The sequence below is a fragment of the Oryzias latipes genome, chromosome 3, assembly GCF_002234675.1.
Source record: "Oryzias latipes chromosome 3, ASM223467v1".
NCBI classification, from domain to species: Eukaryota; Metazoa; Chordata; class Actinopteri; order Beloniformes; family Adrianichthyidae; genus Oryzias; species Oryzias latipes.
In genome coordinates, this window is record NC_019861.2 from 14372865 (window position 1) to 14513374 (window position 140510).

At 39.2% G+C, this 140510-nt stretch overlaps 9 protein-coding genes across 18 annotated transcripts; 5 read left to right on the forward strand and 4 right to left on the reverse strand.

The window, feature by feature from the left end:
• Window positions 1-1582: 1582 nt before the first annotated feature.
• ccdc81 (coiled-coil domain containing 81) lies at window positions 1583-13525 on the reverse strand. 6 transcript variants are annotated; one of them, XM_023953353.1, is made up of 15 exons: window positions 13373-13524; window positions 13246-13307; window positions 13009-13162; window positions 12113-12297; window positions 11945-12019; window positions 11719-11872; window positions 9257-11041; window positions 8898-9044; window positions 5538-5636; window positions 4252-4421; window positions 4098-4176; window positions 3170-3274; window positions 2984-3093; window positions 2776-2901; window positions 1583-2512 (listed from the first exon to the last, which is right to left on the reverse strand). In XM_023953353.1, the coding sequence occupies exons 8-15, from the start codon at window positions 9024-9026 to the stop codon at window positions 2374-2376; spliced, it is 957 nt and encodes a 318-aa protein (XP_023809121.1). In that variant the 5' UTR covers window positions 9027-9044; window positions 9257-11041; window positions 11719-11872; window positions 11945-12019; window positions 12113-12297; window positions 13009-13162; window positions 13246-13307; window positions 13373-13524; the 3' UTR covers window positions 1583-2373. The 6 variants fall into 6 exon arrangements, with proteins under 6 accessions (XP_023809121.1, XP_023809122.1, XP_023809120.1 ...); XM_023953354.1 differs by having other exon boundaries at window positions 1583-2057; window positions 2339-2512; window positions 13009-13525; XM_023953352.1 differs by lacking the exon at window positions 13373-13524 and having other exon boundaries at window positions 13246-13312.
• Window positions 13526-13817: 292 nt separating this feature from the next.
• Window positions 13818-29411, forward strand: LOC105357014 (interleukin-18 receptor 1). Of its 2 annotated transcripts, XM_011490814.3 has the most exons (18): window positions 13818-13940; window positions 15094-15337; window positions 16380-16566; window positions 16636-16780; window positions 16859-16921; window positions 16995-17118; window positions 17243-17388; window positions 17466-17612; window positions 17727-17879; window positions 24518-24773; window positions 24948-25116; window positions 25196-25331; window positions 25407-25472; window positions 25964-26087; window positions 27329-27462; window positions 27586-27729; window positions 27914-28066; window positions 28140-29411. In XM_011490814.3, exons 1-18 carry the CDS (start codon window positions 13898-13900, stop codon window positions 28490-28492), a joined length of 2787 nt encoding a protein of 928 aa, XP_011489116.1. In that variant the 5' UTR covers window positions 13818-13897; the 3' UTR covers window positions 28493-29411. The 2 variants fall into 2 exon arrangements, with proteins under 2 accessions (XP_011489116.1, XP_020568466.1); XM_020712807.1 differs by lacking the exons at window positions 13818-13940; window positions 15094-15337; window positions 16380-16566 and having other exon boundaries at window positions 16656-16780; window positions 16864-16921.
• A 3654-nt stretch (window positions 29412-33065) lies between these two features.
• On the forward strand, window positions 33066-44471 carry LOC105357057 (interleukin-18 receptor accessory protein). 2 transcript variants are annotated; one of them, XR_002292706.2, is made up of 13 exons: window positions 33066-33305; window positions 33484-33694; window positions 35248-35407; window positions 35546-35714; window positions 39174-39245; window positions 39523-39652; window positions 39770-39924; window positions 40823-40960; window positions 41334-41441; window positions 41532-41675; window positions 41743-41858; window positions 42449-42773; window positions 43790-44471. XR_002292706.2 is itself a non-coding variant. In XM_020712815.2 (12 exons), exons 1-12 carry the CDS (start codon window positions 33191-33193, stop codon window positions 42689-42691), a joined length of 1761 nt encoding a protein of 586 aa, XP_020568474.1. In that variant the 5' UTR covers window positions 33066-33190; the 3' UTR covers window positions 42692-43021. The 2 variants fall into 2 exon arrangements, 1 of the variants encoding a protein (XP_020568474.1); XM_020712815.2 differs by lacking the exon at window positions 43790-44471 and having other exon boundaries at window positions 42449-43021.
• A 685-nt stretch (window positions 44472-45156) lies between these two features.
• pcnp (PEST proteolytic signal containing nuclear protein) lies at window positions 45157-47502 on the reverse strand. Its single transcript, XM_004067094.4, has 5 exons — window positions 47398-47502; window positions 46678-46904; window positions 46493-46567; window positions 46370-46425; window positions 45157-46267 (listed from the first exon to the last, which is right to left on the reverse strand). Exons 1-5 carry the CDS (start codon window positions 47441-47443, stop codon window positions 46156-46158), a joined length of 516 nt encoding a protein of 171 aa, XP_004067142.1. The 5' UTR covers window positions 47444-47502; the 3' UTR covers window positions 45157-46155.
• stk16 (serine/threonine kinase 16) lies at window positions 47462-52784 on the forward strand. 2 transcript variants are annotated; one of them, XM_004067093.3, is made up of 8 exons: window positions 47462-47572; window positions 47811-47934; window positions 48794-49013; window positions 49094-49227; window positions 49859-49946; window positions 50282-50410; window positions 50534-50655; window positions 51021-52784. In XM_004067093.3, the coding sequence occupies exons 2-8, from the start codon at window positions 47849-47851 to the stop codon at window positions 51157-51159; spliced, it is 918 nt and encodes a 305-aa protein (XP_004067141.1). In that variant the 5' UTR covers window positions 47462-47572; window positions 47811-47848; the 3' UTR covers window positions 51160-52784. The 2 variants fall into 2 exon arrangements, with proteins under 2 accessions (XP_004067141.1, XP_011489098.1); XM_011490796.3 differs by lacking the exon at window positions 47462-47572 and adding an exon at window positions 47593-47728.
• Window positions 52785-70616: 17832 nt separating this feature from the next.
• On the forward strand, window positions 70617-75011 carry LOC101159569 (motor neuron and pancreas homeobox protein 1). The gene is made up of 3 exons (XM_004067091.4): window positions 70617-71994; window positions 73069-73229; window positions 73718-75011. The coding sequence occupies exons 1-3, from the start codon at window positions 71574-71576 to the stop codon at window positions 74135-74137; spliced, it is 1002 nt and encodes a 333-aa protein (XP_004067139.1). The 5' UTR covers window positions 70617-71573; the 3' UTR covers window positions 74138-75011.
• A 6863-nt stretch (window positions 75012-81874) lies between these two features.
• On the forward strand, window positions 81875-88178 carry atic (5-aminoimidazole-4-carboxamide ribonucleotide formyltransferase/IMP cyclohydrolase). The gene is made up of 15 exons (XM_004067090.3): window positions 81875-82223; window positions 82391-82517; window positions 82602-82745; window positions 83536-83624; window positions 83716-83867; window positions 84747-84903; window positions 85191-85316; window positions 85399-85506; window positions 85579-85664; window positions 85737-85826; window positions 86074-86199; window positions 86285-86377; window positions 86451-86633; window positions 87435-87590; window positions 87860-88178. The coding sequence occupies exons 1-15, from the start codon at window positions 82205-82207 to the stop codon at window positions 87977-87979; spliced, it is 1776 nt and encodes a 591-aa protein (XP_004067138.1). The 5' UTR covers window positions 81875-82204; the 3' UTR covers window positions 87980-88178.
• A 1093-nt stretch (window positions 88179-89271) lies between these two features.
• LOC101159085 (fibronectin) lies at window positions 89272-109604 on the reverse strand. Of its 2 annotated transcripts, XM_020712847.2 has the most exons (46): window positions 109347-109604; window positions 109124-109249; window positions 108874-109011; window positions 108254-108385; window positions 107727-107864; window positions 107501-107647; window positions 107230-107406; window positions 106920-107102; window positions 106597-106773; window positions 104857-105012; window positions 104612-104740; window positions 104366-104509; window positions 103107-103228; window positions 102298-102466; window positions 102035-102211; window positions 101596-101724; window positions 101413-101502; window positions 101132-101326; window positions 99434-99712; window positions 99075-99338; window positions 98888-98982; window positions 98528-98696; window positions 98317-98403; window positions 98000-98191; window positions 96396-96674; window positions 95625-95816; window positions 95398-95487; window positions 94823-95089; window positions 94605-94721; window positions 94359-94520; window positions 94107-94262; window positions 93883-93999; window positions 93305-93574; window positions 93037-93224; window positions 92873-92960; window positions 92614-92793; window positions 92449-92538; window positions 92111-92299; window positions 91902-91991; window positions 91194-91576; window positions 90984-91122; window positions 90539-90700; window positions 90332-90457; window positions 90128-90234; window positions 89950-90042; window positions 89272-89841 (listed from the first exon to the last, which is right to left on the reverse strand). In XM_020712847.2, exons 1-46 carry the CDS (start codon window positions 109483-109485, stop codon window positions 89773-89775), a joined length of 7308 nt encoding a protein of 2435 aa, XP_020568506.1. In that variant the 5' UTR covers window positions 109486-109604; the 3' UTR covers window positions 89272-89772. The 2 variants fall into 2 exon arrangements, with proteins under 2 accessions (XP_020568506.1, XP_011489070.1); XM_011490768.3 differs by lacking the exon at window positions 96396-96674.
• Window positions 109605-133588: 23984 nt separating this feature from the next.
• psmd14 (proteasome 26S subunit, non-ATPase 14) lies at window positions 133589-137733 on the reverse strand. The gene is made up of 11 exons (XM_004067088.3): window positions 137608-137733; window positions 136929-136985; window positions 136719-136790; window positions 136527-136646; window positions 136273-136343; window positions 136006-136156; window positions 135804-135911; window positions 134989-135063; window positions 134783-134908; window positions 133995-134057; window positions 133589-133759 (listed from the first exon to the last, which is right to left on the reverse strand). Exons 2-11 carry the CDS (start codon window positions 136974-136976, stop codon window positions 133661-133663), a joined length of 933 nt encoding a protein of 310 aa, XP_004067136.1. The 5' UTR covers window positions 136977-136985; window positions 137608-137733; the 3' UTR covers window positions 133589-133660.
• Window positions 137734-140510: the final 2777 nt, after the last annotated feature.

The window sequence follows — 140510 nt, forward strand, 5'->3', positions numbered from 1 at the left end:
CATGTTAATAGATCGAACTGAAATCTGGCTGTTTATACTATGCATGTGTCATCTGCAATTCTTACAAAGCTGCAGTGGGACCATATTGGAGATTTCAAATGTTATCTATTAACGTGTGCAGAATGCATAAAGAATGTGGTTTTTAGTGTGACACAAAGTTAAAAACAGCTGGTCACCTCAAGTCAGACTATTACATTTCCGTCAGGCCAACAGTGTATTTATGGTCGTTGCTAAAGAATTTCATAAAGTAAAAAGTGTGAACCTTGGAAAATTGTGCATGAGAAAGAGCAGCAGTGGGATTGAATACGAGTTTAACAATGAATGTATAACATAAACAGCAGGCAGCTTGCAATACTACTTCTAGATCGCCTTCACTTAATAATGTGTCCACATCACTACAAAGTCTTCAACACACCGTTGTCTGCACACAGAACGGCTTTTAGTGGTAATCATCAGCCTGCGTGAAAAAGATTATAATGCACTTTTTTTATCTGGTCATCTTCCAAATCCTGCATGAGTTCATCAAGGGAGTATTTCCAAAGATCTGGAACTACAGCCAGAACAACATCACCATCCTCCTGCTTATCAGTTATCTTCTCCCTCAGCTCCTTCCTGTACAAATCTATCCCCCCATCTAGTGGAAACAAACCTGATTTTATCTTTAGCTTGCTTTTTAAAATTTCATCTGGTCTTAAATATGCTTGAAAACTTTTGTAGTTTTTGAGCAAAAAATACAGAACTGAAGAGTTCACTTTTTTTAATCCATGTTTTTTCTTCTTTTATTTTTTTCTCCCCTAAAATATTGAAAGCACCAACATTTGACAAACAGAGGAGTAGCCATGACTAAAGTCGCACTTTGTCTTTTTGTTCTTCCCACACTGCAGTTTTATCTAACCTATCAACACAAAAATCTTTTTGCTAAAGTTTCCTGGATGGTGTTAGAAAGAACCAGAGTGTTTATTTCTGACATAAACAAATTATAAACCAGATTACAAATTTTTCATGTCAGCGTGAATGAATACCAAGTATTTGTTTCTAACAAGCTGCTTCTTCTGATTAGTATCCAGCTGCACCACCAAGTACACATTTCCCTTGAATATTATTTTTTATCACAAAAAGGAAAATATGAACAATCCTAATCTTATTTTTGAGAAATTACAGGATTGAGGAATCCTACAAGTTAAATTAAACAATGAAATAACAACATTAACAGCATTTTTCAAAAAAGAATATAATAGTGAAGTCCAGCTATTTTTGAATAAGCAAAAACTTAAATACAGTCTAAATGCTACAATTACAGAACTAGCAAAACATTAAGAAGTGGCTTTTTAATGTTTTCATTATCAAGGTGAAATGATGATGACATCAAAATTTTACATATGTAATTGCCAAAAAAAAATGTGCTTAATTTAATACGATGGTTGCCGTGTAGCAGAAAACAGACGTGCTTTTGGTGGTGCTTAAAGCACATTTAAACTTCAATGGTAAAACTGGTATGAAGGACGAGAAATTTATTATTGGTATACTGTCAGCCTGTCAACAGTGGGTTAATTCATCCAAAGCCACACAGAGACAAACAATGCACACCTCACTCAACACATTTTAATCACAACTGCATCATGCAAGAATATGAAGCATCTGCTCAAAAAAATAAAATTAAACAGACAATAATTTTTTCCATCACACTGAGTCTGAAGCGGCCTGTGGGTGCCTCAGTTGCTGTTGCTTGACAACAAAACGCCACCGGAGAAGCTGAAGAGGCTGAGGAGGCTGAGGTCCCTCTGAGTTTGCAGGACTCAAGATTTTATGTATTTATTTTTTTATGATGGCGTTGTTGCATCTGCTCTCTTTTATGGAGTGAGGATCGACAAACTGGTGTGGAGATCCGCCTCTGTTCGAAGCTGAAATCGATCGTTAGCAATCCTCTGCATCATCATTCTCTGCACCAGACCATGGGTACAATGAGGAGATCCTTCAGTCAGAGACTTTAACTCCTCCCTGCATGAAGGAGCACTTTCCCAGATCCTTCGTCCCATCAGCTATTAGACGCTATAACACTTCATAGACACAGGATGTTTCGTTGTGTTATTGATCACATTTTAGTGTTATTATTGCTGTTAATTATTGCATTTCACTGTTTTTTTAATGTCCATCATTATCCATTATTATCTTTTGTTCTCAGTGTTAGCTGTAGCTTTTTTGGTAAGAAAGTTATTTCTCCATCGTGAGATTAAGATGAAAAAATATCTTTTTCTAACTAGCCCTAGTTACAATTTGATGAAAACCAATAGACAATTCAAAAGATTAGGAGGAACTGAAGAAGAAAAAAGTAACATACTTTATACAGGTAAAACTTGGTATCGTCTTTGCAGTTCAAACCATGAACTGTGTACCGGAGAGATAATGAGAGTCCTTCCAGATGTTGGTTTGTCCGCGGTTGCTGGTCTTCCTCTTACACTGACAGCACCGTCTGTACTCTGCAAGCTTATCTACGAGGAGCTGACCAGCAAACCTGCCATGGGAGTCAGAAATTAATGACGTTCAACATGAACTGTGGGAGAATCTCTTTAATTGGTTATCGGTTGATAATAGAAAAGTCTAAGACAAGTTAAGCCTTGTAAGGGACAATATAGCAATCTTTATGTTCACAAATGTCAAAAAGTTTATTTCTTGATGAGAAACCAGGAAAAAATGTGTGTGCTCCTAAAAAATGTCTTTCTTTTTTTTACATATAAACAGGTTGATAGTTATTTGTGTAAATTCATGTTTCCAGACCTGCGATGACGCCGTTCCTCCTCTTCCCTCTCATGCTTGACCTTTATACTACGCCTCCAATCGTCCTCCAGGGACTTGCTGATGCTGTTTTTCTTTTCAAAGTGGTTTATGTTGTCCATTATCAGCCTGTTGAGAAACACGTTTTAGACTCATGTTGTCATCGGCTCCTACCAATATTTAATAAGCTATTTATCGTATTTCCACTGACTCCATTTTACGGTGTCTGAGCATCCTCCTCTCTTTGTCCACTTGCACCAGGCGCTTCTGCAGTTCTTCATTCTTCCTCAGAGTGGCAGCATTCAAATTGGCTTCAAACAACTGTGAAGATTGAAAACATCCCCAGCTAAGTAGTCGAATAGATTATTAGAGCAACTAATTAGTGCTCAAAAGTGACCTTCTGTGCTCGCTCCCGGTTCTCTGCATTTATGAACGGAGTCTCACAGCGGTTCCTGAAGGTTGACTTTTGCTCACATGTTTCCAAACACTTTTTTTTCTCCACCTACAAGGCAGTTGGAATGATGTGAAGCAAACTTTACAAGTTCTCCTAATAATACAAAAAAGAAGCGGAAAAAAAGTAACTGAGATTTTTTCCATCAGCACCTCATTGACAGAACAGGTGATAGCTTTGTTCTGCTGCCTATTTCTGAGTTTATTCAATTATTCTTCATTTATTTAAAAAACTACCCAGATAGGACCCATAATAGTATTTGATATTTCTACAGATGATGATAAAAAAAAAAAATTCTGCTATGTGAAAAGTGAAATAAAGATCAAAGATAAAAAAAAGAGATAAAGGTCAAGGACTATCTTTAGTTATCTTTAGTTTTCCCAGTGAAGTTTTTCACAAAACCAACACTGAAAGTCTTCAGTGAGAGTAGCAACGTGGTTTTAAATTAACTTTACTGCATTTTAATGCATCACTGTCGATTTTTAAATCTCTAGAGACTGGTTTGAATTGTCTCCAGTCAGTAATTTTCTTCCCATGACTCATAGAAATAGGAATAAACAGTGAACTAGAATTATTTTCTCTTTTCTCAAGAGTATATTCCAAATATTCAGAGATCATTTATGTTGTCTTTGTTTATAAGTGTCTGTGTCATACTTGTTGAAACAGGTACCTGCTTGATCAAAGTATTTTGTCTGCATGCAACCGGTTTGTCTTTAGCTGCTGACGCGGAACCCGTGCATCAAAAGCCAACTTCACATTTGTTTACTTTTTTTCTACTTGGGCTGGGTTTGTAACTGAGCGTTCCCCATTGCTGCACTGAACTCTTTCACAACACATTCTGGAGAATGCCAAAAGTAGAGAGAAGTTTTCCTGCCTGCATGTCCAGAGCCTTCTTGTAAGTCTTGATTTTCTCCTGTTTCTGTTGGTGCTGTTGAGCCTGGTGGAGAGCTGTCCTACAAAGAAGCACAGCCCTCATAACAAACCCTGTATAACAGCAGCAACTTCTCTCCAACTCCACTGATACTTACTCTTGTATTAGCTGGACCTGGTCGAGACGCTCGGCGAGGAAGCGGTTCTGCTGGTCCAGATCCTCCTGCGCCTGTTTCCTCTCCATCTGACTCTGAAGATCCCTCATGTATTGATGCTGCTGAATCCTCTTAGGAGGTGTGACCCGCCGAGTCAGCAAGATGAAAGTGCTCTGAGCATGGCCCAAGGAGAAACAAAGAAAAGGTCACCAGGTTTGTAGAATTCATAAAGTCCCACTCCAATCATCTTTTGATCTACTTAAAAGCGCTCCCAGTAGTCTTTTATTTATGATTATGCCGTTTTTGCCAAAATAAAAAAAACTATCAATTTCTAAGTAGTAAGTAGTAGTAAGAGTTTTGGGTGGAACTGTTGGTACAGAGTTAGCCCGCCCCCACTTCCTGTCACCATTTCTTTGCACAGTCTCCCACTAGCATACAGCCCCTCACACCCCCAACCAAACATAGAAAATGGTGAGCAATATCTGAGCTATTCAGCTGTACAGTTTTGAGCCAGATACAGGCTCAGATGAGGAAAACAAAGACATACATGGATCTATTCGTCTGTGGATGCATCAGAATGGAGCGGTGCAGGGAGCTTGTGGCCCACCGACTGTAGCGTCTACGTAATTGCTACAGGCATTTTCCAATGGCATTTTTTCATCTGCTTCTGATTCACAACAATTTAAATAAAGAAATACTCAGAAACGCATTTTTTATTTTAACTTAACATATGTAAAGACGTGTCCTACATCATGAGAAAAATGCCAGAAGAACATGTTAAAAACACTAAAAACATGATTTTCTTAGGATCTTTTACACTTGCATGCTTCTAACAGTTTGAACTTTGACCCCTTTTACCGTTCTGAACAGTACTTATTATTATGAATGAAATAAAGGAGCAGGCATCATTGCTAAACTATAAACCACTTCACTTCAGAAACTCAACACTTTCACACTGACCATGTGCATAATCAGCACTATTTGAGTCATCCAGCTGCATTAGCCATGGAAAATATTCTGCTGATTAAAACAAATCCTCCTTTCTTTCTGCTTCTGATGACACACATGGAAAATAAATGCCACTACGTTCGTCCACATTCCGTCACAAAAAGAGGACATAACTACTGAGCATCCCTGAAACTTTCACAGAATTGTCTCCCACTGAGCTTCCTTAAACTAATGAAACTAATACCACATTTCACCCACTGTTGCCAAGTTTACTGTATTTGTTGTGACATCACACCTCAGAATGAAAAGGTTATGGCTTTTGCGTACAATGTTGCACTCACAGGGAGGACAGGAAGACAAGTCTTCTGTTTCTTTTCTGACATTTTCAAGTTGAGGGCAGCTGTCTGCTTTGCACGCTCACGTTGCTCAGCCAGCTTTGCCTACAAATAAAATGCAAACAAAAATAATAACAAACTCTATTTTGTTGAATTAAAAAATGTTGGCCAAGAATAGAAATACAACAAATCAATGTTCTTTTCTTGATGAAGTAGGACTTTGCAGTTTTTGTTGGATTTTGGTCAATATGATACTGCCGCAAATGGCTCTTTTAGTGTTAAAGACTCCTGGTCTAGGAAATGAAGTTACCCCCAAGTACGACACTCTCTGTTTTTTTGAAAGGAGGATGCCCTTTCACATCACCACTCTGATAGAAGTAATTACCATCATGCATTCTATACTGTACTGTTTTTTTTTTCATTTCTGACCCAACAAGCCAACTGACAAGGCAAAATCTCAAGAGTACCTGGCTGCAGACATCAACGGCCACAACCGGAAGTCCTTGACCAGAACCAGAAGTCCTTGACCAAAACCAGAAGTCCCAGATACCGCTCCAAAAAAAAAACTTTTTTTTAACTGAAGACCCTAAGAGTTACAATTTTTCCTGTTCTAAGTTTGAATATGTTTTTATTTATTTATTAATTTTTTTAATGATTGTTATTGCGCCATTTTTAGCCAAAATAAAAAAGCCTTTGTCATTTTCTAGGACATCGATTCTACAGAGCGTTGGGGTTAAGGAAAGTTGTTTAATTTCGGCTTCTGGACGATGATGTCAGACGTCATCTTGTCTGCAGCCAGGTTCTTCTCCAGAACTGGACTCACTGTGGAACATAGCTGTAATACATGTGCTGCAGATGAGTCTGGCTGTGAAGGAAAGATTTAGCAGATTTGCCCATTCACTTCCATTCTCCAAGATTGAACAAGCACAGAAATTGTTTCCTTACAGTTTTAAATGATTCAATTTCCACAAATTTTTTATGAACATATGTATTAAGTTTAAAATAAATTTCGAAGACACACAAACATTATACTAATACAAGATGTCTTCATTGACATTATGGAAAACAGATTTAATTTGTTCCATACAATATATTAATAAAAAATACATTCACACAAATAGAGCACTATTGTGTGAATTATATCTTATCTTTTTGAAGCCATAAGGATCTCCATGAAGCTTAATTTTAAACCTATGACCCTTAGGCTTATTCCCAAAAATACTGACATTTTCAATTTAAATTTTTCCATCAGACAGTAGACAAACAAATTCTGGACAGATTGGGTAAATCTGAATTGCCTCCCAATCTCTTCGGCTCCTCCCTTTTGCTCAAAATTCAGGGGTAGTTGAAGCTGTAGTGGTGTCCAAAAGTTGTTTTGTCCCTCCGCCGGTAGGGTGATTCGCATCACCCTTGTAGCACGGAGGACAAATGCATTTCTTCACATGAGTATGCTCTGAAGCACAGAAGTTTACATTTAAATTTAAGTATTGAGTTTTTGTTTTTGCATGACTTTTTGAAGTCACAAAACAAATGTGTATTTTCAGAGCGCTGGCAGCTACACACTAACGTGGGTGACCAGCAACTATAGATGATGTCATCAAGCTGTCATCAAGTCTCCAGCTTGTTCAGAATGCAGCTGCTAGATTGTTAGCAGGAACTAGCAGAATCACATTTCGCTCTATTGGCTCCCAGTTGATTCTAGAATCAAGTTCAAGATCCTCCTCTTAACCTATAAGGCCTTACATGGACTGGCTCCGTCTTATATTAAGGACCTCATAGTCCCTTACCATCCAATAAGAACACTTCGCTCGCAAAATGCAGGACTGCTTGTGGTTCCTAGAATTAGTAAAAGTACGGTTGAAGGTAGAGCGTTTAGCCACCAAGCTCCTGTTTTATGGAATAAACTCCCAGCTCATGTAAGAGAGGCCGACACGGTTTCTACATTCAAAGTTAGACTGAAACATTCCTCTTTGAACAGGCTTATTATCAGACTAGTTAGTATTCAGAGATTATTTAACTTAATGTTAATGTGTTTAAATTAAACTTAATAACAATAACTGTTTGTTTTAAAAGGCTGCTAGAAGTTGAAGTTGGGTTAACCATGGTGCACTGGGGTTCTGTCCTCTTTTCTCATCTACTTCTACCCTTCCTCTCCTCTATTTTTGATCATAATTTATCATTTAGTTCTCCATGCCTCTGTTTGGTACAGTGCGATTCATGTATTGTCACTCTTTCCCTCTCCCCTCCTGGGGAGTGGGAGTGCTTCCAGACTCCAGTTGGCTCATCCGTGCTCCTGTTCCTGACCGTTTACCTCGCCTTTGCTCCCGCTCCTACACCTGGCTGTGGATCCTGCCTCTGGCTCGTCTCTCCTCTGTTCCTGACCGAGTACCTCGTCTCTGCTCCTGCTCCTACACCTGGCTGTGGTTCCTGTCTCCGGCTCGACTCACGCCCCTGACTGTCCCCCCAACCACGGCTGGATGAAGCTCGTCTACTGGACTTTTATATATGTAGTTGTAGATTTAGATAAGTTAATTCTTCTCTAAGAGTTCTGGTAAATCGCCTGTCCGTCCTGGGGGAGGATCCCTCCTTCATGTGGGCACCCCTGAGGTTTCTTCGTTTTTTTAGGAGTTTTTCCTTACCGCGAAGGAGGGTCCAAGGGCAGGGATGCCAGTATAGCTTAGTCAGTTTGTTAGTTCATTTTAGTATTTTCCTATTGAACTCTTTGTATTCGTGATCCTTTTGAGTTCATGTTTTACTTCGAAGCCCATCGAGATGACTGATCTTGTGATTTTGGGCTATACAAATAAAATTGAATTGAATTGAATTGAATTGAATTGAATTGAAGCTGTAGAAAAAAACATCCGAATTTGAAGACACTGTTTTCCCCATATCTCTCCACCTGAAGGGAAAATTGCAGGGATAGGGAAAAACTGTCAGGTTAGGGAAGCAATTCAGATTTAGCCATTCTCTTTGGAGTCCCACAAAGGATTCTGAACAACAAAAAGGAAGCCTGTGGGTTGGCACATTCAGTGGAATCTATTCCCCCAAGCTTGACAATGCTCTAAAAATGACAAATGGGCACGCCAAAGTAGTGTCAGTTGCTACCCACTCACCAATCATCAGCTTGTCCGATGGACCAGATGCTGCAGCATCTGGTCCATCGGACAAGCTGATGATTGACAAGCTGATGAAGCTGATGACTGATGGTTTAAATTATTCTTAGACAATTATTCCGCTTTATATTATGTTTTTCATAACATTTTCAACAACTATTAGGTTTTTTAGCTTTCTTTAAAAACACAAGTTTTATGGTGATTCTTGGTGCTTCAACCATCATCAATGTGGTGCGCATTATAGATGTCTCACCGTTTCCCGCGCCATTTCCTGCTCATCTTTCATTTGTCGATTAAACAGTAGGAGTTTTTCTTGCACTCTCTCCTCCGCCTGATGCTGCTCCCTCAGGTACACTGGGATATTTCTCTGGGAGCGCTGCATACACACGTGGCACAGCTCCTTACAGACAGAGGAGCACCGACTGTCAGCTGGAGGTGTTTTTTTTTTAATGCTTTTCTCACAGCAATTTCCTTATTAGTTTAGAAACATTCTTTATCAAGACGTGTCTCTCAATATCCCTGATATTTTACCTTCTAAATGCTCCAAGAACAAAATTGAAACCTATCCATTTCTATTAGCTGTTGATTATCGATGAAGGTGCACGCACTCACCTGTCCTGTATGGATGTGACTGGAGGGGTTCACCTTCAAAAGATGTTTGTCGATGTTAGGAGGCTTCTCCTGTAGTGAATCTGAGGTGATGTGTCTGAAAGTGGGACCAAATTGTTTATTGCCAACTGCACAATTAAAGTACGTTATTTTGTGCCTTTAGATTCCCATACAGTAGATTAGCAGCTGTTAGGAAAATTTTATGAGGATGGAGGATATATATTAAAAAAATAAGGCTTAAATTGCATTTCTGAGTATTTCTTTATTCAAATTGTTGGGAATCAGGAGCAGATAAAAAATGCTTTTTAAAAAAGCTCGTAGCTGTGACGTGGGCCAAATCTGAGTTGCTTCCTTACCCGCTATTGCTCCAATTGTAGGAGTATTTGAAGCCCTAGTGGTGTTCAAAAGTGTTCTTAAAGGGGGAGCCGTAGCGACTTAAGGCTGGCTATCTCTCTTCCAGTGGGTTAATCCACGTTGCGCTGTGGCGTGGAGGAGAAACGCATTTCTTCACAAGGGCGTGCTCTAAAGCGCAGAAGTTTACATTTCAATTTAAGTATTGCATTTTTTCTCTTGCATGACTTTTTTATGTTATGAAATTGGTATTATATATTTTCCAAGCAATGGCAGCTACGCACTAACGTAGATGACCAGTGACTATTGATGTCATTAAGCGGTAGTAGAATCCAGATTTGAAGACACTATTTTTTCCATATCTCTCTGCTTGGAGTGATAGTATAAAGTGATAAAATGTAAGGATAAGGAGAAACGAAGGTGTAGGGAAGCAGTTCGAATGAGGCCGTGAAAGCTACTACGGCAAGCCACAAGCTCCCTGCTCTGCTTCATTCTGATTCATTCACTTGTAGATGAATAGATCCATGTACGTCTTTGTTTTCTTTGTCTGAGCTGCCATCTGGCTTAAAAACTGTACGACTGGATATCTCCAATACTGATCACTACTTTTGTTGCACCAATAGGTTAGGTTAGGTATGTGAGGAGCTGTAACCTAGCAGGAGAGAGTGTAAACACAGGGATGGGTGATGGGAAGTGGGGGCAGGTTTACTCCGCGCCGACAGTCCCATCCACAACTCAGAGGCGATTTTCAGATGAACTCATGCAGAAACTAGAAAACGATTGTTTTTTTTCCTATAGATAAAAAAGTGATCTGAGCGGGACGTGAAATTGAAAAAAGTCTATCTAATTCATTATTCCCATTATGAACCTGAAAAAGTAAGTATCTACTTCATATCTGTGCATATTTTTACAATTCAAAAGTGGACTTAAAAAAAGGAAATTAAAAAATGTCACGAGACTGATCAAAAATGGCATTTTAAAATGACAAACCTATTAAAAGTAGCCAACTCTTCTGTGATTGAAAACCCTGTGGTGAAGCAGTTAAAAGAATCTGTGGTTCAGATTGCACGTGTGCTTGTTTTAGCTGTACGTTTGCAAAGCTGAAAGGGGCTGTAGGTGAAGAAGACACCAAAGAATTTCCCCAACCATTAGCCGTACATCATTGATGGAGCTGGACGTCAGTGGGTGACCCCCACTGAGCGATCAACTTTCTCTGACTCATAACCTGCAGACAACAGCTCAATGCAGTGCAAACTGAGCCACCCTGTGCTGCGTTGGAGCTCTTCTGTCCTCACGGTTTTGTCTCCCTGTGTTCTGGGTACTTGTTTATGGCCTCCACGAGGGGGTTAAGGTTCAGTTCCTCAGTCATGGTGACAGCTTTCGGCTTGGCAGGCTGCAGTGGCTGATGGGATTTGGACTCTCTCTGATGAGCAACCTCTGCAGAGACACACAAAACTCTGAGTGGGTTTGCCGCTATTAGACACAACTGACTCTCTCTCTTCCCGACACTAATAATGTTACATTATGGACATTTTTTGGAGATCCAGAAAGCTGAAAAATTAACGAGTAACTTTGGGCGGAACTGAAACAGAGAAAGTCATGGACTAAAAACCTAGAAATGTTACTTTACTGCAATCTAAAAAAGGTTTTAGCACGTTTGTGTAATGTGAGAACAAGCAGCATGACCTCAAACTGTTGTAGCAACCAGTTAATCCTCACAGTTGACAACATCATTTAAAGCGTGCCTTCCCATCCCCGAGGGTTCAGAACCAGCAACCATTGTTTTTCCAACTATCTCTGGAAGACTCGCTGTTCATTTCCTTGATCAGCTGTTTTTTTGTTGTTGTTTTGTTTTGTCATTTCATCTCTGGATTCAGTTACTAATCAACAGTAAGTAGAACTGGGATGGCTAAAAAACAAAAGAGGGATGGTAGATTTAAAACAAACCTGGGTCGGGCAGCTTAAACCTTATTCTATAGCAGAGTATCTCTAAGTCTTGTAGTTTTATCTAATTAGGCATAAATCCAAGAAAAAAAAATGATTTTAAAAAAGCCTAATTATTCCATCAAAGTCCAAAACAAAAAAACACAAAAAACCTTACAGTGTTTATTTACCTCCCGCATTCCTCTTCTGATCTGTTTTTGCTGATAAGCCGCCTCTGTTTTTGCCATTTGCTTTGCTCTCGTGAGAAAAAGAAACATTCAGCAGGGGAACAGAGCTGTCTGGCTGTGAGCTGTTAGGGAGTGAAGAAACCCCGCTGTCTGCTCTCTAAAAATACAAATAATGAGGTAAATACATGTGAATTCTTTTGAAAATGAACTAAAACACACATTTACTCACCAAGTTCAGGCCTGTCTGAAGCCTCACAGTTTTATTTTTAGCATTGAGAAAATCTCTGTTGAACTTCATCTGGACCTTTTGGTAAATACAAGCAAACAACATGATGTGTTAGAAAAGTTTACAGCCCTTAAAACTGAGACAGGAAGGCCGTCTGAGCAGAAGAGGCACCTTGTTATTCTTGAAGGACAAAATTCCAACTCCTTTGAAGGGAAGAGACACATGTTTCTGAGAGGCCAAAGCTCTGTAGAGCAGCTGGAGAGATTCTCTAAAGCATCCCTCCACAACTTCCCGGCTGAATGGAGAGCCCTGTGACACGGCTGCAAAGTTCAGCTGCACCACCGGCAGGTGTGCTGCTGCAAAGGACAAACACAAAGTCAGTTCTACTATGCTGTACTGAAGCACATACAAAACATTAACAGAATCCACCCGGCACAGATGTAATTTTACTAGTACTTTTAAAGAAATGTGCATGAGTTTTTTATTTTGTTGAATATGAAATACTTTTTTTTATTTTATTAAATAAAATCAATACCAAAACTTTTTATTTATTCTGTTCTATTTGATATAGGTGTCTAGTACAAAAGTCACTCCACCTCAAGTTATCTAAAGGCTACAGAAATTTAAAGGAATTGCTGTATTTGTTTCAATTAGTTATGATCTTCAGGAGTTTTTTTTAATGACATCAAAAAAGGAAGTAAATTCAGCTGGATGCTAGTTTGCTGACAGTTGACCAACACTCATTCCATGAGGATGAGTCAGGCCAACAGCGAAATAACTGTTTATGTCCACAATGACTCTCAACTTTGTGGTTTGGAAATCAACACATGCTGCTCCTAAATGACCGTTACTTCAATATGAGATGCACTTTGAGATCAACAGGTTACAGAGCTAAAATGAGCCCATGCAACCTTTATGGAGAAACAAAACAACAACATTGTAAATATATGAAAAATGATTAAAACAAATCACATGCAGATGTTTCTTTGTTTTGCATCTATTTTCCAGTTATGACTTGACTACACCGTTATCAATCCATGCTTCATTATCATTCCTGCTGGACTCACCTGCAGCAAATGGACCTTCCTGCCTTAAACCAAAACATCCAGCAAGTTTCCCAGCAACAATGAAGAGAGGCTGTTGATTTCTAATGAACTTGTGTCCAATGTCCAGGTTCTGGTGAGAGAACGTGAAGGTTCCCAGCCCCGGCAAGTGGACCCCCTATTACAAGAGAATTAATCAATAGTGGAGAATATTTTTGGATGGATGGATGGAAGGATGGATAGATATATAGATGGCATTACTTTCTGCAAAGTCATCTTGTGTTTAATGTAGATGGAGATGGCTTCCCAAAGAAGTTCAAAATCTGAAAGGAAGAAGTGCTGTAATCAATTGTTTTCTTCAATATTTGGTCACACTCTTAAAATAAACCTTTTTTGGAAAGTTTGGAGAGAAAACGCGATGTTGGTGTGTCCTCTCCCTTCAGCAGGTCCAGGATGTCCATCATCTTTCAGGACAAAAGCTTGTGAAGCTGGACAGTCTCTCACTTGTGCTGCTCTGATGACACAATCCTCCCTGACGAACTAGTGGCTCGCGCTCGGAACCGCGCGGCCAATTGTGAGCGCACGTGACTCTCAGAAGCGCATGCTGAGCCTGTCACTTTAATGAACTTTGTTTAGAAAATAAATCGAGAATGCGTTGTAGTTTGGGACTTTTTTTTACAGACAAATACAGACATTAGATATTATGAGGTAAACAGCATGTTGTTTTATCGCAGTTTATATTGGCTTAGCGCTCTGTGGAGGAGCGAAGGGCGAGCAGAGAGGAGGAATCAAAAGTAAAAGTAGTCTTGAGTTACTCAGGTCCATAAATGTTTGTCAGGCTGATTAGACAGACGTTAAAGTGGTTCATCCTGCTCTGGTTCTACTCTTTAGCTCTTGGCGTGCGACAGTGAGGATGACAGATCTGACTCCTCTATTTCTTCTCATTTTATTCACAGGTAGGAAACAGTCCCTGATGTTGATATAAAATTATATTGGTCATTCCAACCAGGATGTTATTATTTCATCATGTTTTTTTCTTCTTGGAGGGATTTTTATTTTATTTTATTTTATTTTAATTTATTATTTACTATCAAGAAATAAAGACAATTTTTTTTTGTTTTCATCAAACTATTTGGGCAAATTAATGTTATACGCTGTATCAATAATACTGTGAAACTATTTTTACTATCCTTAAATTGTAGAAAATTAGGCATTAAAAATCAATGTCAGTATTCATTTTTTTAAATATATTGTATTTAAAGTTTTGGATTAATTTTAACATGTTTTATTTCAAATATTTCTTTTAGCAGTTTTGTCCAAGATAAATATTTACTTGATTTTTTTTTCATCAGAGTTTGATCATAGAATCTGTCTTGAAGGGGAAAATGCCTGTTTTTATAGCTTTTGATTCACTATCAGTTGTCAACATGTGTTGATGCCTTCACTGTACATAGAAAATGACTGCTGAGTAATCTTAACTTTGTACAAAGACTACAGATGAATTAAACAAAAGCGTGTGTAAAGATCTTATAATGTTAAGTTTTTCTTTTCGTGGTCTTAATCTTCTGATTTAAATGGTCTACATTTTTATCTCCTAACTTTGTACATTTATTTACTGCATTTCCATATTACAAACCAAAAAATCCTCAAGAAAAGCCTTTATTTGCAGTGAAATTTATTTTGAAACATTTTGAAAACTTTGTAATCAGCGGGAAAAAAATGTTGACCATGCCGCCTGAAATCATGGGGCAATCATGTGCATTGAATAATAAAGGGATACAATAATTTTCATCATCCAGATCATGTTCCTCAAATAGTTTCCCAGTTCTTGAAAGATACTTGTTGCTGCAGAAAGGGAATAAATGCAGGATTTTCCAAATAAACACTTTTTGGAAGATTACTTTTCCTCAGATCAATTCTAAGTTTATGATCAAATATTTATGACTTTTTTTTTCAGGGTAACCAATGTTGTTGTTCTTTGTAAAAATCTATTTTAGCATGAATAGATTTTAAAAATAAAACATATATACTTAGATTAAAATCTGTTTGCTCTAAATTATGTGTACAAACTCATTTCTTTCAAATTAAGAGTGTTACTCTGGTTTACAGGTGTGGAGTTGCTGAAACCGAAGGTGTTTAATGTGAGAGAAGGAGAAATTGTGGTGATGCACTGTCAGGAAGCTGATGATACAGGTCTGATCTGGACCATTCCCAGCGGTCAGAAGATGAATCAGACCAGCAGTGCTTCAGCATCAGCTGATCAAGGTCACATGGGTGTTCTGATTCATGGACGGAACCTTGTTGTTCTTCGTGCTTCTCTGGGCCATCAAGGGAATTACTCATGCTCTTTGGGGTAAGTACCCAATGGAAACTACTAAATGGGAATGTGTTTAGCACAATAATCAAGAAGTTTTCGTGTTTTTCTTGAAAGAAATGCTCATTTAGCAATGAATCTTTTAAGGTTGTATAGAGTGGTCATTTCCTGTTTGCTAAATTTCTGAAGAACATTCATTTGCAAGACAGATGATTGTTGAAGCTTTGGTCAACTGTGATGGCGAGTCATTACATCATCTCCACTCCCATTTATTGGAGTCAGTCATCTTAAAATAAATTGACACATAATGGATCCATCCATCCATCCATCCATCCTGCTTAAAGAACATGTTCTTCCAGCATTTTTCTGATGATGGAGGAAATAAATAAAATTTAAAAAAAGCCTAAAACTGTTTCTGGGTATCTAATTATTTGAATAATTGTGGATCAGAACCCTGCGACAGACTGGCAACATGTCCAGGATGTCCCCTGCCTGGATGTCCCCTGCCTTCCCCTACGAGTGGGAAAAAATGGGTTTAAAAAATGAAGGAAGGAAGGAAGGAAGGAAGGAAGGAAGGAAGGAAGGAAGGAAGGAAGGAAGGAAGGAAGGAAGGAAGGAAGGAAGGAAGGAAGGAAGGAAGGAAGGAAGGAATAAGATCAGAAGCAGATGAAAAAATTGCATTTCAGAAAGATTGTGGTTGTGATGTAAAATCTACACTCGGCGGGCCACAAGCTTCCTGCTCTGCTCCATTCTGATGCGTCTTTGTTCTCCTCACCTGAGCTGGCATTTCACCCAAAACTGTACGGCTGGATAGCTCCAATATTGCTCGCCATTTTCGTTATACCACTAATGATAGGTTGGGGTTGTGAGGAGTTGTAAACTAACGGGAGAGAAAAACTAAACTCTTGGCTGCTCCACAGAAACTATGTCCTTGAAAACAACACAGATTTTTCAAGGTCACAGGTTTTCTGGAGACAAACCTAGCTCCAGTTGAGCGAATGTGGGATTCATTGGCATCCATTCTTTTTCATTTGTGAAGAGCAACGTTTTTGTTCTGTGTGTCTTTTCTTTAATACAACAGGAACGGCAGCAGCCAAATCTGGTTCAGGCTAACAGTGTGCACAGCACAATCCAGAGAGTATGAAGAGTGGAACCAGTATCCTGTAACATGCTACACCCAGGAACCTTGTACTCTGTACTGTCCTACTGCAAACATCCCGTGTGCAAACATATCTGGTATCAGCAGCAGGGGTATAACATGGAATAAGGTAATCAAAAGAATCAAGAATTGAAATGAGATGTGAGGAGTCTGATTGAATAAATCCTGCATGTTTCAGGAAGGTGAAACATCACACAGTCAAAGTCACTTCTCCAGTGTGCAGCTAAAGGACAGCGGCATGTACATCTGCACCAGGTCATACATGCATAAAGGTCAGATTTACTACAAGACCTTTGCAGTGGTTCTTAATGTCCAAACAGATGGTAAGAAAATCACATTTCAAACTTAATGTTGTCCCTTTTTTACTGGCTGCTTTTAAAGTAACCTTTTATCTTGGACAGAGCAGCTAGGAGAGTCAGTGATTGTGTCACCCAAACAAAACCAGGTGTTTCAGGTGGATCTAGGTGAGTTCTGTTCTGTAAGAACTTTATTTAGAAATTTCGTGAAAATTGACTTTCTTGTGAATCTTTTTTCTAGCTGCCATGATGGTGATTGATTGTAAAGCGGTCATGACTTCAGAGACAGACGAGGTGTTCTGGCTGAGCGGGGAGTCATTTGTTGAAGAGGACGACAACTTACCAGTTTTCTATAATTATTCATGGTCAATATTTCAGAAGAGAACCGGATTTCACATTACTATTGCAATTTAAAAAAATTGTTGATGTCTCACCGTCACACAACAGCAAGTTTTTCTTTCATTTACTTTGAATTGCTTTCATTTTTAGGGTAAAAGGAGCCATAGGCATGGAGATGACCACATCTCTGATCTTCAAGAAAGTGTCAGAGGATGACCTGTCGAGGAATTACACCTGCAAACTGCAGTCTGACCATCAACTCTCAACGTTCGTCACAATCATCTTAACTCCTAAAGGTGCGACTGTTGGGCTTGTTTATTGGAGGTTTTGCTCCTATTATCTCCAGTAAATGTATCTACTGTTTTCCCCACAGTCAGTGACGTCTCCGTCTCCCTCATCATCTGCATTGTGGGGATCATAGTTGTTGTTTTTATTACAACTGCAGTTGCTTTTTCTAAGTTTAAAATTGATGTTGTACTCTTCCTTCGAGACGCCTTGGGTTGCTATGGCACACCTACAGGTGGGAATCATAATTTACGTTTTACCTTACGTTTTAGTTCTACCTCCTTACTTTCCAGGCATGTAGCATCAGAAAAGATGTTCTTCACTGTAGCTCTGCTTTTTGTTTGCTTAGATGGGAAGAAGTATGACGCCTGTTTGATGTTTTACAAGAGCAATTCAGATGTGGATCTGGGAAAAGCTGACAGGAAGTGGATGAAAAGGGTTTTGGAAGAGCGCTTTGGATACAGTCTCTGCCTCCTCAGTCGGGACACCTCAGAAAATACCGGTATGGAGGCGAACTTCAATGATTATGAACATTTGAGGCTCTACTGAGTTGTCTCCTGACCTTCATTTGGTTGCACCATTTGCAGAGTCTGTGTCAGGGTGCATAGAGCAGAGCCGGACTCTGGTTTTGTTTCCCAGCTCTTCTGATTCAGATCCAGGGTCTGATTTGCTCATCAAAATCTGGGCAGCTCTAGCAGAGAAAAACACTTGCGTGATTCTCATCAAACCAGAGACGAAACGAGCATCAAGCACGGATTCTGCATCAGAAGTCCTAGAGCATCTCAGCCAGGCAGGAAATTGTGTTGTCTGGAAAGGCAGAAGCTCCATGGAGCCCAAATCTTCCTTCTGGAAGCTTCTGCGTTTTCATTTATCTGCCCCTCAACATCTGGCAAAACTTCTACCTGAGGAGTCGACCCTGGTTGATCACTGCCAACAAGTTTAGCACAGCTACAGCTTTAGTAGGATTTGTATGCAACTTATTAAACTGTAGCATATTTCTTGAATCACTTTTGTAATTTTATGTTTAGATCAATTCTTTAACATGGACACCAGGAACAATCGCATCATTCCAGTCAGACTCTGCATATGTATGTTAATTAAAAAAATACCAGATGATAATCTGGTTGATGATCTGATATTTTATTGACATCATAGACCCGCTGATGGATAGTTAAATTTCTTAATTTTTCATAACCAAACTAAATTTAAACCCAACAAATGTTTTAACAATTTTGATAAAAAACAAAAAATACGTTTTAGGTTTATGGTAACTTTGTGGTTTATCTTCTTAATCCGTTTTTATCATGATTTGTTTCCTCATGTGACAGCCCGTGATTTTTTTTTTTTTTTTTTTTTTACAATAATCAGTATTAACAAGAAAATCTTTTCCTTACATTAGGAAAGAAAAGTAGAAAAGTAAGCAGTCTGTGCGCCACCCTCTGGCAGGAATAAGTCATTGCAGGAAGAAACTAGACACAGTAAACACTTTTTCTTTGTTTTCCCTTTTGACAAAAACAGAATATTTTTTGTGGTGTTGTCATGATGTAGCCATGATGTAGCCGACTGTAGCCATATTTGGTGGTTAATATTAACTAATATAAAAATTTACATAGAAAATGACAATAATCAAAAATGACAATAATTAGACACTTTACAATTTATATGGGCCTCCTAAATGTAAAAGAGTAAATTACTTTTTTATCCCTGTCATTTACAAGTGTGTCCGTAACCCTTGTGCTATCTTAGATGACCCCACCCTTACATTGACGAGTTCTTCCTACCATGACAAAGGTGGATAAAGGTGAAAAGATTTCATGTAATCCATGGACACCAGTGAAGATCACAAATCATTGAAGAAAAATTGTTCAGAGCACTGTCTAGTGGGTCTAGATGACCCAACTCCCAACGTTAAAGTGCCTAGGATAGCACAAAGGCTGTAATTTTTTCTACATGTAATTTTTTTCTACTACAAAGCTGCAATAGAGTCTAATGGCCACGTGGGGGAGCTATACCCCATCCTTTCCAGCATTAGATGTCAAAATGAGGAACAAGGGATTGTGAGTTATGAAAAATATAACAAATGAGTACAGGCTTTTATAAAATATAAAAGTCTCTATTTATCAGGGTGTCATTGTGCTTTCACTACAGTAGAAATCGGCAGTTGAAAATCACTAAATTAGTGTTGTTTTTTTAAACAAATGATCCGTGTAGGCCAAATTGAGAGGCAAAAGAATACCCACGTGTTTGTAAATTTAAGAGTACATTTCTGGGTTTTACTGTTCAGTGCTAAGAATGTTGCACAAAGTGACCAAAAAATGTTTTATCTTGAAATAAATAGTTAACTATCTATATTTGAAATGATTCCTGATAGTTTTCCACCATTAATTTTTTTTTAAAATTAAAGATCTAAGTTTAAATTTTTGCATTTTAAATCTTATTGGTTTACAGTTACAAAAAGCTATTTTGGTTTCAGTTCTTTACTAGACGAAACTTTTTTTCACTAAGATCTTTTATTGCAATGTCAGACTTTAGAACCAAATTTACTAAAGGGGGCGTGGTACCTATAAAGGGGCGTGACCTTAAGAGGAAGACACGTTGGAAAGACTTATCAAATCAACAAACACTCTGGAACCTGTCTCCACAACCTTCCTCCTTAGAAAGTTATGAAGTCAAGATTCTGTCCTGTGAAAAGGTTAACAGCTGTTGCTAAAAGACCCACTTGGATAAAAATGTGTTTTTAACAGGTTCTGGTAGCATTTTTCTGAATTTTGAGGACACACATTAAAAAAAATTAAAGTCAAAATTGCATTTTTGAGTAATTACTTACTTGGTGAATCAGAAGCACACAAAAATTGCAGATGGTAAAAGATTGTATCTGTGATGTAGAAAATACTATAAAAATATTTTGTGCTCTGCTCCATTCTGATGCATCCACTTATAGACAAATAGATCCATGTCTGTCTTTGTTTTCCTCATTTGGCTCTAAACTGTACAACTAGATAGCTCTAAGATTGCTCGGCATGTTTTGTTGCACCAGTAATGTTAGGTTGGGGATGTGAGGGGCTGTAACCTAGCAGGAGAGTGTGTACACAGATGGATGATGGGAAGGGGTGCGGGGCTGCTCTGGGTCAACAGGCCCTCCCACAACTGAGAGACGATTTCCTAATGAACTACTGATGCTCTGCAAAAAATATGTCCTAGAAAATGCCTAAAAATGGCATAATCACAATTGAAAGAACACTATGAACATTTGGAAAATAGATCAAAAGAATATCTGAGTGAGACTTAAAAGTTTCCAAACAACAAAGACTTGTCAGTGTCTGGGGCTTCTTCCCACTGGTCTATAAGCAGTTTTAGAAATATTAATAGAAAAATGATTTTTCTTATTTCTTTTGGTTTTGAGTTTAATAGAGGTTAAACAAAAAGCAAAACTTCAGTGCAGAAACGCAAGGGGATGCACTACACCGCCCACCTTATGGCAACCACATGTGCTTGACATTTTGGAAATCTCACACAGAATCATTTGACATCATTTTAGGGGAAACTTTTTGTAAAATCATGATGCTGACGGCATAACAAAACCCCAAAATAATAAACAAAACGTCCTTCTTCCTACACAAAAGCAGTTTCATTATGATTGGGTGATATTGAAGCTTTGACCACAAAAAAGTCAATTGAGAACAGATTAAGTTTCTCTTTTGGAGTGATTTTTTTCTTTCCTTTTTTGTTTGTTTTCACAAGTTCTACATTCTCTCGCTGCAAAGAGTCTTGTGTTCCTAACATCTTTTCCAGTTTTTGCAGTTTCTCAGAAAAGAAGGCCCACTCCAGTCACAAATAAGCTCACTGTCATCAGTCTTTTGTGATAAATGCAATAAAGTTACCAGGCACCTAAAATGGGAATTTGCAATTTTTCTATGCAAATGTATCTGTACATCTGCCTTGTCAGAAATTGCAGCAGAGCATTTCTGCTCACTTCTACAGAAAATTCGGTCTGAATGGACACACAGAACACAGAAATCCAGTGCTTTTCACGAGTAACCTAAACTCCTTTAAAATAAGAAGACCTGAGGAAGAGGAGGAGGAGGAAGGAAAGAGAAGTGAAACTAGTAAGGCTGATTCGGGTTGGAGCGTGACCCCCCTCTACGAGGCCTAAGTTTCTTTTCTTCTTTACATCACGCCACATTGTGTCTGCACTTTGTGGAGAGCTGTGTTCACTCTGCTGCTGAGCTGCGCTGAAGAGATGCTCCTCCAGGCTTTGCTCCTCACATTCATCATCGGTAAGACAGGAGTTGTTACCCAGTGTTTATCTGACTTTTTAAAATGTCTTTTGCAGCACGATCCACTCAGTGACAAACACTAATTCATGCAGGAGAGAAATGTTCTGAAGTCACTTAGTAAAAAGGGAACAATCCGCTCAGCTGAGTTCTCTATATCGTATAAGTGGACTGATTTTTGTAGTATTCTCTCCCATGATCATATTTCAGCTTTCAGGTGTTTGGATGGTCCTGCAGAGCCTTAGGGATGTTTAGATTTTAAAGAAGTTGCAGCCTAAAAGCATAAAAGACAGTCATCTATAGTTTTACTACACACCAAAAAAATAGGATGTGGTTAAAATTTTTTACTGACTATCACATCTTTTCAGAAAAGATGATATATGTTACATCTGTCTAAGTGGGCGGCAGTGGCTTAGGTGGGGATTGAAGAGTCGCCGGTTCGATCCCCGCTTACGTTGTGTCTTTGGGCAAGACACTTCACCCTCCTTGCCTCCAGTGTTGCTCCACTGGTGTGTGAATGTGTTTGACTGTCCCAGTGGTGGTCAGAGCCACATACAGAAAGCCATTCTTCAGTACTTCACTCTGTCAGTCTGCCCCAGGGCTGTGGCTACATCAGTAGATCACCATCACCAAGTATGAATGAGGAGTGAATGAATAATGGACACATTGTAAACGCTTTGAGCGTCTGGAAAAGTGCAGAAAAATACATTATCAGTTATAAAATTGAAATTATTTCACAACTGTGTGGCTTTAGTCAAATTGGGACAACTCCACTTTTAAAAATATTATAAAATATGTCAAAACAAACTTTATTGTAATTGTTTGTTTGTCACACAACCTTGCATGTTCAAGACCCTGCACTTGTGCTGGATCCAAGTTCCAATGTAAAAAAATGAGAGGTGTGAAAGCAGCTCTAACGGTAGACGCTCCTTTAATGTGGTTGATGAGTTTCAAAAGCAATGCAGCACTTTCAGGAGGAAACAGAAACTGATGGGAAATGTGATGGCACCCCTCAGACATCCAAAAGTAGAAATAAATCATAGAAATAATACAAAACACATTCAAGTACATTCAGTGTTTTGCAAAATCTGATCAAATGATGACTAACTCCACAGCGGACTAAACCACAGACCTTTGCTCAGATTGAAACATGGCTGCTGTCCCTTGTCATGTGACAACAATCAGCTGTTTAAAGTTCCTTAAAACATGAAAAATGATGCAACAGTCCTAAACTTTAAGAACACAGCTAGACATGAACAACACTTGCATAAATGTCCAGCTCCTCTAACTTAAACTAATGCATACCCGCCTCTTACATTCTATGAGTATTTGCTGCATTTGTTTGTTTTATCATTTCAGTTGTCCATTTATTTTATTTTTTGCATTTTAAATTTTTAATCCTTGAGTCAAAGCTGGAGTGGAAATGTAAATGAATATTATGTTGATGATTGTGATATTTATTTCATATATACTTTAAAAGGAAAGATAGGACAAGATAAAAACGAAAGACACAAGAAATATCAGAAATGGAGGGAAAAGTAAAAGCCTCATAAACTCTCATTCCCCTGGCCAAAACCCAATTTTATTACTACACCCAACATTTATTATAGTCCTGTTCACTATGTAATAAGCTCACATTTAGTTACACACATATGCCAACAGCTATACATAGATATACACATAAAAAACAAACACACGTGGAAGCATTTAACACACATTTATAATAAACACTTTTTTGGTTCCATTTGAACTGTTTTCCTCTACCAACCCTTGTGCGTTCTCACACGTTTCCAATTTATATTCATAAATATTTACATATGTTTCGTAGTTTAGTAATGCTTAGTATATGTACCTATCTATCAATAATCATGTTTCTATATTTTTTCTTCAACTCCTTTATGTTTATTACAATGGCATTAAGTCAAATCCAGATATCAGACCTTAAAAGTTGCTGTTTTACAACACGGAACAACATCAATAAAGGGGAGTTAAAAATGCTAAATTATCGAAGCAAAACAAAATATCAAAATCCACAGGAGGAAATGCACAAAAAAACAGAATTGACAGAAAGAGAAATTCATTTGTCTAATAAGCACAAAGAATAAAGTTACAAAAAATGCAGTCAAATTATTCAAACTTTATAGTAAATAAACAGATTTCTTTTTTCATTCACTGAATAAGTTTTGTAAAGACACAGTTGCATGTTTTTAATTATTACAGGAAGTTGCCAGGCTTAAGATTAAATTTCCCTTCACACTACTCTTTTCTTTGACTTCTATTATTATTATTATTATTATTATTATTATTATTATTATTATTATTATTATTATTATTATTTTCGTCAAACAAATATCGTATTTCCATCTACGGAATATGAACTGCATCTGACTGTTTCCTACACCTCAGACCATCGATGACTGAAACCCCCTGCTTGGCTTCCCACCAGAGTTCTTCTGTGACTTTCAGTCCGTTTCAGAACAGACTTTTAGAATCCTCTTTTAGAATTTTTTAAAACCCGTCAAATTAGCCGTCACCCTATCGGACTTTAAATCACGGACTAAAACCCCTATTTTCTGAATTGCCTTTGTTTACTGAGACACTGTGGTCACATTGAGTTTTTTCTTTTTGGTCGGGGGATCCTGTGGTGATGCCCTCTGTGAATATGAACGGGGTGGTTCCTGCTGTAGGCAGTTCCCCAAAATATAGTTTCCCCACTTCAATATCAAGCCAGATTTACTATGTCAAGCACTTTGTGTTCGTGTAAACTGCTTTTTAAATAAAGTTTAATTTGATTTCAGATGAATGCACCTAAAAACAAACCTTTTTATTATTAATATTATTATAAATGTGCGGTTTTGTTCTGCAGGTGCAGGCGCATGCTCCCTGACTCCAGGAATCGTCTACGTGAGGGAAGGAGAAATCGTAGCGCTGAGCTGTGATGAGCCCGGTGATGGGGACCCAGTGACCCTGTGGAAAAAAGATTCTGAGCAGAAAACATATGCACAGAGCAACATGTCAGCGGCTCAACAAAGACAGATGGGCATTGTGGTGCACAAGAACTGGCTTGTCATTTTAAACACATCAATGAACCATCAGGGAAATTACACTTGTCAGTCTTGCAGGTACAGCTTTGCCTTCATAACAGTCTTTTTATAAAACATTTGTCACACTGGTGGCAATTTTGATTTGATTCCCATTGTTCAGTTAACTGTCATTGAAATGTGAAATTTTTAAGAAAACCTTCCCAGATGTGAAAGTTATTGCTAAAATGTGTGTTTTCCACAACAATTTCACAGAAACGAAAGCAGTCAATCTCTCTTCACGTTGATGGTCTACAGCGTATATGAAGACAAATATGATTACCCGAAAAATTGTTACAAAGACCAGTCCTGCACTCTGTCTTGCCCCGAAGCAAACATCCCATCAGCAGGCATCCTCAATATTACAGATCTCACATGGTACAAGGTATTCAAAGACAAAGAAAGTGTGTTGATTGAGCTCCGAGCTGCAAAACTTTACTGCTGTGTTCTCCTTATTCTATCAGGATAGTCGGCCTTTGAAGCCTTATTTCCAGAGAGTTCAAGAGGAAGATGCTGGTATCTACACCTGCAACAGATCATACTTGTATTCCGGTCAAACATACAACATAACATTTGTTGTTCCACTTATTGTTAAAACAGGTAAAAAGGACTCTGATTGTTTGACTTTGTATCCCATGATTTCAAGATGATAAACGCTTTTTCCTTTATGCGCAGAAATACATCCGATTTATGCTACAATCACCTCTCCGAGAAATAATCAAGTATTTTCTGTAGAGCTGGGTGAGTCCCAAATTTTGCATCATAGTGGAGCCGGTTATCAAAATAATCATCCATTTTGTGGTATGAGCGCTAAATTTGGCATGGATGTACCTGAGGATCCCGACTTTCTGAAAAGCAGGTTAGCCACAAGGAAATCCAAGATTGCAAAATGTATAAACAATATCTATATAATATACATATAAGAGTATTGTACATTTTGTGCACGAACAACCCATATTGTTGAGACTGGAGGAGGTAGACATTGAATATCTTTGCAACAATTAAGTGTATGGCCGCCATCTTTAAAAAAAAATTGCCATTTTGGATTTTTCCCGTGGCTAACAAGCTTTTCTGAAAGAGGGGATCCCACGGTACATCCATGCCAAATTTGGTGCTTGAACCACAAAATCCACAATTTGTCTGAAATATTAACCTAACTGGCTCCTGTATCAAAAATCTGGAAAATTTACCACATGTTCCCAATTTTCCTTTTTCCATAAACTTGTTTTTAGGCACGACAGTGGTGATCGACTGTGTAGCGGATAGTGACTCATCGGAGGACTTGTTGTTCTGGATGAGAGGACAATCATTTGTGGACGAAAATAGCACCTTTCCAGTTTTCTACAATGAAACACGGTGAGCCCAACAAAAGAAGCCCAGAGACTCCAAAATAAAACTTTGTTTGCAAATGAGTCCAAATGAGCTTGTTGTTACTCAGACGTTTTTATACTTGTGTGGGCCTTTCAGAAATCTGAGCAAATTTTGTGATCAGAAAAAGTGTTTGGAGCACACATTCACATTTGATCATGAAAGAAACAACAAGAATTTTTTTCAATCAAAAATTTGGCTAACTGATTTTTTAAACACTTAAAATTAAGAGTGTGATAATTAAGTTGAACAATGTTTGGATTCATATAATAACTTGTTGTTGACAATAGAATTCATCGTCGACATTTGTTCATTTTGAACAATCCGATTCGATCTGATTCACTGACCTGAAATGGATCTAGTTAATGGATTTAGTTTCATAAAGTTCAAGCCACTGTTGTTTTTTTCACATCAAAATGATCCAAAGGGAACATTTTTATAACATTTTACCGCACCGTATGGTCACATGTCTTTGCTAAATTCAAAGTGTTTCCACAAATAGGACTGTAAGGATGGATTGATCAGTTTTTGCTTGGTCTTTTTTATGTTAAAAAAAAGTACCGTGTTTGAATCCGAATGGTATTTTCAAATATCAATATGATCGATTTATGTCATTTAGAAATTATTATCGGTTTAGATAGATTCGAGTAGCAACTTGCCTCAGACAGATCAATCTGGTTGGATTGTAGGAAAATAAATCAATTCCTCGATTAAGACAATTAATTGTTGCGCCCCTACTCGAAACCCAAAGGATCAGCTAAAGGTGTCTCAAAACCTTCAGAAAATGCTGTTAGAACCAAAGAAGTAAACAAACTTGAGTGAGGTAATACTCTTCAGTGCTGTTAAGTTTTTGCAACAGATTCTTCTGTTTTGAAAACTGTTGTTTTTTTTTTGCATAGGTGTCTTCACTCATTTTTATCTCCCTTAACACATAAATATGAATACATATTCTTTAAATGGGGTTTCAACACACTTTTTCTTGTGCACTGGCATTTTGATCTCCTGGAGTTGTCATCTTGCTTTGTCATCAGGCAGGAAAACCTGTTTTTGTGGAGGAAACCTTTTCAGTAAAAAAGAAGAAGCTATGCACTAGCACCCTGACAATTGCTGCAGACACTACTATGTTGCCTAACTCATTTCCTGTGAGATCTATAGCTGTGTGCTGGTGGCAGAGAATGCTCCTCTGCAGCATTTCTGATCTCACTTTTCTTTGTGTTTGCCACCAACAGCGACAAACAACAGATGAAAGCATCTCTGGTTATAGGAAAAGTATCACAGGAAGACCTGTCCACAAATTACACCTGCAAACTCGACAGTGACAATCAGCCGTCTATAAGTGTCACCATCTTCCTCACCCAGAAAGGTGCTCCTGGTTTGCTCACCATAGATAACATCTTAGATTCTTTTTTTTTTTTTTGCACCTTCTTTTTTGGCTTCAAAATAAACAAGGAGTTGAAATCTGATCTTTTTTCTTTTTCGTCCACAGCTTACTTTTCCTACTTGAATCTGATTGTGTGTGTCGTCAGCATTGTTGTTGCAATGACTGTGACCATTGTTGTGTATTTAAAGTTTCAAAAAGAGATCAAGCTTTTCCTAAGAGACACCCTCAGTTGCTATGGCACCTCTTCAGGTGAGAATCCTTTGCTTTAAGACTAGAGGTGTGGTTATGTGGTGTCAAAGGCCAGCATGATAGAGAAATGCAGATATATAATCCATTTCTACTAAATCCAGTTTTAAATCGTATATATGTGTATGTTTGGAAATGAATGTTGTTTTTGTGCACGTAATGATTTACTGTGTTGTTGTTTGTTTAGATGAAAAAAGCTATGATGCCTTTTTGATGTGTTATAAATGTGACACTGATGAAGGCCTGCATGAAGCTGACAGGACGTTGCTGGAGAACACTTTGGAAGAGAAGTTTGGTTACAGTCTTTGCCTTTGTGAAAGAGACGTCTTACCAGGAGAAGGTATGTTTGAGCAACAACTTTCCAAGCAGATGCAGAGAAACGGCTTTTTAGGAAAAACTCTCTTTTCTTGCAGCTGCAGCTGAGGCTGTTCTAGCCTGCATAGAGCAGAGCAGGACTGTGATTTTGGTTCCCACCTCTCAGTATCCCGGACCAGAATCCAGCCTGCTGAGTGCCATCCATGCAGCCCTTGTGGAGAAGCAGACCCGCTTGATTTTTATCAACACTAAGCATACAGAAACACAGAAAAGCGGCTCGTTTCCAGAGGCTTTGCAACTACTCAGCGAGATGGCAGAGTGTGTCACTTGGAAGGGAAGGCCTCCCTCCTCCTCCTTCTGGAAGAAGCTGCGCCTCCACTTACCCGCCCCGCAGAGAACAAAACAGACGAGTACGTTTTTGAGGGAAAACCACTATGACAGCATGTGCTAAAATTAATTTTCTTAACCCCCTGATGCCTGAATTTATTTCCAGCTAGTAAAAGAAATTCACTTGGGTCTTTGCTTTCATATATATGCTAGATTCAGATCACTTTGGTGCTGAAGTATTAGTAGGGTTAAAGTTACAATTTTCTTCCGATCACAGCTGAATGCAGTTCAGCTTTATTTGTAAAAAGAAACGTTAAATACAGTTTATCCATGAAGAAGTCTCAACGGTTCTGTGATATATGTCGCATCATTGATTTTCTATTGACACCTTTCAGGAGATTCACCATATCTCTTATCAACCGCATTGTAAAGCACAAAAATCCCTGTATTTTTTGTTTGTTTCCTTCTGTTTCAAAAGTAATATTTCACCCTATGTGCCTCATCTAGATAAACATTGGCATCTGTTTTATTTTCTGGTGCTGTTGTCAAATGTTAAAAACAGTTTTAGGAATGCCAGACCAGGCCAGAGGATTACTTTGCAGAGGGGTAGTTTAGAAAAGAGGAGGAGGTAAAGTATTTGACAAATCATAAAAAATATGAAATGGATTATTATCATAATGGTATTATGGTATTATCATAACCATAAGTGTTGCAGTGGTAGTTTTAACTGGCTTTAGAGTTAATTTATTTGTAAGATGTTAATTATTTAGATTGGTAAATGAAAGTTTTAATTGAATAACTGATAGTTATTATTTTAAAATTAAATGATTTTGGTGACTTCTTGATTATTGATTGATTGTTAGTGCTAGAATTTGTGTCTATTTTTGAAGGGAAGGGGGAGACCCATGGATTGACTCAATGATTCTGTAAACCTTTTCCTGCCCAGTTGCCCTTTTCAGACTGTTGGTCAGTCCAGTATGTATATGTCTTATGATTTTATTTTATTGCTGTTTAAAAAAGTAAAGAGTATGACTTTAAATCTATTTTTTTTACCTATCTCTTCATTTGTGTGCATGTTTGAGTGTAGGCTTGTGTTTTTGTGTGTTAATAGGGGGAGTTTGCAACACCCCCACTGTGAAGGCACACATGCAAACTCCTCCCACAAGTGACCCACATGATCTAGAAGCTCCTTGCTCTAATCAGGATCATTTGTAAACAAAAATAAAACGGCAGAAGACAGTTTTGATAGTAAAATTAAGTTATAGCATTTCCAGAACCAATGCTAAAGAATATTTTTTTATCTTTAATGAAAAAACATATAATTTTATATGCAGGGTCTCGAAGACAAAAACAAAAAAACTTCCCAGCCTTTGATATGTGATAAAGTCCCTCTACGATCATCTTTTAATAGATTGTATTTCAGTCAGACAAACTCTTGCAGTATAATACATTTATTTTTACATACTTAATTTACATCTTAGTTGGCATTCACAAACTTTGATTGGCATAAGGCTCCGTACAATTCCATGAGATAATTTCCATAAACTTTAGGGTAAAAAACCCCGAACGGAGCCTACAGGTGGAAGCCGGGGAGGAGGGTGGGGCGACGAATGCAGCGCTGCGGTAAGAAAGAGAATGAACAGCTGCACACCTGGACTTAAATAGGACGCTGAACAGGTGAGTTGATTAACTACCGCCCTGGGGGGGGGGGACTGTAGCGTTTGGCTGCCTGAAAGGCTAACTCGTTCGCTATTACAGTGATGGACAAAATTGTTGGTACCCCTCAGTTAAAAAAAAGAAAGTCCACAATGCTCACTGAAAAGACTTGAAACGTTCAAAAGTAACAAATTAAAATTTATTGAAAAGTAAAAAATCAAAATCAGCCATTACTTTTGAGTTGTTAATAGAATTATTTAAAAAAACAAACTAATGAAATAGGGCTGGGCAAAAATGATGGTACCTCCATGAAAGACTGAGAACTGATTGCCCGGGGGGTCATGATGAACCCAGGTATGTCCTTTAATTGACATCACTGCTGTTTTCAAACCCATAATCAGTCAGTCTGCCTCTTTAAAGGGAGACAAATAGTCACGTTGCTGTTTGGTAAAAAGGTGTGAACATGGACAACAAAAAGTGAAGGAGAGAATTGTCCCAGGACATTATAAACAAAATTATAAACAAACATCATAAAGGTAAAGGCTATCAAACCATCTCTAAGCAGCTTGAAGTTCCTGTGACGACAGTGGCACATATTATTCAGACGTTTAAGACCCACGGGACAGTAGCCAACCTCCCTGAACGTGGCCGGAAGAGGAAAATTGATGACAAATTGAGGAGACGGATAGTTCGAACTGTCTCCAAAGAGCCCAGAACAACCTCCAAAGATATTAAAGGTGAACTCCTAGATCAAGGTACATCAGTGTCAATTTGTCGTTGTTTGAGCCAGAGTGGACTTCATGGGAGACGACCAAAGAGGACACCACTGTTGAAAGGAAATCATAAAAAAAGCCAGACTGGAATTTGCAAAAATGCATGTTGACAAGCCACAAAGCTTCTGGGAAAATGTCCTTTGGACAGATGAGACAAAAGTGGAGCTTTTTGGTACGGCACATCAGCTCTATGTTCGTAGACTCAAAAATGAAGACTAAAATGAAAAGAACGCTGTCCCCACTGTGAAACATGGAGGAGGCTCAGTTCTGTTTTGGGGCTGCTTTGTGCATCTGGCACAGGGTGTCTTGACCTTGTACAAGGTAAAATGGAATCTCCAGATTATCAAGGCATTCTGGATGTGCTGCATTACCGGTGCAGCAAAAGGGCAAACAATAGTGGAGCTATCTAGACGTACAGTTTTGAGTGAGATGTCAGCTCCAAAAAAAGAGGTACATGGATCTATATGCAGCGGCGGTTTTTCCTATGGGCAATGTAGTGGGTTGCCCAGGGCGCGATATAGTAGGAGGCGCCAAAAAAAAAAAAGTACTTTTTTGCCCCCCGCATTTCTTCTAGACTGACCACAACCACCCCCCACCCAGTCATCCCATTTAAAGGTAATGAAACGTGCGCCAGGGTGCCCCTACTATCCTGTCAACCTGCTGCTATAATGACACTATTTTGCACTCTCTCAATAGAATATTGCAACACACGTCCACACGGGGGAAACCAACTCGCATCTGCAGAGGATGTGAACAGGTAGAGAACAAGCAGGTAGAGAGGCAGGGGAGTTTATGATTCCAGACCAGCAACAAACTTTTTAATAAATAAATGTATAAATACATCGTTTTTATACTTTATTGGATTTACTGAATTTTCTGAAAAGTGAAAGAAAGAAAAATAGAAATGAGTCTGCATCAAAGTGAATTAGTTTCCATCGTCTCACTCATCTTGACTCTGTGTGTTTGACAGACAGAAATGTCTATTCAAGGTTGTGAAAAATAAACAATAGGTCACAGGAAATATCAGGTGTCCAGTTTAGAAACAAAAGGAGAAAAGAGGGAGAAAAACACTTTAAGGATAAAGGAATGCACACAGTGTCCAAAATTAAGACTCGCTAGGCGCCAAATACGACCAAATTTACTGTTTGAGGAGTAAAATTTATTGCAACATTTGGCTTATGAAGGTTTACACTTAATTAGACTAGTCTTGTTAATTGGCTCATTGATGGATTTGATCTATCGATTCTGCAGTTTTCATATACAGTTCAGATGCAATGGACACAATCATTTCTCTTTCTTTTTTCTGTTTATGTGACACTTAAGTACAAAACACGGAAGAATATGCTGTTTATTTTCCATTGATGTTCATTCATGAAGCCAATGGAAATGACTGGAATTAATTCATTCATAAATCATGTCAGGGTTGTATTCAGCTCAAGAAAAATACAACAGAAAAATGTGGCAATTTCAGCCAGAACCAGCCAGCCTTCAAAACAAAAACACAAACTGATGCGTGTTAAGTGTGAACTAACTTTTATACAATATCTTAATAGTGAATTCACCTATTCAAGTATATTTTACTTGAATCACTTATATGATTAATAAAGTAAAATATACAATATATTTTGTTCTTGTGTTTGTTTGTTTGTTTGTTTGTATGTATACAAGCTTTAAGTTATTAGGGGCATGGCTGCAAAGGGGCGTGCAGGTGGGTGAGGGGCCCAAGGTGTCAAACTGGCCTCGACCACCTCTGCCTTTATGTCTGCAAGTGGATGCATCAGAATGGAGCAGAGCAGGGAGCTTGTGTCCTGCCCAGTGTATTTTCTACGTAACAAACAAACTCTTTCTCAAACTGTGTTTTATTGTCTGCTCCTGAATTACTGTGATTTTATAAAAAGTACTCAGAAATATTATTTTGAGCTCAATATTCTTTATATATGTCCTCCATCATCAGAAAAATGCTACAAGAACATGGTAAAAACAATTAAAATATAATTTTCCTCAGAGTGGGTCTACAGACCATTTTAGTCCTAAAGTATCACATACATGTTAGTGTAGTATGAAGTGATTTGTTAAGTGTGCGTGTTTAATTAAACAGAAAATTCAGTTAAACCTGAACACAATTCGAAATGTAGATTCCTACAGGAAGTGGGTAACAACTGGTTTCATAGAAGTTGTTCTTAAGCAAACAGGAAACTCTTCATTACCGCCCTCCAAAAGATCTGCAAATACCCTGAAAATGCTCCACCACAAAACTTTTCTCCTTCATGAGAAAGTACATTTATGACGACATTAAGAAGACACTGAGAAGAGTGCTTCTTATTGCACCCGTAGAAACGCTGGTGGGGTTGCTGTGATGTAAAAGACGTGTGATTTCCTCTGCATTGTGACAAATGTTGTCTGAGATTTTACAGCGCGGCATGAAAACTGGATTTGCTCTGTTTTATTGGATTTGTCCCGTTCTTTTACAGGGATGTTGCATTAGAAAACACCAAAAGAAAATGAAAGGTATTTAAAATATTTCTCCTGTTTCATAATCACAATTTTTTTACTGTTTTATATATGTTGCACAGACATATGTAAAATATGTGAGAATGCAAAAATGAGGTGTGACTTAGTTTCATCAGATTGTAAACAAACAAAAGGAAACGGGTCAGAGTAAGGTCTAATTAATGCTTCTGCTTAGGTGTTCAGCAGAATACAACAAATCAGCACTTCAGAGCCGTGGAGGGGGAACTATTTATGATGCCATGCATTAAATCTTTGGAGCAGCCTGAGAGGACCGTGTGGTCCAGAAGTGGAGAAGATAAAAAAGAAAATAAAGACCTGACCTTTGACTGTGGGGTGAAGTTTGTAGCTAGAGTGAACCATTCTGGAAAGTACACAAGCCTCTCTGCGTAAGTACCACTTTTAATATCACTGATTCATCTAGATAAAAGCAGTTCAACGTAAAATGTTTGTCTAAATTTTAAATTAAGGCTTAGTATTGTATCACTTTGGGAAACAACTGTGATCTTAACGAGTGATTTTATCAATAAGTTTGAATGATTAACAGTTTTGCCTCAAAGCGTAGCTTGAAGGTTTACATAGGAAACCTTAATTTCAGTCATGATCATTTCTATACTGAGCAAAGAAAAAATAACTTTCCATTTGCCAACTGTTTCTGCTGTTTGCAGCTCTGTAAAACAATGGCTCTTTCAAAATTTACAGGTTTCAAAGGGCCAGCTATGACTAAATTTTCCTCCAGACACAGACTGCAACGAGGGGCGTAGTCACATTAGCATATTGCCCAGACATTTAAAGTCAACATTGTTATTTGATATTCAAACTGAAAATTTAGATTTACATTTGAATTAAACACTTAGACTTGCACTCACCTGACATACTACTGAGCACACCTGTCCAGCTGCTCGTTAATGGAAATTTTTAATCAGCCAATCACATGGCAGCAACTCAATGCATTTAGGCGTGTAGACATGGTCAAGATGATCTGATGCAGTTCAAACCAAGCATCAGAATGGAGAAGAAAGGTGATTGAAGTGAAATTCTAACTAGGGTCAGAATTTGGTTCAGGCAAGTGGTGGTGGTGTAATGGTGTGGGGGATATTTGCTTGGCACTCTTTTGGTCCCTTATTACCAACTCAGACTGGTTTTTTGAACATGACAATGAGTTCAGTGGACTCAAATGGCCTCCACAGTCACCAGATCTCAACCCAATAGAAAACCTTTAGGATGTGGTGAAACGGGAAATTGGCATCATGGGTGTTCAGTCGACAAATGTGCAGCAACTGTGTGATGCTATCATGTCAATATTGACCTAAGTCTCTGAGAAATGCTTCCAGAACTTTGTTGAATCTCTACACCACCAAAGATTAAGGCAGTTCTGAGGGCAAAAGGGGTCCAATCCGGTACTAACAAGAGAGTGTATATTTAACAAGATTTAACGTATACATTTAGATTTAATATTTAGTTTTGCATTTAGATATAATGTTTACATTTAACATCTACATTTGTGTTTAACATTTATAGTTGATGTTTACATTTAGAACAATGTTTATATTTAGGATTGAGATATATTTTTAGACTTAATGTTTACATTTATTATATACATTGAAAATAAATGTTTTTCCTTAAGATTGTTGTTTTGATTTACCTTAAAGTACAAACCCCTTAAGTCCTAGATATGGCTTTTATTTGCAATAAAAAATGTGACATAAATGCTGCACATTTGGAAAGAAATCTCTAAATGTGGTAAAATTGTCACAACATTTTTGATGAGGTGAATTTTTAAATTTGGCGCCCCATATGACTGTGCCTTAACACACTCCAGCTTCCTCTCACAGTCCAAACACATGCTTCCATGTTGTTGTTGTTGTGTTACCTGGGTAAATAAAGGTTTAACTGAAAGGAAAAAACTTTTAAAGTTAAAACTGAGGTATTTGCCTTTCAGTGGCAGCAGATCCATCATCATTCTGCAGGTAGTGGAAAGCATCACTCTGAGATGTTATCAGCCCAGCGAAGCCAAGGTAACACTCAGGGTGCGTAGAGGGGGGGTGATCTACTGTCCCGGCCACCATTGTAGTAACAACACGGGCACCATCTGGTTCAAGGTAAAGTATAGGGACAGGCATTCTAACATAATCAAGCTTTTTGTCATTGACCGCACATTGCTACAGATTCTTTGCTTTTTGTCACAGAGCAACCTCTAAAATAATTACAAAGTCTCTCCTCCGTGTGGTTTGTTGCAGGGTAACAAAGCTGTGTCTAAGCAGCGCAGATCCTCCTGCAATGAGGAGGGCCTGTTACGACTCTGTGAAGTCTACGAAGAGGACACCGGTTTATATTTCTGTGACCGCCAGCTGATGGAAGAAGGAATCCAGTGGACCTACAGAAGGGCTGTTGACGTTACAGTCATATGTAAGTTTTTGTGTCAATTTTGTCAGGAAAGAAAGACTAGCTCTGGATGTGTTCAAATCTGAGCCCTTGCTGCTTTTAACTGACTGGGTTTAGTTAGATTTTTTTGGGAACGTTCTGGAGCAACATGTTCACTATTCCACTCTCAATGCAACCACATACTGTACTACAGACACATAGAGAAGCCTTTTGGCTACTGTCTTTTGCTTTTTACATGCATGTTATAATAAATATTACTAAAAAAGATGCAGAAATATTCCACATTCCCCCTAGAAACCAGGGCCGGATCTAGCCAGCCCCTGTTGGGGGTGCAGACAGAATATCGGGGGAGCAACTTTTCTTCAAGGTTTTATGTAGGATGCCATCCCTGACACTACCCTCTGCATTTACCCGGGCTTGGGACGGCACAAATGTGACGTGTTGAGGCTATATTTTTTTTAATATATTTATTTTTGAGTGAGTGAGTGAGTGAGTGAGTGAGTGAGTGAGTGAGTGAGTGAGTGAGTGAGTGAGTGAGTGAGTGAGTGAGTGAGTGAGTGAGTGAGTGAGTGAGTGATTTTTAGTTACTTTAATTTTTTCTAAGCCTGTCTGTTTATTCATCTTTATTTTGTATTTTATTTTTTAAAATCTTGTTTATTTATTTTATTTATTACATGCTTTGTTTCACTTTTTTTATTTATGTTTAAGTTTATCTTTGGTTTAATGTTTTTGTCTCTTTCATTTATTTTTATGTTTTTTGTGTCACTTTTTATTTATGTATTTTAAAGTTTGTCTATCTGTTTAGCTATTTATTCTTTTGAGGGTTTGTTTGTCTTTGAATTCTTTTTATGATTTTTTTAATCACTTTATTTAGTTCTAAACACACATCATAGCTTATATCAGTTATTTGTCTGGTTTTTATGCCAAAGTCTCTAACAAATGAGTCCATATCCAGGCTTCTTGTTATGACCTTCTCATTGGCTAAAATAATTACATTTTGTTTACTTTCATGTAGCTTGGTTCAGTGGAAGGGGGTGAGAACTCGTACAAAATAGAGAGAGCTTTCACATGATGCAGATGATACACCAATCATAATCACATACATACGATGGAGCTGAGGAAAGACATTTATAATAATTGATTTTATTTATCTGTGCTTTTCCAGATCAGCAAACTGTCTTGTTTCAGGAGCTTTAAAAAAAACTGATGATTTCCAAAAAAGATCACAAGCTAAACTCTACAGCCTTTCAATGTGATCCGGATAGTGCAGTAAGAACTCAACTCTACACCTGAAGCAGCAAAATCCCCCAACATTTGAAAATTGCTAAAAATTGACCTTTTTAGTTGCTCAGCACTTCATGTCTAACTTCTTTCTTTGTAATATTACCTCCTTGGTATTCAAAACGAACTTAAATTAAGATGATAGTCTTTAAATTTAAACCTGAGAACAACAAATTAGAGCAAAATGTGTCAATTTCTCCACAAGAAAAATGTGTTTTGGAGCATTTTGGGCAGTTACCTCACAAAATTGTATTTTTAAATGGTTTTTGACATTTAATGTGACTAATGGAAGTTTGCATGTTGCATTTATGAGCTCAACAATTCATCACAAAGATTGTAAAAGACAGTTTTCACAAATACAACTTCACAAACCACAACAAAAGGATCCTTTCTTATCTCTTCATTGGGTTTGTCCTTTTAGTTTCTGTACTGTAAGTGTCAGTGTTTGAAAAACCACTGTTTGACTGATAACTATCAGTCATTGTTGTGACAGTTCACCCCCACCTCAGAAGTTGGTTTTACTAAACTGTGCCACTCGCACAGAAACCCTCCTGTCTTGCTAGAAAAGAGGCAGAAGAGCGGTGCATGAATCTGCCATAAAAAAGACATTTCTAAATACACACAGAATTTTTGCCTAGAAAATTGATGTAAACTTCTTAAATGCTTTCATGCTCTCATTTGTTTTTTTAGTGCAAGAGTTAATACCCTCCAAGCTTGCTGAGACATTTATCTATAGTTTATTGATCGTCTTAATGCTTCAAATAACGAAACTATCTTAACTCTCACCAATGTAAGGTACAGACCTTTTAGACACTAGTTCCCTATTTGGAGGTTTTGGTATGGTCGCCTTTTTTAAACTTTTACGTTTTTTAATCTTCAAAAGTTTTAGTCTTTTTTATTCTATTTTATGATAATTGGTCATTTTATGTCACTGTTTTTCATACTTGTACTATCATGAATGCTTTTTATTTTTATTCTTAAGTCTTTATTTATTTTGTTTGTATTGTGGCAAATGGACCTTGAGTCTATTTTTTTACCAAACAGGGTTGTAATGCATTTTAACCTTCGAGGAACACTTAGTGCCAAAGTGTGCAACATATAAAATTTTAATTTAAACCCTTTAAATCTTTTCAACAACCTAATTGTGTTGAAAAATGATACTTTTGTGTACTTTCTCATTATTTCATGCATGAGATCACGTAGGGGATAGACTAGCATGAAGGCACATCATGGACTGTTGGGATACATGAAGAGGAACACTCACAATGAAAAGAAGAAAGCAAAATGAAGAAGTGTTCAGAGATGACACAGGAAACAACAGGGTCGTTTTGTGTGAAGTAGAGCACGCAGGATATCCTCACTTCTTGAGATTTTTGGCTGAACGTGTCATTCTCTGCTGCTTCTTCCTCCTTTTTTTTCTTCCTCCCATACTCTTCTGACCTGTGGACCTCTGTGGCTGTTAGTTAATTCTGATTCTCCTGTGGCTCTCAGGTGAACTTTTACTGCTGGTGACCTCCTCATCCTAAAAATTAACCCATGTAACTGGTAATAAAAGACTAAAAGTCTTTAAAAAGAAAATCTTCTCATTTCTGCCTTATTTCATTGTATGTTGCTGAAGACACAAACAGCCAGAACAAGATGGAAAATCCTGCTTTGGTTTCTTCTGATCAAAATCCTCATGGATCTGATAGGAATGTGACGGCTTGATCAATAAAAACAAGAAAAAAAATTATTTGAGTGAATAATTTATTCAGTTATATGATTAAATAAAATTAAAAGTGTATCATATTACACATAGAGAGGCAAAACTGATTCTAACCACATTTACATCACCTCTTAATATTGGAAGTGATGTAAAATCAATTCCAGCACAATTGTTGTGATGTTGTTTTTTTTGTTGTCTTAAAAAAAACAAGATTTTTTTAAACTTTCATTTAAAGTTCTGCTGCCGTCACTGTTTTTTTCATGAAGAAAAGAATGCACTAGAAAAGGTTATTGTAGCTTGACCATAGCTTGTTTAAATGTTGCGTTGGAAATTAGTTCAAATAACATATTTTCTGTTACAACAGTCAACTAATTTAAGTGAATAATGTATTTTGACATACTGATGCAGAGCTTGTAGCGTGTTTTTTTTTTTGTTTCTTCTATAAATTCTGTCTCATAAAATGAACTCGCATGACTTTATTTCTCATTCCCACACAGCACATCTAGAACCATCCAGGTGTCCTAGGATTAGATATCCTGCTGCTAACATGACAGAGGAAGTGGAGCTTGGTAAGTGCTTTGAAATGTATCATCTGATACTGAGAGTTTTGTTTGAATCAACACTCGAGTGAATAACAACTTGTGACGAAGCTTTTCAAACCAGCTGATCTGTTCTCTACTTATCCCTCCCTGTGGTTTCCTTTTACTGCGGCTTACATTTGTGTTGTCTTAATTAACATAAGGGGACAATTTGAAAGTCTATTTTCTTGAGGCATAAAAGGACAAATGTAGGACATAATGTGGTTCTTCTCCCTCTGAGGTTTGTAAAACGTTTAACCTCTTTCAGGTCATCCGCATACTCTGACATGCGAGGTGTTCTTTGATTTTGAAGTAGACTTCCTACCAAAGGTGCAGTGGTTTATGAATTATGGCCACAACATGGAGAATATGACTCCTCTGCACATGGAAGCACCACAGTGAGTGACTTTTTACATTCACATTTAATGCATATTATTTCAATTGACTCCATGCTGGAGTTTAAGGACTCAGTACACGCTGCCTTGCTTGTGGGTAAAATCCCTTCTGTGATTCAGACAGAAGCAAGAAACACTGGAAGTATTTGAAGTCATCCAGACAGCCGTCATATCAGAAGTGATGCCACAGCACTTGAAGCACACCTTTACCTGCTTCGCCACCAATTCAGTGGGAAACAGCAGCGTTACAATCAAGCTTAAGCAAAAAATTAAAGGTATGTTTCAATCCTTTTGCTACCTGGTGTTTTCTAAAAGTAAAAAAATGGTTGTCAAGCACATCAAAATCTTGTTACAATCAAAGTCAGACAGAATTTGATCTAAGAGAATGAAAAAAATTGTGTGAAAAGAGTCAATTTAGTTCAGCCTTTATTCGAGAAAATCTGCTCTATCAAGCAAAAATTATTTATTTGAAAAGAGTAACATACCAAACTAGCAGTTTGCAAGACAAAACCAAATGACTGATGCTTTCCCTCTTAACCTTAAAATTCTATGGTTTAAAGGCTAAACTGCTAATTTTGGAGTACAAAAGAAATGTTAAAGATGCCATCAAACAAAACTGTGCTCCCTCTTAAATCAATATTATTGGCAACGGATTGGAAATCTGAATATTATTATTTACAATTTTAGGAAATGAAGCTTTACACTTAAGTGAACAAACAAAAGTTATTTTTCAAATGATTTCTTAAGATGGAAACTTTCCTTTAAATTAAAGAAAAGTTTCTGTCATAAAACTTGTCAAGTGAGCCATTGGATATTAGCCGTTCGTGTTAGAATATAAAATGTGATGACCTGGGTGACATGAATTAAAAACAAATTTGCAGATCATTCAGGATTAAGATAAATACAGCCAATAAATTCATTAACGCTTTAATAATAAACAATTCATTTTACTTTTGAAGACAAAATTAATAGGTCCATGAGGTACATTAATACTGAAATTATGTTTGATCATATTTTCTACATGCAAGTACAATGAGAACAGAGTTGGCCCTAGTTTTGAGCCTTGTGGAACATCATTGCAGAATTTGCCTGCAGTACAGCTTAAATTATTTATACATGGAAAAAATAATCAGTGTCTGCCAATTCATGCCAGAGTTGTCTGTGTGTTCTCAGTTAACTGGCCACCATTGGTTGGATATCCATTTGCTGCTTTCCTGCTGGTAGTTTGGCTGGGAATCCTCCTGCGTGTGAAATGGTTGGAAATCCAGCTCATGTACAGATCCCACTTCCAACATCGACGACATGATGGGGGTAAGAACACGCCATTGGCTGTATATGAGAACTGGACTGAGTTACTCCTCCCGTGTTTGAAATCGGAAGTACCCACCAGCTCCAAGAGTTGTATTAAGAATAAACAGCTATTACTCGGTCATTCTGTTTGTCAGAATGACCATTCTTGCTCTGCTACATGTTTTTAGTATGTTCTTGCTAATCCTAGTTTTTTTCATGATATTGACTTCATTTGTTTGGAGACGTGCCAGTATTCCATATGCAGACTCTGGAACCTGAACTGTAGCTTCAGGCATTAGCAAACAACCTGAAGCTAATGTCAGGGCAGTGTGAACACAGCTGCTCATAGTTTTGATATTTCATTTCATTATATAGTTCTTCTTTCTCTTTTCAGAGAAGGAGTATGATGTGTTTTTGTCGTTTGTTTGGAGCTCTTTGTCAGCAGAAGGGACTCAAGGATTAACCCTTCCATCCAGATCAGGATGTGACTGTAATGAGGAAGGTGAATCCACACATTTGATTTGATCTTAAACATCTACACACCAACAAAACCACTTATTTCTCTTTTTTGTTGGTTGATTTGTGATGCCAGAACATCTTTCGAATAAGAAGCTGATGAGTTGCAAGGAAAGTAAATCCACCCTGAAACCATTAGAGGTGTTGCTCCCTCATGTGCTGGAGGTCCACTGGGGTTATCGCCTGTGTTTACCGGAGAGGGACCTTCTTCCTGGAGGAGGTCAGATCAACCCACAACCATCAAATCCATCTATCATTTTCTCACAGTTTGTTGCATTGTTTTCCAGCGTATACAAATGATGTGGTTCTTGGAATTAAGAGAAGCAGAATGCTTGTGTGTGTCCTCTCAGCTGACTACCTGGCTGACAGCAGCGCTGTGTTTGTGCTGGAGTCAGGCATTCAGGTTGGTCAACATGAATCCTCACAGGGTGAATTAACAATGGTTTCAATTACCAGAGCGACCTTTTATGTATTTTTCAACTTGTTTAATTACGGAAGTGGTGGCAGAAGTTACAAAGCAGAGATTATATATTTGATATTTGTAATCATTTGTGTATTTTACATAATCATGTTGCCCAAAGAAGCTTGGTTGGGTTATCAGTAAATGGCTGTATGTAAATTGTCATAACTTTGTAAATATTTTTTTAATTATTGAAATGTACAATGTTTATCTTAGATATGACAATGCAATAAACTTTCTTAGGGGAAAAATGTCTCAATAAGTTAGCAGAAAATGTTTTAAAAAGTTTATCTGGACTCTGTTTTTTAAGTTGAAACATCTTAAAGTAAAAAAAAAGTTCAGATAAACTTTTTAAAACACTTCTCTGCAATGAAACCATCCTGAGTGAATACATTTTCACAGACAATAAGATGTGCTTTTGTGCAAAATTAAATTCCCAAATTTTAATAAACCCCATTGTCATCCTCTACATGCAGCTGCTTGTCATAAAAACGTATTTAACTTTTTACTGATCTGCTTTTTCCATATTCCAGGCTTTGCTGCAAAAGTCTTCCCTTAAACTTTTATTAATACGGACAAGCGAAACCTCAGCATTCCTGACTCCGTCACACCTGCCGCTGCCGCGACTTGTCCAGACGGCCTTGAAGGTGTTGCCTCGGCTGAATTACAGCTCAAAAACATCTTTAAGGGCTGTTGACAACTTCTGGAGATCTTTGAGAAAAGCCATGCCCCAAAGCAGAAAGAGACAGGTTGCAACCATGGAGTGCGGACTTTAAGGATTGGGATGAGATTTTCTGCAACAAAAGACAGCTGAGTCCTTTTTCTATTCAGCAAGGACTGCATTCACTGTTTATACAGGTAATATTGGACAATACTGTATAAGAAAAATTAAATTTTGGGGGAAATTGTAATGTGTAATTTCTACTCGTCTGATTGTAGAAACTTTAAGCAGAGGTTGGTTCTTATACAGTCGAGGAAATCAGTATTTCATCCCTTGCTGATGTTGTAGGTTTGCCCACCTGAAAAGGAGCTGTCTGTTAACTTAATGGTAGATTCATGTGAACTGTGAAAGATTAAAAATCAAGAAATCAAATTTGAAGAATTTATGTAAATGTATCTGGATTTCATTGAGGTAATTAATATTTGATCCCTTTGTAACCATTACGAGTTCTGCTTCATATAGACTCTCCTAATCAACTTGTCACTTGAACTGAAGACACCTGTTGGAAATAATCACCTGTAGAAAATACACCTGTCCACAGAATCAGTCAGACTCCAAACTCTTCAACATGAGAAAAACGGAAGAGCTTTTAATGGATTAAAGGGAGAAGATTGTAGACCTGCAGAAGACCGTGATGGACAACAAAACCATCAGCAAGAAGCTGGGGGTTAAGATGAAAAATGTTGGTGCAATTGTTACAACATGACCATCAATCCACATATAGGTCTGGGGCTCCAAACAAGATCTCACCTGGCTGGGTTTCCATGATCATAAGAACAATGAGAAATAGACCTAAAACAACACGGTAGGGGTTAGTTGATGATCTCAAAGCAGCTATGAACAAAGACCCTAAGAAAACCATCGCTGATACTTTACACCACAATGGTTTAACATCTTGCAGTGCTCTCAAGACAGCCCTGCTTAAGAAGGCACATGTGCAGGTCTGCTGGAAGTTTGCCAACGAACACCTTCATGATTTAGTGACTGGGAGAAGGTGCTGTGGTCAGTGAAGACCAAAATTGAGGCCTTTGGCATCAACTCAACTTGCCGTGTTTGGAGGAAGAGAAATGTTGCCTATGACCCCAAAAACACCATGCCCACTGTCAAGCATGGAGGTGGAAACATTATGCTTTGGTGGTGTTTTTCTCCACAGGGCTACTGATGGGAGGATGTGTGGAGTCACTTACCATCAAATCCTAAGTGAAACCTCCTTCCCTCCTTAAGCCCGGAGGCTTATGAAAAGGTCTTCCAACAGGATAAGAACTAAAACATACAGCAAGGGCAACCAAGGAATGGCTGAAGAAGCATCTCAAGGTCATGGAGTGGCCCATCGTTTCTCTTGACTTGAATCCTATAGAACAGCGGTCCCCAACCTTTGTTGCACCACGGCCCGGTTTGATGTCTTGCAAAATTCTCACAGACCGGTATGTTATATGTGGCAGACACACGCTGCAATAAAGGCAGAGACATGTGATAAGACGTACTCTGCACTTTCATTTTGACATGCTAAACATTGTACATCGCACAAGTGTCACCATCCTGTCCCCTTCCCACACTCATGGTGCTAAAAAGAAGTAAACACAACAGGAAGAAATAACTAAGGGAGAAACAACATAACTGCCAGATGAAAGGACCCGTAGGCAAAAAGAAAGACCCATGCTCAACCCGATTTTGACCAAAGCAGGCAAAGGGGATTGATTTGATTCCCTGTGATGCCGGCTCCGACAGTAACCCCTCCAGCCTGTGGAATTCCGACAGCAGACCAAACGTGCACGTGACCTCCACTACAAAACAACAAAATATGACTTGCATGAAAACTGTGGTATTTTCTAAACATAACAATAAACACGAATTATGACATGAGCAACATCCTCTCTGCCTGCAAAACTCTCTGGTCGCTATTATTAAACATTAAACATGCCTTCAAAATAAGTGCATGGAAAATCCAACTCACCACAATGCTGAATGTTTCGAGGGAATCTCCCGTTGGGATAAATCCGTATTTTAACTAGGACTACTGATACTGTCTATTAAATGTAGCTTTCTTTTTTTGGAAGTGGAAGGCTCCTCTTCTGTCTCCTGGCTGGGCCATTTCCACTTGACAAAGAAACTTTCCAAAGATGTTTGTTTTTTATTCATTTTGCTAGTTCATGGGTTTTATTTTAGTGGTATCCTATAACGTGACCGAGACGAGCGAATTGGCCTGCGTCAAGAGTAACAGACGGATGTAACAGAGAATCGGGCAATTTTTCAAAATAAAACATCTTTCAGATTCCGAAATAAATAAAACGGAAGTCACGCAAGTTATTTTTTCTGTGCGGCCCGGTAGCAAATGACCCACGTATCGGTACCGGTCTGCAGCCCGGGGACCACTGCTATAGAAAACCTAAGGACAGAGCTGAAACTCAGGGTTACCAAGCAACAGCCACCAAATCTACGGTTTATGTTTTAGAAATCAGGTTTGCTTTGGCGACCACTGAAGGGAGTAGCATGTTTTTGACAAAAGGAAAATACTGCAAGTGATGTTTCTGATATTTATTTGGAGATGACTGCACAAACTTTAGGTAAACCACAAAGATGTACAAAGACCAGATTTTGTTTGAAGGGGAATCGGTGAGCTTTAGGCACATTACAAATCAATGCGGTTGGACATTTACCCAAAAATAAAAGGACTGAATACATAGCAAAGTAGCAATGAAGAGCATATGAAAGCACTTACTTGGTGCTTAACATATAGAAACTAAAAAGAAAGTGTTTAATAGTGTCTACCAGCAAAATTGTATTGATTTATTCGCTGACTGAATGAGCCAACAGCTGGGAAAAAATGTCAAAATATAATCACACATTTTTAGCAAAGGTTTCCCAATTTGGAACAACATAGGAGAATATGAAGTTGCTAAAAAAATACAGGTACCAAGATCTTATCAAGCTAACACAAGGCAAGAATTACAAAGCGTCTTTTAGAGCAAAACAGGCAAAAACAAGTTGTACATAGACGTTCTTACACAAACCAAAGGGTGCATAATGTGTCTTGTCTAGTTGCATAACATTTAAGCTTTACATGACACACTCCCAATTTGTAATTTCAAAAATAAAACATTGTCACAACTTTATGTACATTTTATACACAAACAGAAAACATGCAGCAAAGTTGAACTAGCTCCAGATGAGAACAATTATTTCAAAGGGGAAAAAAAACAACAACGCATTGTTTTGTATGAGATCTTTTCACCGAGTCAATTGAAAGAAATTGCGGTGAACAGTTGACAATGTTGTGGCTCTTGTTGTTTCCCCCAGAAGTGGGTTACACTGTCTTGACAGAGGGGATTGGCAATTCTCTAGTTTCCGATTACCTTTCAGCATTACTGTTCAGAAGCACAAATTTAACCACAACCACAGCAAACAAAATGTATTCTTGTAGCGTCTTGATAAAGATGACGAGGTACAAAAACCAAGTCAGAAAACATTTACCCTTCATGGATGTAAAGTAACCTGATGGTGAGTACGTGTGGTTTTGATTTACAGTTTGTCTCCTTGAGCTTTTATCTTTCGCTCCCAAAGTTTTTGATGATCAGAGAAGCCCTGCTTGCCCTTGTTGAAGGAATTAGGTCCTGCAGATGTTGGTGTCTCCCTAAAAAATAAAAAACAGTAGCTTATTTATCTAAAAGGTCAAAGACATAGAGGGCATGGGGGGACAAAAGCAAAGGCAGGAAATTTTCAAGTGTGCAGCTACCTCCCAATGTTCTTCATCCTCATTTTTGCTTCTGGGGGCATCTCTTCTGGTTCACTCTGTTAGACAGAAACTATATTAACTTTGAACGGCGAGGTTTCACGTGTGAGGCGTGTGTCAACTTACATCGTCGCTGTCGTTAAAAACAGATGCCAATGCTGGCTTCTTTGGTGGAAGTGATGGGACAGGCTCTTTGGGCTTCTAAAAACACAAACCAGAGAAAAAGACGACAACATTTGGACAAAATGGAGGGGAAAATTCTATGGATGTGGATTTCCAACACACAAAAAAAGGCAATTCCTGCTTCTCACCGTTGCTCCAAGTTTGATAGATATGGCGTTTGATTTGGTTGCCGCCTGGCTGCTCATGCTAAAGCCCAATTTGGAGACTTTGCGAGGTGCCGGCGGGTCTTCTGAAGACTCGTCCTCCTCTTCAGCAGAGAGGTGCTGGGATGTACGTTTGTAAGCGGCCCCATCGCCTCCCACAGTACTACAAGAGACAGGCTTAGTTTTCACTCTGTCTCCCTCCTCCTGCGGCCCTGCTTGAGGCGAGACAACTCAACAGGGTGAACAAATGTTATCTGGGACTTCAAAATTATTCATTTATGTCTACCTTTGTGGCGTTTATGAAAACACAAAGCGACGGAGAAAAACAATTAACGCCACTAGAGCTGCTGACTAGCTTAAGCCTGGCTAATTGAAATTAGCTTGGCTAACGTTTGATTAGCATGCTCACAATTTAAAAAAAGAAAAAAGATAGAGAGATATGACACTTTGGACGGAGCAATGGTTTACTATGTTACGTAGCTAGCTTAAACACAACAACAGGATAACATGACTGACGTCTAAGGGATTACATTTCTTGCACAAGCTACCTAAAAGCTAGCATGATGATGATGAAGTTGTTTCGTTAAAACTTTATGCACGCATCCACTTCGTTTTAATCAATAATAGGCAGATAAATTAAAACATTGCTAAACAATTTGAAATTTTCTACCATTTTTAAAACCATTGCAACTGCACAAATATCACCTCCGTCGTCGGTGTAACTTCTCCTGTTTTGCTTGCTATCCGCCATCGTCGCTTCTATGGAGTTTTCCGGTTCTTGCCGCTGGGTGGCGCTATGGGTTAAACCAGCATGTAATTAGCGCAGGAAGAGGAAGAACGGCAAGATGACACCAAGCTAACTTGACGAAAATGTAAAATGGTGAGACTAAAGGAAGGATTTGCGTAAATCTGCTCGTTTTATCAGGGATTTTGTCACAATATAACGTGCTACATTTCAGTAAAATTTACTCTGTGAAAGTGTTTCTATGTGTTGTTCTGCCATCTTAGTTTATTCATCGTTTTCGCTATCATGCTGGTACTACTTAAAATATTTTACCAAGCTAGTCGTAATGCCACATTTATGTTATTTAAGTCGTTACCGTTGTTATTTCTTCTAGATCATCCGAGGTTGGGGTTAAAGAATGTAGCAAACGAGATGGGGCAGTCGTTGTGTGTATGTTCCCGTGGCTCCATGACCATTGACAACAAAAAATATTATTTTGTTCAGAAACTTGATGAAGGGTGAGTGTTGATGTATGTTTAAGTCCCTACTGACATTTTTCATCTGTAATCAAACCTATTTTTAATATCAAATAAACCCTTTTATGGGCATATGAACAGGTTGATAAAGTTGATCTAACCGGAATCATGTATGTCAGTATTATTCACAGCATCCTTTGCAGCACATAAAGCTCTTTCAGTTCATTTCCATCTGCAGTTTTACACAGTTATTAAAAACTATTATAAAAATGAGTTAAAAATGTATTTTTTTAACATTTATTTATAGAAAATGAGTTCTGTGATGCAAAAACATTACAATACTCCTATTTTTATTATTTGTAGGATAACAAACCTCTGTCTGAAATGCTGACAAGTTTTTAAGAAATGTTATTTTTCAAATTCTATGCCACCTTTTTGAAATCTTTACCTAATTTGACTTTGGTGGGGATTTCACAGAGTAAGCCCCAATACGTAGGGATAATCAGACCAAATATAACTCATTGAATCAGACAGTCTTCCTTGACTTCATCCAACATTCCTCTGCTGGGGCAAGAGGTGTTGATTTATGAGGTAAATGAACAACACCTGCAGATATGTGGCTCCTCCCTAACAGGAAATCATGTCATTTAAGAAAACTGAAAGCCAAGCTCAACAATAACGACTAACTAGCCTTACACATCCCCGGATGATAAAAATAAATAAATAAGGACCCTAAAAATATATCTTCATTTGACAATTTAATGTTTAATTCCAGTGAGGTTTTTTTTTTTAGTTAAATTTAAGTAAGAATGAATATTTTTTTCTTATTATTCTGTTTTTGTTACTTTTAACCTTCAAAGCATTTGCTTCTTCTGAGTCATTCTCTTTTTTTCACCCACAGAGGCTTCAGCTATGTTGACCTGGTTGAAGGGGCAAAAGATGGGCGTTTTTACGCCCTGAAGAGAATCTTGTGTCATGACCGGGAAGGTCGCAAGGAGGCTCAGACCGAAGTGGAAATGCATCAGATGTTCAGTCATCCCAACATCCTAAGCTTGGTGTCACACACTTTCGTCGATGCTGGAGGGAAGACGGAAGCCTGGCTCCTTTTGCCGTATATGAGTGTGAGTTGTTCAAGCATCTTCCAGAATGACTACAAGCATGTATAAAGTGATTTAATTCCATTTTCTTTACATGTAAACAGAAAGGAAGTCTGTGGTCTGTTCTGGAGAAACTAAGAGACAAAGGGAGCTCAATGCCTGAAAAACAGATTTTGCAAATCTTCCGTGGAATTTGTTCTGGATTGAAGGCTATTCATGAAAAAGGCTACGCACACAGGTAATTTATCTCCACAGGCAGCGGTGGAAATCCAGCATAAAGCTTCATCTAAAGCTAATTCAGTAACTTTATAAATAAAGCCAAACATTGCTCCTATTTTAGCGTGGAGGGTTTTCACATTTTAAAAATTTAAACTAAAAGAGAAACTATGATTGAAGATGTAACGCAATTGTATAAAAGTCTTACGGTAGTTAGACCCTGGAAATAGCAGAGGAGTCATCTGAAATTAAATATAGTGAGGATTCTGGATGGTAAATCTGACTGAAATGAAAAGATGAAATGATAATGCGACCATTTCTATTGGTCTTTGTTAGCAAAATTGTGCCAAAGCTTCACTTGAATGAAATAATCAAATTACAATAATGGGTTTTTATAGTTGTCCCCTTGTAATGTATCAGTGTTACTTATTTTGTAGTCTAAGGTTTTCATTTTTGATAGAGTAAATTACACTCAAAATACAAGACGAGGCTAGTTCTGTATTATCTTGTTTGAGTTTAAAATCGTGGGTTTTGCTGATATTTGGCTTAAATGCTTGGATTTAAGTCCAGGACTTGGTGTGATGGAGTTCGCTTCTGAGAATGTTTAAGAGCTCCAACTGTATGAACACATGCAATGTTCTGTGATTTGACAGAGATCTAAAGCCCACAAATGTGCTTCTGGATGAGAATAACAAACCGTTACTGATGGATCTGGGCTCCATGAATCGTGCGAGAATTGAGGTGAGCGTGTAAAAAGATTAAACACATTTAACCAACTACATTTAAAATGCACATATACAGTACATACTGTTATTAAAATGACAAAAACAGTTAAAAGAACGTTAGTAAACTGTCATTATTGAGTTATTCATCCTAGAAAACAGATGAATTTCAAAGATGTACAAGTGCTTCAATGGTTGACCTTGTTCTCCCTCTGGATGTGAAAATCGTTTTTTTTAGTATTTCTTAGCAAACCAGCTTTAAATGTCAGCTATTTGTTTAAAAACTAACTTCCTCCTAAACCTTCACATCTTTAAATGAACCTTTACTTTTAATGACCCATTTTTCCTTCCCAGGTGAAAGGATCCAGAGAGGCCATGACCCTACAGGACTGGGCGGCCCAGCGCTGCACCATTTCCTACAGAGCTCCTGAGCTCTTCCACGTAGAGAGCCACTGCATCATAGATGAGCGCACTGATATCTGGGTAACGTTGCAAGTCCACTGTCCTCAAGGACTCGTACCTGCCTTTTTCTGGAGCAGCTTTTTCTGAAACCTCTGGAGAAAATGACTGAAGCCGGCCTCTCCTTTGATTCTGCTTTTCCTTCAGTCGCTCGGCTGTGTGCTGTACTGCATGATGATGTTGGAGGGCCCTTATGATCTGGTGTTTCAGAAGGGCGACAGCGTTGCTCTGGCTGTCCAGAATCCAGTCAGCATCCCGCCATCTTGCAGGTCATTATTGGAGGGTTTTGTCGATCTGTTAACCTCCTTTATTCCTTTCAGAAGTTTAAGAAAAGAAAAAATATTTTGCTGACGTTTTTAGTGCTTGTTAAAAAAAAAATCAAAAAAATAAACAGACTTTGGATTTATTTTGGAAGAAAAACTTGCAAGAAATTTCTTATGATGACTATAAAATGAGGGTTTATGGTCACCAGTGGCATTTAAATGCTGCTGTCACTAAGCAGAGTACACCCAAGCTAAAGTGAATCCCCTAACATGCTGGGTTTTTGTGATTCATGTCACGTTTTTTCCCCTCAGTATAAGCTAAATTGTGAATGGAGGATGTGTTGGCTGATATTCTCTTGACCTGTTCACAGGTATTCATCAGGTCTGCAGGTGCTGCTCAGCTCCATAATGGTCTCAAATCCCCAAGAGCGACCGAACATCAGTTGGGTGCTTGACCAGGTTCAAGACCTGCAAAATCGCAGTCCGAACACCGAAACCAACATGGTCTGATCGGATCCACTGTATGCAGAGACCAAACCTTTACACGCCTCAGTGAACTTCTCTTTTTTTGTTTGTTTGAAGAATTAAATCTAAAAAGCTGGTTTTCCATGGGACGGTTGGCAACAAAAGCCTCATCCTCCACTTTATCTGATCAAAGCTTTCTTTTAGCCTTTATTTTAACTCACTAAATTATTTGAAGAATGTGAAATGCCTTAAATCTATAAATATTTTCCACAGTGCAATTATTTCTGGTGATGTCAGAAAAAAAATGCTTCTTTTTTTGGCAACCTTTATTTTGAAAAATCTGTGTATTTGTTCTTCCTGAGACCTAAATGAGGTGCTGCTCATGTGTCTGATGGCTCCATGTGTTTTGGATCCACCTCACTTTAAAATTTGCAGTGGAGACAGATTTGACCAGCTTTGTTTGAAAGCAAGAGAATCAAATCCAAGCATATTTATGTGGTTGTTTCGTTTCGGTTAATTCCGTGGAGAAAAGTGAAGAAATAATTCAGTGAATGCAAGAAACTGCAACTATTTTTGTCCCCCAGATGGAGCAAGGCTCACTATTATCCTTTTTATTAGTTCTTCTAAGTTGACGTCTACCCTCTAGTGGCAGCAGCTTTAACAACTATTCTTCTAAAAATGTATAAACTTTTGTTTAAAGTAGTATTTTTAGATTTTGATATGAAACGAAAACGTACACATTAAAGCTCTGCTTTGGATTTCGGATTACTTTCACTTCTGGGCTCATGTAATTCAATAATTCAGTTTTATTTATTTAGCCCACCATTACAACACGGTTGTGTCAATGAGCTTTAGTAATTGTACATAACATAAATGAGTTATAAAATACAATAGCTAATTGTTCGTTTACTCCTTTAGGGATTAATTTTAGGAGTTAAATGCTGCTCACTTTGTCTTTTATATTTCAGGAAGCTTCTATGTTCATTCCAGTGACTGTTCATGTTCTGTCTAGAGGAGCACCATGTTTATTCTTTTATTTAAAAAAAAACAAGGCTGTCCTTCGATCACAATTGTTACAAACTGTAACATCTGTTTATTTTAAGTTGGAAATAATTGAGGGAATATATTTTTCTGTCACTTCACTTTGTATTGTGTTTTTAAACAGTCTTTTCCATTCCACTGATTCCTGTGTTTTATTCTTGTTTTCTTTGTAATAATCAGACTTGTGTTCTCTCAGGGTTCTCCCATAATCCTCTGGCTTTCGTTTCTGAACCTAAACTCTACCTTTAAAATGTCTTGACAGTAAAAACCTTTTGGGCATTTAAATTGAATGCTTTTTTTGTGACTGTAGTGCAGTAATTTAGGACTGTTTGACCACCTTTAAAATATTCTGCTCAGTTAGCTTGTAGACATCATATTTGAACTGTATTTTGGGAGTACTATACAATGTTTGAGGATACTATGTGTTATTGCAAAGTTTGGATTTAGCCAGTATAATGAACTGTTGTGTTGTTGTGAACCGCAAATTGAAAAAGGTTTAATGCTGCATCCGAAAGACAAAAAGTTCTATTCGTATTGGTAAAGGTACCAGATATTATTGTGTGCTTTTGATGATGATGAAAAGTCCTTTATTCATATTTTAAAACACAAATAAAGAGAAAATATCTACACACCTGGTGTGAGTGGTTATTTAAATATGATGGTGCTTTTAAAACCTTTTAAGTAAAGCAAATTAAAGCTTTAAACAGTTTGTTGAATATATAAACTAACTACGGTACAAATGATAAAAATCATTGTATTTAAGATTTGAAGGGCTCGTAGATTCACCTGCATTTTCTAAGCAGTAGTATCCAGCTGCCACAAGTCAGTGCTGTTGCTGTAAAGGCCTCTGGGATTAAAATGAAAGCAGTTCCACACAAAAACCTTGACCTTAACATTTCAGCTGTTTGCTCTCACACATCCTTATAACACTATGTTAGCTGAATTACCTGCTTCTTTTTTTATTGTTGCAGCTGATTGTTGTGGATTCTCTTCGATCTACAGCAGGGGTGCCAAACTCATTTCCACCGAGGGCCACATCAGTATAGCAGCTGTCCTCAAAGGGCCGGATATAACTTATACATGTAACTAAATGTAATGAAACATACATGTAACTACTCCTTAATGTTAAACAACTAATTTATTTATTTATTATAACTTTTGAAAGTGACAATTACAGTTGCATAGAAAACATATGTTTGCTTGTTACTCTATCATAAATCCTTTTAAATTTGATTCTGTCAGGTTAGATTATATGGACAGTGTTTAAGTCCTAATGTATAGTTGCCCAATCTGATATTTCAAGGCAGATTCCCCCTATATATATATATATAAATACACACCAATTTTTATTTTTCATTTTAAGAAATCAAAAATTTTCATGCTCTCGGGGGCCACATAAAATGACATGGAGGGCCACGTTTGGCCCCCGGGCCTTTAGTTTGACATATGTGATCTACAGCATCTGAGAGAATCTAAAGCAATCACTGACTTAACAAAATTCATAATTGACTAATATGTCGCACAATTGTCAAGGTTGCTCATTTTAATTCATTCTTGGACTATGGTATTTATGTAGTCGGTTTGTTGAGGTTTGTTGGTATCTTGGGGGGTTGCTTTATCGAGTAAATTGTTGCCCACAACACAGTCTACCCCTCCTGATTTTAAATGTGACTGTTCTTTCTACATAAACTTTGAATAAACAAGTTGTTTTGTGGTAATCAGCATTTTCCTGGAGCTTTTTTTAAAAAAAAATTATCAATTGAAAGGCTAACCAGTCTTTTGAAATAGTTTAGTCATAAAAAATTGTTGAAATATTCTTGATTTGAAAAACTGCTTATTAATAATGAGTACTAATTGTCTTTGTAAATAACATCAAGAAGTGTCCTTTTTATCTTTGCAGTTGATATAATATACCTTACCAGATGCTTATAGTGCTCCCTTAACATATTTTCATTTGAAAAATGATCTGGAATCTGATTCCATTTTCCAAAAGATTCCTGGTTCAGGTCGTCCGGATGCAGTCAAGGCTGCTGAGGCATTAGCCAAAAATCCCAAACCAAGATAACAAAGACCAATTCATCTAGATTTTTGCTTCAGTTTAGATCCTTTTCCAGGCATTTAAATAAAATGGGTTTGGATCTGTATGCAAACCAAATCATCTTCAAATAAATATACATTCAAGGCCTTAAAGCGTTGAACAGATTAAATATTTATACATGAGGTGATGTGTCAAGTTGTGAATCATTTAATGATCAGGTTGCTCCTGTTAAATAAATCTGTTAAATAAATGGTGATGGAAATCTTCAATGTACAAGAAGAAGAAAAAGATTTTGTCAGCCAGAAGATCCTTGAACATGGTAAACATTAGTGGAAGGAGATGTTTTCCTGACAGTTTATGTGACTCAGAACTTTTGCCGTCACTCAAGGCCAAACTAGTTTGGGCTGCAGCTGACAGAGAAATATAGGCACTGCCATCCACCCTTCTGAGTAGATGAGTTATGACTTTGCTTGTTATCAGGGCGTTCTTTCTACCCAGGAGCTTTCTGTGCGCCCATTAATTCATGGGAGTGTTTGGGTTAAAATGCATAATGAGTTCATTAGGGGGGATTGGTGTAATCACAAAAGGTATTGCCTTAATTACTGGCGCATAGCCAGACCTATTCGTTCTCTGTGAAATCAGCCACCCTCCCTGTCCACAGAGCTTGCTAATTTAATTAAGTGTACAAAAAGCTACACCCTAACGTCACCCTCAGGGGCAATTATGGCTCCAGAGATTGAAAGATCTCCGCTGGGGGTATTTTTACTCCCTGGCAGGAGATTGCTTGTGTCAGTTAGCTGATTGCATTGATTATATTGATTTGTAACAGCTTTTCGGGTAATTTCATCTTCAAAGGTGAAAGCAATATGGTGGCCCAGGAACTTTTTTTATTTATTCTTTTTTTATTTAGATGCTGCAAGACTCTCTTGCCAAGTGATTAGATGAAATGGAGTTCCACAATAAGTCTTTTAACATCAGAGTTGGGGGCAGGGGGGTAGCGATGGTTTTTACTCCCCTTATAAGGTCAGGACAGGTCGAAAGTTGTGAATTCTTTTATAGGCATCACAACCCTTTTAATAGTGGAGGATTGTGCTTTGGTTGTGAGGAAGAGGCAAAAAAAAAGGCTTCAAGTGATTGAGAGAAAAGAGACACAGCTTCCAAAAAAAGATTAGACTTCCCAAAGATACTAGCTTTAATCTTTGTATGTTGATGTGGTCTTTCATCTTTATTTCTTCCTCTAGAAGTCATGACTTATGGTTGGGGGGTCTCCAGGAATGTATAGGTGGCTCTTTATTAGTGGTGTAACAATTCATTTAAACAACAATTCGATTCATGTAATAATTTGTTGTTGACGATACGATTCGCAGTCGATATTGGTTCATTTTGAACAATTCGATCTGATTCACTGACCTAAATTCCAGGACATCTTTAGCCAAAAATTCAAACAGTGTGACTCAGTAATGAAGACTTGACAAATACATTGACTGTATTTAGCCTGAGCAGTACAGTCCGTTTCGGTATTTGGAGCATTTCTGTTATAAAATTGACCCATCAAACCGTATCGAATCATACCATTTTTGGGCACCCATTGGTTGTAAGTTCATAGAAAAACAGAACGACACAGTTAGGGCGGAGCTACAGTCTTCACACAATGAAACCCAGTCATTGGCGTAACGTCATTATGACATGAGAAAACACAAAACCAGTGCTAACGTTTCGGCTGTATTTTTAGTTCTTCACTACCAGCAATCTTCTCACAAACAACAATAGATGACTTGTATGGACGAAGCACCAAAAGCCAAGTGGGAAAAAGAGCTGCTGGATAACCTCCATTGTCGTTGTTGATAGCTTTACTTTTGCTGTAGTAGACTACTATGATGTATACGCACTCGGTCCACACTCCGTATGAGCCGTGGTGGTCCAACTTCGAGTGGAAATGCTCCCCTGAGTTGCCTGGACCAATCTAAAGGAGTGCATGTTGCATCACCCATACAATTCAATTGCCATTTTTCCACGATACAGACAGCAGTGATTGGTCAGATTCGGTCTGAGTCAATGTTTCTATGGCAACTATTGTCACCAATCAGGAGTGAGCTTGTTCGATGGATCGGCCTTAGACAGATTGGTCTGGTTGGATTGTAGGATTCATCGATTAAGGCGATAATCGTTACACCCATGCTCTTCCAGCTACCATCAGTCAACTTTTTGCTGCATGATAACCATTGTGAAGTATAAAAATATGAAATGTAAACATTTCATTTCAAAATTCCATGAAAAAAAAGTACAACTTTAAGTAAACAGGTTTTACATTTTGACCTGTTTGCAGAGCAAACAAATTTATTGCAGGCGTAGCTCGGCTTTTCAGGTTCCCACATTAGAACCAGCACAGAAGCTGAGTTTGTGAATCAATAACCACGTGAAACTGCATGACAGTGTGTGCCATCGCCCTTTTGAGAAAGCTTTGTACCGCTCTGTGTTTGCCACCATGTTTGCAGGACATTGCACCATTAAACTTTTATTAAGAAAAAGGGCAAATGTGGAACGAAAACAAGTTTGTTGGAGCGTGCCCAATCAAGCTGTTGTGAGGCAGAGGATTCAAGATTCAATGGTCACCTGTTGGGGGGGAAAAAAGCTGCATTTTATTTAAAATTATACCTTTTGTCAATATAGAAACTCTACAGATACAGCATCTGTTTTCCCAATTAGGGAGACAGATGTGGCCCAACAAATTAGCTTTAATTGCAGGCCTGTAACCTTTGCTAAGCATGGCACAGAAAAAGAGGGGCTAATAGTTTGATGAGCAGTTCATCAGTGCTGATTAAGAGGATGGGATGACATGATAATCCAGAGGTGGTGTGGTCATTAAAGGTGGCCAAGGAGATCAAATTAGCTGATTAAACAAGCTGCCACCCCGCAAATGTCGAATGGGCAGAAGGGCTGGCCCCGGGGAGTGATGGATGAGGAGGCGTGGAGGAGGCATTTATGTCCCTTGCGGGTACGAATGAAGTGTCTTCATCACTTTAGGGCCATTATCATGTCAAAAGGCGAGAATGGTGCTTGAGGGAGGGGAACAAGTGGAGGGAGGAGAGGCAGAAAGCCAATCTGCATTCTTGAGGTTTATTCATTTTCTTACACACACACATACATAATGCCCACTCCCTCTGCCCCTCCTCTCGGGCTGCTCAGTTTACCGTAAGGCCATTTAATTTTCCTGAAATAGGGATGTGACAGCTGTGTCATGCTGATGAGAAGAGTGGCAGTTTGTCACATGCCATCTATCTTAGCTGTGATTCTGCGGAACTCCCTTCTTCTCTTCTGGTCCTGACAGTTCTTCGTGTCTCTTCACAGTTTCTGACGTGCCAAACTTTTTTCCCAAGTCTGTTAAATGCAAAAAAAAGGGAGATGGGGGGGCTGCCATAGGAATGAGACAGCCAGTACTAAGCTGTTTTCCAATTCCCTTCGATTGTTGTAGGTCTCTTTACTGTCTGACCTGACTCAATTATGCCAATTGGATGTCACCGTGACACCATGTGGTGTCAGTTTAATGAAACCCAGAAAACGGGTTTAAATGTGTGTGAAGGTTTTAAAAAGGGGGAGTAAAAAGATGGAGGAAGGAAACAGCTTGTTGGTGGAATCTGTATCACTCAGCATAGATTACCTTGCAGAGCAAAGGACAATTTAAATGTTGGTGATGTAATTTCCACCTGTCAGTTCTGTCAGGGTGCGATAAATGTGGAGCCATTACATAAATGAGATGTAAACCCCCACCATGCATGCATAACATGGCGCTATCTATTGAGTTTTGTCAAAAGAGAACACAAATTACACTAACTAAAAACTTGACCATTCTTACTAAGGGCAGTCTGTCGCTGTAAAACTGTAGCAGAAGCTTGGTTTGAATTGTTGAGCCTGTAAGTTGAGCCTGTTCCCTGTGCATGTTGGACTTCGGCATGGAGGCCATTTGTTACCAATTTTTTTCATAATCTATATATTGAGAAAAACATCAGTCCAGCCACTGAGCTGCTTTGGGTGACTGGACAGTCTGCATTTCTACCTTCATTCACGTGTCTGTGTCGATTCTCCCTCAGTCAGGTAGATTCCATCAACATAGTAGGTTAAAAAAACACTCAACTGGACTTGGTTTATCTTTTATTAATGCAAAATTGTAGTTCTAAAATACAGTAGCTCCGCTCAGAAGGACATTTACGGAACACCTTTCCAGGGAGGAGGATACAAGCAACCGTGATAAGTTTCCTTGGTAGGGTGGCTGGGCACTCCCGTTGCTCCTCTACATTAAGAGAGGTCAGTTCAGGTGACTTGGTTCTGGATTTCTCAAGGATACCTCCCTAGAGAGGTGTTCCAGGCATGTTTCTCCAAGAGGAGGCCTCAGCATCTGCTGGAAAGACTACGATCTGGGAGCGCCGAGGAATATCACTGTCAGAATTAAAGCACATGACTGTATTGTTTTGAGAAGAGCAAACATTTTCATGGAAAACGTTTTCAAATTTGATTCTGTCAGAATCATAAATCCGGCATAAATCTTTCTCTCAGAATCATTCTGAGAGAAAGATTTATGCATCATGTGACGCCACCAGACTGCAAAATCCAACATGCAATTAACAATATACCAAAAAACAATTCTACACAGGTTTATTAAAATAGGCTATTTTAGCTATTTTATATGTTTCTAAAGTTTAACAACAGCAACACTGCACCACAATTACATATTTCTCTTTTACCTGATAGGGCTTAAATTTATCTCAAGTGTTCCTATTTTAGACAGAATGATGGTCCTACAAAATCAGTCAAGGGAGATGTTGTGTGGTGTGGATAATTTGTAAACAAGCATATATAGATTTTTCATTCCAATAACACAAACAAATATTGCAGGGCCACACAATCACACACATGCACACCTAGAGACAATTTAGGAATACCAACTAACCTATGAGGCATGTTTTTGGACTGTGAGAGGAAATTGGCGTGTATGGAGAAAAATCACATGTGCTCGGGGAGAACATGAAAACTCCACACAGAAAGGACCTAACCTGGATTCAGGCTGTGAGGCAAGAGCGCTAACCACTGCACAGCCCAACTCTATACACGCATTCAAAATTTTAAGGTATTTTGTCATACCAAATAATTTCTCTGTCTCATCCTTTTGAGAGGACAACCAATAGTGAGTAGCATATTCCTCTCACACATTGCATATTTGTATGCAACCTCCAGTGCAAGTAGCTTTACATTCAAGCTGACCCGCAAGTTCATGTGTAACCTCTACAAACAGTGGATGAGGTGGCTGTGACTACGCCTCAGTCACTGTAAATGGTACCAGTTGCTTTGATGCTGTCATTCAGACAGATTGCGCTGTTCTTAACCTGTTTTTGAACCCGGCGTGCAACACAAAAGCCAGCTGTACACGATCATACCAGTGCAAACATGTCTTCACATTAATGCCACTTTATTCATCGTTGTTACCTCATAAGTGGAGGAAGGACACATTCATTTTGAGTCAGCAGAAGGATCATGTGTCACACTGAAAACAGGCTGGATTAGAAAGGGTCAACAGTGCACCAAAGGCCGGCATAGCTGGAAAGCCTCATCATTGGCTGAACTGCCAAACAGTCCTGGGAAAGCAAACATTATTATTCCAGATAAACACTTTTATGGATCGATATAAGAGGACAATTAAATGCTGTTTTTCAGACCATCCAAATCAAGTCATTTGAGTCTGTCTTTCGGTTCAATCTCCCTCAGAATTCATCAGAATGTCACAAAATTGAGTTTACGAAATTGACTTTGAAAATTATTACTTGTGTTTTATGACTGAGAAATAAACCTCAGTTTTTTTTTTTTTATTTGTTTCTATTTAATAATTAAAGACGAATCACAGAACTTCAGTAATGCAGATCAGCATGAAACAGTAAGAGCTTGTAGACCTGAACGATGGGCAGCAGAGAAAGGGAGGATGGGAAGGTCAGTGTTTCTCTTGCTGCAAGGAGGGGGAGGTATGGTCATAGGTGTTGGTGGGTAGACAGAGGGGGGATTTAATTAGAGCGAGTGCCTGCATTTCCCTCTGGCATCCTGTTCCAAATTACTATTTGCTGCCAAGGGTTAACTGACATGATAAATGGGATCAACCGCCCTTGGATACACACACGCACACAAACAGGTGTTGCAAAGAAGAAACTAAACAACTTAGTTTTATTACTCAATTAAAATGCTTTAATATGTAGGTTTTAAGGCAATATGCAGCATATTTTAATACACTGCACCAAAACCCTGCAGTCTTTGCTGTTTAGAAAAAGCAAAAACAAAACAGGTTTCTTTTTTAAGTCTGTTTTCTTTTGGGGCCTTTCCAACTCACTCAGAGAAACACAAAACATTGCACATATTTTTAGTGCTTACAATTGAAGGTCTATAATTGAAGGTATGAGTTTGGTCATACCTAAAGCATCTGTGGTCATAGAAAGCCGTGTATTTGTTTTTTTTTTTAAATAAAACATAAAGCAAAGGCCATGGTGAATAGTACTGCTGACCAAATGGAAAAGCACAATGCACCCAATGTGTTGTGGTTCTGTTGGACATGCCTCCTCCAGAGGCAAAACACCTGCTGCTCATTCCAACCATCAGCACCTCCACACCTGCTGGCCATCAAGGACACTATTTACTTCCGAGGAGGACCTCCAGCCAGCAGCAGATTATTGTTCACCTTGTGGTAACAGTGTTCGGCTTCTAACATTTAGTTGCATCAAGGAGCTACTCAAATCAAACTTTTGCACAATCCCTTTTCAGAAAGTCCATCCTATTAGCCCGTCTGCCTGCCTGCCAGTCTTCATGCTTGTCTGTTTGTCCACCTGCAAGTCCCTATGCCAGCTGTGTCTCATCCTCTCTCCAGCCAATTGAGCCAAATCAATTCACTTCTACCAGTTTGTGACCTCACTTGGATTCAGTTATCCACCACCTTCTCCTAACACAATGAAGCTATGTATTTATGTAATGTTGCATTGTCTGGACACACCCTATGTATTTAAAAACACATAGTAAAGTCCTGTGAAAATTGTCACTTGCATTTTTGGTCTTTTGAATTTGTATTTTGCTAATCTTAAATCTTATATTTTATATCCCCAAATCCTTACATATCTTCACTTTTTAAATTATTTTTAATATTTTGTTTTCTGTTGTATCTGAATGGCAGCCTTTCTTTATATCTTATTACACTGTACTAAGGTTACAGTGAAGTCTCCCTTTTATAAGATTCTTGCTATGCTGTGCATGTTTCTGATGCAGTGCAGTATTTTCATTGAGCTGCAGGGATGTTGCTGTGTGTTTGCACTGATCCCAAGCATCTGTTCATGAGCCTCATGTTAGTTTAAGCTGCTTTTTGAAGGCTGATTCATCTTCATGACTCAGTGCTTTTGTGTTTCATAAAAGAAAGACTCTAATTTTAGACCCTCGGAAGGTTCACCCACTTTCACCTGGAGGTCAAATGTAACCTCACCGGTATAACTGTGTTTTTTATGGTATTTATCTGTGTTCAGTCAATTTGTGTATTTAGTCTAAATCAGGGGTGTCAAACTCATTTTCACAGAGGGACACATCACTTTAGTGGCTGTCCTCAAAGGGCCAGTTATAACGTATACATATAAGTAAATGTAATGAAACATAAATGTAACTACGCCTTAATGTTAAAAAACTCATTTATTTATTATAACTTTTTAAAGTGACAATTACAGTTGCATAGAAAACATATGTTTGTTTGTTACTCTAGCATAAATCCTTTTACATTGATTCTGTCAGGTTAGGTTATATGGACAGTGTTTAAGTCCTAATGAATATTTGCCCAATCTGATATTTCAAGTCCAATTCCCCCTAGATATGAATGAATACACACCAGTTTTTATTTTTTATTCCAAGAAATTAAAAACTTTTATGCTCTCGCAGGCCACATAAAATGACATGGAGGGCCACATTTGGCACATGTGGTCTGAAGTGTGTAGCACACAAGTTTAGGATGTTTTTTTCATTCTTGAGCACAACAGACCACTCACAATACAAAAACTGCAAAGAAAAAAATCTTCAAGTGTGCAAAATCCAAGAAGACTTGAAGATGGCAGATGATAATCCATGTCTGGATGTCTGGACTTCACTTGAGCACCAGGTCCATTGAAAAACCACAACTGTGTTTTGGCCTATACTTACTTTCTACCTTTATTAAGTCCCATTCACCCAACCACAGGCACAGTGGCAGAGCTCCAGCAGACCACCAGGAGCATCGTAGGGGCTGTCTTGCCCAAGGACACTGATAAGCCGGCATCAAGCCTGTAACTTTTCAATCGGAGGTTCACCACTCTACCTCTGTGCCTCTGTTTTATAGATAAAGTGCTTCCCTTCATCTCCGAAGTTTATAAATGTTTTTGTGACGCAGTAGGGTTTTGTTTAACTTGCTGTGGCTCTTCTGTGTGTGTGCTTACAACCACACACTTCAGTTCTGGTAAACTTACCGGTACAACTTTTTTGTGTGTTTGTTGTTGTTATACCCCTATACTTATGGCTTCACATCACTTTAAACCTGTGAAGCCCTCTATATCAAATTATTAACAGAAAAATTCAATTTCTAAACTAAGGTATTTTTTAAACCCTTTGAAGAAATCCACAAAAAATATTTGCTATATATATGTTTCCATGAGTATAGATGTATATTTACTGTAACTTTTTATATGAATTTCTGTTTGTTTTTAAAGTCTTGATAATGGATCTTGAGTCTGTAATAAAATCATCAATTCATTACAGATAATATATACTGTATGTTGAGTGATTTGGTTAGTTTTTGCTAACAACAATGTTAGTTTAAGAAGCAAAAGTATTGACATAAATGTCCAGGTGAAAAGCTCCTAATTTCTCAACTCTCTCAAATTTGATTCACACATTTTTAGCATGGTATAACTGTATTATAAAGAATTAATTATTTACAAATGTTACCTTCTATCTTTACAGCAAGTAGTCAATAAAATAAAAATTAAAATTTATTTAAAAAAAGAAATTCAGCATTAATTTTTGTAAAATTGGCAAAACATTTCCTGCCAAAAGTGTTTTTGAGATCTGGAAACAGCTGTTTTGAAAACAGCAGGAAAAGCCCTTTTGGCCATAGTGGAATGATGATGAACTACAGGGCAGAAAACGTGGACCAAGTTCTATACATTGTGTTTTTAAAGGGCCTATATCATGCAAAATTACATTTTGAGCTTTTTAGTGTATTATAATGTTTGTTCCTCACAAAAAGAAAACCCCAATTCCTCTAAAAACCTCTGAGCACCAGCCCTTCCCAATCCACAAAAACCAGTGGGTTCTCAAAAGCTGACATTGACCAGTGAGAACAGCCCCTTCCAGGAACAGTCAGCACCACTCCTGGGCTAACACACACCCACTTTCTCTTCGGAGCTAGCGGTGATCGGCAAAAACTCTTGGATGTTTGAATGTTGTTTGGTTTCGTGGGCGAGACGCAGACACGCTACAGAGGCCAGTTTTAGGATGACATCATGAAATGGGCGTCACCCATAAGGGGTTAAAGCCGGTGCCCCAGAAATCAAGTCGCCTTGCTTCCGGGTAGAAAAAAAGTTCATGGAAATAACTAATATTCATTAAAAAATGTGTTCTATTGTGTCCCAAAGGCAATATATCATGATATACATGGATATTGTTGACTATAAAAGGCTTAGGAAAAGCATGGTATAGGCCCTTTAAAGAAACATAAATGATAATGAGAAAGTGGTCTCAAAACGGTGTTGATAAAATATGATAAAGGCATTTGTAACCAAAGAAGTAAAACAAATACTTTCATTTGATTAAATTTAACTTCAAAATTGTGCTTTCTCAGACTTCTTGGTAAGTGGATGATTAGAGTAAAGGCTTTGGCGCAGGTTATTTTTCTTCAAGATTTGTGATGTAAATTCAAAAATATTTTTTTTTGTTAATACAGCTAATCTTTTCAGCAGACGAATCTCTTTTTAGTAATGCTACGAGCTCCACCTCCATCAGGTAATTTCTGTTAGAAGGCCTTCAATACTCCCAATTTTGCAAGGAATTGATCGGTCTCTGGATTTTGGTCAATGGACTAATGGAGTTACATTAGGATTTGTCAATCTGTAAAATTGCAGCAGAGGTAAATCACAATATTCTGGTGTGTTTTAATGGCTCAAAATTGATTTGAAGGTTTGTCACAGGTGTGACAAATCGTGATCCACATCAGGACGGTAAAGAACAGACTTAAAATTCCTGAAGGACTCCAAATACATGTTCTGTTTGTATTCAGGTAAGTCTTACCGGATGCAACATTTAACAGAAATGTTTAAAACCAAAACCAAAATCTGTTTTATTTGTTTGGCAATATCTAAACTGCCTTCTAATTGCATGTCTCAGCAGCATCATCCAATCCATTGTTGGCCCACTTTGTAGCCCCTACCTAAGGTGGGTTTGATTCGAGTGCTTTTCCCTGTTTCCACTCATCTTTTCTACACTTGCTGTTCATTATTTCTGCTGTATTTACAGCCACAAGGCCAGACGGGTCAGGGAGCTCATCCCTCTCTGTCAGCATGCTAATTGGTTTGAATGGAAAACCCCTCCTCCCAATAAAGCATGCATACTCATTCCTTAAAGTCTAAATCATTCTTGGTCAGCTTGCCACAAATAACACTAGAAGGACAAATTTTCTGGCATTCATGGCTTTAAAAAAGTATTTCTAGATGTCACTGTTTGCTAAGAATCTGCTTATCTTCACTGATTCCTCTGCTTTAATGATAGCGTCTAAGAAAAGAGATTTTTTGGATATAAACAAAAACTTCAGGTATTTTCCAATGTTATATTTACCTTGTAGATGTTCTTAAATCTATTAAGAAACTGTAACTTGGATTTAGAAGGTCCTTTAAAATAAAGCAGGCATTGTTGTCGAGGTCATAACAGTTTTCTGTTCTTCGTCTTTTGAACTAGATTGTCTGAATTTTTATTTTCCTGGTGAATAAACTGTTATACTCTCAAAGAATGTCCTTTTTATCTTTTCCCTTCAATCTTTTCATCCTTTTGAGTTGTGTCCTGCAGTTTTTTTATCCTACACCTACCATAATAGCACCTGTGCTCTCTTTATTGACATTGAATCTGTACAAATATTCTTTTGAGATCATGACTGTTTGTGATACCATGTTTGCTCTTGGGTTCACTGACGTGTTACATTTTGGGAACCTTCCACATGAACCAGGTTGGGACTGGCTCTATGAGGAATTAGTGATTCAGAATGTGTGAGTGGCGTCAACAAACTGGAATGAAACGCTTACCATGAGATTAGTCTTGTGTTTAACTCACAACTTCAGTCACTATTTTGAATGTGTGTTGTTTTGTTTAGCTCATTCACTCACACTTGTACAGACATTTCATAAAAATGTCTACTAATGGGATCTGTAAAGTTGTGATAAGAAATCATTGGTTTGGATCAAAAGGAGAAGAGATCTGTCTGCGGGCGCTTTCATCCTTTTCACAGAAATACTCCCCATTGGAAAGCGGAACGACCCCATTTCAACAATGTTTTTCTTCCACTTGTTCGTCCTTCTTCTCCAAGTAACCCGTGCTAACAGCAGTAAATAAATTCCTCCAAGCGGAAAGCATGCCAGAAGACCAGCTATCACCAGCAATGACCTGTCATTGCATTGTACAGCAATGAATATCTAAATGCCATTTTAGAAAATAAATGTTTGACAAGCAGTGATGGGAAGGAGATGGGTTGAAAATAAGCTGTTGGGATGAAACCGAGTTTATATGCAGAAGAAACTGGGAGAGTACAGTAAACAGCTTGCGGACGGAGATCTTCAAAGCTCTTGATGACTCTCAATATCCTCATAAATGGGCAGATAATGCATTGCAGAGAGCCACGGCAAGATAGCAGGGTGAAAGTAATTATGCCTTTTTGTGACTGACGGGCCGCATTTATCTCTTATCATACAATGGGACCCTTGTATGGGTGACCGTAAAACACAGGCTGTTAGATAGAGAGACCGATTAAATGGTCATAAAAGCGCGGCGTTGGAATGGATCAGGTTCAAAAGAAGCTGCTGTTTCCATGGTGTCAACAAAATAAGAAGCAGGTGAGTTGGGAAGCAGATCGCAGTGTCACAGGGTTGGAATTCCCCAATCAAGACTGAACCTGGGCTGTTTTATGTGGACGACATCCTTTACAGTTTATCCCATGTCAGAAACGTTCTTGAGCTGCCTTGAAAGTGCTCAGATCAAACAGGAGAGAACCAATAGAGCCATTCTGATTCAACACAACCTGTCTGAAACAACAGTGAAATTCAACACCATGAACAAGATGAACAAACTTACACCTATTTATATTCAGGGTAAACTTTCTTGCATTCAGCTTGCCTCTTTTAATGATCCAATCACTTTCACTGTTACTCAAATGTTCCTCAAGATTCTAAAACACTCAGAATAAAAAATAAACATTAAAACAAAGCTGGATTTCTACAAACAACATTTTTATACAATTTTTAGTGCAATTCTTTCAGCTTTGAAAAAATGATTTGTAACCAGGAAAATTTGTTTTTTTATAGATTAGAATTTTAATGTTTACAAAGAAGTGATTATTTTACTATCAGTTCTACTGCCCATCAGTCTGGAGGCTGTAAAAACAGTTGGGTTTGTCAGAGCGAAGGACAAAGCATGATTTATGTTTGCAAAGTCTTGTTTAAATAGGACACGAGAATTGAAACAAGCATGGCCATAGTGCACACGTTTGACCATGAGGCCGTGTTGTTTTTGTCAAAAACCACACAGCACGGCAGCACAAACACCTCTGACAGGCTGAGGAGGTGGAGGATCGTTCACACTGAAGGCTCTAAAGCTTTTCTGACAAATATTTATTTCTGCAGCAAACTTTTTCCAAACTGGATGCATTCAAAGCTGGGTTGTTTCAGAGTTTGTGATTTTGGTTAGTTCTTTTCGGCAGGCGAGAAAGCTCGTCCAAACTTTGGAGCAAAACACACAAGCACACTGGTCTGCCAGAATATCACGGTTCTTGTTTTGCTTTCTTGTGTGTTTTCACTAAAGCCTAAATGCAGACAGATGTCAGCTCACAAAGCAAAGAGGGGCAAATAAGGATGTTTTATGGGCAGATATCGAGCATGAAATATTGAGGGCGCAGCCTTCTTTTTTTTTCAGAAGCCAGAGCATCATATTCTGGTCCAGTTATTTAAATCAGACTCCTTTTGAGAACAGTTGGGGTTGATTGAGTTCATTTTTACACTAAAGTCATGTCAATAGTTCTTCACAGCATCTCAGCATCTTGTCATTTGTTTTAAAAATGTATTTATTCTTCTCTTCTCAAGTTCTTCTCCCTTCCTTCTGAGCCAAATGATCTTAAATCATTTGATGGGCATCCCTTCTACTTACAGGAGGTGTGAACATCCTGTAATGTCACTCAGGATTACGCCACACAACATGCATTCGTCTCCTGTTCCTGCTTGGTTCTGGTTGGGCCACAGGGGTTGCTGTATCTGCTATTTATGAGTCAATATCGGTATCATTACTGAAAAAGATTTAGAAATCCTCAATACAAACTTCTTCCTGCATTGCTAACGCTATACGCTTTAAAATGAAATTTTGAACCTCTCATATTATGTGCTTAACCCCATACTGTATATGCCCCCCCCCCGCCCCATCTACTCTGCTGTCCTCATTTGTCCCTTTCCAAAGTCCCCCCCCCCCCCCCCCCCACACACACACACACACATAAAATGCTCAGCCTGCGCCACTGGTGAGAGAAAACCAGAATGGGAGAACATGCAAACTGTACACTGAAAGACCACGGTCTCCTTTGCTGTGAGATGAATGTTAACCACCAGACCATAGTGTGTAACAAGACACACTGACAATGTCCAGGCTCTTTGAAATTTGATGCGAAAACAACCTAAAACAAGTGAAAGCGTTAAAACTGTTCCACACTTTCACGCAAAATCCCACCGTATCCATGTCCAAACATGCCCTTCATATGGCTTTTACCTGCTGTTTGCTTTGCCTCCATCAATCTATTCTGTTTATATTCAGAAAGTAATGGCCAGTTTTCTACCTTCCATGAAATATTGTCTTCCCTGATGTGTGCAGCAAAGGTTTTCATTAGCTCTCACATGATGAAGGGGGAAAAAATGCAGTTGGGAAGGGCCAAAGTAGCAAAGGCAGACAGAAGGAGATTCATGTCCAGTGGACTAGATGTCATATGGTAAAGCTCAATATCGGTTAATAAATGATGGGGACGGGGTACGAGGACTCAGAGGAGAAGTAGAACTCTAATAAATTACCTTTATCTCCATAATGAGACAGCATTAATTTTGGTCTCAAGGTCTGGCAAAAAGTACGCTGATTTATCATGTGCATTTAACGTTGAGAGAATTAGTCTAATTACCAGGGACACAGGGATCTGATTTTCACTTCACAGAAAGCCCATTGTGCGGCCGGATCATTTATCACAACCATGGCGTGGACGCCGTGCTCGGGACCTTGGAAAGGTGATGTCTTCGACAGCCGCCATGAAAGCTTTGTGTGGCACAAACAGAGACATGCACGCCGTCCAAGCAAACTCAACGCGATCAATCTTGGAAGGAATCAGTGACGATAAACCAAACAGTCCGTAGTGTTTTCTTACAATCATTTCACACTGAAAGGTTGAGAAATGTTGCTTTATATCAGCTCCTGTTTTTCTTTCAGTCTCCTCTGGGTGAAATCTCTTATCAACAGGTGGAGCAGAGCAGTGGGAAGCTGTGACCCAGTGGAAGTGACCGGCGCTCCGGCTGCGGGCCTTCACACAGAGAGCATAAGAGTAAACTTTGATTGGTTTAAGGACAGGGCAGGCTGTCTCAGAGTTGTGGTAATGATTGAAAAATATGCCTGTAATTACTGATAAGCTCTTTGATGTTTCCGTAAACTCCTGATGGCCACAAAGTTAACCACCGCTTAACTTATCAATAAAACTCCAGCTTTGTAGTCAAGGGCTGGCGGCCTCTTTGAAGCAGCTTTTTTCTCATGGTAAGTAAGGTGAATACTGCGTTTGGAGAGCTCAGCAAGGTCCAAGAGGACAATGGTTTGCAAAGAAATATGATAGAGAACAATGAGTATTTATCAAAGACTAGAATAAAAACCAGTCCAGTTTAACAGTTAACAGGTATGCCTTTGAAACAAGAAAAGGAAACCAAGTGAATAATTAGCCATAGAGGATCCTCTTTGACCAACAATTGGTGGCGCTGCTGTTTGAAGTACAGTAGATATTTTGCCAAAGGAATGATAGAAATTAGAGGAAAAACAGCAGCTAAAACAATGTGACCCCGACCCAACTCAAGCTGCAAGGTCACATATCAACTTTTTATGTCATTACAACAGGCCTGTTTTTAATCGTTGTTTTTGATTATTTCCTTATTATTATGCATTTAAAAATGGACACAATTTAGCTGCAAGTTGGTGGTTAGCTTTTATTTTGTAAAACTGTCATAAATAGTTTTTAAAAGGATATGTTGTTTTATTTTTTTACTGGTTTTTACTTTTTCAGGACAGCAATTTGACAAATAATTATGTTTTTTTCCACACATGCAGCAGCTTTCGCTTTGATGAGGCAAAAGGGATGTAGTTGATGGAGGAGGAAAGCCTCTCAGACGCAGCTTCAATTTATTCTGAAGCCTTTACTTAAATGTTCAAATTACACTCGAAAAAAAATGAAGAGGTTAAAGGAAACAATCAGGGTGCGTACGCAGATTTGTTTTTTAATCCTAGAGGTCATGAACGCATGAAAACAGGCCGCAATCTGAGGAGAAGAGGAGACGTGATGTGAGGAGGACCTTTCATTTTCTGGAGGTCAGCTTCACGCGGCAGTCCAATCACAAAGGAGGACTCTGATTTGGAAAAGCAGAAGGGATTTCAATTTGCGGCGGATGGTTTGGGTCGAGCGCAGGCGCATGTTTGTTTATTGCAGGGCATCAGGGTGGCGATTTAAATTTAAGCTAAAACTGACATTGGGCCGACTGCAGACACATCCATGAAACATGTCAATCTGACACACTATGCAGACCGCAGAAATGTATCTGTCTGCTCAAACGAAAGATAAAGGAAAACCACAGTCTCTATTTTACGCTTCCAAAAAACTAATTACAAACATTTTGCATTTTTCCGTTTAATATATTTTTAAAAAACGTCACCGGATAGGCACAATAATTTCAAAAATGGATTCACCTGCAGTTTATTCTGACTGAAATCCGCTCTAATTTAATTTAATTTATTTTTATTTCGGTCCTAAAACAAAGCAATTTGTCTAAAAACACGATCACATTCTTTTACCTTAAATTTTCAAAATAAAATGCAGGATCAAATGTTTTTTTTAGCTCAAGAGATTTTTCCTAATTGTCATAAAACAATATCGGTAACAGCCAAAACGAATTATTTTGCGTAAATGCAGTTGTTTGTGTCTGTTTGTGATGCTTCTTTTTCTGAAATTTCTCTTGGGATTTTGTTCTCCTGCAAGATGTGCCCGCTGCTGCGCCACGACCTTGCGGTGCGGTGCAGCGCGGATTCTATAGCCGCAGCAACCCGGCCTTTTTTCAGGTCTTAAAAGGGGAATTAGCTCACATTAAGCAACAGGCCAATTAACTTATTGCCTCCTCTGCCAAGTCATTACGCTTTTATATGGTTTGTGTGCAATTCTTGATCGTAAACTTTTATGGCGCTGGTATGGCCTTTGTGTGCGCCATTCTTCAGATTCAAACCCAGATTTGTGAACATCCCATAATCACAGACATGGGTTTTCTGCAGCATTGACCCTTTAGTGCAGTAATATACATCTATGTGTTGTTTGTTTGTGGCAGCAGGAACAGTTCGAATGTACCTCCGCGCTTTGACGCAGTTGGAGGTGTTTGCAGACGGGACAGGGGTTGGACATTACCTCACTCTGAGCGCTTTCTGGGGGGGCAGAAACGAGCGGGTAATTAGCTGATTAGAGGCCAGTCAGAGCAGCTCAGCCTCCAGCCAATCCGAGGGCGCACCTGCCTTCAGTGGCGTTGGTGGGGTGGCTGATGAAGCGATCCCTCTGTGGTTTGTGAAGGTGGCAGAGTTACACGTGAAGGTGCAACTTGAAGACTAATGGAGGGGCGCGAGCGCAGGTGCCTCTAACTCAAACTGCTTTCCATGAACTCTGCTTGAAGCAGATGCTTTTTGGAGCACCGCTTTCTTCATGATAAACGGAGGAAGGAGCGAGGTTGTGGCTGCAGAGGCTGCACCGTCTGCGCGCTGACGCACGGCACAGGTGCGCGCTCCAAATCTGAACGCTTTTCCTCAGGACTCTGTGGTTCAGCCCGCCATGGAAAAATCCAAAAACTTCAGGATTGACGCGCTGCTGGCAGACGAGGCCAACCGCTGCAGCCAGGACCTGAGTGCCGACAGTCCGGTGGAGAGTCAGGTGTCCTGCCGCCGCGCGGGCACGCCCTCCCCGAGGCCAACTCAACTTCAGACGGGGATCATTCCCAAACCGAGCGTCCTGGGTCTTCCTCATCCGGGAATCGCTGCCATGTCCCAAAGTGCTATTCCCGGCATCTACCACGCACCCATTTACCCGTTATCGGCCTTGGGCGGGCAGCACCCCGCGCTGGCATACACCGGCTTCGCGCAGCTCACGCAGACCTACCCGGAGCACCTGAAGGCGGCCGCCATGGCTGCGCCTCTGCCCCTGGAGCACTGGATCCGCGCCGGGATCATGATGCCGCGGATGCCGGACTACAGCTGTAAGTATGATCACCGAAGATCCGTCCATTCATCCTCACTTCAGAGCTTCAGCACCCATGCGCTCAGCAAGCAGGAAATTGTGCTTTTATTCTGGAATAATTTTATTTTTAAGACATTCGAAAACACAATAATAATCTATTAAGAATTGAGGTGCAGATTGTTTTTTTATCAGTTAAAAAAATATATATTTGCAGTTGTAAATAAGCAAATGCTTTATATAAATATTCCTATTTATTAATCATCATTATTATTACTGCAGGTATGTTTTTATATTTTTATGTTCTTTGGATTTTTATTTCCATTTTTCTATCTACTAAATATTTATATAATATTTTATAAATAAATTTGGCCCATGCGTTTTCCCTTTTTAAAATGTAAATGTCAAACAGAAAAAAGCAGCTTTTGAGATTAATTGTTTTCCTTTAAGTTCCCTCCCGCCCCCATTAGATTTAGTATTGTAATTTACAGTCTATTTTCAGCTATGCTCTCATAATATTTCATTCACTGTATGGTCGGAGTCCTTCATGCGGGCTATATTAATAAGTCATCTAGTTGACAGTGGCCCACAGTCTCCAAGTCTGCGTCATATATATTTTTCATTTTGGCCACATTTATATCTCTATAAACGCCAGCAAGATGACAATTGTCTTTGTGGGACGAAGGAACTATAAACAAACACCTAAAACGTTCTGTAGTTTTGTCAATAAAAGCCCAAAAGCCTCCATTGAATTTTCATTACGTTAATGGCATGCCTGTGTTTTTATGGCCTGTGCGGCTGCTTCTGTTGTGTCTCAACAATAAACTAGAGTAAAGCCATTACAGTTAATGACGGCCGGAGAGTGCTGGCATAGGTGTGCCTTCTGCTACCAACAGCTTCACAGTGAACTTGTCACGTCCTTGATGATCAAGACGTGACTCCAAATATTCTAGACATCCAAAGCAAAAAGGATCCATGTGTTAAGACAGCAGAATACTGATAAAGTACCTCTCAGAGCAAAATCACATGTTGTAGTCAGTAAATTTGTGTTTCACTTTTATTAACTCTGTCAGATTTGTTGCCTTTCCTCTCTCAGCAGGCCCCCAGTCTGGCCTGTTGGGGAAATGCCGGAGGCCCCGCACCGCCTTCACCAGCCAGCAGCTGCTGGAGCTGGAGAACCAGTTCAAGCTAAACAAATACCTCTCCAGGCCCAAGCGCTTCGAAGTGGCCACCTCCCTGATGCTGACCGAGACACAGGTATGAAGGCAGCCACTGAGCTTTTAATGTGAACTCAAAGATTCACAATTTTAGGCCTTCATCAGCAACCTTTGGGAGGAAAGCTGTGCAACATGAAGTAAAACATTTCATTTAGAAAGGAACGACAAACTCAACTTTTGGATAAAGAAATATTTAACTGACAGCTAAATATAAAACAGTCATTTTCAAAATAAAAATGATTGTAAAAACAAAGAAGGTATGAATTAACTTTAGTGAAACAATATATTCACATTCATAATGTTTTTTTTTGTCCAAAATAATTGTTTTCATATTTATCTTTTACAAATTCAAATTAGTCTCTTTTTTTTTACAAATTTGAAATTGTATTTCAAAATGTGTGTTCTGCATCTCTTACATCAGTTAAACACAATTTCTTAAATCTATCAGATCTACTGGTTAATTCAATCCATAATCTAATGATAATAAAACTTTATAAACTACAGAATAATTCTTTTATTTCTTTGTAGGTTAAGATCTGGTTCCAAAACCGGAGGATGAAGTGGAAGCGCAGCAGAAAGGCGAAGGAGCAGGCCGCTGCATCCAACCAGGTGGAGTCCGAGCGATTGCGCGGTGGGGAAAAGACTGTCAGCAGCAAATCTGAGGCGAGAGGACGATCTCTTCACTCAAAGGACAGAGGAATCAATCTCAGCTATGAGGAGAGAGAGGAGGTAGAAGAAGAGGATGCGGGGGACGAAGACGAAGAAGATGAAGAAGAGGAAAGCCATCATGGGTACCCTGTTGCTTTGGGTGCCAGAGGGGCCATTCCTCGATCCACAGACTTCTTGCAGAGCAGCAACAGCTATGATCCTCACAGCCCGTTCTCTGAGGAGGAGCTGGAAGGAGTGCAGGTGGGAGGAGGAGACAGGAAGATCGGAGCAGGGCTGTAAGAAGATTCCAGATCACCCTCAGGAAACCCTGAGTGTTACACAGAGGCTCCTTTGGAAAATATCCCTGAAGGTCTGTGTTCAGCTACTTGAAAAACATACTCCAAAAAACTTTCAGTTTCAACCCAGGAACCATTTTTGGGACCTTTTGTGAAATCCCTTCAAAGAGAAACAAACACACACAGAACAATAAGGGTGTATTGTTTCATCTATGGGTGAACAAACAAAGTACTGTACATTTTGTAGCATGCATTAAAACACACTGTTCCAATGAAAGTACCATCATGGTCCTGATGTGATATTTGCACATCCTATTCTCTCCTCACATTTGCAGAAACAAGACAAACACGCTTGAGGAGAAAAGGTAATTTGACAAAATAAAACATCTCGGTGTTGGAACCTGCAGACTTTTCCTGCCGTTGTTTTGCTGAGGGGAGTTTTCACAGGCAGCGGACTTGAGAGGACGGGAGAAAAGAGACAAACGAGATGAGCTGAGCTCTCCAGTCTCGGCTTAACCTGAATACAAATTCTGCCAAAAGACGAAAAGGAAAGGTGGCATTTAAGTGGCTTAAGCAAAAAGAGAAAAGAGAAACAAAACAAAAACTCACTTTTTTCGCCAAACGTATATAAACTTCTTGTGAAACATCAGTTGTTTCTTTTACTTTTGTGAATTTTATGTGAATAACATTTCCCCTTGATGATGTCTGTCATTTTTGTGTCCCTTGGAGGAAATGAGGATGAACCTAATTTATTTGAATGACTGCAAATGGTGGCATCATACCTGTATTTATCTATGACTTGCTTGTGCTGTTATTATAAAGTTTAAAAAAAATTCAAAAGCATAAAAAAATTAAAATCACATTTTGGTTTGAGCTTATTATTATGAACTGTTTTTCTTTTTCCACCCGTTTATAGAAACTAACAAATCAACAGCTTTAAGTCTTAACTTACAATTATAAATCATTAAAATATCATCAGATGTTGAACTTTAACTAACCATGAAGATATGAAATGTAGATTATTTCCATTAAAACCTTTCCAGAGACAAGGAAATCCTGATTTAAAGAAAACTGTGCAAATTCCCCTAAAAATGATACAACCTTACATACTTGTCACAAACCTAAAAGGCACATTTTAATTTAATTTTTAAAAGCTCTATTACAGAAACAAAGAAATTACAACATGTCTATATATAGTTTTTTGTGATAGGAACAGGAACATTTTTTTCTTGGGACTGGCCTCTTCATTGTTTCACTGGTTCTTCAGCAAAGCAAATTATGGCTTTAATTTATTGCAAAGCCTTTTAGATATTAATTACTTGGTGGGGTTTACTGATAGTCAAATGATTAAGTTAATGAATAGGAGGTAAAACCATAAAAAGCCTGATGGTGAGTGGTCACACGGGCCCATTTTAATTACCAAGAGCAACAGCAGGATGAGTGTGTGCAGTTGCAGCTGGACGCGGCGTTGAAGGCTCGTGTGTGGAGGCGTGATGAAAGAGCGGAGTGGAGGTGGCATGGAGCAGCATCCAAGACCACACACACACACACACAGAACCAAACACACACTTACATGGTAATCAAATGCATTTTTATCAGCCTGAAAAAATGTCTCTCTTTTTACTTATTAAAAAGGACTTTAAATATTGATGGAGATAATTATTAAATGGCAAATGGCGTATACTTATACAGCTTTACTACATTTTTAGAAGGTCCAAAGCATTTTACAGTCCCATTCATCCATGCACATACACACATTCACATACTGATGGCGGCTGCGCTGCCAAACACTCACTCCAACCTATAACCAGCAGGAGCAACATGGGCTTCAGTGCAGTCATTTAACACCTCTCTGTTGGGATGGAATGTCTGCTTCTCAAGTTAAAGCAAATAGTGTCATTTTGATTTTAAATATAAATGTATGACAAGATGAATCAGAAAATGTGAAAAATAATCATAAAATTGAAAATGTGTCGACTATTTTAGGTACTAATGCAATTGAGCGGCTTTTAAATGCTTTTTGTCAGTAAACAATAAAAGTATTCCCTTTGGTCCAATAAATCTCTCATGTGGAATCTAAATCTAAAATACATTTTATTTTATTTTATGTAACCCTTGTGCTATCCAAGGCACTTTAACGTTGGGAGTTGGGTCATCTAGACCCACTAGACAGTGCGCTGAACCTTTTTTCTTCAATGATTTGTGATCTTCACTGGTGTCCAAGGATTACATGAAATCTTTCCACCTTTATCCACCTTTGTCATGGTAGGGAGAACACGTCAATGTAAAGGTGGGGTCATCTAAGATAGCACAAGGGTCAAGGGGAAATTTTAAATAATTCTCTGCCACACTGCAACTTTTACAGTGAATTGAACTTTCAGTTTAGACTGGATCAAACCCAAATCCTAAATTCTTTCTCTTTTTTTTGCTTCGATGTGGATCTGTTGTCATGCATCATTTCTTTGCCAACCATTATGTGTGGATAAAACTTGCAGTTTCAGGAAAAGAATACTACAAAAAAACATAAATTAAAAGTAAAATGATTAACAAAAATTATACATGGATGAATATCCAATATTTGAGAAAGTGAGGCATCATCTGAAAGAATCATGTGTAGAGACTCTTTGGAAAAATGAGCTAATTTACAGGCTGGTTTAAACAGCAACGATGATAATCCCCAAAATGAGCAACCAAAAAGCAACAGTGGAGAGGACACTCTAAACTAGGAAAAAGAAACCCCTGCAGTGCCTGATTCAGTGAAGATCGGCTGCCGTGACCGGTTCGGTGATTGGTTTTAGTGATCCTTGTTTTTTTGCTGTCTCCTCCCTTCCCATCAGTTCTCTGATAACACCAGAAGCTTTGCGAGGCCTATAACCTCACAATGTGCAGGCTTCATTTCCTTAGATAGAAAAAATGATCCAGAATGAATGAATGAATGAATGAATGAATGAATGAATGAATGAATGAATGAATGAATGAATGAATGAATGAATGAATGAATGAATGAATGAATACCACTGTGGGGGAGAAACAAATAAAATAAACAAGACAATATTTAAACTGGGGCATCATGCAGTTTAGCTTGTATTTGATCAAGATTAGAAAGGATTTCTTCTTATTTAGTGCTATTACTTTGAATACCTTAGCGTGGGAATGTAAGACTGTTGTATCATGTGATTAAGAATTTTGATGTGAAGTGAACATAGGCTTGGATTAAATAGGCTTAAGTCTGAATATACATTTGGTAACAGCTAAAGTAAAACTAGGAAATTATGAAAGAATTACATTATGACTGAAGGTGGTTTTGACCTCTGATCTTGAAAATCAGAGGTCAGAATGTTTGTAAGTCTTCTTTTATTTCAAATTGTCCAGATAACATGTTACAACTCAGTACATTCTAGTTTTGTTTTTAGAGAGTATGAGTTTGGATCATGCTGGCAAAAAATTAAAATTGTAAAAACACAAAAAGCAAACAAAGGAATTTCCGAGGGAAGTTTAAGTCAAGGCACTGTTCCTGAAGGTCAAAGGTTGTTAGGTTCACGCTTTAGTCACATGTAAAGGTCAAAGAAATGGAAATAAAATGAGTGGCGTAAAAATGCAGTCTGCACTGAAAAAACAGGCCCTTTAGAAATGAGTAAAAATTCTTACCCCATTTGCAGATTTTCTTTAAAGTTTCACTCCTATCATCTTTTGATCTATTTTCTAAAGTGGACCCAGTGTTTTCTTTTATTATAATTATGCCATTTTAGCCAAAATAAAATTAAAAAGCTGTGTTGTGTACTAGGACACAGTTTCCAGAGCCAGATGTCAGCTCAGACAAGGAAAATGAGGATGTTAATGGATCCATTTGTCTGCACGTGGATGCATCAGAATGGAGTGGAGCAGGGAGTCAACTGCACATTTTTGTGTACTCCTGATTCACAAGGATTTTAACAAAGAAATACTCAGAAATGACGTTTTAATCCTAGTTTTCATTATATATGTTCTCCATCACTAGAAAAATGGCACAAGAACATGTTAAACCCCCCAAAATTCAATTTTCATTCTAGTGCGTATTTACATAAGTATTAAAAAAAACTGCCAATGGGGTAAACAAAATGGTCTTAACAAGAATTTTGATTTTTAAGAGAAAAAATCTTGTCGCTAAGATAAGATCACTGGATAAGATTTTTTTTTTTGCCAGACAGAAAATGAGACAAATGTTCTTGAAAAGTTTACTTACTTTTTTTAGAATTAGTTTTCGCAGATTAAAAATCTGCTAGAAAACTTGTAGTCAAACGTCATACTTATCGTAAATGTTTCAAATCACACGTCACGTAACCTAAACGGCCGTCAAAGCGATTGCAATTAGCGATCAGATACTGAAAGAAACTAATTTTGTCTTTTCCGTTTTGCAAACATGAAATCTCGCAGGGGTCATTTACTTATGACAGTTGCAATATCACTGCGGTATTTGGAGGGCACTGATTCCATTTCTGTCCTGAAATCATCTCAAGCAGCAGTCTTAGAATACATAATATGCTGTTATTTCTAAAAAGGAAAAGCACTTTTTAACAGTGCTCTGACAAAAGTGCTGACAGACTTCCTGCTTTCTTCATTTTTTGAACCAATAACGGATAGTGAGCCTGTGTCTTCCATAAAAGCGCTTCAGTGTCCATTGAATCACTCAAGCCTCTGAGATGTCAGAGCAGTTACCAGAAACCCCCAGTTTCATAGTTACACAAAGAAATTGGTCCCTTTTTTTTTTTTTTTTGCTTTGTTGCTTTATAAATCAAGCTCCCCTTAAAATATTTACACCCTGTAGTTTAATCAATCAGCGAAACGTCTGAGTCATTACCCATATATGAACAGATTGTGTGATCTTTTAACATAATCACACATATTGCTGCATCTCGCTGGGCCCCGTCCTGTCATTTAACTAATGGACAAGTAAGGTGAGTGGCGGGGCCCAATAAATTTACGTCTGTCCGACCTAAAACGCTGTTCTAAAGCGCGAAAAAGGCCGTATTTTGCCAGTAAAGTTTATTGAAAAGGCTTGTTTGGGGTGAATGTATTCATGAGCATCATTTATTGTAGCAGGAAAGTGTTTTGCCATTTACATGGACAATGGGGCCCCTCTACGTCAGAGTAACCTTCGGGTTTATGTGGATCAAAATAATGAATCTGACCTGCAACAAAGCAAAGAAAAGGTAAAAAAAATATGTGGGCATTTCTTTATGTCTAGGCGAAAGTTGCTGTTTAGAAGTTTGCTTTTCTTTTGCATTCTTTTTCAAACTATTGTGGAAAAAAATAAATATGTTGAAAAAGATTTTGAATTGCATTCCTTTACTGCAAAATGACAACGTTATGATCAAACAACAAGAAAGATGAATCCACAGAAAACTATTACATTTACACAAGCACTTATTCAAGAGGTAGTAAAGCAGCTCACTTTTGCCCTCTGCTGCTCCAAAAGCAGAAGGCATCATTTATTTGCTAAACTCAGATGCACCCCTCCTTCGTGTTGTTCAAATGAAGATGAATTTATGGAAGAAGTTTAACAAAATATATTTTTACTGAAAAGGAATTAACAAAAAGGAAGAAAGAAAACTATTATGGGAGATTTACCAATTGTTTTCATGTTTGGTCAGCGGAACCCAAATAACATTGTTAGTCCCTCTCCAATCACCTTCTGATCTATTGTTGAAGCATTGGGATGCACAGTGGTGCAACGGTTAGTGCTTTTAACTCAAGGTGAAAAGGCCTCAGTTCAAATCCCAGCTGGGTCCATTCTGTGTGGAGTTAGCATGTTCTCCCAGTGCATGTGTGGGTTTTTCTCCAGGCACTCCGGCTTCCTCCTACAGTCCAAAAACATACTTCATAGGTGGATTACTCCAAATTGATCCTAGGTGTGAGTGTGTATGGATGTGTGGGTGTATAGACCTGCTTCGGGTTGGCGAACTGTCAAGGGACTGCTGGTGCGGAGTGAGTCCGTCTTCATTTCCCATCAACCATCTGTTTATACTCTCTCTTGTTAGCTTACAGCCCCTCACAACCTCAACCTAACATTACTGGTGCAATAAAAATGACAAGCAATATTGAAGCTAACCAGCTGTACAGTTGAGCCAGATGCCAGCTTGGATAAGGAAAACAAAAACGAATATGGATCTAGTCATCTACGAATGGAATGCAGCTGAGCAGGGAGCTTGTGGCCTGCCGATTGTAGACTGTATGTAACTACAAGGTTGTTCAAAGGTCCTTTATCATCTGCTCCTGGTTAACCACAATTTAGATAAATACTCAGAAATGCTATTTTTAACAAAATTTTCTTTATATGTCCTCCATCATCAGAAAAATACAACAAGAACATGTTAAAAACACGATTGTCACTGGCTAGGTTTTCAAATATCATTATGGTGATGACTATTGATCTATAGATCTATAGATACGGCTAAATCCGATATCTGTTAGTTTTTGAAAGAAAATAAAAACTCCCTAAATGACTTCTAAGAGTTACCAAAATTGGTACACATAATTTGCAAGAGACTTGATTGAACAAAAGTGGTTTCCATTGACCTTTGACCTCATTTAAGTGCAGCCATCACTAAAATGATGCACAATGACCATTCAAATCCATTTTTAACTTGCCATAAAGTTCAATATTTATGGACATTTTGACAAATGTTAGATCAGTTGCCTAAAAAATAATTGTTGTTTTTTTGTTGGATGGCTAGGCTTTGGCAAAAAAGAAGTTTGGGTAAATAAATCACGCATTAGAAATGAAACGATCATTAAGTGTGAAGCATGGATACACTGAAGCATGGTGTATTTTATATGCTCAGGCAAACATGCTCGCACGCAGGTTTTATTCATGCTCGGACAATCTTAAAATTCTATTACTCAAAACTTACTGCACACCTTGTATACTGCCCACCTGTTGACAAATTATAGGGCATGAGGAAGCTACAAGTAGCCTATAATGATGCCCTAAGGATTTTATTAAAACAGCCTCAGTGGTGCAGCGCAAGCAGTTTGTTAGTTGGTGCTAGAGTTAATACTCTCCAAGCTTTATTAAGACATTGTATCTATGGATTTATTTATTTTCTTAATGCTTCAAATAATTAAATTATTTTAACTCTCACCAACGTAAAGCACAACACTTTTAGATACCAATTCCCTATTTGGAGGTTTTGGTAGGGTTGTCTTTTTTAAACATTTACGTTTTTGTTTTTATAAGTCAGCAGTTTTAGTCTTTTTATTAAGTTCATGATACCTGGTTATTTTACTGTTCTTATACTTTTATGTCATTGTTTTTATATTCCTATGTCATTGATTTTTATACTTTTATGACATTGTTTTTTTATACTTTTTATAAACATATGTTTATTAAAGATTTTGTCATAGAACAACATACATTTGAACAACAACTGAAAGGGAAAACAAACAGAAAAAAAACCCAGACACAAAAAACCAGGGCAAGAAATGAGAGACTAAGAACTTAATATTACACTGCAATTTGAGAAAATCTTTTCCAAGCAATAAAGAAAAAGTGGCACAATAAAATCTGTTGTGGGCAGGTTGTAACTTTTTATACTTGGTCAAATTATCCAAAAAGGGCTTTTTTTAATATACTTTTTATGTCATGGTTCCCGTCTTAAAAAATGACGTCACCACGCATATTTGTGTAGAAAAAAGCTAATTTGCGCCCATAAAATGCTAATTTTTTGCACCTAAAGTACTAATTTGTGGCCCGTAGTCCGACCTACTTTAGACAAAAACATGATACGACTGAAGCTGTGAATTTTAAAGTCTTGCTTTCTGCACAGACATGTTTGGGGTTCCGTTTGTGGCAAAGACATGACAGTGGACGCCAAAACATCTTTTTGGCCTAAACGGAACTCCGTAGACAGGAGCAGTTTGTGCATGTTCCGCTTCATTTTGGGAGCGCTGAGACCGGAGGGGCGGGGCCGATTCTGGTCCTTGCTTGTTTTTGGATGAATGGGCAGCTCGACTCCTTGTCCTTCACTTCGCTCTGCAGGCTCTGCTGTCAGGTCGTCCACACTAACCTCATACCAACACGGAGACAGTCACAATGACCTCATCTGAACTAGGTAAGAGACTTTCTTCATCTTCTGTTCGACTTTTTCCAAAGTTTTTCAGTTTGAAAGTTTTTTTTCCTACGACATGATGATGCGTCGAGTTAGCAAGTTGGCTAACCTTAGCCAACGTGGGCAGCTTTCGCTTGACTTTGTGAGACTTACCTTCACCTCTGTCCTAGCTCTTCTGAGCGTGTCGGATAAAACGGGCCTCGTGGACTTCTCCAGGAGGCTGGTGAACGTGGGGCTGTCTCTGGTGGCCTCCGGAGGCACCGCCAAGGCGCTGCGCGAGGCGGGGCTGGCCGTCAGGTTAGTCGGGGCTACTAGTAGTCAGGCTGGGATTCAACTAGTGAAGATGCGCAGCTTCTCTAACACATCTGTGCTGTGGGACAGGGATGTGTCCGAGCTGACTGGACATCCAGAGATGCTGGGAGGAAGAGTGAAGACTCTTCATCCTGCTGTGCACGGAGGCATTCTGGCCAGAAGAACCCCCTCAGACACAGCAGACATGGACAAGCTGGGCTACAGCCTGGTCAGGTGAGAAGAGATGGGTTTCTCAAGACCCTTCCAGTCTTTTATAAACACTTTTGGAACTTGTAGGAGTATACACAGGATGCCCAAAGCCACTTTGATTCCAAACAACAAAGTCTGTATGAAAATGAGGTTTTCCAGCAGATCACAAGCTCCTGTGGTTTGAGTCCGGGCTGGACGCACGTGAGGCTGGTTTGACTGCTGGGTAATTGGAGATTGGTGGCTGAACTCGTGACTCTCGTTTGCAGAGAATACGATTAAATCCGCTGTGCTGACAGACTAATCAAAGCCACTGAGTCCAGCAGATCGATACTGAGAAGTTAAACTCCTGCATTTGACTGAAAAGTCAATACATTTTGAGTGTCTAATCTGCTGAAATGCGACGTTTCTTTTTTTTTTGTGTATTCTGTTTGTGTTATTCAAGTTAATAATTCCTTGTAAATAAAGGAAAAAATGTCTCAAACAGCGATTACTTTTCGTGCTACTGCCTAACTATGTAGCCACGGGGGAGCCCATGTCTGGGTCTCCCTGTGCCGCCCGGATGAAACATAGGGCTGAGTAAGGAAGGGCATCCGGCATAAAATCTCTGCCAAACCACCTGTGTGAATCGGTGAAAGCTGATTTGCTGTAGCGACCCCTGAAGGGATATGCCGAAAGGTGAACAACAACATTCAAAAACCTTAAATAATAGATGTCATTTTAGGTAAATAAAAGTAAATTTTTAGGCCTTTTCCTTAAAAAAATATGATTAATTTGGTTACAGATGTAGCACTTTTTCTGTGTTCCTGTCTTGCAGAGTAGTGGTCTGCAACCTGTACCCATTTGTTAAAACTGTCTCCAGCCCAAATGTTACAGTGGAAGACGCTGTGGAGCAGATTGATATCGGTGAGTTGGCATGCGCTTTAGGTGAAGCTTCTGGTGAATCTAAACCCTTATATTCTGTTGTTCTTGTACATATGTAATGTTGTGTGTTCAGGTGGCGTAACTCTGCTGAGAGCAGCAGCCAAGAACCATGCTCGGGTCACCATTGTGTGCAATCCAGATGACTATTCACTGGTTGCCAAGGAGATGGAGAGTTCCAGCGACAAAGACACAACCCTGGAAACACGCAAGACCCTGGCCCTTAAAGTGGGTCAAAGATCTCAATGTAGTCCAATAAAAATGTACATTTAGATTGGTTTATTGGACAAGCTTTTCCTACTTTTTCTCAGCCACCTTCATAGTTTTACTCCACTTTATACATTTGATCGTTGCGATTCCTGTCAGTGTTATTTTTTTTATGAAATAATGATCATTCTTTTGTTTTGTTTTTCATAAAAGCTCATCTAAATAACCACCTTAAATTGAGTATTTAGATAGTTTATAGCATTTTCCCTAATTTACTGAGCAGTTTTCTGTAGGTTAAGGGTAAAAAAAAATCAACATTTTTGGTTAAAGTCTTAATCGACAGACTTTCTGTGTTGTTGTTTTTCTCTAAAGAATATTTAGCAATAATCCATCAATTATTAGTCTAATGTGATTCATATTACCTCTAAGAATGATTTTTAAAGCGTATTTTCTGGAGTATAAGTCGCTCCGGAGTATCTTAACACTTAACATACCTCATACATCAAATTGACCCAGGAACATCATCTTTGTTCCTCACAAATGAACATAACAGGAGGGTTAACAATGTGTTTATTTCAATTTATTTCTAATATAAGTCGCTGCGGAGTATAAGTCGCACCCCTTGCCAAACTATGGAAAAAAAGGGCGACTTATAGTCCGGAAAATACGGTATTTCATTTTTTGTATGCTTTTGTTTTTTTTTGCAGTGGCTGAGGTCAGAGCTCAGCATTGACTTTTTTGTCCCTAAATGTTGAAACAGGTTTTCCAGTCAAAGTTTAAACTCAACCTCTAAAAGTAGCGCACAACTAAACCTTCCTGAGTTGCAGATGATGACATCCAAAGCGTTGCTGGAGGTGCTTCTGTGTTCATCGCCTCTTCCCTCTTTCCTCTCCGCCTCAGGCCTTCACTCACACGGCTCAGTATGACGAGGCCATCTCAGACTATTTCCGTGGTCAGTACAGTCGCGGGGTCTCTCAGCTGCCTCTGCGTTATGGCATGAACCCCCACCAAGCACCCGCCCAACTCTACACCCTGCGTCCAGAGCTGCCGCTCAAAGGTACAACTTTTCCTCCGTGGTCAAGGACTACATTCTAAAGCGAGTTCCCTTCAAAATAAAAATTTCCTAAAAATTTGAACTGCAAATAAATTTTTTTCTTTATGATAATCCAGTATAATGAGGCCTGTTTCTTATAAAAAATAATCAAACTCTAGTTTGTTTTTCATAAACTGTTTGTTTGGATTCAGAATAAATGGCAAACAAAATGCATCGTCACCTGTATGGCAAAATAAATAATTTATTAAAGGGAAGCCAAACCTATAAAAGTTACTTTCTTTTTCTTTCAGTGATCAATGGCGCTCCAGGTTTTATCAACCTCTGTGATGCTCTGAACGCTTGGCAGCTGGTCAGAGAGCTAAAAAGTGCCCTTGGCATGGCGGCTGCCACCTCCTTCAAGCATGTCAGCCCTGCAGGTAAAGTTCTGTCACACATGACTCAATGGAATGATGGATGCCTTTGAAGAGTGATCATTTGTTCCCAATTTACTCTCTGCAGGAGCTGCAGTTGGAGTTCCTCTGACTGAAGAGGAAGCCAAAGTGTGCATGGTGCACGACATGCTGAGCGACCTCACTCCGCTGGCCACCGCTTACGCCAGAGCAAGAGGTCAGAGGCTCTGCGTGAAGACTATCAGCTCTCAAGCTCTGCACACTATTTAACTTGACTCTGCATCTCCAGGTTCTGACAGAATGTCGTCTTTTGGAGATTTCATTGCCTTGTCTGATGTGTGTGACGTTCCTACAGCTAAGATTATATCCAGAGAGGTAAAGAGCAACACAAGAGTTTGTAGTGCTTCAATTTGATGTCACATTAACTCATAACTCGGTCGTCCTCAGGTGTCAGACGGCATCATTGCTCCTGGTTATGAGGAGGAGGCGCTTAAAATCCTCTCCAAAAAGAAAAATGGCAACTATTGTGTGCTCCAGGTGGGAAAAAGTGACAGGAGTGGATGTAACCTCCATTTGTTTCCCCCAAATAACGATGCAATTAAGAGTATTATTTAAAAGTTTAAATAAGTCAACTGTGATATGGATTAAGGGCTTAAAACACAAACTTAACATTTAGTCACTGGAAGCCTTACAAACAATATCAATTCTCTTTTTAAAAATGGCATCTGTTAAAGTCAGGATTTAGAAATGGTCTTTTGTGATGAAGCTCATGTCATCTTTCCAGATGGATTCAGACTACGAGCCTGACGACACTGAAGTCAGGGTTCTGTTTGGACTCTATCTGAAACAAAAGAGAAACGGGGCTCTCATCAACAAGGATTTCTTCACTAATGTTGTTTCCAAGGGCTCTGTGAGTCACTTTGCTTTTAATAATGTTTGATTTAAAAAAGAAAAGAAAAAGAATGCCCCCTTTTTTTTTTTTGCACTTCCTAAAGTTGTCTGATGAAGCTGTGCGTGACCTGACTGTTGCCACTATTGCTGTCAAGTACACCCAGTCCAACTCTGTCTGCTACGCTAAAGATGGCCAGGTGAGAAGGAGAAAGCTGAGCCCATCCAGCAGCTTTTGTTCCTCTCACAGCTCTGGGGTCTTCTGTTTTGCAGGTCATTGGCATTGGTGCCGGGCAGCAGTCCCGGATCCACTGCACTCGTCTGGCAGGAGATAAGGCTGATAACTGGTGGCTGAGGCACCACCCCCGCGTGCTGAACATGAACTTCCGCAGTGGAGTGAAGCGAGCAGAGATGGCCAACTGCATCGATCAATATGTCAGCAACACCATTGGAGAGGTGAGGCAGCCGTTACACTCATTTGAACATTTCCCACCACATCAAACCCAATATCACTTCATCTTTAAAGTGTCACTCCAATCATCTTTTGATTTATTTTCCCAGCTTTCCCAGTGGTCTTTTTAATTAGGATTATGCCCATTTTTAGCCAAAATTTAAAGAACTGTCTTTTCTAGGACATAGTTTCTGCAGAGCGGCAGAAGTTCATTAGAAATTTGCCTCTAAGCTGTGGGCGGGTCCATTGGAGAGGGAGTAAGCTTTCGCTGATGTCCCATCATCCCTCTGTCTTACAGCCCCTCACAACCCCAACCTAGCATTAGCGGTGCAACAAAAACGGCGAGCAAAGTTGGAACTATCCAGATGTACAGTTATGAGCCAAAAACCAGCTCTGATGAGGAAAATGAAGACATTAATGGATCTACTTGTCTGCAAGTGGATGCATCAGAATGGAGCGGAGCCGGGTGACTTTGGCCCGCCAGTTTCTGTTGCTACATCACAACCGAGATCTTTTTCAAACGGCAGGTTTTTATCTGCTCCTGATTCACCACAATTTTAATTACGAAATACTCCGAAATACAGTTTTAAACTGAAATTCTTTTATATATGTGTTCTCCATCATGAGAAAAAGGCCACAAGAATGTGTCAAAAACGCAATTTTCATCGGCGTGGGTCTTTAAATATGTTTCTTTTAAGCAGTTTATTTTTCATTTCAAATAGATGACCTAACAGTTCTGCTCTGTCTCTTGTTTTTGTTTTAGCCTCTTATGGAAGTTATAGACCCTGCTATTATGTGTGTTTTAGGGTCCAGATTTGGCCGTGTGGAAATCCAAGTATGAAGAGGTTCCGGAGCCTCTGTCCGACACAGAGAAGAAGAAGTGGATCAGCTCTCTGCAGGCTGTCGCTGTCAGCTCTGACGCTTTCTTTCCCTTCAGAGATAACATTGATCGAGCCAAACAGGTACGCCGGGGAAATACCACTACTCTTGTCATTTTTCCACTTACCCGATGGGGCAGGGAGGCGAGCCTTGAGTGGGCTCTCGCTTCTGGTGTCAAGCGTGACCCACTCGGGGACAGTGGCAGGTGGGGAGTTTGGGTGGGGCGGTACACCTGTCAAACGGTGTCCCAAGGCGAGCTCAGGGAGGACAGAAACCTCCCGTGGACCAGTGGCGGCTCTTTGGAGTCTTTGCATGCTGCAGTGTTTAATAGCTGTCTGTCTCCTGTGTGCAGAGCGGCGTGGAGTACATTGCCGCTCCAGCGGGCTCTGCTGCAGACCAGGTGGTCATCAACGCCTGTAACGAGCAAGGCATCACTCTGGTGCACACCAACCTACGACTGTTTCACCACTGAGCAACACTACAAAGGAAAAAGACGTTTCCCGCTCCCATTCCCAACACAGACATTCCTGCTGCTGAAGTTTTCCATTTCTGTTACTCATTCAGTGCTTTTCTGGTTTATGATTCCAACGGCTGAGTGTTTGAGTGAACCTCCATGTTTGTTGTGGGTCGGTCAAGTGTGGAAACAAAATAAACTGCTGATGACTTTATAACCACCGTCTGCTTTCACTGTTCTTCAGTTTAAGTATATGGTTTGGTTCTTATACAGATTAATTAAAAATTGAAACCTTTTCATTGGGTCTGCAACCTTTAACACTTAAGACTCATTTGTTTTCTCACTGAAAACAACTCAGTAGGATTTAAAAAGTCTTGCACAACCCCTAAGACTGAAAAGACGATCATTTTTCTTGTTATTGTTACTGTTATTTATATAAATTATCTATTAATTTTTTCATAAATAAAGCAATAAAAAAGGGAAAATTCCCCTATTTAAAAATATAAAATAGTTTACAAGTTTTGACAGGGTCACTTGACTTACTTTTAAAATAAGACACCGTGTATCACAGGATCATTTCACTGTAGTGAATGTCTGCAGTGATTTTAAAATAAAATAAGTTTATTTTACTGCTTAAGGGGTATCTCAGCCAAAAATGTATAATTCTAACAAAAATACAATCAGAACTAATTAGGTGACCCTTGGTGTATTTTTCGAACCATAACGTGCCCGTCAGATCACTTAATTTGTTCAAAAATACGAAAGAAAAAAAAGTTGGCTATATATAAATTCTGGTTGTCAGTGACCAGTTGATTTTCAGTGGAACGTGGTGCTCAAAAATCTGTCCGTTTTTAGTACAGAATATTCTCCCTGGACTTTGTTTCAGCTCGAGAGATAGCAGAAGCTCAAGAAAAAACCTTTAGCATGACAAAAAATAAATAAAAACATGAAGGAGAGGAAATGCAGACCCTAAAAAGTTTTTTTTTTTTTAAATATAAACCTCATTTGACAACATGAAATAAAAATGACTTGTTGGTTCATCAGATGATGCTATAGTGTGAATCAGAAACTAAAGCATTTAAATCGAGTTATAAAGTGCTCTAAAGGGTGAAGATGCAGTGACTTTTACAAAGCTCTGACCTCAGTTTTATAGAACAATGTCATTTGGCACGATTGTCAATTTTTACGCAGGTTAAAACTAAAAAAAAGTAAAAGTAAACATTTAACAATAAATTAAAGAAATGCTTTGATTCTGAAAAGTAACAAATACAATGTAGAACTCAAGCAGCTCCTACAAAATAAGACACAGATTCAATTTCAGGATGTCTCCAGCTTTATTGAAACAAGGGACTTTTTTTTTTCTTGTCAGGAAAACAGTTTGGCACCAACAAAGTACAAAAATAGAACAGTTCACATTCACAAGCTGGAATTAATGAGATAAATTAGTAAAAAGAGATCAGAATTTCAATCACAAGTAGTGCATCCATTCAGGAATGAAAGAAGAGTTTCAACAAAGAAAAGCAAAAGTTTCTATGGACAGTAGGGATGAAACAGCAACATTCTTTGGTGCTGTGCTTTCATTCTTGGTTAAAAAAAGAGTAAACCCCATTTGAGAGAGAAACATGTGAAAACTGTGGTGCTGAGAGTCACAGTGAAGAGACCGGCTTTCAGAAACGACCGGGATTGATCCGACAGCAGGCAGAGGTGCATATAAGAACTGTGATCAGTTGAACGGGCGTCTACAAAGTGATGCAGTGCAGTAACTAGACGGTGAGAGGAGAGCGGATGCCGGACTGGTGGCGCTTCGTTTCTTAGTTTGGAGGAGCTTGTGCGTCTGCCAGCAGGTCAGGTCGGAGGCACTCAATGGGGCAGTGGATTTTCTGAAAATCAGTGAGATTTTAGACGTTAAGCTTTCTCAGAGAATGAACTTAAATGAGCTGGGATGTGACCTTAAGAATAATTATCAGAATCAATAGCGGCCCACTCACTTTAAGCAGGGTGTTGTCTCCATGTCTAACTGGCTGCAGAGGAATGGCATCAACCTCACCGCCTGGTCTGCGACAGTTCTCACATCTCCACCCCTAATGAGACAAATGTCACACAAGGTTGAAATAAAGTTTCCCGGCTAAATATTCTCGCAGCATCAAATTAAAAAAAATATCACACCTGTTGTCCTCCAAAGCAGGTGCAGGTGCAGATCGCACCCAGGTACTCCTTCTGCCACTGGTTGCCCACCTGGTAGGTTTTGCCATCGTCGTAACACACTGATTTATCTGTTTGGATTGGATTACACATTAAAAGTCACATGTGGCTCCTAAACATGGCGAGGCAGTCACATAACATTTTTCTGGTTATTAAAGGAGGCCTTACGCGGTTCACACTTGAACTCTCCCTTGCCGTTTCCCAGACAAGTGCAGCTCATCAAGTGGCCGTTCTCTGCCTGACGGTCCCACTGCTCTCCGATTTGATAGTTGACTCCGTTGTCATGGCACCATTCTGTTTGCAGAAGATCACAACATTAAGCATGAATAGAAAGATCACAAGTGTGAGTGATCATGTTTGTTTTATGGCACTTACTAGATGAGTCACATCGGAAGTGGCCACTGCCCATGCCCAAGCACTTGCACCACAGCTTGAAGCCAGTCTCGGACATCCTCTCCCACTCTGCACCGACATTGTAGTAGGTGGAGGTAAAGGTGTCGTAGCAGGAGTCACTGGTGGAAGGAACGCCATTCTGGACTGAGAGAAGTAGAACAAGAGGGGCGTTAAAGTGTTTCCCTGCATTAGAAACGCTTCTCAGTGACCTGAGGGATTTCTCACCATGCAGTTTGGGCTGCAGTCAAATGAAAAACGCACAATAATGATGTGTCAGTGACAGTTTTTGTTGAGAATCAGTTTCATCACTTAAAATAATCATGCAGTCCAACAGAAGGTCACACCCTGGGTACAGTCCTGGTGTAGATCTGTGACTATTATGGAGCAGGTTCTGCTTTGCTCTGAGCTCAAATCAGGTGTTGCTTACTGGTGTTTCCGGGAGTCACAACTTGCTCCAGAATTTTGTGCTTGAGTGCCCCCAGCAGTGCCTCCACAATCACGTTGTAGTTTGCCCCAGGTGTGAGTCCGATCAGGTTAGCGGTGGTGGCTGTTTCTGGCAGGCGGATCTGCGTAGGAACACAGTTTATGAATCCATCCAAAACAGAACACAGCATGAATGGGAATCATCTTCTGTTACCTCGAACATCTTCTCATTGATGCTTGTGAGAGGATAGCAGGACACCAGGTAGGCACTGCTCTGCCTGTAGGGCTTCCATGAGATCCTGGTCTGAGTTTGAGCTTCAAGCGGCACTCTTGACTCGTTAAAGGGGATGGATCCAATGGGAACGTTCAGTTTTAGGAAAGGCACCCTGCGACCTTCTGCATCAGGGTGGGAGACATAGACCAGAGGCTCACGAACTTGCCCGTAGGGCGACTGTGGGTTTCCACTGCTGTCTTCCCTATTGTTGTACTCTATGTACTCCACATGCTGGCCCTGACCGCCAAAGTCAGTTTCGGGCACATCCAGCGGGCTGACACCACTAGGGTGGTGGGGCTGAGGCAGAAGCGAGATCTCCGGCTCTGTGCGGGAAAGATACGGTTAATAAGCAAGCAGGTTAGATGAAATTAAAGCTGAGCTACTCTGCAAATTAATGGCCAGCAGGGGGCGTCAAATATGCAGCATTTACAGGGCAATATTAATGTCACAGATTTTCTGAACACCTGTTGATATTTTGCATTAGAAAGCAATCCAAAAAACAAGCCAAGCTCTGAAGGATTTTCACAACACATCTTTGCTTCAGAGCCATTAAAAGCAGCCACCTAAATCTAACATTGAACAATATCGTTCTCATCTTTCTGTTTCAAGGAATGTCCTAATAAAATATAGATTTTGGAGAAAACTCACTAGTCCTGATTTCGCCTTCCAGGGGCTTGCTCCTCTGTGTGTTTTGGATGGCGATGATTCTGATAATGTACTTAGTGTTTGGTTTCAGGCCTAAGGAGAACAGAAGATATACAGTAAGTGAAGCTGCAGCTGATGTCAACGACGGATCCGGTTTAATCATTGTGAATTTTGAACAATCAAAGCAAAAATGGAGCGGGTGGCGTTGATACCCGTTATGGTGGCGTAGGTTTGGCCTGAGTGCGGCTGGGGTATGAGCTGCTGAGGGGAACGTCCCAGCTCCTCGTAGGTGACGTAGTATCCTGAGACGTGTGAGGCAGGTGGCTGCCAGGTGAACGAGATCGAGGTGGGGGTCACAGATGCAAATCTGAGGTTGGTGGGAGGTTGAACCACAGGTCCGGCTGTGAAAAAAAACATCAGTTTGTATTCTTCATGACATTTTATGAGTTCCTGCATCATGTTTATATTGTTGGAAAAAAGCAGATTTACGTAAACCAATACTTTTTTTTTCACGGTGCTGTGATCACCATTTTACAGATTTGCTTCATACCTGTTTCAATCCTTAAAAATACTGGAGCGCTCCTGGTGTTGCCGTTCAGACTGTACAAGTTAACCGAGTACGTGGTTCCTGGCTGAAGACCTGAGGCAGAAACCGATCTTTGAGTGAGACTGATCCTACGTTAGAGAACAGGACAAACATGAGAGCGGGGCGCACCTGTGACAGTGTAGGAGGTTGCATCTCCTGGGATGGTTTTTGTAATGCTGGGCAGTGATCCAGAGGTGGGTGTGATTTCAATAAGGATACCGGTGAGAGTTCTTGCCTTGTTACGCCACTGTAATTTAAAAGAAGTATCCCTGACATCATACTGTTGCACGCGCCATGGAGGACTCAAGTCTGCATAGAATAAAAAACAGCAAAAGATAAGTTGAATCAAAAAAATGGAAATTGGTCAGTTAATAAGGAAGCTTGTTACCTTCTAGTGTGGTTACAAGTCCCTCCAGAGGTCGGCTGGTGACGGAGTTCTTTAGTGCATAGACTTGTATCTGGTATTCTGTTGCTGCCTGCAGACGGCATACATAAGGCACATCATTGTCTCATGGAAGTGATATGAATTTAGACACGAGGAGCTGAGCTTACCGTCAGTCGAGGAACCACAACACTGGTGGTGTCTGGTGAAAGGCTCATTTCTTTGCTTGGGCTGTTGATGTTCTTGGGTGTGATAACCACCCGGTAGCCTGTCAGGCGAGCGTTTGGAGCCTGCCATGACACGGTGAACGAGGACAGTCCAACATCGGAGATGACCATGTTGGTTGGTGCATTGATGACTGAAGTAGAAAAACACAATTCAAAGCTGTAATAAAAAAAAACACTTCATAAAGTGTTTTTGTTCATCGTTCCGGTCTACCTGTGGCTTGGGTTCCCACTAATGGCGTGCTTGGTGTTTGGCCATTCAGGGCGATGACTTTAACGGTGTATTCGGTGCCGGGCCGGAGACCTCTCAGTACTGCACTGTTCTGACTGCCTCTGGGGGCGGGTCGCAGCTCTCTCTCCCCCTCCTCTGAGCTGGAGTACAAGACCCTGTATGATGTGACGCTGCCGTCCGGGCTGTCCCAGGTGATGCGCATGGAAGTGGAGTCGATGTTAGAAAAGGTCAGCTCCTTGGGACCATCCATTGCTAAAAGGAACAAAGCACATTTTTCTTTAAGCCTAAACAAAAACTGCCATGTATGATATACATAAAGTTCTTCCTATAAATACAGACTTTTTCCCAAATCCTGTTTTAGAAAGTTTTATGAGCTAGAACTCAAATCTATGTAAAAATAAACAAATACATTCTTTGAATCAGTTAAACAATATTTTTTTAATGGAATAATGGAAATGAACACCCTTTTCCATAATATTCTAATTTTTGGAAAGGGTCTGTAAATATACTGTATATGTTTAAGCTTCTCCTCTTGGTTTCAACAATTGAATCAAACCAACCGGTGATGGCATTCTCCACCATGGGGGTTGATGGCTGTCCGTTATTTCCCAGAGCATAAACACTGACAACATACTCGACAGTAGGCATCAGGCCTGTGATTGTCATCTCAGTCTGATCTGCATCAGAAGAGCAAGAACTGATGAGATTTGGTTTTAAATGGTAAAGAAAAGACAAAAAACTTTATCTTCATGCATTTGTTTACAGGTGGTCTTTCAATAACTACCTGGAGACACCAATTCAGAGTAGGAGGGTCCCAAACCATTTTTGGGTATACTTGTGACTCTGTAGCCTTGGATTGGTCCTTGAGCCGGACTCCAGCTCACTTTGATGGCGTTGTCACTCACATCCATGACTTTCATACTACTCGGGGGCAGAGTATCTATAATCCAGGACCAAAAGATTAATTTTGAATTTCAAATGTATAAAAACATGTAACCAATTTCATTTTTTTAGGTAATTATTACAGGAAGTGTACCAGTTCGGTGAGTTATAGTAGCATGGGTATTGGAGGCGGGGGTGTCTCCTCTTGTTGAAATAGCATAGACTGAGATAGTGTAGTCAGTACCAGGCTCCAGGTCAGTGAGGGTGTAGGTGGTCTGGGTCCCTGGGATCATTCTCTCCACAGGAGATTCTCCACCTACAGGAGAACAAAGAGGGATCACTTATAAAACTCGGTCTTTTGTAAAAGAAAAGAAGCTGGAAAATAATCCCAGGTACAGACTTGTCCCTCCATAAGTGATCCTGTAGCTATTCACTGAGGCAGATGGGGCTTCCCATCGAATGGTGATACTGTTGTGGGTGGAGGATGTGACCTCCAGGTCAGTAAGTGCATCAGAGGCTGAGTGTTTGATGTGGAAAGTGGAGAAAAAGAACACATTTGGTTTAAAAATCACACAGGTTTGCTTTTTCATTTAATGTCATTAAGAAACGAAAACTTACTGGTGGCCTGAGTGCCAGTCAGGGGCTGACTTTCCTGACTGTGACTGACAGCATACACATAGATCATGTACTCCGTATCAGGTTCCAGACCAGTCAAAGTGAAATGGGTCCTGGTAGGGGGAACCCTCACATCCTTGGCTCTTCCACCGCTCGTCTTCTGGTGATGGATTCTGTAGCCGGTGATGGAAGCAATCGGAGGCAGCCAGTGGACGGTGAAGGAGTTGGTCCGGATGTCAGAGAAGTCAAGGCCGGTTGGAGAATCAAGAGCTAAAAGCATACAATATCAATTTTAGCCTCATTTCAGAACTATGACTAAAACACTTGGATGTTATTGGTGAGCTGGCATAAATATGTGGTTTATGACATAAATAAACACAAATAATTAGCACCACGATTTAATTTGAATGATTATCATCATTTTATGCGATGGTTAAAAACATTCTACGTATGTTTCTTTTTTTGACAGATGATTGTAAATTGTAGCAATTTTCTAAAATTGACCAAATAAAGTAAAAATAAAACAATAACTTTGAATCCACATTTGTCCACCCAAAGTTGAAATCAGACATACTCACTCGTTCTCTGAATTCCTGTTATTGGCGCACTTTCTCGTTCACCGTAGACACACACAACACTGATGTGGTACTCTGTGTTTGGTTGCAGGTCTTTATAAAAGAAGGAAGATGTGCAGTTAGAGAGCGGACTCACACAAATCAGTACCAAGGACACTGTAGGATTTATTGAACTCAAAAGTTTTGATCTTTTGAATCCCTGAGGACCCTAAGAGTACAGGAGCCCTTACTGTTCAGCAGGTATGTGCTGGTGGCTCCCCCAACATTGACCTCCTTGATGTCATCGTCTGTAGCTGTGGGGTGGTAACGGATAACAAATCGAGAGATGTCGCTCGGAGAGGCAATATTGGGGATTGTCCATGTAATTCTGATGTAGTCAGGGCCCACACTTCCAAACTGCAGGTAAAGGGGAGGCGCCATGGCTGCAAGGATAAGTGGGGAGGGATTTCTCTTTTAGTTTTAAAGACTTTAAGAAAGCACTTTTTTTAATTGTGTTAATGCAAACATTAAAAACTTGTGTTTATTTAAGTATAAGCAAAACAAATGAATCTGCATTTTGTTTTGCAGATCCTAAATCAGTTGTTATTTTTTATTGTTAAGCCTGATGACAGACCTAACTGTGAGGTGTCTAAACTAATTAGGATTCCACTTTCATATTTTACCAAAATTTGAAAACCAAAGCTTGTTTCCCCCCTTATTTTAATAACTTTGTAAACAGAAAGAGACATGCTGCAGTATCAATTTATGCAAAAAAGCGTAACCTTCAGGAAGTAACATAATGATTTCAAAAACTTGAATAATCAATGAAGTTTCTATTCATCTGTAATAGAGCTCAGAAATATGTAAATCTTTAACATAACATCTAACTGAAGTTAGCATGAAAAAAGAAGTAAAAACCTAAAACAGAATATTTTACTTTCATTAAAGAGATCTGACATTTCATGGAAATGAATTCATGCATAACCAAAGCCCTCTCATAATGGACTACAGGAGAAAATCACCCGCATGCGTCTGCTTTGTGTATGTGGCCGCCTTGCTTTCCCCCGTCTCTGTAACCGTGGTGATACTGATGTCATAGTCCACGCCAGGCTCCAAACCATGAATGGTGTAATAACCAGCAGACACCTCCACCAAATCTTGGAATATTGGCAAGCTCTCGCCTGTTGTTACCACCGTTATCCGGTAAGCGGTTATGGTGTTGGAGTTCAGAGGGGTCCAGCGCAGGCCAATGGTGGTGTCAGTTATGTTGACAAAGTCAATGTGACTCGGTTTGGGAATTTCTGAAAGGGTTAGGCCAGTGATAAAGCGCAGGCAAATTTAGAGAAAACATAAACAATAAGCATTCAAGTCCTTTCTGCAAAGAACAGAAACCAACAGCAGCCAAGCTACACAATTACAGAAAAATACATCATGCTATTTTGGGTCATGCTTAAAGGAAAATTAAATTAAAAAGTAATTACCATAATCTTCATGCAGGCGACAGAGGAGAAAATGTTTTTTTTGTTGTTAATGAAACATGATGAAAAGCTCTACAGCGACTTCATCTATGTTTTTAAATCTTGGTAATGTTATAGAGGCTTATAGCACATGTCAGTCATGTTTGTTCCAAATCTGCATCCTGTTTGCATAAAATTCCTGTTTAGTGCAGGGTCATGAGGTTGCCGGAGCCAATCCCAGCTAATTAAGGGTAAAATAAAAAGGAGGGGAACACCATTGACAGTCCATTGCAGGACCACACACAGACAGAAATGGTCACTTCCAAGAGACAAATTAAAGTCCCCAATCAACCTATAAAACCTGTTTTTAGACTGCGGGTGGAAGCCGGGACTAACTGTACTCCCAAACTCCACACAGAGAGGGATTTACTATTTACTGTGAGGTGACAGTGCTAGCCACCAACCGCTGTGAAGCCCCAGGTGAAGCATATGTGATTTTTATTGTGTGTAGACCATGAATGCAGCAAAAATGTTACGTTTCTATTTGTTAAGCAGAATTATCTTTTTTTCCAAGAGCTTGCAGAGATCCAGGATAATTAAAAGTACAATAAAGCCCGCTTTTAAACTTGTTACATTTCCACAGACTAAATCTAAAAGCAAACATTGCGATGGCTAAAACTATAATTTCTGAGTTTCTGAAAAGTACGTTTCAATTGGCAGGTATTTAAAATCTGACACATTCAAGTGAATCCCGGGGCCTTTGTTAATGCAAATGAATTTGATAGCCAACTAAAAGGCGAAAGTTTGAGGGACTGTAAGAAAAGCAAAGTTATGAAGGACAAGTTGGAAAATGTTTTTTATGTGAAATCGATGCCCCAAAACTAGCATTACTAGTCCAGTTCTTTCAGATTAGTTTTATTTTTTAATACCACCAATGAAAGCAGCCGTAGTAACTGCATAATGTGTGCAGAAAATTTTGTCTGTTCTCCAGAATACAAAATAAATAGAACATGTCAAGCACAACTAATTAAACTGACTCTCCAAGAATTGATTTTAACATCTTCCAATCCATTTTTTTTAAACGCCACCCCTAAAAAGCCAAAATGGCTTTGACATTTAATTTTTCTTGCATGTTTAAGACCAACAGATGCCTTCTTGGAGACTCATACCTGGTGTGACAATAGTGGACACTGGCACACTTTCCACCTCTCCTTTGGTACTGAACACACTGATGTTGTACTCCACACCAAGATTAAGGTTCTCTAGTTGACAGTAGGTCTGACCTACTGGGACCAACTCGTCCAAAGAGTTTCCTCTCTGGTCATTCGTTGGTGTGCTTGTCACTCTGTACGCTGTGATTCCTGCAGATGGTTGGGGGGTAAAAATGAATCAATATCAAATTGATATGTAGAAGAAAAAAGTCAGTTCAAAGCACAAAGTATGGACGGAACATGATCCAGTTGTAGGCTGAAGAGTCAATATTTACCTGGTGTTTTGGAGGCTGTCCAGTAGGCTGTGAGATCCCCGGTGTTTGGGTTAGGAACCACTCTGAGATCAGTGGGAGGGGACAAAGCTGCACATAGGAAAGATAAAGGTTGATGCTCAAATTGGCTCAATGGTTAAAGCAGTGTAATCAGCAAACAGATAACATTTGATGAGTCTTTGTCGTCACTTCTTCTTTAGCATAAAATACGCACATGTAACGACATTGCGGGTGATGGGGTTTCCACGATTGCGGCCATTGAAAATGGGCTGGACGCTGTAGGAGTATGTGTTTCCAGGAATCAAATCAACAATGGATATACGCCCAGAATCAGAGGTCTCCTCTTTGGGAGACTCGCCGTCCTGGCTGGGTAGAATAGACAGCTAAAAAGAGGAGGCAAAAATGGGAAAAGATTATAAGACAATAAAACACTCTTAAAACAAGGGGCGGGGCCTAATATCTACTGTAAACACTTAAATTAGCATCTGAGACTTATTAGGAAAACAAAAGAGAAATATTTCTGTTTACTTATTTTTGATGAAGATATGAAGATCAGAGATTGGTCTCTCTCTACCTTGTAGCTGAACCTACGAAGAGGTATCCAGGTGATAATGATGGAGGTGTCAGTGACATCAGTGCTGAAAGGAGGAGCATTTCCCAACTGGGGAGCTGAAAGGGACAGCACAGGTTTTAAAAAAGTGAAAAAGGATACAGGGTTTTTTTCTCTACTTTGGTACATTTCCTGTCTCTTATAAACGGACCTGTGGTGAAATAGTTGGTGACTCCTTCACTGAGCTCATTGTCCAGCTCGGAGTGCAGGGTGGCTGTGTACTGGGTGTCTGGTCGTAGGTTTTTCAAAGGGTATTGAGTGGTTCTGCCGGGGATCCTCTTCTCTATGGAGTTGGAGCCCTCGATGCTCAGGAAGAGGCGGAAGCCGGTGACGACGGCGCGGGGAGCCTCCCAGATGACCAGCGCACTGTCTGGGCCAACGTCAGTGAAACGCACGTTTGTGGGTGCATCAGGTCCTGCACAGAGGGAAAAAATGAAGAAAAAAACATTTAAAATGGGATTTTTAAAAATGATTCCAGTTCTGTTTGGGAATATTCATGATGGCACTCACTAGTGGACTTTTCTCCTACTAACGGCTTGCTCTCCGTGCCGCTGCTGATGGCATAGATGTAGAAGCGGTAGAGCGTGCCGGGCTGCAGGTGGCTGAGCTCAGCATAGGCGTTGGGAGAGATTGGCAGCTGCAGTGGTCGGAGCTCGTTGCCGTCCCGGTCCATTGGGGTGTAGGTCACTCTATATCCCGTCACATCTCTGGGGGGACCAGTCCAGGTGATGATGATCTTCACATCTGAGACCTCATAGAACTGCAGGTTTGATGGAGCTGGAACCTCCTCTGTAAACAGGAATCTTTTTAGAAAGAGTCAAGCTTTGTGTTGAAATTAAGTTACAAATAAATCAATGGGGATTGAAGCATTTTGCATTCTTGTAAATGAAAATTCATTTTTAAATGCATTTTATTTTCTCAAGACTCAAAGCTTATTTTTTTTAACGTTTTTGCTACGTATTCAGTGACAGGAAAGCTCTTTCTTCACAAACTCAAAAATGATAATAATACTTTTGGACACTTGCAGAAATAAGAAGACAAATCCTTGGTTTTGGAAAGCTTAAAGAAAATTTTAGACATTAATCTGTATATTCAACCATTTCAGGACGTCATTTTATTCTGTCCGTTAATATAACTTTTTTAAAAATTGTTTTAAAAACTGGATATTCTATTATTTTAACAAAAAAAGGAAAATTTCACTCCCTAAAAAGTGAGACTGCAGTATGATAAAGTATAAATGAAGCATATTTTCTTGTTCATTTTTATCTTAATTTAATTTATGTGTTTATTGTAAGAATTGATAGTAGACAATACAAAAATAATTCACACAAATATATTGAAGTTGTTTCAGAAATAAAGTATTACATTGATTAAAAAGCTAAGAAAAAAAAAGAAAAGGTGTAGGAAAATGATGCCATCTTCTTAGCAGTGTAATAACTCATAATCATGTATAGTGATTTTTGCAGAAATGCATTCAATCCAAACATTTGTCACATTAGATTAATTAATTATAGTGATTATGAACTACAGTAAAGTTCAATTTCATGTATTGCTTAAAAGGAGTAGAAAGTAGCAATTTCATATAATCTCACCCCTACGAAGTTATCTCATTTTATATTTTTGCATAAATGTCATAATCCAGTTCAAGTGTAGATTTAACAAAAGTAACAAAGATTCTTATGTTGACTCAAAGTAACCAAAAAAATTACTTATCATATAATCTTTATGCTGTGAACCAAAATGCACACTTAAAAAAGCTGTAGTTGTGAGTAAATCATAAGGCCCAAGATATGTTGGCTTTTTGTTTTGTTGGATTTTAATTTAGAATTAATTTCCAAACATTAAACACACCAGCTGAATGTGGAACAGCTTATGTTTACATCCAGGGAAATGTGTGAAATCTCACCATAAAGACATATGCTTTTAGGTAGGGACTATGGCGTATATTTACTATCTAGTGTGATTTTTATGGATGTGTGGAACTCACTGAACTAAATGTTTATTACTGATGTTTGTTTTTTCTTCTTAGTTCAATGATTCTCTGAGAGAAAGATGGCTAAATCGTTTTTAATGATTATTAATAATAATGATATTAAAGATTATTTTCTATTCTATTTATTATATTAAACCATTGATCAAACTCAAAATCTGCCTGGAATGAGCAAATTAAAGACAAACTTCTGATCAGCTCTGGTGCTGTGTTTTTACCTTGTCTGGGAGAACCAGCCGTGGTGACCTGCACAAAAACCGGCTCGCTCTCCAGCTGGTCCTCCACAGCATAGATGGTGATGTTGTACAGTAGTCCAGGATGAAGGTCCACCAGGGTCACAGAGTTTTCAGAGTTTGGGAGGGTCAGCTCAGTGCTGCTGCCCTCCTCAGAGGGAGTGTACACAACTCTGTAACCTGCAGGCACAAGCATGCAGCCGCATTCAAACAGAAGCAAAAAAACAAAAACACTTGACATGTCAACTTTAAGGTTTTTTGTCTACCTGTAATAGGAGCCTGCGGTCTGGTCCAGCTGACTCTGATAGAAGCTTCCCCAACCTCATCAACAGCAGGGAGAGTTGGTGTGTCTGGAGCTGGTGGAGCACCATTCAGAGAACAAAAAAATGGGTTTAGATCGTCAAAGTTTCCACTCATCTGGATTTAAAACCATGAGATTGCTGCTCCACCTGTGATCTGTGAGGTGGTTAAAATGAGGTTGGGCTCTCCCTGCTCCGGCAGCTCATAGACACTGACGTTGTATCTGCGTCCGGGCAGAAGTTGATCGATGGTGACAGAGGTAGTGGTGCGAGGAAGATCTGGAGTGGCACACCAAAGGTTACTTAACATGTGCATCTAATATTGAAACATCCATGCAACGGTCAGAGTTTGATGGCCGGTTAATCTATCAAACATTTCTGACAAACAGAGGCTGTAATAAGAAATGCTGAGTATAAATAGGTACTAAATAGGTGAGCTAAAACATTTAGATGATATAAGAAAGAGTTGCATCAGTGGTTAAATGTAGGTTTGACATTTGTGATTACATATAAACAAGAGAATCAGCACAGAGGAATACCTTTCTAGAAACGACATAGTAAAGCTTGAGTGACGGTTAAAGTCTCTCACCCAAGACTTTGGTCTTTGCTCCCTCCTCACTGAGCTCATACTCCACTCTGAAGCCAGAGATGGTGGCAGAAGCTGAGGACCAGGACACAACGAAGCTGTTGGAGGTGATTTCCGTCACTGACTCCGAAGTGTCCACCAACGGAGGGGGGGCAGCCGTCTCCCCCTCTGAGGTCTCCACTGAGGAGATGAGATGGACACCAGCGTTCTTTCAGAGGTTCCCGGAGAGCCGCGGCGTTCAAAGAGCGTATCTTTGTTTTACTCACAGGAGCCGTGATTGGTTGTGAAGTCAAAGCGTGTGATCTCGCGGCCTCCGAAGCGCAGAATGCTGATCAGCTGACCCTCGTAGATCACGTTAGGACGCAACCCGCTGATGGTGTAGGAGTTGATGTGGCTGGGGATGTTGACCTCTCTCCAGGGGGTACCTCTATTTTTCTAATGTGAGAACAAAAAAAAAAACAAAAAAACTAGAAAAGCTGCAGCTGCACAAGATAATGAGTATTTTTTTCTAAAGATAACAGAGCTATCCCAGTTTACATTCTTCATGTCAAGTGTAAATCTTCAGTAAATTATAATTGCGTTTTTGATAAAACAAAGTTTTTATAGGAGCCTTAATTAAATCGAGTTTGGAATGAGACTGGCTCACACCCATTTACTGCCTCATCCTGTTTTATGAGTATTCAGACTGCTTTAAAGCCCCAAGACTCGGTGTAGGGTGGCCAAATAAGCACTCGGAATAAATTCACTGTGGGAAACATAAAACAAAAACTTCTTAGGAGGAAATCAGGAGACTTCAACTCATTTTGATGCAGATCTTAACCTTTTTATCACATCAAAGTGAAGACATTTGGAGAAAACAAAAAATCGCAGAGGAGGGAAATTTATCTTGGAAGCGGTGCGACTGAGACTGTTTATTTATGCAGGCTGTAACAGAGAGTTCATGTGCCTTTAATCACTTTGTTCATTATTAAAGTTCAGAAAACATGAGCAAAGGCTCCACATCTCACACGTCACTCCAAAAAAACATTTCACAATTAAAGGATTGCGTAAGGCAAGTCTTGGTTCATGGACTCACGATTCTCCACTTGAGGATGTAGTGTGTGATGTGGGCAGAAGATGGAGGGTTCCACTGGATGGGGGTGGAGTCTGGCTGTTTTCCTGCCTCTGTGATAAAGACCTGCACAGGTCTGCGGCCGCCTGCGGGGTTCAAGAAGACGGGCGTCAGGAAAGCAGAGGAGGAGAGCAGAGGTGGGGTTAGTTGTGAGAAGGAGCAAAACTCCCACAATAAGACAGTGTTACCTGCGGCGAGCGTAGGTGAAAGTTGGCAAATTTTTGACGAGCTACATCCAAAGGATTCATCATTTTTTTTGAGGAGTAAGCAAACCTCCAGACGGTGTTAAACCAGCTAAACGCCCACAGAAATCTTACAGTGCGGTATAACACTAAAGGTCCATTTTCATCACAGATTTTCCAGCCTCTGTTCTTTCAAGAACCCTAACGGTTTCACACACCTCTAAGCCGTGACCTCTGTTGAGTCTAAGGTAAATGTTTCAACTGTGACTTCCTCCCGCCAGGACCCACCCAGCGTTAAAGTACAAAGGGCCAAATTAGGCAACCTTTATCCAAACAGCAGCAGGAAGTCACGGCCTTTGATTCTCTCTGTGGCAGCTCAGCAAAATGTCTCAGAATGCCAAACGGGGGTGAAAAAATCTCTCCAACTACATCTGATGGGGGAAGATTTGATGACTTGACGCTTTTCCATTTGTCCGACATCAAAGTCAACAAACAAACAATAAAACAGTTTTCCAGCAAAAACATGGCAAATGAGCCTGGATTTTTTAGCACCGTTGGATAAAAGGTTGGGGTTTCAAAAGAAGCACTGAGATGCTGTGGAAGAGTTGAAAGACTGCAGTGAGTGTCTTTAAACTACTCTGAATGTGAACTTTGGCAGCAGAAATCCTCATTTTCAATCTAATCCAGGGGTGTCAGAATCAAGGCCTCGGGGGCTGATGTCCAACAAGTTTTCCAACCAACCTACCATTGAAGCTCCTTATTGGCTAAACACACCTAAACCAGTTAATCAGCACCAGATAAGGCAGGATTTCTGGAAAACCAGAAGGAGGCCAACCCTCAAGGCCTGGAGTTTGACACCCCTGCTCCAAACTGAACTAAAGTTTTGTTTTTACATGCTTGCAGAGCTGCATTTCTTCACATCACAGCTTTTCATTTAAAAGGTAAACTAAAAAATGTTTAAAAAAAAAAAAAAAAGAAGCATCCCAGGGAAAATGCATTTATTTTACAAAGAAGATACTGGCATGAATGCTTTTCTTTTACCTGGATAAGTCTGCTGAGGTTCACAGCTCATTTCTCCAATCCCATTTCCATAGCAATGACAGCGGTACTGAACGCCATGGATGACCTTGTCCCATTGCTCTCCAATCTGATAGAAAACCCTGTTCTGCGGCTCCTGACACTGATCTGATGTACAAAACACGAGAAAGACATAGGAGGGCAGGAGAAATGTGGAATCAGTTTTAATTCTTTGTGTTTAAATCTCTGATGACTGAGCCAGAAACGCACCAATGGCATCACACTTCCACCAGCCGCGCCCCTGTCCAAAGCAGGTGCAGTTCATCATGTGGCCCTCCGCATGGCGCTTGGAAAATTCCTGGTTGACTTCATAAGTCGCTCCATCAACAATGCACTGATCTAGATTCAGAAAGGGAATATCGGTCTTTTGGTTTCCAATTTTCCATCCAGCGTTTTTGTTTATTATCATTTTTATTTCATACATTTCTTTCTGAGTAAAAAAACAACTTTCTGACCTCGCAGCTGTGAGTAAGCAACACAGTTCCACTCCCCGCGTCCGTTGCCCAGGCATGTGCACTCCATCAGGTGACCCAGGACTTCATGTCGTTTGTCCCACTTGTCCCCTACTCGGTGCATCACTCCATCATTAGTGGTACACACTTCCTCGTGTGCTGGTTAGAAAAACACAATATAAAGACTGAAACTTGCTCTTTTGACCTGCAGCTTCTGTTTGTAGACAAATCCCTGCAAAAAAGAGGTAGCCTTAAAATGGAAAAATAACACTTAATTTTAAGAAGAGAATGACTAGAAAGTCGTGAAGTGATCAGTCCTTGCTGCAAGACATTTTTACTTAACAAGAAATCTTATAATAAGATATCAAAATCTGGACACAAAAATTCATAAAGCGAAAAATGAGCTAAAAAAGTTATTGGTTAGATAGAATATCTTCAAATTGAATGTATACAGCCCAATAATAAATATTTTTGCTAGTTCTAGGCAAATGTTTTTTTGTTTTTTTTTGTTTTATATACCTTATTGTAGTTCCTCTTTATCATAGTGACAAAAAACGAGTGTAATAAGTGAAAATGACTCATTTTAGAACCAAATGTGAACAAAATGAGAATTTGATCTTAGTACAAGCTGGTCAATCTTAATAAATTCTCATAAAATCTAAAGCTAGTGCTTATTATTATAGAACAGAGATCAACTTTTCTATTTCTAAAAAATGCCAGTTTAACTTGACAACCTTTTTTTTTACTTTAAAATAACATCCTTAAAACCTTAAAAAACATAGTGAAAATTGAGGTTTTTTTGTCTTAAGTCAAGTTTTTCTATTGTCAAGGGATTAGTGCAATAATAATTTTAATAATAGTTTCCTTATGTATAAATCCAAGCTCTAAATGACACAAAAAAACCACGACTGTGCCGATTCTGGGAAAAGCTTGGAAAGGTGTAGAGCAAAGAGAAGTTCAAACAACTTAAAAGGCTGATAAAAGGTTTAAAATCTTTGCAAGTAAATTAGTATATTAGTAGTAGTTAGCAGTATTCAAACATAGAGCTTTCTTTTAGTCCCTACAGAGTAGCGGTCTGAGCCTCAACTATTTTCCTTTCAGTTCTCCCATGAAACCTTCTCCTTTGATCCACACTGCGATCCATGTAAGGAGTTTTCAGTCCAGCTTTCGGGACTTGCAGCCAACCTCTGTTGAGCCGGTTGTGGAGCCGGTTATTAAAATAATCATGCAATTTTTGGTACAAGCACCAAATTTGCCATGGATGTACCTTAGGATTCCCTCTTTCAGGAAAGCATGTCAGCCACAAAAAAATTCAAGATTTTAAAATATATATTATGTATGTTAAATACATGTTATAGTATTTTGTAGGGACTCCCCAAGTGTAAATGCTGAATTTTCTGCATGAACAGCCCATAATGTTGAGACTGAGACAAGCAGACATTGAATATTTTTGTAATAATTGAGTGTATGGGATTTTTTCTTGTGGCTAACAAGCTTTTCTGAAAGAGGCAATCCTACTGTACATCCCATGCCAAATTTGGTGCTTGTACCAACAAATGCACTATTTGTCTGAAATGTCAACCTAACTCTGGTGATAATCCTCCAGTGTGTGAATGATGAGAGCAACACAAAGGCGTCATCTATAAACTGCCCAAATGTAAGCATTGGTTTGTTGTGTTAGTTTCACATTTAACTGAATGAAACTCTGAACAGTGAGGAACTAACGAAGTAGCACATACTCACCGGCCATGGGGCAAAACCCAAAGAGCTGATCACTGTCATAGTAATGGGTGGTACCACACCACCTCATGCCGTCACGCCGCCCATCTGAGGTGCAATCCGTGTAGTTGAGGCCACTGTAGAGGAAGGGGAAGTGGCAGAGAGCCCCGTTGGAGTTTCCACCCAGCGTTGCCACAATAGCTAGGATCAAAGGCAGACAAGACAGTTAAATCCTCCGAATTAAATTAAAATGTTGTTTAATCTGTACTGTATCAATAAAACTGGTAGCAGCAACAAAACACAACAACAAAACCTTTATAAAAGTTCTGTTTTTTTGACATTCTCACCATTTTTTTCTGTACAGAAAGAGTACTGCTGGTCTCTCTCATAGTTTGAGGTGGTGGAGCACCAGAGCTGCCCGTCTGTGCGCCCTTCGGAAGTGCACGAGTAGTACGTTTTTCCCATGAAGACAAAGGGAAACGCACATGGCTGCCCATTAGAGTTACCGCCATACACCTGATTCCTGGCTTCTATCCAGACAGACAAGAGAAAAAAGTGTTTACCAGAGCTGCTCACATTTTTTATTTCCTATGTTAAGGAATACACTTAGAATCCAAAAGAGGCTCATAAACAATAAAATGACCCCACTTCTCTTACCCAACTCCTGACAGCTGGCTCCACTGCCCAGACAGGTGCACAGCATCTGTTTGCTGCCCTGAGTCCGGATCCAGCGCTGTCCTTCGTGGTAGGAGTTCCCAGAATCTGTGCGGCATGTTCCCTCTCTGTTGGATTGAAACCTGGATCGCTCAGGGGCGTATACCACAGTCCCCTCGCCTGTATCCCACCAAACCAGGTTGGAATGCGTCAATACAGTGCTTGTAAATCCCCAAATGTTGAGTTTTATTAAAGGTTTTCAGCAAATACTTACTGTGGGCTCCACTCTCCCGGTCACATTTCCACTCTCCACGGCCATTTCCTAAGCAAAGACACTCCACACGATGTCCACTCAAGTCGGTCTTCATCCAGGTCTCGCCGATGCGGAAAGACTTCTTGACGGTGTTGTCATTGCAGCGGTCTGTGTTGGGGAAGAGCGTGGTGGTCAGCTGGTGCATCTGAACTAACAGCGTGTGTTGGTGAACTCATTCTGCGCTTACTTCTGGAGGTGCACTGTATTTTTCCGTGTCCCTCTCCCAGACAGGTGCAGTCCAGCATCATCCAGCCTTGGTACTGCTTCTCCCAAGTCTCCCCAACAGCATATGATGATGATGCACTGTTGTCATAGCAATGCTGAGCTGCACAGAAAACAGAGATGTGTTTTTAAGATTTGCCATCTCACAGAAATGTGGTATGTTGAGGTGAGGCAAAGCTAAAAAAAATCATGTCGTTTCTTCCAAAATAATTTGAAAATGCAAACATTACACATCAGGCAGAAAAGGTTATTCAAGTTATTTAACAGACAGCAATTTGGCAGAAATAACGCCTTGTGAACATTTCTGTTATATTCACTCTTGCACTACAACCTGTCGGAGCACATTTGTCATTTTTAAGATAAACCAAGCATAGACTCATAATTTAATGCATGAAGATTTCGGCTGTTTCAAACATTATTATGAAATCTCAGTTGAGATGGATGCAAAACCTTTAGACGGCGACCTGGAATTTGGAAAAGCTTGACACTCACCCACAGGTTTACAGGTCCACTCTCCTTTGCCATTTCCAAGACACACACACTCTAGCATGTAATCAGCTGTGTCATGAGGCCTCTGCCAGGTGTCCCCAATTTTGTATGACCTCCCGCCTTCATGGCATCGATCTGCAGATGAGACAATGGCCAAGTTTGATTGATTGATGCTCTAAACTCCAGTTTTAGTGCTTAATTTGGTCAGTAACTCCATCAACCCATCCATTTTTGTAACCCACTATATCCCTTTTGGGGTCACAAGGATGCCAGAACCTGTCCCGTGTACTGTTGGGTGTAGGCGGGTACACCCCGGACAGGTCAAAGGACACACAGCCGGAGTGCCCGGAGAAAACTCATGCATGCACGGGGAGAATAAACTTCACACAGAAAAGTGTCAGTAACTCTAATAATAATTAATAAACATTTATCCCAAAGCCACAAAAAAAAAACATTTGATGTTATTTTTTTGTTAAAATTTGAGTCCCGAGTCAGAGCTCAAAGAATTTTTCTTTTTAAAACTTCACCTTTAGACCAGAGTTGCACATCCAACCTTAAAAATCCAATAGAGCGTTGAGTAAAAACAAACTTTGTCCCATGACTTTTAAACTGGTGTCACTCACTTGCGATGGTGCAGCTGATCTTCCCTCTACCGGAACCGATGCAGGTGCAGTCCCATATCATCCCGTCTCTTGGTCTCTCATATGTTTCACCAATCCTGTATGTTTCCCCGTTGTATTTATCATGACAAGTTTCTTCCACTGAGAAAAGAAACAACACAGTTAGTTATCCACCGAGCTGCTGCAGAGAATCGTGCATGCGCACACTGAACAGCAGCCGCTTCTGGTCCTGGTGTTTCTGCGTCTTTCTGACCTTCAGGCTTGGTCGTGCAGTCCACGCGTCCAGCTTCGCTGCAGGAGCAGACCAATGTGCTGCCGAGATACGACTTCTCCCACCGCTGGTAGGGTCTGTATGAGCGGCCGCTGTCCTGACAGACGACTGCGTAAAAACGCGCAACACCGTCAGGACTAGTTTGCGCAGACATTGTAAAACAAGTAAAATTGACTTTTTCTCCTTAATGCATAAAGAAACTAACCTGGTGAGACGGCCTCGGGGTCGCGGAGGTCAAGATCCACCTGATACTGACTTTGTCTTTTGCTTTTGTTTGGTGCGCCGTGCGCTGCGCTGCTGATACACAAGGCAACCAGCAACCCTGTCAGTGAGCCACCGGTCATTTTGGAGACGAACAAAGAAAAGAAAAATCAGATCTGAAGGAATGAAAGTTTGCAGAGGTTTGGCTCAGTCCCTCCCTGTTCTCAGCTGTGTGGCTGCTCCTTGCAGCACTTCAACCAGACCCTGCAGAGGGGAGAGGGCTGCCTTTATACGCACACTTAGTTCATGGAAAGGGGAGGGATTTCAACCACCCACTCCATGTCAAGAGGAAAAAACGGTCAGAAGATGTATCATCAGTTTAAGTGTGGACTATCACAAAAAATAAAGAAAAAAGGGATCTCTTATTACAAGACATTTGTCTTTGGATAGTTTTTTTCAATTTTTTTTGGGCGGGGGGGTAAAAATTCAACTGAAAACACTTTATGTGACTGTTTAAAATCGGATAAAAATCCATTAAATCTGTTATAAAGTCAGAATTATTATATTTACATTTTACAGCAACTAAAAGTTGTCCCTTCCAGCTCATTCCCTTCACATTCATCAAATTGAAACATCTCCAACCTTCATTAACTCCAAAAATATTATGACCAATTCTGAGCATAAAACTACCCCCTTTTATCAATACTAAGTTCATTTTGAGTATGAGTAAATCCCAGGCAACAAATACACATATACACACACACTTAAACTAAAGTTATAGAGGAATTAGGGTGTGGATTTGCATTTTTAAGGATGTGTTAAACGCAAATGTTAAGAAAAAGAAAATAATAACTATTTAATAGATACAGCCAAAAAAGTATTGCCTTAAAGGCACTGAAGCAGTGTTTATATTCATGTTCTTTATATTGACATTGGTTAAGTGTATTTTTCTTCATCCTAAATTTTAAAAAATGCATTAAATCATTGAGGCATCTCACTTCAGTATATCTTTAAATCCACATCTCTGCACTTGTACCAACAAAATGTGCAGACAAAGACCCACTCTGATGAAAAATGATGTTTTTGGTGTTTGATTGTTGTAGCATTTTTCTCATGAAGGAAAACTGCATTTATTAATTCAAATCGTTATGAATCAGGAGAAGGGGAAACAATTATGAAAAAGATAATTCACTATGTTAAAATGATGTTGGACGAGCCACAAGCTCCCTGCTCCGCTCCATTCTGAATTATCCACTTGCAGACATATAGATCTATGTACGTCTTTGTTCTCCTCATCCAAGCTGGCATCTGGATCCAAACTATATGGCTGGATAGCTCCAATATTGCTCAGAATTTTTGTTGCACGGGTGATGTTAGGCTGGGGTTGTGAGGAGCTGTCCGCTTGCAGGAAAGCATGTAACAGATGGATAACAGGAAATGAGAGCAGGCTTACTCTGCACCAACAGTCCAGCCCACAACTCAGAGGCGATTTTCTAATGAACTACTGCAACTCTGCAGAAAATGTGTGTAAAAAAACACACATTTTATGATTTTGCCAAAAAAAAGTCATAATCATAATTAATAGACCACTGGAAATGCTTTTAAATTGATCGAAACATGATCGGAGTGGGACTATAAAAGTCACAACTAACTAATGCTTCACCTTGACCTTTTCCCTGACATGCAGTGTTAACCTTTATTTTTGTTAGTTTGGGAAAAAATGTATCCTGAAAATTATTCGTTTGAGGGGGAAAATGAAAGCATCCACTGAGAAACTCAAATGAAATGTGTCTTCTTTTTAGAGCCCACCTCTTGTTTCCCATTCAGCATGCTGTTTTTCCCCATCAAATCAAAAATTTAAAAAAGGCAGAAATAAAAATGACCATGCTTTCTTGGAAATATAATACTCACAAATATTAAGTCACAAAAGCAGCTACTGCCAGTGGGCCTGGGTCCAGTCACAGCCCTCAAGTTTTAAATGCCTCAGTAGGACAAAACCTCCACCAGAACTTTTGGGAAATGGGAAAAAAAAGCAAAAACACTGTAATTTTTTTAAGAGAGCACCACTGAGTCACCAGTCTTTCCACTGTGGAAATAGTCTTTAAACTTTTTCCGTTTGCAGAACCCTGCCAAACTTTGGAGGGTCAAAACACCTCAAGCTTACGTGTGTTACCTAACCTCTGTTTCCAGATTTGCTGAGGCGCTCTCGGTTTCCTGAATGTGCACTCTTGCATTACTGACAAGAAACTGCTCTGAAAAAGAGAACACACAACAAAATGTGACTCTTAGTTATGGGATGTTAGGCCAACCTAGTTTAATTTACAAGCTGTCTCTGTGGAAGCTTCTGGAAGGCAGCCTGGCTTTTCTCAAAGCAATAATCTCATTTCCTCAGTTTTTTCTGCAGTTTTTCTTACATAACATCCACATTTCAATAAGTCAGCTATGTACTATTTCAACTAATTTATGTTTGATAATACAGCAGAACATGATGTAAGAATTAATCGAAGGAACCTGTCCATCTCGAGGGCCGCTTTTTTGGGCAGTAGTCACATAAAACTAAACAAATCTTTTCTGATCATATCTTTACAACCATAAGGGTTTTGTGACTAACCCATCCATCCATCTTTCTCTGCTTATGTGGGATCAAGTTGCATTGGCATTATCTGTCATTGATATTTCAGTACCGTCATCAATTCCATCAAAAAAGCTAACTCGGCAGTTTTTCAGTCCAAAATTATCTTATTTTTTCATGAACATTAACATTTCTGTCAAATTTAGCTGTTCTCCTTGTTTTCTATGGCTCAGTTTAAAAGGAGAGGTTTGACCTATCAAAGGTCAGGATAGATTGGCGAAAAAGTATTTTCCTAACTGTTAGTTTAACTTTGAATTAATAATGAAGCAGAGAAAAATGAACCTGTTTTCCTCAACAATCCTCTTTTTTGCACTGCAGGTATGCAGAATTTAACCAAAAGAAAAGGTATAATGTTGATTTATTTAATAGTTTGTGACATGCTCAAATAAATAAATAAATAAACGACTTCAAATTTGCTAGTATGCTGAACAGTGGTGTGGGTCATTGAGGTTCTGACATCGTTTGCTCTTTAACTCTATATAACCATTTTTGAGACCTCTATCTCATTAGCATGTTCCAAACTTTCTTTAAAAACCCATTGTCCATTTTTTTCTGTCTTGCAGTTCATTATAATTACTGCCCCTAGGGGCAGTAGAATGGCTTTTTCTGATCATTTGAAAATGGTTGCTTCCATTAAACCTCGAAAACACTTTTGGCTGGAAAAGTTTTGCTAATTTTCAAAACCTAATAATGAGAAAACTTCATCTCTTTTTTTTTTTTAATGACTACTTGTTGTATTGAACATTTTGTATAATTCATTCTTTACACCAAGTTAAAAAAGGGGGGATTGGACAGTGGGTAAATAAAGTGCTTTATTCATGAACTTGTGTCAGTATTTTTGCATCTTAAACTAACATTGTTATGAGCAAAAAATTACCAAATCAGACTGATACTTTCTATATGGCATTAATATAATGATATTGCACATTTTTTGTGGATTTAATCAAAGAGTTTTAAAAACATCTTAATTTTAAAAACGGACTTTTCGGTCAATTCTTTGTGGATTTTATAGGGTTAAAGACCCCCTTACAGCACCCTCCGTCATGTGACCCAGTTTCATGCAAACTTCCAGTGACAGACATGTGAACCCATATTACACTAAAGTTTACCTGAGCAAATAAAAGAGTTCAGGGTCGACTAAACAACTTTAAGGGTTCAGGAGCTGAGGTCAGAGAGGTCATCTCTGGTCTTCATCACCACCTCAACTGGTAACAGTAACTGGTCACTCATCCATTCTCTTAGTCCCTCTGTGTGTGATTTTTGGCATTTCCAGTTATCCATTACAACTATTCTTGCTGTTCATCTGTTCTAACTTCACTCCTTCTCACTGCAAGATTTCTCTGTTGGTGTGCATGCCAAAAAACGAACACAAAGAAAAACACAAGTTTAGGATTTTTACACCCTATAAATTGTTGCCGTAAATTTCAGGTTGTAACTTTTAAGACAATCTTATTTTAGGTATGTCATTTAAACCAAATGTAGCAAAATTTCCAATAGGGGGAGATGTTGTAAGACTTGGTACTAAATGTTTAATTTGAAACAATTTGTCTCTATTGTGTTTGATCCATTTCCTGCAGTAAGTAAGTACTTTAAGAAGGAAATGTATTCAAGAATGAAAAAAGGGAAATGAACCTCAGCAAAAGTTGATGGTAAAAGTGAACCAAAGTTTCAGGAGCAATTTTACTTCTTCAGTTTCAGGAGATCTGCAGTCTTCAGACGATCGATGTGCATGGCTCAGCCAAAGTCACTAAGTCAAAGCCTGTGTTTCCCATTAGGTAATAGATTCCCGTTAATTTCCTCAACACTCAAACCAACCACAATTGCAATAAACATGCTTAGATTCCTTAAACTCGCAAACAAAGTTTTCCATTATTCATCCAGGGTTTTCTTTTATGAGATATACACAAGTCAGTTTGTTGAAACAAATTTCCACTTTAACATCTGTTGCTGACAAATGGATTAAACCGCATAGACAAGAACAAAGCAGATAAAGGTTTTTTTTAAATGTTTCAAATTCACTTTTTTTTAAAAGACCTTTTAAACCAAAGACTTGAATCTACAAAAAAGGTAAAATTACAAAAAACTCTTCTTAAAAGAGGAAAAAATAGAGCAAACTCCTGAATTTAAGGCAACTGGCTGCACTAAGTAATGCATTTTTAAAAATCAGCTTGATTTAAAAAAATGTAGAAATTGGAATTGCCTAAAAACTTAGATTTAAAAATGTAAAAATTTGGGCAGCCAGTTACCTTCCAACTTACATTTTTTTCTATTTTCTACAGTGTGCAAAGCAGGCTTGTGTCAAATCTGAGAGTTGCTATGCCCTTTTTTAAGTCTCTGCAAAATTAGCCTGTTTTAAACTAATGGCGGGTCATGGGAGCAGTTATTTTCAGTTTCTTTCTCTGTGAACTTCACCTATCAGCAGATTGACAGTCAACAGAGTGGGAGCAGGAGGCCACAGCTGGACAGAATAACAGGTGTAGGCAGAGCAGGATTAGGGAAGAGTGAAGGGGCAGAAGGATTTAAATCAAATAAAATGACTGAGGAGAAAGTGGTGGTTTTATGTTATTTGCCCTCATTCACCCATTTACAACTGTTCCGTAAAGTTTGATGAGCTGAAAAGTTTCCATTCCAAGACTTGCAGAGGTCAAGACTCAGCTCATAATATAGAACAATGGATTCTCAAATAGAGAAGTAAAAACATGACAAAGTTGTGCAATAGTTCATACCCCAGACATCTCCCGGAGGACACTGCAGCAGCTGAGCAACAGACTTCCAGAGCTGTCAGCGTTCTCACTCGTCCACCTCATTGCTCACATCTGAATCAGACTGAATTTCTGTACAGGATGTGACATGAAGTGGACAGGCTTTCCAGGAGACAAACACGCTGACAACACATTTGCCAAACATTCCACAACACACTGCCACAAAAAAAGAGTCTCCCTGGAGACCAAACTTGGTGGGGCAGAGGCTTGAGTTGGAAACCTGTGAAGCGATGGTGGCGACGCTTTCATCTCTGAATTATGTGCTGTGTCACATAACACTCGCCCACTAATGTGATGAGCTGACCACGCTGTTCACTGGAGAAAAAAGGTGCAAGTCAGTTCCAAACACTCAGAAGAGCTCCACATTTGAACTGGTGCTCCTTTATTTTACTATAACAGATAAAACTAAGTAAATGCATTTTTAAACAATTTGACACTACAAAATAATTCATGGATAAACCTCAGGTTTAATATGGTTACTATGGGTTACTATGTCCATTGTTTGTGATTTATACAGAAACTGGACTAAGATGGCATTTTAGGAGAGTTTGATTATAAAGCCACAAAAAATACATTGCTCTTTTTAAATTGTACAAATTTACAGTCTTTTGGGAAACCGTTTAGTGAAGCATTTAATTAACCTTTTTTTAAAATAGCATTTTACAGTCAGACTTTAATTTTTTTAAGGCACTTTATTTGTGACCAAGGCTGAAATGGAAGTTATTGTAACTTAATTTAAATCCTCCTTCAGAGTGATTGAAGATGGTTATTAGGTGTTAGACAGAAAGAATCTCCTGTCACATTGCAATTTTTGAAGAGGCCTCTGATGATTGAATTACTATCTTGTGAAGAAAATGCTCAAGATTTTCCATATAGTTATTTTCATCTTTTGAAGAATAGGAAATATAGAAGCAGGTGTAGAGATGGAATCAAAAATCACACCCTTCTTTGAAATGCTCTGGAAGTTAGGTAAATACTATAAAAAGTGTTTGATCTTAGCCTTGACCACAACAGTTAGACACTTGTAAATAGAATTTTAGTTTAATGCTTTTAATCTGTTGTTATGAATAGCTGCTGATTAACATTGTCCACACTTTCAAATCAGAAATGAAGATACTCCTGTAAAAACCCTGATTCCTGACAAGATTTCCATCTTTTTGCCTCTAAACTCAAGAGGCCTTCCTCTTCTGGGTTTTGTGGATGCAAAGTTCATCTCTCCTTCTTTCCAGATAGCCGTTTCCTCTGAGGTTTATCCCAGTTTACACCTGCAGTTATTTCATTTCCAGGTCAGCTGTCCTTAGCGTGTGTCTCTGAGTCAGGGTTGTGGAAAAGTGGTCTCAGTGGTTTCTGCTTTACATAAGGTGTGACTGAGCTCCATCTTCACTGGTCCCACGTCTGTGTTTTCATTTCTGCAGTGACTTTGAGTGAGAGGAAAAATGTCTGACTGGACTTGAATCAAATCTGCTACTTCAAATAGTTCATTTACCAACCGAAGTTTAAGTGCAGCTCAAGAGGAGCTATTTTCAAGTCAATAAGTCAATTACAGGAATTAGGCAAACAGGAAATGTGTTGGAAAGAGTCTGCACCTTGTTTACACGTCGGAATAAAAAGGCGGGTTGTAAGTATTGCAGAATTAGCTTGGCAGACATGCCCTGAATTTTGTACCAATGTGAAAGCGTCTGTCTCGCTCTTCCTGTTCACATTTCAACCAAGTCTATGTAATAATGTGACGACAGCTAATCAGGTCATTAAAATACTGATTTTAGATGGCAGTGGAAAGGCACCAATATTCATAATTATGGATAGGGCACATTGTAAAAGTGTTCTCAATGGTCTTTTAATTATGATTATTTTAGACAAAATCAAAAAACCTGCAATCGTTTTCAAAGACATAGTTTCTGCAGAGCGGCAGTAGTTCATCAGAAATTCACCTCTGAGTTGTGGGCGGAACTGTTGGCATAAGCCAGCCCCCATTTCCCATGGTTCCTCTGTTTACATGTAGCCTCTAAAGCTGCGTTCACACCATCTGTGTGTCCAACTCGCATCGGCTGCCTCTCCTTCATCATGCGGTGTGGGTACCGGATGTTCTCGGGTTGCCGGATGTTCTCGGGGTCCTTCAGGGTCCTTCAAATGAGTTATATCACTAGACGAGACATCACGTGGTTCCTCATGGGAAGAGAGCACCGCCATCTTGGTAAGGTCAAGTTTTGAAGACCAAATCACTTTTATAACATTTAATAAAGAGCTCTGTTTTTGCTTTCAATCACTTCATTATATGAAAAAGAAGAATGGCTTGAAATTGCTTAGTTTTGTTCAGAAATACAAACTTCACGAGTACCCCTAACTTAACTAGTATTAGACTACTCAGATTTTTTCTATGTTCCTTTATTTTATTTTACTTGTGTTTGTATTTATTTGTGTGTTATGTTCATTGTTTCTTTTTTTCCCCTCTTTTGTTTATTTTCTATGTCAATATGTTATATTTGGCAATGGTGACTGATCTTCGAGGCAATATTGATTACATCGTTATTGTTCGTTGTTAACGTTAATGTCATTGTTAATGTATGATACCGCAATTGTCAATAAAGTTTTTTTAAAAACTTCGCGACGTTAACTCATTGGTCGTGGCAACTTACAGCCAATCAAATAGTGTGACGTCATCATTGGTCGAAGGACCCTGAAGGACCCCGAGAACATCCGGCAACCGGAGAACATCCGGTACCCACAGGGGCACATTCTCTGCTCATCGCCTGTTCAAAAATGTGTTCCTAAGCTTGACGCCCCAGCCGCGTGTGGGAGGAGCTACAACCAGATGTTTGTACTGCTACATGGAGCTGTGTCTGTGTATATCTCAACGTATGGAAGACACGGATGAAGTGAAGAGATCAGGTTTATTTATTGTAAGGAGTTCTACAAACACATCGGTAATCCTGTCTCCATGTTTGGGTTCATGAGATCATCAATTAGGGGACCTTTTTGTTATTGTCTCTATTTATACATAAAGAAATATCACAAAGCTCAAGCGGCCTGGTAATCCCACAGCAGCTCTCTGTCTGCCAGCGTAACAAGCGAGCTCCGCTGGCCTCCAGACGGCCGCCCGAGGGCCGACGTGGGAGCGACAGGCCGGCCACATGTCCAGGGTGTACCCCGCTTTGGCCTAACAGTAGTTGGGACGGGCTCCAGCAACCCCAACGGGATCCATTTTCATTGATGGAAGCTCAGGCAAAATCACTCGTATTGGATGTGTATTCTACCCGCTAATCGAAACACTGAAAGCATCACGTGCCCAAAGCTAAGTCCCTGATTGGTTGACGCTCCAATGCGACCTTGCCAAAGTTTAAATATTTGAACTCTGGCCGCTGCTTAAATCGTGCCGTGCCTGTCGCTCAAATCGACAGGTACACGCTCAAATCCGGACCTCAGATCGCATCTGTACCATTGACTAAAAATTTTAAATCGCGTTTGGTGTGAACGCAGCTTAAGTCACTGCTACAAGTTTTTGCAAATGGAGTTTTTTCGTCTGCTCCTGATTCACAACCATTTAAATAAAGAAATACTCAGAAATGCAATTTAAGCTTGATTTTTCTTTATATTCACAAGAACATGCTAAAACTTAATTTTTATTGGAGTGAGTCTCTTATTCAGTAAAGCAAAGAACCAGTCAGCTCAATTCCCGTACTCACATCTCTGGTGTGAGCCTGAGATGTGAGTTGGGTGTGTGACTTCATCACCCCAACCTGCCTGCCCCGTCATCCCTGGATGTCCTCAGAAGATCCTGCCTGCAGCAGACAAAGATGTCTTTACTTTCACTTTAATTATTAAACTTTTTTGAAGGAGCATGTTTGTTTTTTGAAATCACAGTTTGTTAAACAGAGGAAACAGACATTCAATAGTTTGGAGCTTTTCAACCCTCTTCCCTTAAAAGTCCTTATGAAGTCAGCTCCACAGACACTTTCCAAAGCTGTGATGAAAATGTTTTTTAAGTGTACCTCTTTGTCAGCATCACCATTACTCACTCATTCCTGTCTAGACTGTATGGAGATGCCAGCTCACCTGAGGACATGTGTTAAAGGAGTGTGTTACTTTGCTCCTCCTTCATCCCAGGTGAACACAGACTGTTTTGGGAAATGGGTGACCAACCCTAAAGCCGATTTTTATTTTACTGTGACATGACAAATAACCACAAAAGACAGTTTGAGAAACCCTCCACAGTGTGGCAGGCCTACAGACAGACAGAGGTCAGTTTGATGAGTAACAGAGGTCTTCATCCACCGGTGAATGCAGACCTCTGAGTACAAACGTGTGGACAGAGTTTTGCAAAGAAATCCACAGACACTTTAGCAAACACAGCCAGTAAACATCACTGGTGTTTACCCTCTGCCCTTGCAGCATTTTCTCCCTGCATGTTGTTTCACCAAAGTATGTGTAAAGGAAACATAATTAAGGTACTCTCTGAGATTTACAGAAAAAAAAAAAACTTCATTTGCCTGCTTTGATTTTCAGACACCCGCTGTAAAACTGTCTGTTTTAACACTGCTTCTTGAAATAATCCTCTGACAGCCGTGTGAGCTGTGCCAACATGAACCCGGTGGGCCTGGGAAGCCTGAGTCAAGCTGTGGTAAAGGCAGAGCAGTTGTGAATGAGCATACTGCTGTCAGTGCCGCTCTGGCTCACAGGTCACACCTTGAAATGACTCCAGCAACTAACATCAGAGGTATAACACCATTTTTTTTCCTGCACTGGCAAAATCACAAAGATATTAGAAGTTGTGTGTCTCAAAAAAATGCCAGCATCATAACGGTCTCCATAAACTATCACCAATCTGACTTTTTTTGGTAGTTTTTAATGCTTGTGGAAGAGTTTGTCAACACCAGAAATGTACAGTTGCACCACTGCAGTTGAACTTGCAACTTAGTTGCAAGTGCACAATTGGGTTCGTTTATTAATCAGACCCAGTTTTGTATGAATTTAGACTGTGCCATTTAAAATAAATAGAACACTTCATCCCTATTCTTAAATCTCTCCACCCTAAAACAAATTTTATAGAAGTTCCTGCTCTTTTTGTGTTTTGTTTCCTTGGAATTTTTTACACTGCAGTCACAGCTTTATGACACAGTTTTATGTGTCAAATAGTGTTACTTGCTTTTTTCATCATTACTTCAAAGAGCTAGAACAAAAAATGTGCCTGTGTTTTAAAACGGTCCCCCAATCTTGAGTGCCCAGGGACCCCAGCAGGTCTTGTTGTTACAATTTGTTGTTACAGGTTGTTACAATTTGTTCATGTTATTCCCAAAGTTCACATAAGGAATCATGCATTTGTTGCTAGAAAATGTAGAAAAGTGTTTCTCAAAATGTTTCATTTCAATGGATTTCTGGGCCTAAGTCAGTCAAGGGAGCAAAGGGAGCAGTAACAGTAAAAGAATTCTTAAGCAACTCCGTGTGTGAGGATTTCAGACCATTTGGTTATATGATCCTTTTATTCCCATCCTTACCTTTTTTTGTTGGCTTCCTTCTTTCTACCTTTTTTGGTATGTGCCTCCTTTTTGGCTCAACGTTGCTCCTCCTCATCACTTTTGCCAAAGTGCTATTTTCCAAAGGAAATGCCTTAATGTTTTATTGGATGTGCAACAGACGGCCAAACACTTGAGCCACAGCCTATAAGGCCTTAAGTGAACGTGACCACAGTCACTCATGGCACATCCAAATCAGGGTGTAAAGAACAAATCCTCTCCAGAGGTTTTTGGCTGTGGCTGCAATAAATGTTACCGGTTGGTTATGAATCACCAAAAGGGAAAGCTGCATGACAAAGGCCTGTGAAGGAATGACTCACAGTCTGTGAACGGGCACACTGACAGACCTTGTTACATTATTTCCCAGCAGAAAGTGTCTCTGAATGAAGAAAACATTCAGAACTTTCCTTCAGCCTTTTTTGTCAAACACATACCCACAGTTTGATTCTGCAAACAAGGAGTTACAACTTTTCTAGCATGCCATCAAGCTACAAAAGTCACACTTTAAACTTTGCTAAATTGTATAAACTTTATTGACTAGGTGGAATAAGCAAACTCTCAGATCCATGTTGTCTTTTTTGAACCGATGGATACAAGTAAACAAGAGTGACATCATCTGAGCGTGATCATGCATTTGTCTGCTTGTACATGTTTGATGTCTATCTCCATCTCCTGTAATTACACAGTTTATTTATGCCCTTTAGGGATCCAGCAGATGACATCAGGCAGAGCGTGTTGCTGAGCACGACCATCTTCACCTGTTCACACGCTGCAGAGGTTCAGGTGATCCACGCCACATCAGACTACCAGGAAATTGGGACATCATAGAAAATGTGAAGCAAACTTGCAGGTTAGAAAAGTATCACATCAGATACTAATCTTGTTTGATGTAAAACAGCTTTATCTTAGATAATTCAGACACAAACAGAACATCAGGCTGCAGAAATGCTGAATTTGATCTTTGTAGGGTATTATGAAAGTTTTAGTTTGTTGTGGAGATGCTTTGGTCAACAGTGAATGTTTCAAAACTTTGGAGGAAGTCGGAAGATTTCTGACGTGAAGCAAGAAAGTTCTGTTTCCCTTTAAAAACCTGTAAAAAAGGAAGTTGTGCTTTTAAAAAGACTTCAACAGAAAATATTTTACACTTTCAGATAGGTGGGAAGGTAAAAAATAGCAGAAATTTATTTTTATATGACTCACAAATTTAATGGAGATTCATCTGAAGAATCAGAACTGAACGATGATTTTTCTTGTCATGGGGTTACTAAAGTGGTGTTTTTCTTGATTGTAAATGGCGTAAACAGCGCTTAACTACCTTCTTGGAAGGCCCAAAATGCCTTACAGTCACAGTCCCATTCATTATTGTATATTATATCCATTATTTCATTATTATTCACACACACACATTCACACACTGGTGTCAGTGCCGACCTTTAACTACCAGGAGCAATTTAGGGTTCAGGGTTTTGCCCAAAGACATTTAGATACGTGTTAGGTGGGAACCAACCCTGCAATATTCTGATCAGAGGTCGGCCCCTCTACCTCTGCAAAATGGTGAAATATGGAGGTACTGTGATGTAAAGTGTCTGTCAGGACAAGACACCATCATTTCCTCTTGAAAGATTGAGGCCTTTGATCCTATTGGCTCCATTGGAGCCCCTGAGTAATCACAAGTTTGTGTTTGGGCAAAGTTGTACCAAATCTCCTGAGGTGGATTTGCACTTTATGGACCACAAGCATTCCAAAAGCCACGTTGTCTTTAAAAAACGAATGGCTTCATGAACCAAACTCAGATGAGTTAAACTAATCATATTTGTTTTCCAATTCTACATGAAAGCTTCTAAGATGAGGTCAAACATGATCCAATTTTTATAGGAGTTTGATATGAAATTTCTGAGGAAAAAGAACATTTTAAATATTTTGACAGTAAATATCGTTAAAAATTCACACTTCTGAAACAAAGGAACTTACCAAAACTTGAGAAGTTTGATTTTATGTTGAAATTTGAATGTAGCTTCGAGCTGCATGAAATGCATGATAAGCGCTATTTTATAAATAAAGTTTGATTTGATTTGATTTAGTGGTATGAGAAAGTTTGGGCCCCCCTGATCATTTTCAAGATTTTTCTTCATAAATCATTGGTTGTTTGGATCATCAATTTCAGTTAAATATATCATATAGCACATGAACACAGTGATATTTGAGAAGTCAAATGAAGTTTATTGGATTTAAAGAAACTGTGCTATAATTACTTAAACAAAAATAGGCAGGTGCATAAATTTGGGCACCCCAACAGAAACATGCCATCAATATTTAGTAGATCCTCCTTTTGCAGAAATGACAGCCTCCAATCGCTTCCTATAAGGGCCTGGATGCTGGTTGAAGGTATTTTGGACCATCTTCTTTGCAAAACATCTCCAGTTCAGTCAGATTTGATTGGTCCGAGCATGGACAGCCCGCTTTAAATCACACCACAGATTTTCAATAATATTCAGGTCTGGGGACTGAGATGGCCATTCCAGAACATTGTACTTGTTCCTCTGCATGAATGTCTTTGTAGAATTAGAGCAGTGTTTAGGGCGCAACTTCCACTTTGTCACTGATTCTTGAACATTGTTTGTAAGAATCTGCTGATACTGACTGGAATCCATGCGACCTTCAACTTTGACAAATTTCCAGTACCTGCACTGGGCAAACAGCCCCAAAGCATGATGGAATCGCCACCAACGTTTACTGTGGGTAGTAAGTGTTTGTCTTGGAATGAGAGATGAGAGATATTCTTTATTGATCCCATGTTGGGGAAATTCAATTGTTACAGCAGTTCAGTGCAAATTAGAGAAGCAAGAAGAACAACAGCAATGTGAAAAAGAATGAAAGGCGTTTTTAAAAATGTGCAAAAAGACAAAAGAAATAACACTTAACAAAAAGAAGAATCTACACCTATTTACACTATTACGACATAACATATGTTATCCGTAATAATAAAATTAAATAAAGTAAAAGACAGAATATTGGGATGGGCTATGGATGTATGATAACTGGTTTGTACATGCATATTTAAACTGTGGCATTGTACAATCTAACAGCGGTTGGAATGAATGATCTGCGGAACCGTTCCTTCCTACATGGAGGGTGTCACAGTCTGCAACTGAAGGAGCTGTTTAGTGCCTCCACTGTCTGATGGGGTGAGAGGTGTTGCCCATGATGGATGTTAGCTTGGCCGAAATCCTCCTTTCACCCACTTCCTTCACAAAGTCCAGTGGACAGCCCAGGACAGAACTGGTCCTCCTGACCAGCTTGTTGAGTCTCTTTCTGTCCCGGTCTGTGCTGCCTGCTCCCCAACAGACCACGGCGTAGTGGATAGCAAAGGCTACCACAGAGTCATAAAAAGTCCTTAAGAGAGGCCTGCACACTCCAAAAGGACCTCAGTCTTCTCAGAAGGTGGAGGCGACTTTGGCCCTTCTTCTACAGGGCATCGGTGTTGTGAGTCCAGTCCAGTTTCTTGTTGAGGTGAACACCCATGTATTTGAAACTGCTGTGTTCTTTGTTCGCCAAGCATACCGCCCCTTGTTATGTCCAAATAACTCCATTTTAGTTTCATCAGTCTACAGCACCTTATTCCAAAATGAAGCTGGCTTATCCAAATGTGCTTTAGCATACCTCAAGCGACTCTGTTTGTGGCTTGTGCGCAGAAAAGCCTTCTTCCACATTACTCTTCCATACAGTATCTCCTTGTGCAAAGTGCGCTGACTGGTTGAACGATGCAAAGTGACACCATCTGCAGCCAGATCACGTTGTAGGTCTTTGGAGCTGGTCTGTGGGTTGAGTTTGATTGTTCTCACCATCTTTCGCCTCTGTCTATCTGAGATTTTTCTGAGCCGGCCACTCCGGGCCTTTGCCTGAACTGTGACTGTGGTCTTCCATTTTCTCACTATATTCCTCACAGTGGAAATTGACAGCTGAAATCTCTTAGCAAGCTTTTTGTATCCCTCACCTAAACCATGATGTTGAACAATCTTTGTTTTCAGGTCATCTGACAGCTATTTTGAGGTTGACATGTTGACATTCTTCAGAGAAGATGCAAAGAGGAAAAAAACTTGCTCTTGCCCACCTTAAATAACTGTTCTCATAATTTTATAAAACCAAATTTTGTGTTCCAATAATTATTGCTAAAGGTAGTCAAATCATTAAAACAACAGGGGTGCCCAAATGTACGCACCTGCCTATTTTTGTTTAAGTAATTATTGCACAGTTTCTTTAAATCCAATAAACTTCATTTCACTTCTCAAATATCACTGTGTTCATCTGCTAAATGATATATTTAACTGAAATTGATGATCCAAACAACAAATGATTTATGAAGAAAAATCTTGAAAATTGTAAGGATTCAGTAGTTTGGTTTCCTTTGTCATGTTTTTTGTTTCCTTTGTCAGTCACTCCAGTGTCAGTCACTCCACTTTCAGGTTCATGATCCACAGCTGCCTTCCGTTCAGCTATGTACCCTCAGCCTATTTAAGTGTCTTGGTTTCTGTTCATCCTTGTCAGGTCATCTGCTCTGTTTTTTCACTGGTTTATTTCTCCCCATAGTTCTGTCATGTTTCAGTTTGTTTATTAAATGTTTTATTTCCTGTCACCAAGCTTGGTCTCCTGCATTTTGGGTCCTCTACCACCAGTTCCTGACAAAAATGATCAGGTGTGCCCAAACTTTCTCATACCACTGTATTTCCTTTTATAAATTGGGATAACAGGACTGTTTTTATTTTGTAGCCTATAGAACACATTTTTAAAGTACTTAGTTGCAAACTGAATTATGTAAAATTACATTAAAAACAAGAGGTTTTTTTTAATGCTCATATGACATAAGAGGAGGCACCTTTCTATGATAGAGAACCTGGATGTGCAAGACATAGAAACATTTTTAACAAATATTCAGATGGTAAAAAAATGCTACTAAAATAAGTACATCAGGTACAAAACTCAAAAATTTCCATTGATTTTGTACACATCTATATACTCTTTGGTGTTACTGTCTTTTTTTACAGTTTTTTTATGACTCACTCCATTGATGATTGTGTTTTAGCATGTTCTTGTAACATTTTTTTCATGATGAATGACATATATAAAGAAAATTAAGCTTAAAACTTTTGAACTTTGAAAAATGCTGTTGTGTTTGTACTAATTGCTTCTGAAAGCTATACAGTTACCTCAGCTATCATTTAACTGCAGCATATTGCTCTCCAGCAGGTTAAATGTACTTCCAGTAAAGCATAATGCAGGAGTGTGCATTTTACAGAAAAACAGCTGTGAAGCTGTCGACAGAAGTCATACATCAACTTCAGCAATAATATTCCTCACAAATGTGTTGCAACACTTGTGTGATGTACTACTGAAAGACTAACAGCCCTTTGAGGCCGTCCTGATGGATTACAAGTTCACTGAAAGGTTTTCTAGGTGTGTGAGTCTTGCTTTTTACTATTCATAAAAGCCTAAAACTCCCAAAGAAAGTTAGATACTATTGCAAAATTTTATGCATAACTGGGAGCAAGCAAACACAAAAACTTGGAGGAGATCCTTTGTGTTTTTTCTGCAAATCTTGGACTTATTAAAAAGGTAAATCAAATAATACTCATATAAATGCAGCTGATTATCTGTGCATGCAAATAAAGGACTGTTTTGCAGCTCATTGTTGACTTAAATAACAAATACCCAGACGGTAAGTCCCTGCAGACAAGATCAGCATAAACACAACCTCTCTGTTGTATTTCCCCTCAGATCGACCCTCATCCCAGCTGCTCAGACTGCACATGCAAAGCTGAAACATTCATTATTTATTCCCCTGCTTTCTGCTGTAGTACAGACCCGACAGGAAAAGACACCATTACTCCAACACCGCTAACAGTACAGTGCATGAGAGTGCAGGTCACCGCACCATTTTAGTGGAATGTTATTTCTATCATCAGACGACAGGAATCTGAGACGACTAAGGAATCATGCAAACCTACACGAAAATTAAGGAACGACTGCAAATCCAGATGGAAAAACACCAACTTTCCCTCCCCGAACTCTTTCCAAAAATCTGGAGTCATTACAAATGCCTCCTGTGATGAATGTTCCCCGAAAATTGGAAATACTTCTGGAGGACAGTTGTGTACTTGTGCACTATCACATCCTTCCTCTCAATTATTTGCCCATTTAACATCTGAGGGGCCATTTTTAAACAAACACTCTGGTGGGGACGAGCTATCCCTCAACATGTTTATCTGTTCTGGAAGATAAGGGTTCCTGGTAAATTCTTGTGCTCACTTGCTCTTTTGGATTGGAAGCATATGGCCTCATTATATAACAGACAACGAGGGCAGGCATCAGGATAAGTGTAATTGGGAGAGATGGCAGGCTTGCAGTCTGCTTGTGCAGCACATGCCTTAAAGCAGCTGAGTGACATTGTGTTCCTATAAATGAAGGCATGGAATGGAAACTATTATGCAGGTTATTATGATGGAGTTTCATTAAGTATTAATGCTGTTGAACTGAAACGGCCCAAAATGTGTTTTAAAATGGTTTGGAACTAAAAAGGAAGTGCATGATTAACAACCTGGAAATATTGTGGATTACTATTGCAACAAGCATGAGTGCAATGACGATGATGGCAATGGGCTTGAAACCTTTGTTGTGGTGATGCATCAGATGTGCAGTGTTGTCTTCTTTGTGAGGCATACATGTGACATTCCTCCTTTCAAATTTGACTGCAGACGTTTTATGTTCTTTCAGGAGGGAGGGGGGCGTCTCTTTAGACCCCTGTGAGGCTGTCTGTGACAGGACGGACGAGTGCTGACTGACTTCCCTGGGAAAGTATAGGGAGGGTTCACTTCTTTCACTGCCTAAAGCAGCCTGACTTTATCTGTTACAACTATAGGGAATGACAGAAGGCAGGAAGAATGACTGGATGAGATAATAAAACTGACATTAGCTTGTCTTTGTGGAACACAGCCTTTATGCTTTTCGGGGGTGGAGGTCTGAACTTGTGACCTAACTTTAAGTCACACTGAAGACTTAATTATCTATCAAATGCATTATTTTGATTTTATGTTTAAAGCTATGTTCAAATTTATGTTAAAGCCATGATTTAAGCGACCACTTCCAATAAAAAGTCTATAAACTCACTCGGGATTCCATGTTCAAAACTGTCAAGTTCACATGTAGCTACACGCACATTTTTAAGACCTTTTTCGGACTCTGTGCAAAATGTGTGGCTATTGAACACACGACGAAAGTTACATCAGGTTCAACTTTGACCAGTCAGGGACTCGGATTTGGTAGTGGCGTATGGATGGTGTCCATTTTAATTCAGAGAAGTGCCAACCGTTTGTAAAGTGATCAAGAAGTGTGTCCACTGCTGGAATTGTATGACACCATGTCTTTCATAACTTGGAATAAAGCTGGGAAAGAAACAACCCAGAGCAAGATTCACAAGATTCGACATCTCGCACCAAGCCTCTTCCAACTGGTGAAGATGCTCTAGTAAACAGTAGAAAACAAAACAGAAGAAGAAGCCCCTCCCTGCTTGTCCAGTACGAACACAATGGGCCAAATGGCATTTAAGAATGCAGGTATGGCAGAGTCTGGAACAACAGTCAAATGCCTGGTGTGTATGTAGGTTTAGAACCTTATCATCAAACCATAAAACAGTGTCTGCTTTCTTCTTGTAGTAACATGGTGACTTTTCATAAAGGTAAAAAAACAATTTGTATGATGCAGATTTGGCTTGACATGATTTCTGGACCACAGACTTCAGATTCCTTTTTGGACCTTCTTCTTGGAGACTTGAGACTTGGCGTGTAAAACTGGCTTTAAGCATCTCGGATCCCCATCTCAGATGTACAGTACACTACACTGTAATACATTTGGTCTATTTGACACTAGCAGCAGTTTGTGTTAACTGTAATTTGTTCCAGCAAGCTTTAATTCCTTTCCTTTATGTATCAGATTTCCTCCAGAATGTACTTATCAAAATATCCAGCCTTCCAACTAAACTGTAAAAAAGCATCTGAGCTTCAATCCATAAAAGTCATGCTTAGATTGACCAACTCACTTTGCCTACTTTAAGGACTTGGCCTTCCCTTCTGCAGAGAACTGCTATTTCTACAAACATTTATGCAAAACGTCCACACCGAAGATTAAATCTAGATCTATTGCCTAGATAACTTACTTTAGTATTTGCCTGTAACAAAGTTTGCAGATTTAAACGGCTTTGAACTGAGACCCAGATTCATTTGGGAGTGAAGATCTGTTTATGTCTTAGCATTAGTGATGGATCTTTACAGATTTGGACAATATATAACCCAACTGATTAAACACAGCTGTCTAAAAGACTGCATCTCACAAAAATGTCCACACAGCTTACATCCCCTTTACTCCAACAGATTTAATGGATTCTGTAATAAAGTGAAGCACAGGCAGAACGTGAAAGGTCTCCGAAGACTAAAAGAACAGACCTGACTTGATAAAAGACACTTTTGACCCAGCAGGATGTTTGTCCAGATGTGCAGATAAAAAATAAAAAAACACAAGAGCAACAGATTTTACAAAAAACTTTAGCTAATTTTCTTCTGAACAACAAAAAGGAGTGAAGTTTTTTTTCTTAAATCAGCAAAGATGAACAAATAAAGTCTGTGCGAAAACCTGTGGGATCCCGCAGAATTTATATTTGGTGGGGTTTTTTTTTTATATATGGGTCTTTCGTGATCCCACAGCAAAGCTGTTATTTTTGTATGAGGATGGTGGGAGATTTGCATAAAAATACAGCTTCTTTAAATGTCTACTTGTCCATCTATCCATTTTCTGAAATCTGCTTATTCCCTTTTGAGGTAAGGGGGGTTGCTGGCGTCTATCCCAGCCACTGCTGGGTGAAGGCAGGGTACAACCTGGACAAGTGGGCAGTCAAAGATGTACAGTAACCTGTGAAGCAAGTTTTTGGACTGTGAGTGAACTCCACAGAGAACGGATCCAGCAGGAAAACCAGGGCCTCCTCACTGTGAGGTGAGAGTGCTAACCACTACACCACCGTGCAGACCCTGTTTTTACTGTATTTATTGAGATGCTAAAACCTTAGCACTCTTACCAAATGCTCAGAATACCAAACATTTGCAAATAAAATGCTTTTAAACTCAGGATGAATTTAGCAGTTCATCTGGTAAAACATGTCATGCACTCCTACCCGGCTGAGATCAGAGTGGCAGCTGCTGCTGTTCACAAAAATTCATTGCACTTTGTGAGTAGTAACTGATAATAGAGTAACTGGAGACAAAGTTGTCCAACCTTTAAGACCCACTTCAACAAAAATGGCTTTTTTGGGTGTTTTTTTAAATAATGTTCTTGTAGCATTTTTCTCATTATGGAGGACAGATATAAAGACAACTAAGCTTAAGATTGTGTTTCTGAACATTTCTTTATTCAAATTGTGGTAAATAAGAAACAGACAAAAAAATGCAGTTGGGCAAACAGTTATGGCAAGGCAAGGCAAGGCAAGTTTATTTGTATAGCACAATTCATACACAAAGTAATTCAAGGTGCTTCACAAAACAGAAAAATGCATTAAAATCACAATACATCATAGAAATAATCAACATAAAATTTACTTTAAAAGAAAAAAAAAAAAAATAAATTGAAAACTGATTTAAAAATAAAGGAAGGAAAGGAAAGAAAAGTGCAGATAGGACCTTTCAGTCATATACACGGCTAAACAGAAATGTTTTAAGTCTAGATTTGAACATGAACACAGAAGAGGCCTGTCTTACGACTTCAGGGAGGCTGTTCCAGATTTTAGCTGCAGAATATTGAAACGCTGATTCCCCTTGTTTAGTTCTGACTCTGGGCATCAACAGGAGGCCGGCCCCTGAGGTCCTCAGAGTACGAGATGGTTCATATGGCACTAACATGTCAGAGATGTACTTTGGTGCTCGGCCATGGAGAGACTTGTACACAAGCAGAGCTGCTTTGAAGTCTATTCTTTGAGGTACAGGGAGCCAGTGCAGAGACCTGAGCACAGGACTAATGTGATCATACTTCCTGGTTCTGGTCAGGCCTCGAGCAGCAGCATTCTGGATGTACTGAAGCTGTTTTACAGCTCGTTTGGAGAGGCCGGTGAGCAGGCCGTTACAGTAGTCTAACCTACTGGCGACAAATGCATGGATAAGTATCTCCAGGTCTCGCTTTGAGATTATGTTTTTGATTTTGGCAATGTTTTTCAGGTGGTAAAATGCCGCTGATGTTACTGACTTGATATGGCTGTTAAAGTTCAGGTCAGAGTCCATGATTACCCCTAGATTTCTGAATTGATTTGAGGGTTTAAGAGACAGAGAATGAAGGTAGCTGCTGAGACTTTCTCTTTGTTTCTGTGGGCCAAAAACAATAACTTCGGTCTTGTCTGAGTTTAGCTGGAGAAAGTTGTTCTGCATCCACGCACTGATCTGTTGGAGGCAGTGGCTGAGTGAATCCACCGGCCCATATTCACCTGTTGTCAGTGACACATAGATCTGAGTATCATCTGCATAGTTGTGATATGATATGTTATTACTGCGTATTAACTGCCCTAGTGGCAGCATGTAGAGGTTGAACAGAAGGGGTCCCAGGATCGATCCCTGGGGCACACCACAAGTCAAGGCCATGTAGTCTGAGACACAACTCCCAATTTCAACAAAACATTTCCTGTCTTCTAGATAAGACTTGAGCCAACTTAGGGCAGATCCAGAGATGCCAACCCAGTCTTGGAGTCTGTGCAAAAGGATCCCATGATCAACAGTATCAAAGGCAGCGCTCAGGTCTAGCAGGATTAAGACAGTGACTTTGCCATCATCAGTGTTCAGGCGGATGTCGTTGGTTACCTTGATAAGAGCAGTTTCTGTGCTATGATGGGGTCTAAAACCTGACTGGAAAACATCAAATGAATTGTTTAATAAGAGAAAATCAGTGAGCTGTTGGTAGACAACTTTTTCAAGGACTTTTCCTAAAAATGGCAGATTAGAGATAGGTCTGTAATTATTCAGTACAGTGGGATCAAGACCGCTTTTCTTCAGGAGAGGTTTAATGACTGCAGTTTTTAAGGCCTCTGGAAGCTTATGCAGAATCAAAAGGGTCTAAGAAGTCATAAGAAAGTGACTCACTTGGAGGAGCGGCGATACGTTTCAAGAAAAAAGGTTTTAGGTCTATTTGCCATGACTCAACTTCAAGACAGCATCACCTGGATGTTGGAGAACCTTTACGCACATAACAAGGCAGGGAATTTGTCAGCATCTCCTTTCAAACTTAAAAATAAACTGAAATGAAATAACAGTCTTTTGAAAGCATTTTCAGCTTTTTTCTGTGTTTTTTATCCATACAAATAAGCTTTTACTCTCTTGTCGTCTGGTCTCTCCCCACACCATAGCAGGCTGCTCTGTCTCCTGCTGCCTCACGGGAGTGATCTGTCCTTCTGAACTCCACCAAAAATATACATATGTATATATAGTAAAAACAAAATTCTCTGTTTGCATTTTCCCTCTTCAGCTTATCCAGTAAGAAATGGTTCAACAAAAGAGAAACGTTTTTGGATTTAAAAAATAGCTTTTTCAGCATCCCTGATCGTTCATCACAGCTCTGTGAGATATCACTGCAGTCCTGTTCTCTTTAAACCTCTGTTCGGGTTTTTTTTTTTTTTTAGGTAAAGTGTGCAATCTTAGGGAAAATCTCTCGAAATTCAAAAGCAAAATGTTGCACCATAACAGCAAACGCCTGGACTGATCACTCAGCATACACAGGAATGACACATTTGAACCGACATAAATAAACTATGTTGACTTTTAAGAATTTCTCAAAGAACTTTTTTAGTTTGAGCAGTCTGAAAATCACCACATCAATGTCTAAGTGTCCAGTTGTGAATAAAAGGATTACAGTCCTTTAGTTTTTCATTGATGATTGTTTGTCAAGTTACATGTTTGTCTTGGAGATTTGAAGCACTTTCACAAAGAATGTGTTTAAGATTGAGCTTAGTGTTTCAGCTCTCCATTTCAAAATAATCAGAGGAAAAGAATTTTAAAAAAGAAAAGGCTGTTCCACCCTGAGAGGGTTAAAGATCCAGCACAGGAACACCGTTTATGTAATCTGAAACCCCCAAAGGAGGAATTGTCTACAGTAACTGTAAAACAAGAGTATACTGGAAGGAGTGCAGCAGGACCGTATACTTCATCCTCGTAACCTGCACAGAACACAAAATCCATCTCTAGCAGAGTTCCTGTAAACCCGGTACAAACTCCCCCAGCTTCTGCTGACGGTAAAACACTCAGAGGAATTCTGGCTCTCCAGCTCCAGTCCATTTAACAGCTTTTCACTAAGACTCCAGTCATGCTTTTTGTAAAATAAGCAAATCATTCAAGTATTTAAGAAAAGCAAACAACATTTTTAGAACCTTAACTTGTCTCTATGGTCATTTTCTCTGGTGTCGGTTCAAGAGAATGTTGTCTACTTATGTGCTCAGTTGTGTTTTTGCAACTAACATGTTTTTGATCATGACTCTACAGAGAAAAGAATTTAGGGCCACTGTAACCCGTGTGCTATCCTAGGCACTTTAACATTGGAAGTTGGGTCATCTAGACCCACTAGACAGTGCGCTGAACCTTTTTTCTTCAATGATTTGTGATCTTCACTGGTGTCCATGGATTACATGAAATCTTTCCACCTTTGTCATGGTAGGAATAACATATCAATGTAAGGGTGGGGTCATCTAAGATAGCACAAGGGTTAAACAAAACATTGAGCTCTTTGCTTCAACTCTATAGATGTTTTTTAATCAAACATTTCCCACTTTTCCATCTGGACTTCCTGTTTCACCATCTAGTGGTTATTAGGGGGATAACATCAAATGACAAAACTCATTCACTCAATAGCTCTATTGTTTTAGTCATTTAACTTTTGTTTGGTGTGTATTTTTATTTTAATGTAATTTAATTGTAGTGTAAGATTATTTTCTGTTCTTCTATATTGTTGTACCATTTTAATGCCACACCGCTGCTGCAGACAAAAGAATTTCCTCATCATAGTTTTACCTACCTAAACAAGAGAAAAATTCCAAATAATATATTTTCTAAATGTACTTTACCATTTGGTTGAGCAGGTAGTTTGAGGGTTAATTCAGTTCATATTAGTCAGCTGGAAATGCCCGTTATAGAATACAAAGTACTTTAATTCAAACCAACTCAAAACTGTCTGTAAATATCAGCATAAATAAAAAGGGATTAAAAAATGATATTCCAATTTTAAAGAACGTACTATTATTGACTGGTGGGCAAAGTGAAGAGACAGGAAACCAACATTTTCATACACATATTTATTTTATATAAAACAAAGTCCAGGGTTGTTCATATTAACAGTTGCACCGCTGCCGTCACTGGAAAACGACGGTATCCAACATGGCAGCTAGGCACTGAACGATGTTGGATGTCATTAAAACATCTACATGCTCCTCCAAGTGTCTCTTGGGATCCTGTGAAACAGACAACATCATAATGAATGTGATCATGAAGAGGATTCTGCTGCTACTAAACTCTTCATCGATCTCCACCTTAAACCCATGCACTCACACAAACAGGACACATTCAAGTGATTTGATGCGTTATTGCTCCGCTTATGCAGCCTGATCTCTCTGACCCTGTTGCATGAGCATCATGGACTGAGTAGAAATATTCATCTATTCATAGGATAACCAATACTTGATGTACCTGCTTTCCCACATTCTTGATTGCCAGCTGCTCAGGAGTCATTTTGTCCTCCTCTTCAACAGCCTGGAAAGAAAAGGTGACAAAGTTGGTGTCAGGAAGCATCATGAACAGGAAGCATGGTGTGGAGCTGCTGCTACTGAGTGCTGTTTGGAGCTGCTGGCTGTCCATGAAGCAAAATGGGATGAGATTGGACAACAGCAAAGAGGCCTGCATTTCAACACATTGTTAATATGACACAGTTTGTGGAAAAAAGCCACAAGCTCCCTGCTCTGCTCCATTCTGATGCATCCATTTGTAGCCAAATAGATCCATGAACATCTTTGTTTTTCTCAAGTGAGCTGACATCTGGATCAAAGCTGTGCGGCTGCATAGCTCCAATATTGTTCCTCATTTTGTTCCACCGGTCATGTTAGTTGTGAGGGGCTGTAAGCTAGCAGGAGAGCGTGTAAACAGATGCGTTTTACTCCACGCCAGTCACACTCACAACTCTGAGGTGAATTTCTAATGAACTCCTGCCGCCCTGAAGAAAATATATCCTAGAAAACGACTCAGGTTTTATGAATTTGGCTAAAAACGGCAGAGTCATAAGAAGAAAGACCACTGGAAACGCTTTTACAACAAATCAAAAGATGATCAGAGTGGGACTTGAGACAACATTTTGTTGAACTCTTTTTACACTCAAAGTATTTTTAACCTCCCATTAAGGCCAATTCTACCTGAATAAAAAAACTACGTCTCTGGAAAAACTCCTTCTGGGTTTGTGAGTTAGCTAAAGTTTGAAGCTGTACCTTGTTGTAGTTCTTGGCCAGCTCCAGCATTTCTTTGACGATGGTCTCATTGAGCTTGCAGTGCTCGCTGTAGTCCTGCAGAGTCAAACCCTCCATCCAGCTTTTCTTGTGAAGGTTCAGCAACATCTGAGCACAAGAAAAAGCTATTACAGATGCTGCTCTACAAAAACTACCAATAGTGGCTGCATTATGAATCCGACTCAGACCTTTTGCTCCAGCTCGTTTTTCCTGTAATTGATGGTGATGGAATAGTAGTGTCTGTTTAGTCCATGAATCAGAGCCTGAAATACAGGAAATGCTAAGCTCAGACACAGAGACTTTGGGGAGATTTCCGTCAGAAACTTTTATTTCCTTCTTGTTCTTATGAAGGAAAAGTAAAACAACAGATGTTAAGAAACTACAACTTAGACTACAATGAATCTTTTTTTATACCAAGAGGATTTTAGGGAAAACAAGCTTAAAATATTCAACAAAACTAATAATCTAGCACTAAATCTGAAGCACAGACGTCCTGATGAAACACTGCATAACCTGGCAGTAGGTGAAAACTAAATGATTGTATTAAAATGTAGTATTTAGAAGCAGCTGTGCTAAATTTAGAAAACTTGGAAAGAAATCTTTTTTTTTTTGGAGAGTCTGTCTTTCTATCTATCAGATTAAAAGAAAAGTTTGAAAAAGAGCATATTTGTGGTGTAAAAAATACAATGGCCGCTCTGCAGAAACTATATCCTAGAAAACCACACAGATTTTGGCTAAAAATGGCATAATCATAGTTAAAAGACCTCTGGGATCAAAATGTGATCGGAGTGCAAGTATTCATATAAGAAAAAGCTTCTTGGATGAGCAGCAAAACAAATACAAATATCACTTACTTTACTTCCATTGGTTTAAAAACAACTTGTTCCTTTTTAAAGTGAGTAATGTGTCAACATGCGAACGAAGGACTTTGCCAGTTGTTTACATTTCTTGAATTAGCCAAAAAGTAAATTCCATATTAGTAAATCAGTGAAGATGACTTTACCTGGATTGAAGGCTTGTTCAGATGACCTAAGTTGGAGGTGGTTTGTCTTGGTTCATGACCCAGCACCATCATGTTGGCATTTATCAATCTGAAGGCATCAATGACAACCTGTAAAATTAAAGAAAGGTAGAAAGAAAGTGAGAAACACATTCCTGAATGAAGCATGTGTGATTCAAGTTTATGAGAGTCCAGTTCCGCCCACCTTTCCTTTGACGCTTTGAATTGGATCAACCACCACTGCAACTGCTCGCTCTGACAGGGCCTCAAAACTCTGCTGAGTGTTGATGTCCACACCTGACAACCAACAGCCGAACCCGGGGTGACTGTGGTACCACCCCACGACCATCTCAGGTCTGTCGTGTTTAAAAAGATAACAGAGGTAATACCATTAGAAGGTCATTTCTTGATCAAAATCCATATTCTTTAACAATTTGGAGTCACCGATGGAGGATTTGGCAGCTTCTCATACCTGCCAGTCTGCTTCAGCATGTCCAACATCTTAGCCTGGAACACTGGATCCACAGCTTCAACACTAACTCCCTGAGAAAAATCATTCAATTGTTAAAAATGATCAACTTATAAACCAACCTTTCCAAATCTAAAAAAACAATACTAGTCTAATGCTCCCCAATAATGCATGCTGTACCATGAGACGTAATGAATGGTACTTTCTAGACATAGGCATAAATATGGTATAATCTTGGCATTGTGGTGAATACATACTGTTCCTGACTGGGGCATGGCAAACACATCAATCACTCGCACTGTATAGTCGTCCACAAATTCTCCCAGCATCAGTCCCATGACTTCCATTGGCACACCTGCTCGCCCGTGCTTCAACATCTAATCAGAAGCAAAACATCATGAGATGTTGGAAGCCATCACAGATTTCAGACTGATGGTGAGAGTGTTCACCTTCAGCAGGGCCAAAGAGGAGATGTACACCTGCTCTGCTGTGTCTACAGCAGGTGCATCTGTTGGGGGGCCCTAAAAAAAAAAAAAAAATACAAAGTATGCAGAGGATTTCAGTTACAGCCACCAAAAATCAAGCTGAAGGTCATTTGAATTTGCTGCAAAGATTTTAGTAGTTTTCTTTATATGGAGACAGTTTAGGTCTGAACGTACCTGACCGAGTCCTGGCATTCCACCTCCGAGCCTCAGCAGCCTGTCCATCTTTGAGATCTAAAAACATAACACAAATTCATATCCTTCTTTAAATCCACAGTCTTACTAACAAAAACAGACATGATTTCCATACAAATCCCTATTCTCTAGTAATTTAGTAAGAAAAACCCTTAGATGTCTTCCATTTTTAAAGCATTTCAATACAAAAACGTTTTGATTCTTTTGCTGGTAATCTGGACATGATTATGTTACGTTCATTTATGTTAACAACAACAAAAAGAATTCATTGTGGAACTACACAAAAAAAATATTATTAAATTCGAATCGTTACTTTAGGATGTAAAGGAAATCTATTCAACTCAGCACCACACAACAAGTAATTTCGTTGACAAAAACAGGGCTACGTACACTACATTACCACAACTTCAATAGAAAACACATAAAATGCAAACACTTAACTAAATTAGACTTAAATGTATAAGCAAAACCAAACATTAAGTGTTCGTTTTACAGTTTTATCACTGCTGCTTGGCTGCCAAACCTAGCTTCAGGCGCTAGCAGGCTAATACCAACTTAGCCTACCGCATTTGGCAAAACAAACTAGCATGCAGTTCTACAATTAACCTGAAAGTTTGTAAGATTAGATTTACGTATTTGATTAAAATCTGTTTAAACTAACCTGTTACCAAATCCCTCAGGAGCTTAGATAGGTTTGTTTTTGTGTAGAGTCGGTACAAGCAAACAAGCTACAATGAATCAGCCAGAACGAGTGTCTTCTTCTACGCTAAAAGAAAAAACTATTTCCGGTACAATGACGTCTGCTGCACACTATCTGCAGTTACAGTATTTGGCCAGCAGATGACGCCAGAGTCACATCCAACTAGGATATAAAATGTGATTTATTTATTGACAACCTTTATGCATTCATACATTTCAAACTCTTGGTTTGAATCCAATAATTTATGAAAAAAACGCTAAGTAAGAAAAGTGGTAACATCGATATTAATATAAATAATTTTGACATCTGCTATTAATTTATTTGGTTAGTACTTCAATTTTTTGTTTTGTTTAAAATACTTTTTTTCCCAAAGAAAAGCAGCTTCTTCATTAAGAAAGACAAATATAACACTCAGCTGTTAAGTTACTAAATAGGAAAAAAAGCTTTTCTTTGATATTTCTTTGTCTCATATTTCACAAAAGCATTTCAGTAATCCCAGAGGAGCCACAAAGCTCCAGCCAAACCTCACCATCTTAAGGCTCATAAAACAGTGTCTGTGTTTGAGTTCATGCATTTCCCCAGACAGTTGGCAGCTCTGCAGCAAAACCTGTGCCTCTTTGCCGAGGGGTAGCCGCGCTGCTGGGCCAGACGGGTCAGCTGGCATTCTGATGCTGCCAGGGAAAATTTCCAAATTCTTTGGTGGATGTCGACAGATAATCATCTGCATTCCTCAGCCCCTCCCTCCTCAAACCCACAGGACCCCACATACTTCAACAGAATTCAAGAGCCTCCAACCTGGATTTGCTTCCTCAGAACAAGCCAGAACCTGAGCTACTTGAGATCCATAGTGGCACAAATATGACTCCACACTATTTAATTCAATGCAAAATCATTCCTTTCACCAGTGCTGTTGATGTAATTGACTTGCTAATCAAAAATCACAAAGCTTAATAACAACAAGAACAAGACGCCATTTGAAGTGTATTATTTAGATAGGAACAACTGGACATTCCTAGGCACATCAGAAGGTGCTTGAAACACAAAACCAGCTTGAAACTTTAATCCCGCCAGCAGAGGAAACAGGGGAGAGAAATCTGATGCTTTAAGAGCCTCCTTGCATGCTGATGGGATTTGGATTCTAGTGTTTGCCTTATAAATCTCCAGCATGACATGCAGCACGATGGCTGCTGGTGGCAAACACTGGCATGAGCTTGTTAGTGTATAAAGGATGAATAATGTAAGATAAAGTAAGAATCTTTATGCAGACAAGACAGAAAGGGAGCTTCGGTCACACGTGATTGTGTGAGGTTTTTTCCATTTGCAGAATTTTCTTCTGCCTTTTAATTAAGATGTAAATATATACCCATGAAAATTCTGAATTTATTTCAGGTTAGAGATCTATACCGGACTTGTCTGCTTTGATAAATTAATCAAATGATGGACTCACATGTGACTCATGTTATTTACCCTTTAATGTTGTGGAAAAAGCAAGAAGACCAAATAATTTTGAAGAAAAGATTTCTTGTTTAAAAAAAAAAACAGCAAATAAAAAGCTTTTAGCTATTGTTAATTTTTTTAGACTAAGTATCATATATTTTTCAAGTGATAACACACCGCATAAATGTATATATATATATGAGGTTAAAAATACTAGCATTAAAGTTTATTTAGTATTTTTTCAATTCTTCATTTTATACAATCTATAATGTCACTGTGCATTTATCAGATTCATAAATTATCAATATACTGTGGTTCCAAAGTGAGTAGTGTTTCTAACTTTTTAAACTAACTGTGGAATCTATAAAAACAGAAAACACAATTTAATTGTTTCCTGTATCTTTTTGTATATCTGTTGATGCAAGTATACATCAAACCAATTTGGCACCAAAAATAATTTAATTTAGCACGTCATTGAAAGCAAAAACATGAGTTTAACATTTCTTTTCATAGCTGGAAAAACAATTCAGGCATCAAGAGGTTAAAGGTAGTGATATATGTATAACCATGTATTTTAGACAATATATGCACCTTTGAGTGTCTCTGGGACAAGTGTAACCTATTACCAAAGCAATTTATTGTGAAAGCACAGGATTATAATACAGATCTGGATTCCTGATATGTAATGCCTTCCATTCCATTTTTCTTTTTAAAACATCAAATCAAGCTTGTTAACCAAAGTAACCCATTTAAACTAAACTAAAAAAATGGCAGATGAGTTACACATGAGATGGATTGTTACAGTTTCAAAGAGTTATTCGCAGAGCAAACATTCAAAAAATGTTGACAGCGAGACGTATTAATACTCAGTGAGAATCCATCTCTCACTTCCTTTTTCCTCACACGTGGTTATGCATTTTTGGATGCATGTAAAATGCTTACAGGAATCATTCTCAAACAGCAGACAGGCCCATGCATTCTGGAAATGCACTTTAAGGTGGAAAGAGGAATGTTCCCTTTTGATCTGCAGGTTCATCAAGTTAAAAGTGCCCCCTGCTTCATCACCATTAAACATTTATGTCACATGATCTGCATGCATGGAGCCTATAGACGGTGGCTGCATATCAAAGAGAGGGAAAGATCATAAGGAATGTAAAGGGGGTTTGTTCCTTTGTTTGCCAATATTTGCACGCTGTTTTGTTTATTAATCCCCTCCCTCCCACTGGTGGGTTTATGGGGGGGAATTTGACCTTCTGACCGGGCCGGCGACTGCTTATATTTCATTGCATCCTGATTCTGACATGTATGTTGAGTTGGGGGAAGGGCATAAAGAGGAAGAGAGTGTGTGTGTGTGTGTGGTCGCGCTCGCGCGCGCGCGTGCGGTCGGAGGAGGCGGGGGTGAGGAATGCTTGGTATGTGCGGACGAC

Excerpts from the sequence above, each read along its gene's own strand:
- ccdc81 (XM_023953354.1), bottom strand. The coding sequence starts at position 9,026 with ATGCAGCGCTCCCAGAGAAATATCCCAGTGTACCTGAGGGAGCAGCAT. Across the intron at positions 3,275-4,097 it reads AGAAGGCTCTGGACATGCAG|GTGGAGAAAAAAAAGTGTTT; the intron begins GCAGGAAAACTT and ends ACTGCCTTGTAG. Across the intron at positions 2,513-2,775 it reads GAGGAACGGCGTCATCGCAG|GTTTGCTGGTCAGCTCCTCG; the intron begins GTCTGGAAACAT and ends CTCCCATGGCAG.
- LOC105357014 (XM_011490814.3), top strand. The coding sequence starts at position 13,898 with ATGACAGATCTGACTCCTCTATTTCTTCTCATTTTATTCACAG. Across the intron at positions 25,332-25,406 it reads TCCACTTATTGTTAAAACAG|AAATACATCCGATTTATGCT; the intron begins GTAAAAAGGACT and ends CTTTATGCGCAG. Across the intron at positions 28,067-28,139 it reads AGACGTCTTACCAGGAGAAG|CTGCAGCTGAGGCTGTTCTA; the intron begins GTATGTTTGAGC and ends CTTTTCTTGCAG.
- LOC105357057 (XM_020712815.2), top strand. The coding sequence starts at position 33,191 with ATGTTGTCTGAGATTTTACAGCGCGGCATGAAAACTGGATTTGCTCTG. Across the intron at positions 40,961-41,333 it reads ACATCGACGACATGATGGGG|AGAAGGAGTATGATGTGTTT; the intron begins GTAAGAACACGC and ends TTCTCTTTTCAG. Across the intron at positions 41,859-42,448 it reads TGCTGGAGTCAGGCATTCAG|GCTTTGCTGCAAAAGTCTTC; the intron begins GTTGGTCAACAT and ends TCCATATTCCAG.
- pcnp (XM_004067094.4), bottom strand. The coding sequence starts at position 47,443 with ATGGCGGATAGCAAGCAAAACAGGAGAAGTTACACCGACGACGGAG. Across the intron at positions 46,905-47,397 it reads AAGTTACACCGACGACGGAG|GGCCGCAGGAGGAGGGAGAC; the intron begins GTGATATTTGTG and ends CGCCTCAAGCAG. Across the intron at positions 46,426-46,492 it reads TTTTTAACGACAGCGACGAT|AGTGAACCAGAAGAGATGCC; the intron begins GTAAGTTGACAC and ends TCTGTCTAACAG.
- stk16 (XM_004067093.3), top strand. The coding sequence starts at position 47,849 with ATGGGGCAGTCGTTGTGTGTATGTTCCCGTGGCTCCATGACCATTGAC. Across the intron at positions 49,014-49,093 it reads TCCTTTTGCCGTATATGAGT|AAAGGAAGTCTGTGGTCTGT; the intron begins GTGAGTTGTTCA and ends ACATGTAAACAG. Across the intron at positions 49,947-50,281 it reads TGAATCGTGCGAGAATTGAG|GTGAAAGGATCCAGAGAGGC; the intron begins GTGAGCGTGTAA and ends TTTCCTTCCCAG.
- LOC101159569 (XM_004067091.4), top strand. The coding sequence starts at position 71,574 with ATGGAAAAATCCAAAAACTTCAGGATTGACGCGCTGCTGGCAGACGAG. Across the intron at positions 71,995-73,068 it reads GCGGATGCCGGACTACAGCT|CAGGCCCCCAGTCTGGCCTG; the intron begins GTAAGTATGATC and ends TTCCTCTCTCAG. Across the intron at positions 73,230-73,717 it reads TGATGCTGACCGAGACACAG|GTTAAGATCTGGTTCCAAAA; the intron begins GTATGAAGGCAG and ends ATTTCTTTGTAG.
- atic (XM_004067090.3), top strand. Across the intron at positions 83,625-83,715 it reads TGTGGAGCAGATTGATATCG|GTGGCGTAACTCTGCTGAGA; the intron begins GTGAGTTGGCAT and ends TTGTGTGTTCAG. Across the intron at positions 85,317-85,398 it reads CAAGCATGTCAGCCCTGCAG|GAGCTGCAGTTGGAGTTCCT; the intron begins GTAAAGTTCTGT and ends TACTCTCTGCAG.
- LOC101159085 (XM_020712847.2), bottom strand. The coding sequence starts at position 109,485 with ATGACCGGTGGCTCACTGACAGGGTTGCTGGTTGCCTTGTGTATCAGC. Across the intron at positions 95,817-96,395 it reads CACAAAGCAGACGCATGCGG|CCATGGCGCCTCCCCTTTAC; the intron begins GTGATTTTCTCC and ends TTATCCTTGCAG. Across the intron at positions 92,961-93,036 it reads TTGTGGTTCCTCGACTGACG|GCAGCAACAGAATACCAGAT; the intron begins GTAAGCTCAGCT and ends TGCCGTCTGCAG.
- psmd14 (XM_004067088.3), bottom strand. The coding sequence starts at position 136,976 with ATGGACAGGCTGCTGAGGCTCGGAGGTGGAATGCCAGGACTCGGTCAG. Across the intron at positions 136,647-136,718 it reads CCTCTTTGGCCCTGCTGAAG|ATGTTGAAGCACGGGCGAGC; the intron begins GTGAACACTCTC and ends GCTTCTGATTAG. Across the intron at positions 135,064-135,803 it reads TGAACAAGCCTTCAATCCAG|GCTCTGATTCATGGACTAAA; the intron begins GTAAAGTCATCT and ends CCTGTATTTCAG.